Source organism: Triticum aestivum, chromosome 4D (assembly GCF_018294505.1).
Source record: "Triticum aestivum cultivar Chinese Spring chromosome 4D, IWGSC CS RefSeq v2.1, whole genome shotgun sequence".
NCBI lineage: Eukaryota > Viridiplantae > Streptophyta > Magnoliopsida > Poales > Poaceae > Triticum > Triticum aestivum.
Genome location: NC_057805.1, coordinates 13,240,430 through 13,384,608, shown reverse-complemented (window position 1 = coordinate 13,384,608; position 144,179 = coordinate 13,240,430).

The following is a 144,179-nucleotide window of genomic DNA, read 5'->3' as shown; positions in this document are numbered from 1 at the left end:
CTCTTTACTCGTTCCGTAACACATCATCCCGCAACTAACTCATTAGTCACAATGCTTGCAAGGCTTATAGTGATGTGCATTACCGAGTGGGCCCAGAGATACCTCTCCGACAATTGGAGTGACAAATCCTAATCTCGAAATACGCCAACCCAACAAGTACCTTTGGAGACACCTGTAGAGCACCTTTATAATCACCCATTTACGTTGTGACGTTTGGTAGCACACAAAGTATTCCTCCGGTAAACGGGAGTTGCATAATCTCATAGTCATAGGAACATGTATAAGTCATGAAAAAAGCAATAGCAACATACTAAACGATCGAGTGCTAAGCTAACGGAATGGGTCAAGTCAATCACGTCATTCTCCTAATGAGGTGATCTCGTTAATCAAATGACAACCCATGTCAATGGCTAGGAAACTTAACCATCTTTGATCAACGAGCTAGTCAAGTAGAGGCATACTAGTGACACTCTGTTTGTCTATGTATTCACACATGTATTATGTTTCCGGTTAATACAATTCTAGCATGAATAATAAACATTTATCATGATACAAGGAAATAAATAATACTTTATTATTGCCTCTAGGGCATATTTCCTTCATGAGCATGCGTTGGTTTTCCCTTGAAGAGGAAAGGGTGATGCAGCAAAGTAGCGTAAGTATTTCCCTCAGTTTTTGAGAACCAAGGTATCAATCCAGTAGGAGGCTACACGCAAATCCCTCGTACCTGCATTAACAAATAAGAACCTTGCAACCAACGCGATAAAGGGGTTGTCAAAAGAGAGATCTGATAGAGATAATAAGATAAATATTTTTGGTATTTTTGTTGTATAGATTGGAAAGTAAATATTGCAAAATAAACGGCGACAGAAATTGGCGAGTTGATGGGAGATTAATATAATGGAAAATAGACCCGGGGGCCATAGGTTTCACTAGTGGCTTCTCTCAAGATAGCATAAGTATTACGGTGGGTGAACAAATTACTATCGAGCAATTGATAGAAAAGTGCATAGTTATGAGAATATCTAGGCATGATCATGTATATAGGCATCACGTTCACGACAAGTAGACCGAAACGATTCTGCATCTACTACTATTACTCCAGACATCGACCGCTATCCAGCATGCATCTAGAGTATTAAGTTCATAAGAACAGAGTAACGCATTAGGCAAGATGACATGATGTAGAGGGATAAACTCAAGCAATATGATATAAACCCCATCTTTTTATCCTCGATGGCAACAATACAATACGTATCGGTTCTCCTTCTGTCACTGGGATCGAACACCGCAAGATTGAACCCAAAGCTAAGCCCTTCTCCCATTGCAAGAAGATCAATCTAGTAGGCCAAACCAAACTGATAATTCGAAGAGACTTGCAAAGATAACAAATCATACATAAGAGAATTCAGAGGAGATTCAAATATTGTTCATAGATAATCTTGATCATAAACCCACAATTCAACGGATCTCGACAAACACACCGCAAAAAGAATTACATCAAATAGATCTCCAAGAGAATTGAGGAGAACTTTGTATTGAGATCCAAAGAGAGAGAAGAAGCCATGTAGCTAATAACTATGGACCCGAAGGTCTGAGGTAAACTACTCACACATCATCGGAGAGGCTATGGTGTGTTGATGTAGAAGCCCTCCGTGATCAATGCCCCCTCCGGTGGAGCGCCGGAAAAGGCCCCAAGATGGAATCTCACGGGTACAGAAGGTTGCGGCAGTGGAAATAGGGTTTCGTGGTGCTCTCGGATGTTTTCGGGGTATAAGAGTATATATAGGCGAAGGAAGTCGGTCAGGGGAGCCACGAGGGGCCCACGAGGATGGGGGGCGCTCCCAGGGGGCAGGCGTGCCTCCCTGCCTCGTGGCCGCCTCGTTTCTTTCTTGACGTCCACTCCAAGTCCCCTGGATTGAGTTTGTTCCAAAAATAACTCTTCCGAAGGTTTTATTCCGTTTGGATTCCGTTTGATATTCCTTTTCTGCGAAACACTGAAATAGGCGAAAAAACAGCAATTTGGATTGGGCCTCCGGTTAGTAGGTTAGTCCCAAAAATAATATAAAAATGTATAATAAAGCTCATTAAACATCCAAAACAGATAATATAATAGCATGGAACAATAAAAAATTATAGATACGTTAGAAACGTATCATTCCATCTTATGTAAATAACTTTTTTTTATTGATTACTAGAAAATTGTTCTTTGGTTACGGGGTAAAAAAAACGATTATATAGTATCAAGTGGAATAAGTAAGGCTGATGGCGTACGTACCCCAGCTCGAAACTCTCGTTTCACCTTCCATTTAGGTTGTCCACCACCTGTAGGTGGGTAATCTTCTCCTTTGTTCCTACAAGGACATACAACAAAAGACGACGATAGTTAACCAAGTATATAAAATAACAATCTACTATTTATAGTATTCTACAACAAAACAAACCTACATAGGACCACGTGCGACTACCGATGTTGTATTGTGCAAAATAGTGCTTGATCAGATGGTAGTAGACAATAGTATTGGCCTCGATGGTAGGAAATGCCTTGGAAGAGACACAAATGTTTCTTGGTCAGCGTTTTCTCCGATGTCTGTTACCGGGATAAATTTTCCCAAGACAAGGCCGGCGAGCTTATAGACCGTTATACGGGATAGGCCATCGTCGTTGTGGCTAACCATTAAGATCTCCAAGTCACGCTCTACCAGATGGCACGAGTAGAGGTGTTGTTTGTCTTCCGGGCATGTGAACATCAGTTTTGGCGTGGCTTGATGGTGGTGTGCCGCGTCCATCGTTGGTGCGCCGGTCACATTGATTGCCGCAATATCAACCACGTATAGCTTGCCGTGTAATGAAACTGGATATGACCACCCTGGGCATTCCAAGCCTAGCATCGTCCATTAATATATTTGAAAGAAATAAAAAAAGAGAAATTACTATGTAAAGACAATATAGATCTTCACGTGAAACAGAATGCCCTAGACAGAATGTGTAGCTACATAGGGGTGTATAAAATCCAAACAAAAAGAGAAATTTATTTACATTAATATATGTCATGCCTGAACCACGATCATGCATTAATTAGCAACTTTAAGCTCTTTATATAAATCAATATATGCTAACGGGTTGGCCCAACAATTTTGATACCCATTACAATAGGATGATCTTAGACATGACCCAACGACCATGAAGCATGGAGCCCTTCACCATGGTGCCCCAATATATATGTCGTCCATTGCTAGCTTTTTTGTCACTAATTTATGCCTGAAAGAAAAATAAATACAAAATTAAGCACAAAAGAAGACATCATTTGGTGATAACAACTATGCGAACATATAATCAATATAACCATAAAAGACATCATCATAGAGAAATAACTATGTACTGATATTCTCCGACACTGATCAATTTTGTCTATCTTTTTAGACTATTATTTCACAAGCTTAAATATGATTAATTTGGTTGTGTAGAATACAAAAGTAGAAGACATAAATCCAAATTGAAAATCATTGCACGGTGTAGTAATACATCTACATCCTACTATAAATCCAAATTGGGATGTCAGCTGGGATCCTTCCCTTTCACCTATACGGGTCTCCTTCTTTTTTTTGCGCACACTATATGGGTCTCCTCAGAACTAATAAGCTCAAAATAATGACATGATGCAGAGAATTGAGAGAATAATTGCCAGTTGCTCCACTCTTCTTTCATATGATGGAAGTCTGTCTTTTCCTCCCTTCCTACTTATTTCATTTGCTACTTTGCTATACCTATGGTTGCATTGGATCAGGTCAACAAATACCTAAGTCTTTGTTAATGGACGGAATTTGGCTCTGAAGATATTGGCCCGGCTCTAGGAGTTTTAGAAATTGCTTCCCAAAATATAGCCCTGCTTAGGAAGAGCCTACACAAATTCTATAACAAAGAAGACATGCCTTTGGTCCGTCTGATGTGGGAATCATATTATTCAACTGCACCACCCCATGGAAGAAATGATGGTTCATTTGGGTGGAAAGCTCACTTGAAATTATTTCTAGTTTACAAGGAGGCAATTTTGCATTGTTGGAATGGGTCAATCTTTCATGTTTTGGGATCATAAATGGATATGAAAACCTTTAGGACAACAACTCCCAGAACTTCACTCTTTTGTCAAAAACAACAATGTCTCTCTGGCCAATGTGTTGGTCACTCAAAATTTTGGCTGAAGAATCCACAGTCCTCTGTCAAATCAGGGATTTCTGCAATTCAATGTGCTTGATGACGATTTCCCAAGTTATTAACCCATCCTCACCTATAGGCACCTGGTTCAACAAATGGAAGGCTCGAAACTTCTCTCCCGGCAATATGTATAAGAATATGATGGGGCAATCAGAAGCATGTTTCCTTTTCAAATAGTTATGGAAATATGCTATTAGAATTAGGCATAAAATATTATTTTGGGTTGCCATACATGACATAATTAATACCAGGGGCCGCTCAAAGGTAGATCCTTCCCCATGGAAGCTTATGATTGTCTGTTATAGAATGAAATCTTCTGAAAAATCTACCTTGCATCTCCTCTGGGATTGTACCTTTGCTCAATCATGCTGGGAGTCTATTGCCCCCATACAGACACAGATGCATTTCTTTCTTTGATGAAGTGGTGCTTTTACATCAAGCTCTTCCCAAGAAAGTTGTCGGGACATTGTAATTGTGAGATGTTGGAACATTAGGATGCAAAGGAATGAAAAGATTTTCTAGAATGAAGTTCCAGGACTAATCTCTTGGAGACATAGATTGGAACAAGATCTTCTCCTGCTTAAGCGTAGAACAAAAGCAAAGAATATGGACAACCTTGATCAGTGGATTACATCCCTGATTTGATTTCAACTAGTTTTCTTCTATTATTCGTCATGTTAGAAAAAAACTAGAGTGGGATGTAGGGTTTTGTTCCATTTTATGTAAATAACTTTATTTTCTTAATTAATAGAGAATTGTTCCATGGTTATGGGGTAACAAATGGTTATATAGTATCCAGTAGAATAAGTAAGTCTGATAGCGTATGTACCCCAGCTCGAAACTCTTGTTTCACATTCCACTCAGGTCGTCTACAACCAGTAGCTAGGTAATCTTCTCCTTTGTTCCCACAAGCACAAAGAAGAAAATACAATGATAGTTAACCAACTATATAAAATAACAATCTACTTATAGTATTGTGCAACAAAATAAACTTACATACGATGTACGTACCAATGCGCGGGACATCAGCATGTTAAGAATGACATATAAGGCTACGGGGGCCTTGTGCACGCCCCTTTCTGCTGCACCGATCCATTGCTCGTGACCAGGTGTGACTACCGATGTTGTATTGTGCAAAACAGTGCTTGACCGGACGGTAATAGACGACAGTGTTGGCCTTGACGGTAGGAAATGCCTTGGAAGATACACAAATGCTTCTTGGTCCCGTGAAGATGGTTTTTTCTCCGATATCTGTTATCGGGATAAATTTTCCCAAGACAATGTCAGCAAGCCTATATAGACTGTTATACGGGATAGGTCATCGTCGTCGTGGCTAACCAGTAAGATCTCCGAGCCATGCTCTACCAGATGGCACGAGTAGAGGTGTTGTTTGTCTTCTGGGCACGTGAAGATCAGTTTTGGTGTGGCTCGATGGTGGTATGTCGCGTCCATCTCGTAGATGAAGATCATTGGTGCACCGTTCACATTGATTGCCGCAATATCAACCACGTAGAGCTTGCCGTGTAATGAATCCGGATACGACCACCCTGGGCATTGCCAACCTAGCATCGTCCATTGCTTGTATAGGGAGGTAGCCACGGCCACACCCTCAAACTTATTGAAGGTAAGCAAGACGGTGACGACTCCCGCAGTAAAGGAAGCCGAAGTAGAGATGAATCTCATCCGCCGGAGCGACCACTTTGTCATTTGTGTGGCGAGAGTGTTGAGACACGGAAGCTCAACAATGTCACGGGTGAATGGGTGGAGAAGACGGATGGCCACGTCCTTGTCCCTCTGGAGGAGGAGGAGGCCATGGACCGAATCGAGAATGCAATGGCTCCTGAACAGCGGGAGGCAGACGCGGGCGAAGACGCCCGAATCTAGGTTAAAGAAACGGATGTAGCCACCAAGCTCGGGATGTCCGGGGTAGAGGCCACTGTGCTCCGGGAACATCATCCAGCGGCGCGGGTGGAAGCGGGGATCAACCACCCCGCGGCCGCACGGCGAGAGCGTAGCCGATCGCCAGTGCGCGCAGACGGCGCGGAAGCGGACGTAGTCCAGTAGATCTCCCCCAGCCAGCAAGCCCGACGCGACCAGGCGAACCAAATCTCCATGCAGCGACTCCCAGGCTGGCCTGGAATATGCGCCGGAGCCGGCGTCGCGCGCTGCGGGGTGTTGGAATTGATCTCAGGTTGTAATAGACCGAGATAAAACATGGGGAGTCTAATCCCATGTTGGTGCTTTGATCGGGGCACCCAAACCCAACGTTTTGGTTTTGGTCCCCGGTCCATCAGTTCCCATATAAAAGCAAGAGGTCACGTACCTGTTCAGATAAGAGAGAAAACACAAACGGGTTAAACCCCTGAGTGCTAACAACCGATCCTAAAAAGAGGGAGCTGATGGGCTGGAAGGCCGACGACCACCACCGGCTACCGCAAGGTCAGTGCCGGTGGCCATCTCCTACAGCGGCGCTTCTGCTGCACCTCCACACCATCTACGTGCTGCTCTTCTTCCCGGCCATATCTTCATTGCCGGAGACCCCAAGGTGTAGCCATGGGCTACACAAGGGGCTGCATCGAGCAGCCATGGGATTTTGCCAATCAATGTAAGTTTGTACGCTTCCGCATAATACTGGTGTTCTAGTCCGAGATTAAGTCCTAAAATTGATTAGCCTAAAGCCAATTAATCTAACAATGGTATCATGAGCTGGTTAATCTCGGTTAGAACCCTAATCATGTTTAAGTCCTGATGTTCTCCGTTCAAGATAATCACCATGTTAAGGTTTAATTAAACTTTATTAGGTTAGTGAGCCTTGTTTATGGCTAATTATTTTCATTCAAGCTCTTACTGGTGCGGGTTAGTGCTAATTAACCCGTTTAAGAAATAAGAAGGAGGGGAATTGCAAACTCTAGAAAATCCCCATTTTTTGAAACCCTAGAACTTGGAATTCCCCAAATCAGCGCCCAAAAATGTTGAAATCGAGAAAAAGAAGAGTATTTGAGGCACACCTCATGACGCCGCGCCTATGCTCCTTCGGGATCCCTGCGCCGGCGCTGCCGCCATCTCTCGGGACGACGTGCGGAAAGACTCAGCCGCCGCTGAGGTGCTAATGGACGGGCACATGCACTGGGTTCCGCACCCCGTACGTCTCTGTCGTTGTCGCCGCCAAAAGATTGCGCCGGCTGTTGGGGAACGTAGTAATTTCAAAAATTTCCTATGCACACGCAAGACCATGGTGATGCATAGCAACGAGAGGGGAGAGTGTGTCCACGTACCCTCGTAGACCGAAAGCGGAAGCGTTAGCACAACGCGGTTGATGTAGTCGTACGTCTTCACGATCCGACCGATCAAGTACCGAACGCACGGCACCTCCGAGTTCTGCACACGTTCAACTCGATGACGTCCCTCGAACTCCGATCCAGCCAAGCTTTGAGGGAGAGTTCCGTCAGCATGACTGCGTGGTGACGATGATGATGTTCTACCGATGCTGGGCTTCGCCTAAGCACCGCTACGATATAATCGAGGTGGATTATGGTGGAGGGGGGCACCCCACACGGCTAAGAGATCAAGAGATCAATTGTTGTGTCTCCAAGGGGTGCCCCCCTCCCCGTATATAAAGGAGTGGAGGAGGGGGGCGGCCCTCTCTATGGCGCGCCCTAGGAGGAGTCCTACTCCCACCGGGAGTAGGATTCCCCCCTTCCAAGTAGTAGGAGTAGGAGTCAAGGAAAGGGAAGAGGGAAGAGAAGGAAGGAGGGGGCGCCGCCCCTCCCCCTAGTCCAATTCGGACTAGTCAATGGGGGGGGGGGGGCGCGGCCTGCCTCTTCCACTCCCCTAAAGCCCAATAAGGCCCATATACTTCTTCCCCCGTATTCCCATAACTCCCCGGTACTCCAAAAATACCCGAACCACTCGGAACCTTTCCGATGTCCGAATATAGTCGTCCAATATATCGATCTTTACGTCTCGACCATTTCAAGACTCCCCATCATGTCCCCGATCTCATCCGAGACTCCGAACTACCTTCGGTACATCAAAACACATAAACTCATAATATAACCGTCATCGAACTTTAAGCGTGCGGACCCTACGGGTTCGAGAACAATGTAGACATGACCGAGACACGTCTCTGGTCAATAACCAATAGCGGAACCTGGATGCTCATATTGGCTCCCACATATTCTACGAAGATCTTTATCGGTCAAACCGCATAACAACATACGTTGTTCCCTTTGTCATCGGTATGTTACTTGCCCGAGATTCGATCGTCGGTATCTCAATACCTAGTTCAATCTCGTTACCGGCAAGTCTCTTTACTCGTTCCGTAATACTCATCCCGCAACTAACTCATTAGTTACAATGCTTGTAAGGCTTATAGTGATGTGCATTACTGAGTGGGCCCAGAGATACCTCTCCGACAATCGGAGTGACAAATCCTAATCTCGAAATACGCCAACCCAACAAGTACCTTTGGAAGCACCTGTAGAGCACCTTTATAATCACCCAGTTACGTTGGGACGTTTGGTAGCACACAAAGTGTTCCTCCGGTAAACGGGAGTTGCATAATCTCATAGTCATAGGAACATGTATAAGTCATGAAGAAAGCAGTAGCAACATACTAAACGATCGAGTGCTAAGCTAACGGAATGGGTCAAGTCAATCACATCATTCTCCTAATGATGTGATCCCGTTAATCAAATAACAACTCTTTGTCCATGGTTAGGAAACAGAACCATCTTTGATTAACGAGCTAGTCAAGTAGAGGCATACTAGTGACACTCTGTTTGTCTATGTATTCACACATGTATCATGTTTCCGGTTAATACAATTCTAGCATGAATAATAAACATTTATCATGATATAAGGAAATAAATAATAACTTTATTATTGCCTCTAGGGTATATTTCCTTCAGTCTCCCACTTGCACTAGAGTCAATAATCTAGTTCACATCACCATGTGATTTAATACCAATAGTTCACATCACCATGTGATTAACACCCATAGTTCACATCGTCATGTGACCAACACCCAAAGGGTTTACTAGAGTCAATAATCTAGTTCACATCGCTATGTGATTAACACCCAAAGAGTACTAAGGTGTGATCATGTTTTGCTTGTGAGAGAAGTTTAGTCAACGGGTCTGCCACATTCAGATCCGTATGTATTTTGTAAATTTCTATGTCAACAATGCTTTGCACGGAGCTACTCTAGGTAATTGCTCCCACTTTCAATATGTATCCGGATTGAGACTTAGAGTCATCTGGATTAGTGTCAAAATTTGCATCGACGTAACCCTTTACGACTAACCTTTTTGTCACCTCCATAATCGAGAAACATATCCTTATTCCACTAAGGATAATTTCGACCGCTGTCCAGTGATCTACTCCTAGATCACTATTGTACTCCCTTGCCAAAATCAGTGTAGGGTATACAATAGATCTGGTACACAGCATGACATACTTTATAGAACCTATGGCCAAGGCATAGGGAATGACTTTCATTCTCTTTCTATCTTCTGCCGTGGTCGGGCTTTGAGTCTCACTCAATTTCACACCTTGTAACACAGGCAAGAACTCTATCTTTGACTGTTCTATTTTGAACTACTTCAAAATCTTGTCAAGGTATGTACTCATTGAAAAACTTATCAAGCGTCTTGATCTATCTCTATAGATCTTGATGCTCAATATGTAAGCAGCTTCACCGAGGTCTTTCTTTGAAAAACTCCTTTCAAACACTCCTTTATGCTTTGTAGAATAATTCTACATTATTTCCGATCAACAATATGTCATTCACATATACTTATCAAAAATGTTGTAGTGCTCCCACTCACTTTCTTGTAAATACAGGCTTCATCGCAAGTCTGTATAAAACTATATCCTTTGATCAACTTATCAAAGCGTATATTCCAACTCCGAGATGCTTGCACCAGTCCATAGATGGATCGCTGGAGCTTGCATATTTTGTTAGCACCTTTAGGATTGACAAAACCTTCTGGTTGCATCATATACAACTCTTCTTTAATAAATCCATTAAGGAATGCAGTTTTGTTTATCCATTTGCCAGATTTCATAAAATGCGGCAATTGCTAACATGATTCGGACAGACTTAAGCATAGATACGAGTGAGAAACTCTCATCGTAGTCAACACCTTAAACTTGTCGAAAACCTTTTGCGACAATTCTAGCTTTGTAGATAGTAACACTACTATCAGCGTCCGTCTTCCTCTTGAAGATCCATTTAATCTCAATGGCTCGCCAATCATTGGGCAAGTCAATCAAAGTCCATACTTTGTTCTCATACATGGATCTCATCTCATATTTCATGGCCTCAAGCCATTTTGCAGAATCTGGACTCACCATCGCTTCTTCATAGTTCGTAGGTTCGTCATGGTCAAGTAACATGACCTCCAGAACAGGATCACCGTACCACTCTGGTGCGGATCTTACTCTGGTTGACCTACGAGGTTCGGTAGTAACTTGATCTGAAGTTTCATGATCATCATCATTAGCTTCCTCACTAATTGGTGTAGGTGTCACAGGAACCGGTTTCTGTGATGAACTACTTTCCAATAAGGGAGCAGGTACAGTTACCTCATCAAGTTCTACTTTCCTCCCACTCACTTCTTTCGAGAGAAACTCCTTCTCTAGAAAGGATCCATTCTCAGCAACGAATATCTTGCCTTCGGATCTGTGATAGAAGGTGTACCCAACATTTTCTTTTGGGTATCCTATGAAGACGCACTTCTCCGATTTGGGTTTGAGCTTATCAGGTTGAAACTTTTTCACATAAGCATTGCAACCTCAAACTTTAAGAAACGACAGCTTAGGTTTCTTGCCAAACCATAGTTCATACGGTGTCGTCTCAACGGATTTAGATTGTGCCCTATTTAACGTGAATGCAGCTGTCTCTAATGCATATCCCCAAAACGATAGTGGTAGATCGGTAAGAGACATCATAGATCGCACCATATCTAATAAAGTACGGTTATGACGTTCGGACACACCATTACACTGTGGTGTTCCAGGTGGCGTGAGTAGTGAAACTATTTCACATTGTTTTAACTGAAGGCCAAACTCGTAACTCAAATATTTTACCTCTGCGATCATATCGTAGAAACTTTTATTTTCTTGTTACGATGATTCATCACTTCACTCTGAAATTCTTTAAACTTTTCAAATGATTCAGACTTGTGTTTCATCAAGTAGATATACCCATATCTACTCAAATCATCTGTGAAGGTCAGAAAATAACGATACTTGTCGTGAGCCTTAACACTCATCGGACCGCATACATCAGTATGTATTATTTCCAATAAGTCAGTTGCTCGTTCCATTGTTCCGGAGAACGGAGTCTTAGTCATCTTGCCCATGAGGCATGGTTCGCAAACATCAAGTGATTCATAATCAAGTGATTTCAAAAGTCCATCAGCATGGAGTTTCTTCATGCGCTTTACACCAATATGACCTAAACGGCAGTGCCACAAATAAGTTGCACTATCATTATTAACTTTGCATCTTTTGGCTTCAATATTATGAAAATGTGTATCACCACGATCGAGATCCAACAAACCATTTTCATTGGGTGTATGACCATAGAAGGTTTTATTCATGTAAACAGAAAAACAATTATTCTCCAACTTACATGAATAACCGTTTTGCAATAAACATGATCCAATCATATTCATGCTCAACGCAAACACCAAATAACACTTATTTAGGTTCAACACTAATCCCGAAAGTTATATGGATTGTGCGATGATGATCACATCAATCTTGGAACTACTTCCAACACACATCGTCACTTCATCCTTAACTAGTCTCTATTCATTTTGCAACTCCTGTTTTAAGTTACTACTCTTAGCAACTAAACCAGTATCAAATACTGAGGGGTTGCTATAAACACTAGTAAAGTACACATCAATAACATGTATATCAAATATACTTTTGTTCACTTTGCCATCCTTCTTATCCGCCAATTATTTGGGGCAGTTCCGCTTCCAGTGACCAGTCCCTTTGCAGTAGAAGCACTTAGTCTCAGGCTTAGGTCCAGACTCGGGCTTCTTCACTTGAGCAGCAACTTGCTTGCCGTTCTACATGAAGTTCCCTTTCTTTCCCTTTGCCCTTTTCTTGAAACTAGTGGTCTTGTTAATCATCAACACTTGATGCTCTTTCTTGATTTCTGATTTCATCATCATGAAAAGCTCGGGAATCGTTTACGTTATCCCTTGCATACTATAGTTCATCATGAAGTTCTACTAACTTGGTGATGGTGACTAGAGAATTTTGTCAATCACTATCTTATCTGGAAGATTAACTCCCACTTGATTCAAGCAATTGTAGTACCCAGACAATCTGAGCACATGCTCACTGCTTGAGCTATTCTCCTCCATCTTTTAGCTATAGAACTTGTTGGAGACTTCATGTCTCTCAACTCGGGTATTTGCTTGAAATATTAACTTCAACTCCTGGAACATCTCATATGGTCCATGATGTTCAAAACATCTTTGAAGTCCCGATTCTAAGCCGTTAAGCATGGTGCACTAAACTATCAAGTAGTCATCATATTGAGCTAGCCAAACGTTCATAACGTCTGCGTCTGCTCCTGCAATAGGTCTGTCACCTAGCGGTGCATCAAGGACATAATTCTTCTGTGCAGCAATGAGGATAAACCTCAGATCACGGATCCAATCCGCATCATTGCTACTAATATCTTTCAACTTAGTTTTCTCTAGGAACATATAAAAATTTAAACGGGGAGCAACATCGCGAGCTATTGATCTACAACATAGATATGCTAATACTACCAGGACTAAGTTCATGATAAATTAAAGTTTAATTAATCATATTACTTAAGAACTCCCACTTAGATAGACATCCCTCTAATCCTCTAAGTGATCACGTGATCCATATCAACTAAACCATGTCCGATCATCACGTGAGATGGAGTAGTTTCAATGGTGAACATCATTTATGTTGATCATATCTACTATATGATTCACGCTCGACCTTTCGGTCTCAGTGTTCCGAGGCCATATCTGTTATATGCTAGGCTCGTCAAGTTTAACCTGAGTATTCCGCGTGCGCAACTGTTTTGCACCCGTTGTATTTGAATGTAGGGCCTATCACACCCGATCATCACGTGGTGTCTCAGCATGAAGAACTTTCGCAACGATGCATACTCAGGGAGAACACTTATACCTTGAAATTTAGTGAGAGATCATCTTATAAAGCTACCGCCGAACTAAGCAAAATAAGATGTATAAAAGATAAACATCATATGCAATCATAATATGTGACATGATATGGCCATCATCATCTTGTGCCTTTGATCTCCATCTCCAAAGCATGGTCATGATCTCCATCGTCAGCGGCATGACACCATGATCTCCATCATCTTGATCTATATCAATGTGTCGTCACATGGTCGTCTCGCCAACTATTGCTCTTGCAACTATTGCTATCGCATAGCGATAAAGTAAAGCAATTATTTGGCGCTTGCATCTTATGCAATAAAGAGACAACCATAAAGCTTTTGCCAGTTGCCGATAACTTCAACAAAACATGATCATCTCATACAACAACTTATATCTCATCACGTCTTGACCATATCACATCACAACATGCCCTGCAAAAACAAGTTAGACGTCCTCTACTTTGTTGTTGCAAGTTTTACGTGGCTGCTACGGGCTGAGCAAGAACCGTTCTTACCTACGCATCAAACCACAACGATAGTTCGTCAAGTTAGTGTTGTTTTGACCTTCTCAAGGACCGGGCGTAGCCACACTCGGTTCAACTAAAGTTGGAGAAACTGACACCCGCCAGCCACCTGTGTGCAAAGCACGTCGGTAGAACCAGTCTCGCGTAAGCGTACGCGTAATGTCGGTCTGGGCCGCTTCATCCAACAATACCGCCGAACCAAAGTGTGACATGCTGGTAAGCAGTATGACTTGTATCACCCACAACTCACTTGTGTTCTACTCATGCATATAACATCTACGCATAAAACCAGGCCCGGATGCGACTGTTGGGGAACGTAGTAATTTAAAAAAATTCCTACGCACACGCAAGATCATGGTGATGCATAGCAACGAGAGGGGAGAGTGTGTCCACGCACCCTCGTAGACCGAAAGCGGAAGCGTTAGCACAACACGGTTGATGTAGTCGTACGTCTTCACAATCCGACCGATCAAGTACCGAACGCACGACACCTCCGAGTTCTGCACATGTTCAACTCGATGACGTCCCTCGAACTCCGATCCGGCCGAGCTTTGAGGGAGAGTTCCGTCAGCACGACGGCGTGGTGACGATGATGATGTTCTACCGACGCAGGGCTTCGCCTAAGCACCGCTACGATATAATCGAGGTGGATTATGGTGGAGGGGGGCACCGCACACGGCTAAGAGATCAAAAGATCAATTGTTGTCTCTCCAAGGGGTGCCCCCCTCCCCGTATATAAAGGAGTGGAGGAGGGGGAGGGCCGGCCCTCTCTATGGCGCGCCCTAGGAGGAGTCCTACTCCCACCGGGAGTAGGATTCCCCCCTTCCAAGTAGTAGGAGTAGGAGTCAAGGAAAGGGAAGAGGGAAGAGAAGGAAGGAGGGGGCGCGCGGCCTGCCTCTCCCTCTCCCCTAAAGCCCAATAAGGCCCATACACTTCTTCCCCCATATTCCCGTAACTCCCCGGTACTCCGAAAAATACCCGAACCACTCGGAACCTTTCCGATGTCCGAATATAGTCGTCCAATATATCGATCTTTACGTCTCGACCATTTCGAGACTCCTCGTCATGGCCCTGATCTCATCCGGGACTCCAAACTACCTTCGGTACATCAAAACACATAAACTCTTAATATAACTGTCATCAAACTTTAAGCGTGCGGACCCTACGGGTTCGAGAACAATGTAGACATGACCGAGACACGTCTCCGGTCAATAACCAATAGCGGAACCTGGATGACCGAGACACGTCTCTTTACTCGTTCCGTAATACATCATCCTGCAACTAACTCATTAGTTACAATGCTTGTAAGGCTTATAGTGATGTGCATTACTGAGTGGGCCCAGAGATACCTCTCCGACAATCGGTGTGACAAATCCAAATCTCGAAATACGCCAACCCAACAAGTACCTTTGGAAGCACCTGTAGAGCACCTTTATAATCACCCAGTTACGTTGTGACGTTTGGTAGCACACAAAGTGTTCCTCCGGTAAACGGGAGTTGCATAATCTCATAGTCATAGGAACATGTATAAGTCATGAAGAAAGCAGTAGCAACATACTAAACGATCGAGTGCTAAGCTAACGGAATAGGTCAAGTCAATCACATCATTCTCCTAATGATGTGATCCCGTTAATCAAATAACAACTCTTTGTCCATGGTTAGGAAACATAACCATCTTTGATTAACGAGCTAGTCAAGTAGAGGCATACTAGTGACACTCTGTTTGTCTATGTATTCACACATGTATCATGTTTCCGGTTAATACAATTCTAGCATGAATAATAAACATTTATCATGATATAAGGAAATAAATAATAACTTTATTATTGCCTCTAGGGCATATTTCCTTCACCGGCAGCCGCCGGCGAGATGCCTCACGCGTAGCTAGGACTACCGTCCTCCCGGTCTTGCCATGAGCTCGACACGGCGAGCGCCGTTCGGCGGAGGAGCGCACAGCCTTGAGCGAGGCACGCTGCTCCGACGAACAGGACTGCCACACCGCCATGGCCGGCGTGCCTCGGGTAGCCGCCACGGTTGTCGCCTCTCCTGCACGAGCCGTGAAAATCGGGGGATAGGAAAGGAAATGCTTCTAGGGTTTGACCAGGTGTTGTTTTGCTCCGCCACGGGACGATCGGATCTGTCTTCCTTATCCAACGGCTGAAACCAACTCGCAGCTCAGAACGGGCCTTCGGGCACTCAATAGTCCGTTTTCTCCGATGGGTTGCGGCCCAGGATGTCTTAGCAGCAGTCCGAATGAATTATGGATAGTTATGAGTTGTATTGGACCAAGATAATTATGTTCTGTATGTTTTCCTTTTATTCAGTGCTTTTTCAGTAATTAATGATTATTCTAAGAATGTTTTTGGACTGTTATAAATAGAAAATGCCAAAAAAGGGTTGTAAATTGTGATTTAATTTTCCTAGTAAAATGAAACCAACGAGAAGTTTTGCATGGAAAAATTAATTCACAATTAGTGTTTATGTCATATTTTATGGCAATCCTTTAATGATGATGAAAATATTTTAATATGAAGCCGTGGGTTGTTACAGGCCAAATTATGTTCTTTAGGCATTTTATGCAGTTTTAGTGCATTCGTTAAGTTTCTGATAATGTTTTCGCATTAATAAGTTTGAAGCTGCCTTAAATTATTTTTAAAATTTTATGAATAAAATGGAACCAACGGGAAATTTTATTTTGGAAAATTTAATATGACATGCATGTTGATGTCATTTAAGGGCACCTTTTATGACCATCACTTTTCAAGTATTATTTCAATGCTTAAATGTTAATGTAATAATATTGAGCATTTTTCAGTCACTCATTCAAATTTCTAAATATAAATATTTTAGTTGGAAACTTTATTTGACTGTGAAGTTTGTGGTGATGCCATCCTAATGGCATTTCTTAATGATGTGATCATTTCTAATGGGCTGAGGCCACCTCAAGGAGAATGTGATGGTCGTATGGTTCAGATTTCCGCATCGCACTATGCGTCATAATAATATTGCGGCGATATGCCTATTTGGCAAAACTAAAGTTGTTAGTTGGTGCGTTTCATGCCACTTTAATATGATATGCATTACTGAAATATGCATAAATACTAAAAAATAATGTTTAGGGGATTTGTTTTCCAAAGCTCATGTAGTTGCCAAATTTGGTATTTTGTGAATCCTTATGAAACTTTATTTTCAAATTTTATTATTTGGAAAATGTTATGATATCCCGATGGCAATATTAGTGTCATTTTCAGGCTGAATGTAGTTTAATGTTTATTCTCTGGCAATGACATTTATATTTATATGTTAATTCCAATGTCATTTTTCATTGTATGTCATTGAGAATTTTAATGATATTTTTGACACTTATGTTTAATGTTATTTTCAATGTCCATTAAGCGTCAAAATTTAAGTGCAAGATTTTTAAAACACGTTGTGAACTTGTGTTCTATGACACAATGAATTGCACTATATTGTTGCTTTATGCTAATGATGGTTATTAAATTATTAAATGTTCTTGTTGGCCTTTATGTGATTTTATGTCTCTCTAATCAAAATGTAACTGACAAGACGTTTTGATTAGATATTGAATGAGAAAATTTCATAACGGTGTTTGATGATATTCTGACCAACATTGATTATTTCATGTATCATTTATGAATGAATAAGGTTCTTTTCCGTTTTCTGCCCAATGATAATACAGATTAGAATAAATTAATCATCTTTTTATTCATCTCGTTGCATGGTTAATTCATGCTTGATGTTTTGTTCTGATGCTCATAACGATCTCGTCTGTTTTATAGCAATGAACATTAATAATGATGCCAAATTCCATTTTGGCATAAACAAAGTTTATGTAAATAACTTTTCCGTATGGAGAGTGGAGATTCTCTCATGTAAGGAATCCCGTAATGTTTCTCCGCCACTAAGGTTTACAGATGTTAATCATTATGTTAAGGCAGACATTGGGAGAGGTCTCAAAATGCATGTGCTATCATGCACATTACTAATGCAATGGAGTTTAAAGTCAAAACTATCGGATTTATTCTACTAGGATTTGGAGATGCTTAATTCTCCATCTAATTGATGATGTTTGTTCATGCTCCTAGTTACTGGAGAAACTTATTTTTGGTTTTTCGAACAGATGACATGATTTTGCATGTTATCAAATCAACTCCAATTATGTAGTGTTAGTTTCGCTATAGGGTGAGACAAGTTATGTTTTTCGTATGAATGGATGATTTGTAAATATTATGTGTTATGTTACAATTAAAGATGTACGAGAAGTGTAAATAATGAGACCTCATCGAAATTGTGGTTTGAGACCACATTTCGAGGGGGGGGGGGGGAATGGAAGTCTCGTTTAATATGAGATATCATGTTCACTTCTCCTACTTAGATCAAAATATGTATGCTAATTATCTAATTAAAGATAGAACCAACGAGAAGTCTTGGTTGGAGAATGTATGAAAAGCACATACTAATGTCAGTTATCTAATTAAGATGCAACAAGTCTTATTTAGAACTTAGAAGAATGAATAAAATTACTCATTTTTATTACGTTAATGTGTACTTAATCCCTTATGAGCATTATGAAGCACACATGAATGCTAAAGGCAAGCTTGCTAGTCTTATGACCATCATGTCTATTGACCATCATGAAGTAACATGTTGATTATATATGACCAACGTCGTTTATAAGCATATGTGACACTTCACTCAAGTGGGAAGTTTGTCAGTATCATGTGGCTTGTGGTTATATTTCTGACCGACGTCGTTTATAATCATTTGTCGTAGTTCATTAAGTTCTTTTCCATCTTCAGCCCAACGGTGTTGTGGTTTAGAACTGAGATGATTGTTATCAAGATTTTGGATTTATTTTCATCTTCTTAATAAAGTGATCATCAGGAAACTGGAGCATATGAGCATTAATCTTAAGGATACCTCCATTAGATCTTTGTTCATATGCATCAGGTAAATTGAGGGGGATTTTTTTTCTAATGCAACACTTGGTGTTGAGACTCTCAACAATTTCCCTATGATTGATAATGTGTGTGAATGATCATCTTAGTGGCTTGTTGCCATATAGGATGAAGATTATGAGCTCTAATGATGTACGAAACTCCATAAAATTTTCTCAGTGAGTTGTTGTGACGCTTGTGTTGTTACTATGACATGCCCTTATGTTGACTTATTTGAGGATGTATGTATGACTCAACCATACATTTCGTCATGGGTGAAGTTGACATAAGGTATGTTATCTAAAGAAATACAATTATGAGATAATACAAGCATTGGGACACTCATACTTTAAGATGAGGGGAGTAAGTATACTACCTTGAGAAGATGGAATATTTTTGGCGGGCCAAGAATTTTCTATGTTCTATTTATGACATAAAGGATCTTGATCATGCCCTATACTTTGTTTGTATCGAGTTTCGCCAAGATATAGGTCCAAAAGGGGTATAAGTTTTATTATGACGACATATGTCGATAGAGTACGAAAGAAAATATTCCGTGGTAGTACTCATCGCACCTACTACTAAAGTCAAGGGCAATAAATGTGGGTATTTTAGTGTCAAGGAACCATTATGAACTAGTCAGATAATGTGGGTTTCCTTATGCTTCAGCTATCGGAAGCAATATGTGTATTCAAGTATGAACATGCCCTTGTTTTGTGATCGGGGTAATTGGCAAATATACAAGCAAGTCCAGAAATGGACCACTAGAAAAGCCGAGAAATGTCTTGCAGATATGCAAGACAATAAAGTTTACATGCTCACTAATAAGAAGTCTAATAACTTCGATATCCTGGGTTATTCAAATATTGTTTCTGCGAGATGTGTGGATCTTAAAGTTTCCACGCTATGTTACATCCTCACTCTCGCACATGGAGCTATATCGTGGAAAAGCTCTATAATGACAATGACGGCATTAGAAATAATGCACTTACTTATGTGGCATGTCAAGAGGCTATTGGGCAGGTTGTATGTCAAGAAGTTTTATTCCCGAGTTAAAAGTGGCAGACAACATCTCTAAGCCACTTACTGCGATTATGAGCACGCAGTTCGCTATGCGAGTAACAACAAGTCAATTGTTATTGCCAAAACAATTGACATAATGTCTCCGTTGTGAAAGATAGAGTCCAGGATCAAACCTATGATGTTTGATTTATAAAGTTTTGCAGTACCGCTTATTAAAGGCTTACCACCCATTTTATGATGATATCTTGCCGGCATGGGTTCATAAAGCCTTTTGATCCTGGAAATTAGGACCATCATATAAACCAACTCCCATAAAGTATTATGTTTCCATTTCGAGATAGAATGATGTACTATGAGCACTGAGGTTCAGTGACATCTCATTGGTCATTGTAACACATTATTTTGGTATGTTATTTCTATTAAGAGTGGGCTTATGATGTTTGTTAACCTTACGATCAAGGGGGGAGAATGTTGGAATTGATCTCAGGTTGTAATAGACCGAGATAAAACATGGGGAGTCTAATCCCACGTTGGTGCTTTGATCGGGGGCACCCAAACCCAACATTTTGGTTTCGGTCCCTGGTCCATCAGTTCCCATATAAAAGCAAGAGGTCACGTACCTGTTCAGATAAGAGAAAAAATACAAACGGGTTAAACCCCTGAGTGCTAACAACCGATCCTAAAAAGAGGGAGGTGTTGGGCTGGAAGGCCGACGACCACCACCGGCCACCGCAAGGTCAGTGCCGGTGGCCATCTCCTACAGCGGCGCTTCTGCTGCACCTCCACACCATCTACGTGCTGCTCTTCTTCCTGGACATATCTTCATTGCCGGAGACCCCAAGGTGTAGCCATGAGCTACACAAGGGGCTGCATCGAGCAGCCATGGGATTTTGCCAATCAATGTAAGTTTGTACGCTTCCGCATAATACTGGTGTTCTAGTCCGAGATTAAGTCCTAAAATTGGTTAGCCTAAAGCCAATTAATCTAACACGGGGCACCCGGTTGCCGGAGGCAGCAGGGAAGGAGATACGCATCTTCGTTTCTCTGGGGGGAAGGTGGTGCCATGCATCACGTAGTTGTTGACTGTCGCCGGGGGATGTGGTTAATTTCGGAAACGAAGCCGGGTCGTGAGCTTGAGAGGTGATGCAAACTTGATTCGTTTCGGAGTATAATGAATCGAGTACTTAATTACCGCTGCCTTGTGCCACGAGGAAACTAATAATGGTTATGTTGTTGGATTGTACGAATCTGATGCGTGCAAGATAAGGATTTGAATCGAGTTTTTCAGTGTTTCTTTGGAAACTGGTTGAGACGAGTTGTAAACTTGTAATGCGTCTGTCGAGTAGTATACAACCACAGAGAGGAGCTCCCCTGTCGCTCCCGCGGGCGGCTCGGGAGCTAACCCTAGCCGCCGCTGGGAGCACCCCACCCACCGTCTCTTCCACCACTCGCCGCCGCCGGGCAAAGCCCGTGCGGCTCGGCGGCGGCGGGGCCTTTCTCCTCCTCCGTCCGTGGCTGGCTGGCGCGGGTCGGTTGCTTCGGCGGATGCTCGGGCGGCAGCGCATGTCCGGGGCGGCCCTTCTGGCTGGTGAGGCTGCGCACGAGGGCGCGGGCGAGCGGGGCGCGCATAGGAGGCGCGCTGGACTGTGGATCTGGTGCATCGAGAGGGCGCGGTGCTGCATGGTGACCGCGTCCGGTTCGCGGGCGCGGATGGTGGCGGCGGTTCAGCGAGGCGACGGCGGTCGCCATGGTGGGCACGACGCGAAGGCTTGGCTGGTCGCTGGGCGTCGGCGCTGGTGGTGGCGCGGCTTCGGCCGTGTGATCTCCAGCTGGGGATCTGGATCTGGCTGGTCTGCTCCCGATCTGTGATCGATGGGTTGGCTGTCGGCGGTTGGTGGTGCCCGGATGTCACTGCCTGGAGCAGGGAGGCTTCGGCCGTGGTGGATGCCTGGAGCGGAGGCTCCGGCCGTGGTGGATGCCTGGAGCGGAGAGGCTCCGGCCGTGGTGGTTGCGTGGGGTGCAGGGCCCGATCTAGTTTCTGCAGGTTCGGCGTAGAGGATGGTGGTGGCCCGGTGCAGCGTTGGCGTGCTCGTTGCATTGGGGGTGTGCGGTCCAGTGAAGGTACCTCTCGGCCTTTGGTCGGCTGCGTGGGAATGGTTGCTCCTGGTGAAAGCCTGGCCGGTGCTCGCCGGCCGGCGGCGACGGTGCCCGTGGGCGTCGTTATCCTCCTTGGAGGCGTCGTCAGGGATCTTTGCAGCCCTACTCCCGGATCAAGACCTTTAGGTGAAAACCAAGATCCTGCTGTATGATCGGGCGGTGGCGTCGTCTTCAGCGTCGTTTCCCCTCTTGAGGGCACTGTCTTGGAGATCTTGATCCCAATGGTGCTTTCTACGGACTGGACGTGCACGGTGGGTTCTGTGGCAACGATGATGGGGTGAGCAAGGTCGAAGGCATGGCATTGGTCGAGGTAGTCGGCTCTTCTCCGGCGTGTCCGTGAGATTGCCTCGACCGTTTGTTGTTGTGAAGTCGAAGCTGCGGTGGAGAGGCCCAGGTGGCGTACGATGACGCGCGACAGGTGGTTCGTTCGGCGATCTTCCATGACGCCTACTATGCTAGCTTTTCGTAGTTCACCATCAGAGTCGGAGCTGCGTTGCCTTGTAGAGTCAGAGCTCCGTAGAGTGTAGTGTTGTTTTGCAACCAATGGGGTTGCTGTTTTTCTTTTCCTTTGATATTCGGATCTTCATCATGTTATGCTCCCGTTGCTTCCTGCTTAATCTGAATCAAGCCAGCAATTTGCCGGATCTTTCAAAAACAAACAAACTTGTAATGCATCCAATCGACCTGCGAGACGAAAAACAGTACCACAAGTCCATTACCGGCCGAAGCAGAGGGGTGGACCCACAAACGGGCTGAACCCCGCTGGGCCATGTATGTGGGCTTTGGACTGTTACATTCTATTAAAAAGATCTAGGTTTTAAAAAGCATTAAGGAAAAAACCCTATTTGACGCATCAAGCGACAAATTGGCGGGGTTAGCCAGGGATACGTCTCGCCCGTACCAATTTCTAACAGAGATCCTATGCGGGCGGACGACAACGGGCCGGCCCATTAGCTGTTGGTCGCGCGCTGCCTTCTCTCGTTTCGCGTCCGGTCATTGTTTCGGTCGGCTCGGTCTGGTTTTCTACATTTTTTATTTTATTATGTTTTTCATTCTTTTTTTGTTTTTCCCTGGTTTTTGTTAGCTTTTTTGTATTGGTTATGTTTCAGTTTTCTTTTTTTTCATCATTTTGTCGGTTTTCCTTTGTTTCATACTTTGATTTTCATTTTCTGTTTCTTGCTTTTTTTGTTTCTTTGCTTTTAATTTTGTATTTTGTCGGTTTTCTTAGTTTTTTTATTTTGAACATTTTAGATTTCTTTTATTTTTCAACACATGTCTGCTTTTTCATACAAGTTGTACGTTCTTTGTTTACAAGTAAAACATTTTTATACACATTTAACATTTAAAAATACATGTTTAACATTTTTAGAAAAAAATTGAATATATTTTTCAAATACTCCCTCCATCTCATATTAGTTGTCACTGAAAAGGATGTATCAAGATGTATTTCAGTGCAAGATACATCTGTTTAGGCAACAACTAATATCTAATGGAAGGAGTACATATTAAACTTTTTTTCAAATACATGTTGATTTTTTTTCTAATGACAAAAGAATAAAAATGCGAAGAAAAAGGAAAAAGAAAAAAGAAAAAATTTCATGACGTCATCCTGACATCAGCGTGACTCGACGTGTACTTACTGGGCCGGCCATGTTCGGGCTCCCTGTAGGCGAGCCCTGTGCCAGCATCACTTCGGCCAGCACATAGCCGCCTCGCTGGCGCCTTCAGCGCCCGATCGCTTTCCTGGCGCTCAAGTGCGCCCCGAGTGGGCTGTGGCCCATTCTCTAGATCGCTCCTCGCTCGACCGCTGCTGCTCGCTCGCTCGATCGCTGCTTGCTCCTTCGGTAGCTTTTTTTTATTGCGAGCACTTGCCAAAAAAGCCTTGTTGTTTTAAAAAAAGGAAAAAAATAGCAAAAAAAAAACCGTGAATTAAAAAATGGACATGAATTTTCAAAAAGTTCATCGAATTTGAAAATTTTCATTGAATTTGAAAAAAGTTCATCGAATTTCGAAACCAGTTCGTCGGTTTTGAAAACAGTTCATCGACTTTGAAAAAAGTTTATCAAATTTGAAAAAAGTTCATCAGATTTGAAAAAAGTTCATCGAACTTGTAAAAAAGTTCAATGAATTCATAAAAGTTCAGTGAATTTGAAAAATGTTCATCGAATTAGAAAAAAAAAGTTCATTGGTTTTGAAAAAAGTTCATCGAATTCAACAAAAAGTACATTCAATTCGAAAAACGTTCATCAAATTCAAAAAATAGTTCATCAAATTCGAAAAACAGTTTATCGAATTCAAAAAAAATCATGAAATTTGGAAAAAGGTTCATCAAATTCTAAAAAAGTTCACGGAATTTGGAAAAAGTTCATCGAATTCAAAAAAAGTTCATCAATTCGAAAAAAAGTTCATCGAATTTGAAAAAAAATCATTAAGTCATTGAATTTGAAAAAAAGTGCATCCATTTTGTAGAAAAGAAAAATACTCGAATTTGAAAAAAGAAAATTTGGAAAAAGGGAAAAAAGGAAGGGCGAAAGAAGAAAGGAAAAAAGATGCAACTTAACACAAAAGAACTACGTGGCGCGGTGGTTATTGTTGCCTCCCTCGATGCAGGAGGTCGACGGTTCGATTCTCCGTTGAGCGCCCGCCCTTTTTTGCGTGTAAAAACGTATAAGAACGAAGCGGAGGTGGGCCAGCCCGTTAATAGCGAATAGGAATTAGTTGTCGAGTTTTCGTACAGGAGATGCGACGTTATCGCTAGGATGGGCCGACGAATTTCCAGCTAGCCTACACGGAGTGGAGGAGCCCTCGTTCGTGAGCCTCCCAAGGGTAACTTGGGCTGGGCTGAGAGCGCGCTCTAGACGCTCCCTCTGAATTTTATTTTTTTAATTTCCCCGCATACGTTTTCGGCTTTTTAGATAGTTTTTTTTTGGTTTTTCGGCTTTTTGGTTTTTCACCGGTCTTTCTTAGTTTTTTGACAAAAAAATCGGAAAATTTATTTTTGTGCGAAAAAACGTGTTTTTTGCTTCCGTCAGAGGCATGATTTTTTTTTCACGAGAGGCACAGTTTTCCTTCTGCGAGAGGCACACCCGTGCCTCTCAAAAATGAAAAAAAATCGCATTTTTTTGCTTCCGCGAGAGGCACGGGGGAAACGAAAAACAACGTGTTTTCTCTTTCCGTGTGAGGCATGGTTTTGCTTTCACGAGCTCTCGGAAACGGAAAAAATGCATTTTTTTTCCTTACGCGAGAGACACCGGTTTTGCTTCTGCGAGAGGCACGGCCGTGCCTCTCGGAAACATAAAAAAAGGCATTTTCATTTTCTTACTTTCATGAGAAGAACGACTTTGCTACCACGAGAGGCAGGGATTTGCTTCCGTGAGAGGCACAGCCGTGCCTCTCAGAAACGACTTGGATAGAAAAAACATGCTCCCGGTGTGGTTTTTTGTCCCTTTTTCGTGAAAAAAGTTTGTCAAAACATATCAACATGGGATCTAGTTTTGAAGATCTCAATAATAGAAATCCAAAGGTGAAAACGGTTCGAGATTTGGATGTACGGTTTAAGAGATAAAATCTTTTGACTAATGGATCTACGAAAAAAGAAAAACACCCTGGTTGCGACAAGTGGCGCAGATGCAGCATGCCACTTGTCGCAACCTGGGAGGTGGAAGTGATCTTTGGAAGGAGTACTCCTCAATTAGTGATTTCGGCATACGCACTGGTTTTAGATCCTTCTAGCAGGTTCCTTTTCCCCCTATTTTTACCAGTTTTATTCGAGTTTCTTTCTTTTCCCTTTTCTTATTTTCTTATTGAAATTCCAAAACAATTCCTGAAGTTCAATAAATGTTGACTTTTTCAAAACATATTCTGGATTTTTTAAATGTTCATATTTTTGTATTTTGTTTGGAATTTTAGAAAATGCTCCTGTTTCCAAAATTTGTTCACAAATTTAATAAACGTCCGTGTTTCATATTTTGGTTTTAGAAATATGCTCATGAATTTTCAAAAAAATTAACATTTTCAAAATTTGTTCGCCATATTAAAGTATGTGCATGTTTTAGTAAGTTCTATGTTTGAGAAAGAACTTGCTATAGTAAAACGCTACAGCAGCATGGACCTACAGTAATTTGCAACGGTACGCGGGAGATACGGATAACCAAAGATCATGAACACTTGATGCCTACTCAACTGGTGTGCATGGGCGGGCTATCAAGACACGGGAACGTATCTGGTATTCCCATCCTTAAGGTACCCCGGTGCTCCAAAATAAAGAAAAGCATTCTTAAATGTTTTAAAAAATTCTGAAAAAAATATGAATGTTTACAAGGAATGTGACTACAACTCCTAAAAAATTCAGGTCCAAAGTCGAAACACACATTAAAAAACAAAAATATGAAACCTAGCATGAACAGTGTAAAAAAGACAAAAGCAACATTGACACTATTCACATATGGATTCACCTTTTTTTTTCTCAATGTGCATTTCGAGTTTGGACCTAAAATTTTTAGGGGTTGAAGTTACATTCCTTGTGAACATTCACAATTTTTTCGGGAATTTTTTCAAATATTTAAGAATGCTATTTTAGTTTGGAGCACTGGGAGTACACCAAAGACGAGAGTACCTGATACTTTCCCATCAAGACACCTCATGTGTGCGGCAGCCACCTATTGGGCGCAAAAAGCGTAAAATAGGAGTGTTCCCCAAGGGAGTACTCAACCAATCCATTCCTAACACCATGTCATAGGCAACTAGTGGCAAATTTCCAGTTTAGCTCAAATTTCACTCCTTGCTCCCAGCATTTCATGTAGTTTTGGGCCTAAGCACCGGGCTAAAGGCCATGCTAGATCCGCCTCAAACATTGTGGTTCCTTCTCTCTTTTTTTCAAGTCCAAAGGCAGTATATTTGCTAGCACAAACCCTTACAAAAACATCCTTATAGAAACTGAAAATTGCATCCAAATCCTTAAAGGTACCCAGGTCCTCTTCCTCCTACATCAACCGGCGGCGCGCCATGAGAAAAACTCATTGTCGTCTCTGGGTTTCTCAGCAAAGCAAACTTATTTAAACACAGGAGTTTGTAGAAGAAGCGACCGAGAAGTCATCAATGTAGACCAGAAGAAGACGGCGATCGCAATCTGCGTAGGAAATCAGCGCCCCATAGAAGAATATGATGGAGAGAGAAAGTCCCGGTTGCAGCCAGACTGAATCGGCAAACACAAACCTTCCATGCACTCCGACGAGGTCGAGGCTGGCCAATCTTCGTCGGTCGGAACTAGAGCAAGAGGACCAAGACGTACAACCATGTTGCCCGCTTGCAAGACATCGTGATCTAGACAAACCTGCAAAATATGAGGATACACCATCTTTCACACATCTCTCGAAGATACGAGTAAGCATCACTGGAACAAGGGCGAGGCAGGGAGACCTTATTCTACGCCAACTGGGCACCATTGTCAAGCCACCTCCGACGGAAACTTATCTAATGCTCCAAGAGAAGGAAACTATAGCTCCCACCGGTAGATTTAGGTCTCCTCACACACTCCCACCGACGGAGCTGGTGGCGGTGGAGGAGGCCGGCGATCTACGAGGGGATGAGGATGAGGACCAACCTAGATCTCATATGGCAGGGGCTGCGTGCCTCTTGTCATGCTGGCGATACGCTTGCATATCGCTGTTCATGGAATAAACTCAACTACACCATTAGTCCCGTGTGTTGCCACGGAACAACAAACAAAGTATGTGTGCATCGGTTATTCTATTTTGCCAATCAAGCGCGCCATATCACTGCAGGAAAAACACACGTCGCCTAGGATCAATACATAAGTCGAGTGCTGAAACACGGGTTTTTGGCTTATGTGAACGTAAGCCGAGTATACACCTGAGGGCACACAACGAACAAGCATAACTCGGCTTACCTAGGTGTACGTCGTTAACCCACGATCCGACACTCGGCTTAAAACAAATACATGGCGTACACTCAGGTAAGCCGAAGTTTCCCGCAGAAGCACTCGGCTTATATCACAACTCAGGGCAAACCGTACATGCCACATGGCCCGCACGCTGCCCGCTAACGGCTCCGTGACGGCGTTGTAGGTAAGTCGAGTACCTGATATAATACACTCGGCTTTTGGAGCACAAAATATAAATATAACCAGAAATGATTAAGTTGGTGAGTTGGACTTATAACTATTACTTGTTGCATTTCTTTTCCTTCCCCTATTTCTCACACATTCTATATAGGATGGTTTTCATCACACTTTCGATCTCCTTTCATCACTGTTAGAAAAATCAGGGACGCCTACTCGATCTACCGAGGACTAAAAGTAATCACACGAAAACAACTTTCTTCATGCTCTAAAAGGTTAGCACTAATAATAGGATATATCTTCTTTTCATCAAGATAAGCATATTTCAAAGTATCTGGTAATTGTTTAAACTCAAACACAGGATCACTCTTGGGTGGTAGAGGATCTCCAAGGATTTCAACAGGCAAATTGTGTTTTAAAACAGGCATTTGTTTAAAGAATATCTCATCTATTTCATTTCTTTCATTCATATGCATATCATTTTCATGGTCTAGCAAATATTGCTCTAATGGATCAGTAGGAGGAATGGCAATAGAAGCAAGACCAATAATTTCATCCTTACTACGTAATTCTTTATCACGAGGTTGTCGCGGAAATTGGATAAATTAAAGTCATGAGATACATCACCAAAAATTACACTAACAGTTTCTTTCTCACAATCTATCTTAGCATTCACCGTATTCAAGAAAGGTCTACCAAATATAATGGGACAAAAGTCATCTTGTGGGGAACCAAGAACTAGAAAATCAGTAGGGTATTTTATTTTCCCACACAAGACTTCAACATCTCTAACAATCCCAAGTGGTGTTATCGTATCTCTATTAGCAAGCTTAATAGTAACATCAATATCTTCTATTTCAGCAGGAGCAATATCATTCATAATTTCTTGATATAGAGTAAACGGGATAGCACTAACACTAGCACCCAAATCACATGAGTCACGATAACAATAATCTCCTATTTTAACAGAGACAACAGGCATGCCAACAACAGGTCTATGTTTGTCTTTTTCATCAGGTTTGGCAATTCTAGTAGCTTCACTGCAAAAAGAAATAACATGCTCATCAATGTTTTCAACCAAGAGATCTTTAACCATAGCAACATTAGGTTGAACTTTAATTTGTTCAGAGGGTGTAGGTGTTCTTGTATAACTCTTGCGAACCACGGCTGAAGCTTTAGCATGTTCTTTTATCCTAACAGGAAAAGGTGGTTTCTCAATGTAAGCAGTAGGAATAACTGGATCAACATTATAGGTAATGGTTTCTTCTTCAACCTTAGTAGGTTCTACTATTTTTACTTCAATAGGAGGATGATATTTAAACCACTTCTCCTTAGGGAGATCAACATGAGTAGCAAAAGATTCACAAAAATAAGCTACTATCTCATAGTCAAGTCCATATTTAGTGCTAAATTCATGAAAAGCATCAGTATCCATAAAAGAATTTAATACAATCAAATTCAAGATTTATACCCGACTCCTTACCTTCGTCGAGTTCCCAATCTTCAGAGTTGCGTTTAATTCTTTCCAAAAAATCCCATCTCAATTCAATAGTTTTCTTCATAAAAGAAGCAGTACAAGAAGTATCGAGCATGGATTGATCCTTACGAGAAAGCCGAGCATAAAAATTATGAATAATAATTTCTCTTGAGAGCTCATGATTGGGGCATGAATATAACACTGACTTAATCCTCCCCCAATCTTGAGCGATACTTTCTCCTTCACGAGGCCAAAAATTATATATATATATATAATTGCAATCACGATGAACCAGATGCATAGGATAAAACTTCTGATAAAATTCCAGTTTCAATCGGTTGTAATTCCAAGCCCCAATATCATCACATAGCCTATACCATGTCAATGCCTTTCCCTTCAAAGATAAAGGGAAGACCTTCTTCTTGATTTCATCTTTGGATAAACCTGCAAGCTTAAATAATCCACAAACTTCATCCACATAGATTAGATGCATATCAGGATGTAGTATTCCATCTCCTGCATAAGGATTAGCTACCAGTTTCTCTATCATACCCGAAGAAATTTCATAGTAAATATTTTTAGTAGGTTCAGTAGGTCGAGGAGCAACTCTTTGTTCTTCCAGTTGAGGTGAAGATACCCCGAACAAGCCCCTCAAATAATTATTTTCCATAGTGACAAGTGACAATAAATTTCAGCACACAATATAAGTTTGGTAGGGTGTCGATAAGCAATGCTTAGCCACAAGTATAGGGGATCAATCATAGTCCTTTCTATAAGTAAGAGTGTCGAACCCAACGAGGAGCAGAAGGAAATGACAAGCGGTTTTCGATAGGGTATTTTCTACAGGCACTGAAATGATCGGCAACAGATAGTTTGGTAGTAAAATAATTCGTAACGGGTAACAAGTGACAAGTATAAAAAAAGTGCAGCAAGGTGGCCCAAACCGTTTTGTAGCCAAGGATAAGCCTGGACGAACTTTTATATAAAGCAATGCACTCCCGGGGACACATGGGGATTATTGTCAAGCTAGTTTTCATCATGCTCATATCATTCGCGTTCGTTACTTTGATAATTTGATATGTGGGTGGACCGGTGCTTGGGTGTTGTCCTTACCTGGACAAGCCTCCCACTTATGATTAACCCCTCTCGCAAGCATCCGCAACTACGAAAGAAGAATTGAGATAAATCTAACCATAGCATGAAACATGTGGATCCAAATCAGCCCCTTACGAAGCAATGCATAAACTAGGGTTTAAGCTTCTGTCACTCTCGCAACCCATCATCTACTTGCTACTTCCTAATGCCTTCCCCTAGGCCCAAATCATGGTGAAGTGTCATGTAGTCGATGTTCACATAACACCACTAGAGGAAAGACAACATACATCTCATGAAAATATCGAACGAATACCAAATTCACATGATTACTGTTGGTGCAATATCTGCCTACCTTGTGTTTTGGAGATTCTTGACAGAAACATGTATGGAATGATTTGCTTGCTAGTGCATACAGAGAGAAAAATTCCATACACAATCGAAGAGAATGCTGTCACCGGTGCTGAGTTCGAGAAACTTCACCGAAGTATATCTGTGTTGCAGAGAAGAACGAGCTATATTTGTTGAAGTAATATAGTCGAGAGAATTGACATGAAGAAACTGGCCCCTCGAAATCTTACTGTTGAGCGAAGCTTTCGATTCGGTACTGTCGTCCGAAGAAATTGACTGCAGAGATGGAAGTCGAAGACAAAGTGAAGACGTAGTATTCATTTCATTGTTCTTCTTTCATTCATTTGAGTCATAGGACCTCCGTACTACTAAGAGGGGTATAGGTTCTCGATGCTTAGATCTATTGTGATGCTTAGCCATAACCTATGAAAGATGCCAGAGAAATCTCTTTGTGCTCCGAGCAAATACTTGCCAGCAAGAGACTGTGATCTTCTTCGCTGCGAGAGATTTGTCTCGAACCGAGGAGTTAGCATTTCTTGCTCCGCAAGAAATGTTACCGTTGTGCTCAAATCCGACCGTTGGAATCGTGTCGTTCGGCCATTGGCTGAACCCAATGTCTAATTTGGTCATTTCCCATCTGGGAAGGCTGTGGCTATAAATAGCCACCCCGCTCCAAAGTTGTCCGTTGGCTGCTCCGCTTGAGATTTCTGAGAAGATTGATTTGAGCAACCCCTCTCCGAGTGATTTGAGTTTAAGATCCACCGAGAGAAAAACCAAGAGCCCAAACTTAGATAGTGGTTTAACATCATAGTAGTTCTAAGTGAGAGTTCTTGTACCTAATACTCTTGAGAGCTGCGCATTCTCTAGGCGGATAGGTTTCGGCTTCGAGTGTTGAAGAGTTGTTGTCTTCACCGAGCCAGATCTTCAGCAACCAAGAGTGATTGTGGTTCTCGCGAAGGTCGACCGAAGGTTTGGAGATCGCCGACAAGGATTTACCATGAGTGAAATCAACCTGAGTCTGATCAGCTCTGTGTTGAAGGAGAATAGGGTGAAGAGAGTTTATCTTCCATGTTAAGTCACAACCCCTCCAACCAGACGTAGCCCTTTGGAAGAAGGGTGAACTGGTCTACCAAATCTCTCTGTCGCCATCGAGCACCACTGGTTCTATTTACTCAACTACTTTTCTTTCAGTAGTTTACTTTTGTGCTCTGTGCAGATAGTTATAGATCACTTCGTTCGGTTTGTTATCCTTTTGGGTTTCATTGTTCTCCTTGTTTCATTATCTTCGTCTATATTAATTCATTACCATCGTTCACTTAGGATTCATCGAGTTTTTGTTTCAGTGCGTACCATGCTGTATCTCATTCTACTGCATATGTTTGCTTGTTGCGTTACTCTCATCGTAGTTAAACCTGTGATTCATCATGCTCGGACTGTTGTCAATGCTTTCATCGATGAATATGCTTTTGACGAAGTAGACTGATTAAGTTAATTTCCTTCGTCTCTTCTTCCGTTGTTGTGAGGGGGATTAGTTTCAAAGCTTTTGAAAGAAAATTTTGAATGTCCCATTTAGCCCCTCTGGTTGATATACTCTCGGTCCTAACAATTGATATTAGAGTAGGTACTCCCTATCTCTGTTTATTAAAGGTCTAACGTCCTTGGAGTTTTGAGTATGTCGTTTGCAGGTAGATCCTTGCACTCTGAAAGATTTCCTATCTTCGATGGAAATGACTATATGTACTGGAAGGAACGAATGAGAATCAGAATTCAAGCTATCAACTATGACTTGTGGCAGATTGTGGAAGATGGCTACACCATTCGGCAACAAAATGATCTGACTTCCGATGATAAAGCAAATCTACAGTTGGATGCTCAAGCAAAAGATATCATCTGTGGTAGTCTATTAAAAGACATTTTCTCTTGGTTTCACAGGCTCAACACAGCAAATCAAATTTGGGATGCTCTCAATAGTGCTCATGAAGAATTTGTTGCCAGATCAGATCCTCACACTCAAATGCTTCGTGCTATGTTCACTGGATTCAGAAGCCTTCGTAAAGAAAGTGCCATGGAACTCACTGATTGATTGACAAACATTGTCGAAAGACTACATCAGCGAGGAGTAACTGATATCACCGATAGAGATGTAGTCAACAAGCTTCTGAGCTCACTTGATGAATCTTTCGATTCCATTGTAACTGAAATCAAGCAAAGACCTGACTATGAAGAGCTTTACTATGTTGAGTTCATGACACTGCTGTCTATTCATGAAGAAAAGATGGACCATGAAAATGCCAATCAAGAATCTTCTTTGGAAAGTGAAGGAGAAATTCTCTCACACTATGGCAGTTCTGAAGAAGAAGAAGAAGAAGATGTCGAGAATCAACACACCATCACCAGAGAACTTGAAATGCTCACACAAAGACTAAGTGATCTAAAAAGACACAATCTCTGCCTCACAAATAATGACGAGGTTGATGAGCCAGAATCATCGAGAAGAAGATTGCCTCCAAAAGATATGAAGGGCTTCAAGTGCAAGTTATACGGCCATGTCATCGCTGATTGCCCTGGTTGGGAAGGAAAACCTAGCAGCAGATGGAAATACCTTCACTGCAGTGGTTTTACTCGAATGGATCGTCATACTAAGCTCTCGAAGGAAATTTCATCTCCGTTATCTTCTTCGAAGAGACCAGTCACTGACGTTAAAGCCAGAACTATGATTGAATCAAATATGAAGAGGATGTCACGGCTAAATAGAGAGTGTGCTGATCTGACATTGGAATCTGAAGAAGAAGCTACTAACACTGAATCAGATGATGAAGAATTCTACAAAAGGATTGGGAGAAGCAATGCATATGTTGTCATTGAATCATCAAAGAATATTAGCGAATCAGATATTAATGATGATGCTTCAAGTAATGATAACTCAAGCGATGATGAATCAATCACCTTCTGTCTCATGGCAAAATCTTTAAAGGATCGGGTATCCGCAAAACACCAAAGATCCATGAACGAATATTCACCTGAATATATATCCTATGCCAAGCTGGTCAAGATTGCCAAGTCACAACATGATGAACTTGAAATTCTTGAGAGAAATCTCAGGAAAACCGAAGGATTACTAGTCGAAGAGATGAAGAAGAATCAACATTTGATCAAAGAGCAAGATGCTTTTTCATCAACTATTGATGATCTTACCAATCGATATGATTCACTTATCGTTGACTACAAGAATTTATCAGATGAACTCCTTAATAGGAATCAAGAACTCATGTCACTAAAAGAGTCTCATAACGAGCTGGCTTTAAAAGCTTCTCTCTTCGCCGAGCAATTTGTTCAAATTCCTGATGGTTTTGTACCTCCTTGCTTAAAATGCCTAGAAAGTAGCAATGCTGATTCTCATGCTGAAACCTCTAATGCTGTCAAAGAGAATATTGCTACTACTAAAATTGGTACTACTAACCCCTCTTCCGAGGATTTTGCTGCTATCACTGAAGATAATTGCAGGTTAAAAGGCTTACTTGAGACTGGTATGCTAACGAGCCTAAAAGGACATCAAACCTTATGTGATGTGCTCCAGAAGTCCATACTTCACAAAAATCCTCAGAAGGAAGGATTAGGTTTCGAAAATAAACTTAATGTGGATGGATCCTATTGGACTCCAGAGCAATATCCTCGAACGACTTGGGTTCATGCAAAGAGTAAAACCGAACCTGAAACTCTAACTCGTTATCTTTCGCCCATTCCTGTTGATACTGACGAGTCAAATGACTCAAATTACAAACTCTTCGAACAACAGAATGGTAAGGTTTTCGCTCGATATGTTAGATCTAATTGCAGGCCAGGTTCACCCAAGAAGCAAATTTGGGTAAATAAGTGCACCATTGAAAATCTATCAGTTACTGCTAATCTGGTTGTGCAGGATAATTCTCAACGAGGAAATGGTTATCATTCCAAATCTACTCGAGTATGTGATACGTCTCTGTCGTATCTATAATTTTTGATTGTTCCATGCCAATATTATTCAACTTTCATATACTTTTTGGCAACTTTTTATAATATTTTTGGGACTAACATATTGATCCAGTGCCCAGTGCCAGTTCCTGTTTGTTGCATGTTTTATGTTTCGCAGAATATCCGTATCAAACGGAATCCAAACGGGATAAAAACGGACGGAGCTTATTTTTGGAATATTTGGAAAATTCTGGAAGAAAAATCCATGCAAGACGGTGCCCGAGGTGGCCACGAGGTAGGGGGCGCCCCTGCCCCCCAGGGCGCGCCCCTGACCCTCGTGGGCCACCCGTAAGGCGGTTGATGCCCTTCTTCGGCCGCAAGAAAGCTAATTTTTGGTAAAAAATCATAGCGAAGGTTTCAGTCCAATCGGAGTTACGGATCTCCATATATATACGAAACGGTGAAAGGGCACCAGACGAGAACGCAGAAACAGAGAGAAATAGAGAGATAGATCCAATCTCGGAGGGGCTCTCGCCCCTCCCATGCCATGGAGGCCAAGGACCAGAGGGGAAACCCTTCTCCCATCTAGGGAGGAGGTCAAGGAAGAAGGGGGCCCCTCTCCCCCTCTCCTCCGGTGGCGCCGGAACGCTGCCGTGGCCACCATCATCATCACCGCGATCTTCACCAACACCTCCGCCATCTTCACCAGCATCTCCATCACCTTTCCCCCTCTATATACAGCGGTCCACTCTCCCGCAACCCGCTGTACCCTCTACTTGAACATGGTGCTTTATGCTTCATATTATTATCCAATGATGTGTTGCCATCCTATGATGTCTGAGAAGATTTTCGATGTCCTATCGGTGGTTGATGAATTGCTATGATTGATTTAATTTGCTTGTGGTTATGTTGCTGTCCTTTGGTGCCCATCATATGAGCACGCGCGTGGATCACACCTTAGGGTTAGTTGTATGTTGATAGGACTATGTATTGGAGGGCAAGGGTGACAGAAGCTTCAGCCTAGCATAGAAATTGATGCATACGGGATTGAAGGGGGACCAATATATCTTAATGCTATGGTTGGGTTTTACCTTAATGAACGTTAGTAGTTGTGGATGCTTGCTAATAGTTCCAATCATAAGTGCACAGAATTCCAAGTCAGGGATGACATGCTAGCAGTGGCCTCTCCCACATAAAACTTGCTATCGGTCTAGTAAAGTAGTCAATTGCTTAGGGACAATTTCGCAACTCCTACCATCACTTTTCCACACTCGCTATATTTACTTTAGTTGTTTCTTTACCTTAACAGCCCCTACTTTTTATTTACGCGCTCTTTATATTCTTGCAAACCTATCCAAAAACACCTACAAAGTACTTCTAGTTTCATACTTGCTCTAGGTAAAGCGAATGTTAAGCGTGCGTAGAGTCGTATCAGTGGCAGATAGGACTTGAGAGAATATTTGTTCTACCTTTAGCTCCTCGTTGGGTTCGACACTCTTACTTATCGAAAGAGGCTACAATTATCCCCTACACTTGTGGGTTATCAAGACCTTTTTCTGGCGCCGTTGCCGGGGAGCCATAGCGTGGGGTGAATATTCTCGTGTGTGCTTGTTTGCTTTATCACTAAGTAATTTTTATTTGCTGTTCTTAGTTGTTCTTTATCTTTAGTTATGGATATGGAACACGAACTACCAAAACAATTAGGTGTACTTGCTGCTCTTGGAGATGGGGAACCTCCTAAAACCCTCGATGCTCAATATGTGAAAAATGTTATGTCCACTTTGATAATCCTGAGAAAACCTCATTCAATTTGGTAATGGGAGTAACGTTGGATCAACATGAATACTTTAGGGATTATTGCTTGACACAAAAAGGGAAACTATTATGGGATCAAATTTATATATTGAAGTGGTATGCTCGGCAAGTATGCTTGAGTTATGATTATACTTGTTGCTCTAGGATGAAGGCTCCACACCTTCCCTTTTCATGCAAATTTAATGATAATAAAACCTTAGCTTCTTATGCTAATGGTATATATGATTACTATGATGTGGAACAAATAGAAGAATTTGTCGCTTTTAAGGGTGCTTATGAAATTGAATCTTTGTTTGAAAAGTATGAAGCTTTTGATGATGATGTTTATAGGCCTGAAAATTTAGCTATCCTAAAATATTGCTATGATAATTATAAATATAATTCCTATATTAATGTGCTTATTGAGAAAGTCTCCACTGTCCAAGAAGAGACTAATATTTTGTAGGAATCTATGGAAGAAGAAGTTGATGAAACTGTGAGCTCATTGGATGAAAAAGATGAGGAGGAGAGCGAAGAACAAAAGGAGGAAGAGCGGATTGATCACCCGTGCCCACCTTCTAATGAGAGTAACTCTTCAACTCATACATTGTTTAATTCCCCTTCGTGCTTACCGAAGGATGATTGCTATGATGACTGTTATGATCCCTTTGATTCTTTTGAAATATCCCTTTTTGATGATGCTTGCTATGCTTGTGGCCAAGATGCCAATATGAATTATGCTTATGGAGATGAACTTGCTATAGTTCCTTATGTTAAACATGAAATTGTTGCTATTGCACCCACGCATGATAGTCCTATTATCTTTTTGAATTCTCCAAACTACACTATATCGGAGAAGTTTGCTTTTATTAAGGATTATATTGATGGGTTGCCTTTTACCGTTGCACATGATGATTTTGATGAATATAATGTGCATGTGCTTGCTGCTACTACTTGCACTTATTATGAGAGAGGAACTATATCTCCACCTCTCTATGTTTCCAATATGATAAAATTGCAAGAAACTGTTTATACTATGCATTGGCCTTTACTATGTGTGCATGAATTGTTCTTTTATGACATGCCGATGCATAGGAAGAGAGTTAGAATTCGTCATTGCTTGATATATGTTACTTTGTGCTCACTACTAAATTACAAATCATTGCTAATTAAAATTGGCTTTGATATACCTTGGGATCCGGGTGGATTCACTACTTGAGCACTATATGCCTAGCTTAATGGCTTTAAAGAAAGCGCTGCCAGGGAGACAACCCGGAAGTTTAGAGAGTCATTTATTTCTGTTGAGTGCTTTTATATAGTTTAAAAACAAAAAAATAAAGAGGGGAACCCAAATTTTTTTCAAAAAGGAAAGTGAAAGTGAGAAAGACAAGCATTGTTGAAGTGGGAGAGCTCCTTGAACTTTGTTCATGCTCACGGCAACTTTGTGAATCTTGATTACAGAAACTTTTCAACAAAAATAATTATCCCCTTCTACAATTCCATTGTATTATAAAAATAATGTGCCAAGGTTTGCCTTTAGGATGTTTACAATACTTGTTGGTTTGTACGGTGCAGGACAGAAACTTTGGCTGTAGTGCGCGATTTTTAATTTTTTACTGGAACGTCAAATGGTTCTGATTCTTTTTGCACTGTCTTTCTATACAAACTAGTAGAGTGCCCGTGCGTTGCCACGGGCTCTTGAAATAGTTTACCAGAGTTACATGTTAAAATCCACACATACAAACAATATAACACAGACTGAAGTCCATTATTGCAATGTAACAAACTGAGTGATGTTACAACTTAACATCTATTACAAAAATATTAATATCTAGATGATGCGCTTAAGAAATTCTTTCACAATATCAGGAAAGTTTCCTCTAACTTCATTCCCACGATGTTTTAGCAAGTATAATAAAAAATGCTTCCTCAATTCATACCCATCCCGCAGAAAAAATAAATGTAGTTAGTATGAAAATTTCACGCCGAAGGTCTTAAAACATGTAACCCACAATACTCACCGCGCAAACCGGCTTGACTAATTCTTTACCGTTCCACCAGAGCATAAAATGAAAAACAAAATAGCCAGACACATTCCTGGAAAACTTTCAATTAATAATATAAATAATATAATGATAACAAAAGTAAATATTCTTGTTATGAATTCATTACCCGTCTATACTCGTTGGAACACCGGCCGGAAATAAACGATGCCATTTAGATATATCAGAATTCCACCCAGGCAGCTTTATTTCGAGTGCTTCTTTGAAATCCCTTGAAAAACTTTTTAATTTCAGTGAATGCCTCAAGTTTTTATCCTCTGACGATTGTGATGATTGAATAGGATCCATAATATATAGACGACGTGCCTCTTTGTCGATGATGTACAGGATGTATCGGCCGATGGATGCATAGGGAAGATAAATCTACAAGTGGAGCTATTAGAAACAAAAACAAACCATGATAAAAATGGTCAAAATATTTTATTTACCTTATTGCAAGATGAGATGTCAGTCTCCATCCCAGGCCAGCTATCAAATAATGTTGCCAACGTCTGGATAGTTTCCTTCTCACAAAACTTCTGACCTCGTGTTGACTCTAGTAGCATGGATTAACTAAAAGAAAAAAATATTGTTTCAACATGTTGATACTAATGGCACCTAGAATGAATAGTTATGGTAACTTACACAAAATCGTAGATCCATGTAGTGTATAGGAGGGTCTGTGAACAATAATCCCTCGTCACATGCCAACATAAGCACGGCGGTGTTGAAGCAATCATTGTCCATGGGCTGCTCCATGTTAAGTATGCACTGAAGTTTCTTAAGACTTAAGCTCATTGGATCGGGTGTGGAGCTCTGGACCCATACCTTCCTGTAATTTGGATGGTAAGAAGAACAATAATATACATCCGCACATTAAATATTGATACATGATACTTACTCCAAACACCCAGCATCATTGATCGACATGATGTAGTTGCAGAGGCCGACAAGTATTTCACGTTGGTCCGTGGGAATGATAGTGATTGGGGCGGGACGTTTGTCTTCGACCACGTCAGATGGATTATCCAGGATCTCAAGATCAGAGTTAGCTAAAGTTTCTTCGTTGAGAGGTTGATGGTACATGGGACATCCTTTTAGCTTATTAAGCTCTGAATCGAGCAAAATAATTGCTAATTTTTGTTGAAAATGTTTCATATCCTCCTACAAAAAAAATATGAAAACAATTTATAAGATATTTTGATAAAAAATTATGAGATAATATATAAAACTGAAATACCTGCGTAAACTGGTCTGACAGTCCATGTGATGTCCAGTATTCCATAAAATTTAGCATAAACAATCCACATGATACACTATAATATTATAAAATAATGCTTTAGAATATCACACAGATGAATCTAAAAACAAACCATTGTAACAAGTGCTTACCCATCGGTTTGTATTGCCTCCTGAATTTGCTCTACAACCGTCCATTTTGTAACATTGAGATCAGGCCACTTATTGTTGGAAATATGCCCTAGAGGCAATAATAAATGGTTATTATTATATTTCTTTGTTCATGGTAATTGTCTATTGTTCATGCTATAATTGTGTTATCCGGAAATCGTAATGCATGTGTGAATACATAGACCACAACGTGTCCCTAGTAAGCCTCTAGTTGACTAGCTCGTTGATCAACAGATAGTCATGGTTTCCTGACTATGGACATTGGATGTCATTGATAACGGGATCACATGATTAGGAGAATGATGTGATGGACAAGACCCAATCCTAAGCATAGCTCAAAGATCGTGTAGTTCGTTTGCTAGAGCTTTTCCAATGTCAAGTATCTTCTCCTTAGACCATGAGATCGTGCAACTCCCGGATACCGTAGGGGTACTTTGGGTGTGCCAAACATTACAACGTAACTGGGTGACTATAAAGGTATACTACGGGTATCTCCGAAAGTGTCTGTTGGGTTGGCACGGATCGAGACTGGGATTTGTCACTCCGTATGACGGAGAGGTATCTCTGGGCCCACTCGGTAATGCATCATCATAATGAGCTCAATGTGACTAAGGCGTTAGTCACGGGATCATGCATTGCGGTACGAGTAAAGAGACTTGCCGGTAACGAGATTGAACAAGGTATTGGGATACCGACGATCGAATCTCGGGCAAGTAACATACCGATTGACAAAGGGAATTGTATACGGGATTGATTGAATCCTCGACATCGTGGTTCATCTGATGAGATCATCGTGGAACATGTGAGAGCCAACATGGGTATCCAGATCCCGCTGTTGGTTATTGACCGGAGAGGCGTCTCGGTCATGTCTGCATGTCTCCCGAACCCGTAGGGTCTACACACTTAAGGTTCGGTGACGCTAGGGTTGTAGAGATATAAGTATGCGGAAACCCGAAAGTTGTTCGGAGTCCCGGATGAGATCCCGGACGTCACGAGGGGTTCCGGAATGGTCCGGAGGTGAAGAATTATATATAGGAAGTCCAGTTTCGGCCACCGGGAAAGTTTCGGGGGTTATCGGTATTGTACCGGGACCACCGGAAGGGTCCCGGGGGTCCACCGGGTGGGGCCACCTATCCCGGAGGGCCCCATGGGCTGAAGTGGGAAGGGAACCAGCCCTTAGTGGGCTGGGGCACCCCCCATGGGCCTCCCCCCTGCGCCTAGGGTTGGAAACCCTAGGATGGGGGGGGCGCCCCACTTGACTTGGGGGGTAAGTTACCCCCCTTGGCCGCCGCCCCCCCCATCTAGATGGGTCTTGGCCGGCGCCCCCCTCCCAGGGGGCCTATATAAAGGGGGGGAGGGAGGGCAGCAAGAGAACAGCCTTGGGCGCCTCCCTCCTCCCCTGCTACACCTCTCCCTCTCGCAGAAGCTCGGCGAAGCCCTGCCGAGATCCCGCTACATCCACCACCACGCCGTCGTGCTGCTGGATCTCCATCAACCTCTCCTTCCCCCTTGCTGGATCAAGAAGGAGGAGACGTCGCTGCACCGTACGTGTGTTGAACGCGGAGGTGCCGTCCGTTCGGCACTCGGTCATCGGTGATTCGGATCACAGCGAGTACGACTCCATCAACCACGTTCATTGGAACGCTTCCGCTCGCGATCTACAAGGGTATGTAGATGCACTGCTTTCCCCTCGTTGCTAGTATACTCCATAGATGGATCTTGGGGAGCGTACGAAAATTTTAAAATTCTGCTACGATCCCCAGCAGTGGCATCATGAGCCAGGCCTATGCGTAGTTACTATGCACGAGTAGAACACAAAGCAGTTGTGGGCGTTGATGTTGCCAATTCTTCTGGCCGCTACTAGTCTTATCTTGTTTCGGCGGTATTGTGGGATGAAGCGGCCCGGACCGACATTACACGTACGCTTACGTGAGACAGGTTCCACCGACTGACATGCACTAGTTGCATAAGGTGGCTAGCGGGTGTCTGTCTCTCCTACTTTAGTCGGAACGGATTCGATGAAAAGGGTCCTTATGAAGGGTAAATAGAAATTGGCAAATCACGTTGTGGTTTTACGTAGGTAAGAAACGTTCTTGCTAGAAACCTATACAAGCCACGTAAAAAACTTGCAACAACAATTAGAGGACGTCTAACTTGTTTTTGCAGCAAGTGCTATGTGATGTGATATGGCCAGAAGATGTGATGAATGATATATGTGATGTATGAGATTGATCATATTCTTGTAATAGGAATCACGACTTGCATGTCGATGAGTATGACAACCGGCAGGAGCCATAGGAGTTGTCTTTATTATTTTGTATGACCTGCGTGTCATTGAATAACGCCATGTAAATTACTTTACTTTGTTGCTAAACGCGTTAGCCATAGAAGTAGAAGTAATCGTTGGCGTGACAACTTCATGAAGACACAATGATGGAGATCATGATGATGGAGATCATGGTGTCATGCCGGTGACGAAGATGATCATGGTGCCCCGAAGATGGAGATCAAAGGAGCAAATTTTATTGGCCATATCATGTCACTATTTGATTGCATGTGATGTTTACCATGTTTTGCATCTTATTTGCTTAGAACGACGGTAGTAAGTAAGATGATCCCTTATAATAATTTCAAGAAAGTGTTCCCCCTAACTGTGCACCGTTGCGAAGGTTCGTTGTTTCGAAGCACCACGTGATGATCGGGTGTGATAGATTCTAACGTTCGCATACAATGGGTGTTGACGAGCCTAGCATGTACAGACATGGCCTCGGAACACACGCAATACACTTAGGTTGACTTGACGAGCCTAGCATGTACAGACATGGCCTCGGAACACGGAGGACCGAAAGGTCGAGCATGAGTCGTATAGAAGATACGATCAACATGGAGATGTTCACCGATCTTGACTAGTCCGTCTCACGTGATGATCGGACACGGCCTAGTTAACTCGGATCATGTTTCACTTAGATGACTAGAGGGATGTCCATCTGAGTGGGAGTTCATTGAGTAATTTGATTAGATGAACTTAATTATCATGAACTTAGTCTAAAATCTTTACACTATGTCTTGTAGATCAAATGGCCCACGTTGTCCTCAATTTCAACGCGTTCCTAGAGAAAACCAAGCTGAAAGATGATGGCAGCAACTATACGGATTGGGTCCGGAACCTGAGGATCATCCTCATAGCAGCCAAGAAAGATTATGTCCTAGAAGCACCGCTAGGTGAAGCACCAATCCCAGAGAACCAAGACGTTATGAACGCTTGGCAATCACGTGCTGATGATTACTCCCTCGTTCAGTGCGGCATTCTTTACAGCTTAGAACCGGGTCTCCAAAAGCGTTTTGAGAAACATGGAGCATATGAGATGTTCGAGGAGCTGAAAATGGTTTTCCAAGCTCATGCCCGGGTCGAGAGATATGAAGTCTCCGACAAGTTCTTCAGCTGTAAAATGGAGGAGAATAGTTCTGTTAGTGAGCACATACTCAGAATGTCTGGGTTGCACAACCGCTTGTCTCAGCTGGGAGTTAATCTCCCGGATGACGCGGTCATTGACAGAATCCTTCAGTCGCTTCCACCAAGCTACAAGAGCTTTGTGATGAACTTTAATATGCAGGGGATGGAAAAGACCATTCCTGAGGTATATTCAATGCTGAAATCAGCGGAGGTGGAGATCAGAAAAGAACATCAAGTGTTGATGGTGAATAAAACCACTAAGTCCAAGAAGGGCAAGGGTAAGAAGAACTTCAAGAAGGACGGCAAGGGAGTTGCCGCGCCCGGTAAGCCAGTTGCCGGGAAGAAGTCAAAGAATGGACCCAAGCCTGAGACTGAGTGCTTTTATTGCAAGGGAAGTGGTCACTGGAAGCGGAACTGCCCCAAATACTTAGCGGACAAGAAGGCCGGCAACACCAAAGGTATATGTGATATACATGTAATTGATGTGTACCTTACCAGTACTCGTAGTAGCTCCTGGGTATTTGATACCGGTGCGGTTGCTCATATTTGTAACTCAAAACAGGAACTACGGAATAAACGGAGACTGGCGAAGGACGAGGTGACGATGCGCGTCGGGAATGGTTCCAAGGTCGATGTGATCGCCGTCGGCACGCTACCTCTGCATCTACCTACGGGATTGGTTTTAAACCTCAATAATTGTTATTTAGTGCCAGCTTTGAGCATGAACATTGTATCTGGATCTCGTTTAATTCGAGATGGCTACTCATTTAAATCCGAGAATAATGGTTGTTCTATTTATTTGAGAGATATGTTTTATGGTCATGCCCCGCTGGTCAATGGTTTATTCTTGATGAATCTCGAACGTGATGTTACACATATTCATAGTGTGAATACCAAAAGATGTAAAGTTGATAACGATAGTCCCACATACTTGTGGCACTGCCGCCTTGGTCACATTGGTGTCAAGCGCATGAAGAAGCTCCATGCAGATGGACTTTTGGAGTCTCTTGATTACGAATCATTTGACACGTGCGAGCCATGCCTCATGGGTAAGATGACCAAGACTCCGTTCTCCGGAACAATGGAGCGAGCAACCAATTTATTGGAAATCATACATACCGATGTGTGCGGTCCAATGAGTGTTGAGGCTCGCGGAGGATATCGTTATGTTCTCACTCTCACTGATGACTTAAGTAGATATGGGTATGTCTACCTAATGAAACACAAGTCTGAAACCTTTGAAAAGTTTTAGGAATTTCAGAGTGAGGTTGAGAATCAACGTGACAGAAAAATAAAATTCTTACGATCAGATCGTGGTGGAGAATATTTAAGTCACGAATTTGGTGCGCACTTAAGGAAATGTGGAATCGTTTCACAACTCACGCCGCCTGGAACACCTCAGCGAAACGGTGTGTCCGAACGTCGTAATCGCACTCTATTGGATATGGTGCGATCTATGATGTCTCTTACCGATTTACCGCTCTCATTTTGGGGCTATGCTTTAGAGACTGCCGCATTCACTTTAAATAGGGCTCCGTCGAAATCCGTTGAGACGACACCGTATGAATTATGGTTTGGGAAGAAACCTAAGCTGTCGTTTCTAAAAGTTTGGGGATGCGATGCTTATGTCAAGAAACTTCAACCTGAAAAGCTCGAACCCAAGTCGGAGAAATGCGTCTTCATAGGATACCCTAAGGAAACTATTGGGTATACCTTCTACCTCAGATCCGAAGGCAAGATCTTCGTTGCCAAGAACGGGTCCTTTCTGGAGAAGGAGTTGACTACGATGAGGTGATAGTCACCCCTTCCGAACCGGAAAGTAGCGCAGCGCGGGAAAATGTTCCTTTGGTGCCTGCACCGACTGGGGAGGAAGTTAATGATGATGATCATGAAGCTTCGGATCAAGTTACTACTGAACTTCGTAGGTCCACAAGGATACGTTCCGCACCAGAGTGGTACGGCAGCCCTGTCCTGGAAATCATGTTGTTAGACAACGGTGAACCTTCGAACTATGAAGAAGCGATGACGGGTCCGGATTCCGACAAATGGCTAGAAGCCATGAAATCCGAGATAGGATCCATGTATGAAAATGAAGTATGGACTTTGACTGACTTGCCCGATGATCGGCGAGCCATAGAAAACAAATGGATCTTTAAGAAGAAGACGGACGCGGATGGTAATGTGACCATCTATAAGGCTCGACTCGTCGCTAAGGGTTATCGACAAGTTCAAGGAGTTGACTACGATGAGACTTTCTCACCCGTAGCGAAGCTGAAGTCCGTCCGAATCATGTTAGCAATTGCCGCATACTATGATTATGAGGTATGGCAGATGGACGTCAAAACGGCATTCCTTAACGGCTTCCTTAAGGAAGAGTTGTATATGATGCAGCCGGAAGGTTTTGTCGATCCTAAGAATGCTAACAAAGTATGCAAGCTCCAGCGCTCAATCTATGGGCTGGTGCAAGCATCTCGGAGTTGGAACATTCGCTTTGATGAGATGATCAAAGCGTTTGGGTTTACACAGACTTATGGAGAAGCCTGTGTTTACAAGAAAGTGAGTGGGAGCTCTGTAGCATTTCTCATATTATATGTGGATGACATACTATTGATGGGAAATGATATAGAATTCTTGGAAAGTATAAAGGCCTATTTGAATAAGTGTTTTTCAATGAAGGACCTTGGAGAAGCTACTTATATATTAGGCATCAAGATCTATAGAGATAGATCAAGACGCCTCATTGGTCTTTCACAGAGTACATACCTTGACAAGATATTGAAGAAGTTCAATATGGATCAGTCCAAGAAGGGGTTCTTGCCTATATTGCAAGGTGTGCAATTGAGCACGGCTCAATGCCCGACCACGACAGAAGATAGAGAAAAGATGAGTGTCATCCCCTATGCCTCGGCCATAGGGTCTATTATGTATGCCATGCTGTGTACCAGACCTGATGTAAACCTTGCCGTAAGTTTGGTAGGAAGGTACCAAAGTAATCCCGGCATGGAACACTGGACAACTGTCAAGAATATCCTGAAGTACCTGAAGAGGACTAAGGATATGTTTCTCGTGTATGGAGGTGATGAAGAGCTCGTCGTAAAGGGTTACGTCGACGCTAGCTTCGACACAGATCTGGATGACTCGAAGTCACAAACCGGACACGTGTATATTTTGAATGGAGGAGCAGTAAGCTGGTGCAGTTGCAAGCAAAGCGTCGTGGCGGGATCTACATGTGAAGCGGAGTACATGGCAGCCTCGGAGGCAGCACAGGAAGCAGTCTGGATAAAGGAGTTCATTACCGACCTAGGGGTGATTCCCAATGCGTCGGGCCCGATGTCTCTCTTCTGTGACAACACTGGAGCTATTGCCCTTGTGAAGGAGCCCAGATTTCACAGGAAGACCAGGCATATCAAGCGTCGCTTCAACTCCATTCGTGAAAGTGTTCAAAATGGAGACATAGATATTTGTAAAGTACATACGGACCTGAATGTAGCAGATCCGTTGACTAAACCTCTCCCTAGAGCAAAACATGATCAACACCAGGACGCAATGGGTGTTCGGTTCATCACAATGTAACTAGATTATTGACTCTAGTGTAAGTGGGAGACTGTTGGAAATATGCCCTAGAGGCAATAATAAATGGTTATTATTATATTTCTTTGTTCATGGTAATTGTCTATTGTTCATGTTATAATTGTGTTATCCGAAAATCGTAATGCATGTGTGAATACATAGACCACAACGTGTCCCTAGTAAGCCTCTAGTTGACTAGCTCGTTGATCAACAGATAGTCATGGTTTCCTGACTATGGACATTGGATGTCATTGATAACGGGATCACATCATTAGGAGAATGATGTGATGGACAAGATCCAATCCTAAGCATAGCTCAAAGATCGTGTAGTTCGTTTGCTAGAGCTTTTCCAATGTCAAGTACTTCTCCTTAGACCATGAGATCGTGCAACTCCCGGATACCGTAGGAGTACTTTGGGTGTGCCAAACGTCACAACGTAACTGGGTGACTATAAAGGTATACTATGGGTATCTCCAAAAGTGTCTGTTGGGTTGGCACGGATCGAGACTGGGATTTGTCACTCCGTATGATGGAGAGGTATCTCTGGGCCCACTCGGTAATGCATCATCATAATGAGCTCAATGTGACTAAGGCGTTAGTCATGGGATCATGCATTGCGGTACGAGTAAAGAGACTTGCCGGTAACGAGATTGAACAAGGTATTGGGATACCGACGATCGAATCTCGGGCAAGTAACATACCGATTGACAAAGGGAATTGTATACGGGATTGATTGAATCCTCGACATCGTGGTTCATCCGATGAGATCATCGTGGAACATGTGGGAGCCAACATGGGTATCCAGATCCCGCTGTTGGTTATTGACCGGAGAGGCGTCTCGGTCATGTCTGCATGTCTCCCGAACCCGTGGGGTCTACACACTTAAGGTTCGGTGACGCTAGGGTTGTAGAGATATAAGTATGCGGAAACCCGAAAGTTGTTCGGAGTCCCGGATGAGATCCCGGATGTCACGAGGGGTTCCGAAATGGTCCGGAGGTGAAGAATTATATATAGGAAGTCCAGTTTCGGCCACCGGGAAAGTTTCGGGGCTTATCGGTATTGTACCGGGACCACCGGAAGGGTCCCGGGGGTCCACCGGGTGGGGCCACCTATCCCGGAGGGCCCCATGGGCTGAAGTGGGAACGAGACCAGCCCTTAGTGGGCTGGGGCGCCCCCCATGGGCCTCCCCCCTGCGCCTAGGGTTGGAAACCCTAGGATGGGGGGCGCCCCACTTGACTTGGGGGGTAAGTTACCCCCCTTGGCCGCCGCCCCCCCCATCTAGATGGGTCTTGGCCGGTGCCCCCCTCCCAGGGGGCCTATATAAAGGGGGGGGGAAGGGAGGGCAGAAAGAGAACAGCCTTGGGCGCCTCCCTCCTCCCCTGCTACACCTCTCCCTCTCGCAGAAGCTCGGCGAAGCCCTGCCGAGATCCCGCTACATCCACCACCACGCCGTCGTGCTGCTGGATCTCCATCAACCTCCCCTTCCCCCTTGCTAGATCAAGAAGGAGGAGACGTCACTGCACCGTACGTGTGTTGAACGCGGAGGTGCCGTCCGTTCGGCACTCGGTCATCGGTGATTCGGATCACGGCGAGTACGACTCCATCAACCACGTTCATTGGAACGCTTCCGCTCGCGATCTACAAGGGTATGTAGATGCACTGCTTTCCCCTCGTTGCTAGTATACTCCATAGATGGATCTTGGTGAGCGTAGGAAAATTTTAAAATTCTGCTACGATCCCAGCACTTATGACCTCTGATAAACTCCGGACAATGCTCTGCAAGTTTCAGCCATTTCTCGAGCCCTAGTAACTATATATATATATATATATATATATATATATATATATATATATATATATATATATATGAGAAATGCTAAGGATGAAGTCAAACAAAATAAATGCTAAGATGAGAAAAGAAATAGATAGTTACCGTAGTAGCAAGGTCATTGCGTTTGACATTCTCACCAAGTGAGTCCAATACTGGACCTCTCGTTTTTTGGCGTTGGCAACTGCTAGATACCAATGGTAGCCCGGCATGTTAATCGGAATGAATAACTGGTGTAAATAAGATACAAGTCACAGTCACAATTAGATATAGTTATTATTAAATCATTAAACATATGAACTAAATAAAAACATTCCATAATTATATGCATGGATTACGAGAAAAAAAACTAACCATATCTTGTTGTAGATAAGTATTAACATGACGCACGATGCGACGATATTTTGATGGGTCTATGTCTCTTTCCCCGTCTTCTTTTATCTGGCCCGATACAAATGTGCTAATAATGTGTACCTTTTCACCCGCCCTGTCTTGTAGATGATCGTGAGCAAGCATGCAATATATGTAAGCATTTATCACCTGCAAACAATATTTAGATTATATTTATAAATTATGATATTATATATAATCAATTAATTACAAAGTTTGTGCAATAGGTCTTACACCGTCATGTAAGAACATGTCATTTCTAATAAGGCATTCCAAATCGTCAGTTGCTAACAAGGCATCTCCAATGTCCACAAACTGGGTATTCTTAGGGCAGACTTGATTGATTCGATGACTGTAATATCTCTAGGGGTACAAACATAGTCTATGAAATTCATAAAAAGGTGAGCCAGCTTAGTAAACAATAAAAGCCAAATTAGTTGAATACAAAGGCAATATCACAAAAAAAATGTTGATAATAATATAAAAAATACCTTGTGGGATAACATGTAAATTAGCATCCTTTTTTGGTTTATTATGAGATATAACCTCTTCGACGTGATTATGTTGTGAATTTCCGGCCCCTTGCAGCGACATTGCATCTCAACCCTCAATGGATTCTTTCCGTGCATCTCCAGAGTCCATATCCATGTATACTATATTCTGAAAAAACAAAAATATAAATACACCATTCATTTTATCATATATAATATAGATGCAGAGTAAGGTTAGCTATATGCACCTCTTCTCGCGGTGTTTCAGTGCGGTCTGTCATCGTTGCATCAGTGTGTATGTCGGAACCCATCAATTTATATCTATGCTAAAATATATTTAATATTTTTGACTGCATCATAAAACTATATATAATATATAGTAGAACTGTATCTGAAACTAAAACAACTGTTTTATCTGATAATAAGAAAAGCATTTGGTTATATTAGAAAAATATGCTGCTTAAATCATTTTACAAACAGAACAATTCGGGGAAAACAACTAACTATAATGTTCATATAAGTTAGTAGGCGTCTGAAATTGCTTAAACTATTTTAAATTAAATGATAGGCTATGGAAAATTGACAAACAAAAACTAAAACAAACAACCCAACATTAACAAACTTTATTTGCTTTTTCTATGTTTTTTTTGTGATACCCTTAATATATGTAACAAGCATAAAAATATTTATTTTTATGAACCATGTTTATATATATATAATTTTTTTAATTACAAATCAAAATTACAATTTTTTTTGTGTAATATCATTTTGTGAGGTACAAAAATAATTACAAAAAAAAATCCCAGCATTAATAACAAGTATACCATGATGAAATATAAATGATATTTCCTACTGCATCATATTATTATATGTAGTATATAATAAAAATAATAATGTTTGTAACACAACTTATTTCTATGCAAAAAAGAAAACCTATTTGATATTATTAGAAATATATGTTGTTTAAATAAATGGCATACCCCATGTTTCTAAAAAAAGGGTCAGAATTTTCAAAAAATGTTCATGATATTTGATAAATATTTTTGCTTTTTACATAAATGTTCTTGATTTCTAGAATATGTTTTGATGTTTCATAATATTTTTTTCAAATTATGCAAGTGTTATTGCTTTTTAAAGAAAACTGATATATATTATCAAAAAATGTTAGGTATTTTCAAAATTTGTTCCTCAAATTCGAAAAATGTTTTTGCTTTTTAGAAATTTTTTATGGATTTACCAATAAATGTCCTGACTTTTCAAAAATTGTTCTGGATTTTCAAAAATTGTACTGGAGTTTCAAAAATAGTTATTGTTTATTGAAATTAGTTCTCAAGTTTAATACAATGTTCATATTTTAAAACATTGTTCACGTTTATGAAAATATTATGGATTTTTTTAAAAGGTTACGATTTTCAAAGTTTGTTCTCAATATTCAAAAAAAGTTTGTGCTTGTAAAGAACTGTTCACGCTTCCAAAATTGTTTGGTTTTTTTAAATGGTTCTCATTTTCGAATGTTTTTTAAAGATTCAAAAACTGTTCGTGGTCCCAAATTTGCTCAAATTTATCAAAATTATTATTTGTTTAAAAGTTTCTTCTCAAAATTCAAAAAAAATTGTGTTTGAAAAAATTGTTCACTTTTTCATAATTGTGTTTGAAAAGTTTTTTTCCACCTCCCCGCCCGACGGCCCACCTCCCCGCCTCTCCACCTACCACGCCGCCTACCTTATCTTTTTTATATAGGACATGAAAAATTAGCCAAAAAAATTACAGAAACTTGCAAACAAAACTTCTACAACAAAGTATTATAATTTTTTCCTATCTCTTTTATTGTCATACAATTAGTATTCAGAATTATTTTTATTAATCATATTTAATAACATATATATATTTTTTATGAGTTTCCTATACATTTAATATATAAGATTTCTTTTAATAAATTAGTACAAATGTCAGGATAGCATTTCTAACGTCGAGCACAATTTGCACGTAAGCATAAAATTAGATATCCACCACGGCCAGGATCACACAGGCCAGGCACACGTGCTGGCCTCACCGGCCAAGCCAGGCCCAAGCTGGATCACAGCCCGACCCGACAACCCACAAGACAGGCTACAAAACCCTAGCTGTCTGCCCTCCCCCGCCGCATTGACCGTAGGAGCATGATCTATTTGTTCACTGTCGAATTGTTGCGTGAGGGCTGAAAGTGTGAGAGTCGGACAATGTGTGTGAGGGTTGGACAATGTGCTAGTTAGATCTGGACGTGGCATTGCGATCGATTCAGCACATGGCATGTTTTTCTTTGTAGCATACTTTGCCTTTCTCTTTGCACTTGACTCCCCCCTTTCATCCTCAGTCATGGTTTTAGGGTGTTGCACGCGCCATTCTTGCAACTTCTGATTTTTTTTCTTGAAGATTGATCGTTCCGTCACCCACTTTTTTTCGATAACTTGTTCGCCTCCGCGCGTTTCTCTGCTCAATTTGCTCGTCTGTTAAGGACCCTTGTGTTCTTTATCAGGCTGTTTTTCATCTAGTTGCTTGCTGGCTGCCTCCTCTTTTTTCTTTCGATAAGCAGCTCTCCTCCGAGCCTTTATTTGCTCTTTTTTCTCGTCAAGGTCCACCGAGAATGGTTGACACCCATTAGTGATATCACCGAGAGGTAGCAGGGGAACATTTTGCATATCTGCACGGAGGGTTTAGGGTCTTCATTGTTCAAGAAGATTTCATGTACTACACAAACGCTTAATTTATATATCTGCACGGTCAGGTTAAACAATGATGTATAGCTGGATGTAGTTGGGTTGGTATCATCGAGAGGTAACATGGGAACATTTTGCATATCTGCCCGGAGGGTTTAGGGTCTTCATTGTTCACCGAGAGGTAACAGGGCTGGTTGAAGCTACTTCTTTATCTAGGGTTTATTTTTTATAGAATCCCTCCGTGTCCATACATAAAGTCTGTATGTACTCAAAAGTCGTATGTCTGCCATATATCGAATTGAACCTAAATGATCAGGAATTGTATGTTAACACAGTGGTCAACTATTGGTCAATTTTTTTTATTCTCTATTCTTGGTCAATTATTCGTGGGGTTGGGGTGAGGAAACATATGTCGCCTACATTATTCACTAAGAAAGTATACATACGGTCATCATATTGCTGAAACATAAACATCCTTACCTGATATCGTAAGGGCAGTCAGATTTTCATCTTTTTGCTTGCTGGCTGCCTCCTCTTTTTTCTTTCGATAAGCAACTCTTCTCTGAGACTTTAGTTGCTCTTTTTTATCGTCAAGGTCCACCGTGGTTGGTTGACACACATTAGTGATATCACCGAGAGGTAACCCACCCACATTCAGCATATCTGCATGTGAAATGATATTAACATTATATTGTGGAATGGAGGGAGTATATATAATATCATCGCAGTGCCTTCCCATAAAGCATTCTTACCTGATATCGTAAGGGCAGACAGATTTTCCTCTTGTTGCTTGACGGTAGCCTCCTCTTTTTTCTTTCTATAAGCAGCTCGCCTCCGAGCTTTTATCAACTCTCTTTTTTCGTCAAGGTCCACAGAGGATGGTTGATCTGCATTAGTGATATCGCTGTGAGGATGGCGTGGAACATTATGCGGCCTCTCTTGCCAACTGTCACGTTGCATGCTAGCTAGTTATTTTGTCAGATAACTGAGAGCTGGCAACGAATCTACATTATATAGGAATGAGATTGGAGGGTTGTCTGCATCATGTTAACATAACAATATATTGGACCAAAACAAGGCAAAGTTGTAGGCACATGGTCTTAACCTTTCGACAACATAATACTTACCCGAAATCAGATGGGAAGGTTGATGAACATATGTCCTTTCACAATCGGCCTGTTCAAGTATCGTCCTGTCCGAGTGAGTAATATGGACTCCTACAAGTCACACGCTTGATCTTTTAGAATCGGTTCTGCCCAAGTCTGTTAGGTTTGATTTATCACATAAAAAGCATAAAAGCAATCTCAGTATATATGCACAACCTTAGTACCTGGACTACTTGGGTAATTCTTGTGAACATCGTCGGCTCCAGGTATAACCCCTTCATTAGAGTCGTCACCATTTGGCCCCTCCATCGGGCCTGCAACATCTCTTGTGATGGTGTTTGACATGTATACCAAAATATGTAGCTGAACATATACAAGGAGGTAGATATATACCTGGAGTATCATATGTGCTATCACCATCGGTCTCAAGTATCATCCGTTCGGAGGGAGTAATATGGACTCCTAGAAGTAAAGATGTTGATAGATTAGAATCGGGTGTGCCCAAGTCTGTTAGGTATGATTTTTCAACTAAAAAGGATAAAAATAAACCTTATACCTGGACTACGTGGGTAAATTTTGTCAACATCATCGGCTACGGGTATAATCCCTTCGTTAGAGTCGTCAACACTTGTCCCCTCCATCGGGCCTGCAACACATATATAGTTGAACATATATATGTTTGACTTGTGTAGCACAATTTATAGGTGAACATATACCTGGAGGTACATGTGATGAAGTCGTCTGTTCCGCTGGCTTGCTGTGTGGAGTCCCCATATGTAACTACTAAAAAAAGACATGTCCAATAGACTCAGGTATCACGCAAAAACTTGTAAACTGACTCTGCAAGCAGATCACGTGAACATTACTAAAGGCCCGTTCCCATTGTACAGAAATTCAGTCCATAAGGGCAGGTTGTTACAGATTTATGAGTCTTGCTATATATATGAAAATAGAAAGACATGTCGAACAGACTTTGCTACTTTGCATTTTTTGTGAACTGACTCTGCTGGATACATGTTAAGAATTCAAGATGCTAAGATGTCCTGTTCATCTGACTGCAGGCAGATGAAGGCCGTCGAAGATCACAAGCGCAGCTTGCTATTGTATAGGTTTAGAATTTAGAAAGGTAACCTATTTTCATGCGAACTTACCTATTCTTTGCTATTCAGAATAATTCTTTATCTTCCCATTGCTGTGTTAATTGATTCATATGCGGTTGTGCTATTCTGACAAGGATGTCCATCAAGGTTGTTTGGAGGGACATAATGAAACCTCAGAAGTTCTACTTTGCTGATTCTTTCCGAGAATTGTTTCATTACTAATGCGCTGTTGCGGGCATGTATTAATCCCAAATTCCAAATCACTTTGGAATCCAGTCAAAATCCAGTGAAGATCACTCTGGAATCCTTCTCCGTAATTGATTCGCAAACTACTCTCAAGGACTGCTCTGAACCTCAAATATCGTGGGCACATGAAGTTGTGGTGTTGATTGATGCAACTATGTTGTACTGTTTCAGTGACTGTTAATATTTTCTTTAGGAAGGATAACCAATTCAGTACTAAAAGTATTTTTCATGTTATCTAAATTGAGGGCGATCCTTTGTACACTAATATGATGCGTTTTAGGTCACGGAAGTATTGACCTAAAAGGTATTGTATTAGTTACAGAGGGGTTTGAGCGCGGGCAGCGGCCGGCGACGGAGGTGGAAAATGAAGTCTGGCATGGCTTGATTTAGTTTGAACACGAGTCCATCAGGATCGCCCTGATCTGTACATGTAGACATAACAAAGAAAGAAAACCTGTGTGTTCATACCTGGGGTTGAAACCGTACAGCGTCGCCGATCGCACGTTCCGCGACGCCCCGCGATCTAGAAACTGCCAGCGATCCAGAAACGTGGCGGCGGCCCTGTCGAGTCGTTCCGCGGCGGCGGCGCTGTGGAGTGCGCAGATCGCACGACGGCTGCACAGATCTGATCGGCAGCGGGGTATGGGGATCGGCGTCAGGGCGATCCTGATCGGCGGCAGGGTGCTGTTTCTTTGGCTACGTGCGTGGGTGGGGTTCCGTGGGTGGGCGTGGGGGTGGCCCTGTCGAGTCGTTCCGCGGCGGCGGCGCTGTGGAGTGCGCAGATCGCACGACGGCTGCGCAGATCTGATCGGCAGCGGGGTATGGGGATCGGCGGCAGGGTGCTGTTTCTTTGGCTACGTGCGTGGGTGGGGTTCGGTGGGTGGGCGTGGGGGTGGGGGTAATTTGATGGAAAAAAACCGGACGAAAAAAAACCAGTCGAAAAAAAACCAGACGAAAGTGGGGGGACTATTCAACCAACTCGTCCATTAGGAGTAGAGATTTTTTTTTTCTAATTTTGGAAGAATTTTTCAAGTATCAGAAGTATGGTGAATGTTCAGATTACAGACTGTTCTGTTTTAGACAGATTCTGTTTTTGATGCATAGTTTGCTTGTTTTGATGAAACTATCAATTTATATCAGTGGATTAAGCCATGAAAAAGTTATATTACAGTTTACACAATGCAAAAACAAAATATGAATTGGTTTGCAACAGTACTTAGAGTAGTGATTTACTTTATTATACTAACGGATCTTACCGAGTTTTCTGTTGAAGTTTTGTGTGGATGAAGTGTTCGATGATCGAGGAGGTCTCGATGTGAGAAGAAGGAAGAGAGGCAAGATCTCAAGCTTGGTGATGCCCGAGGCACCCCAAGTAAATATTCAAGGAGACTCAAGCGTCTAAGCTTGGGGATGCCCCGGAAGGCATCCCCTCTTTCTTCTACAAATATCGGTATGTTTTCGGATTCGTTTCATTCATGTGATATGTGCAAATCTTGGAGCGTCTTTTGCATTTAGTTTGCACTTTTCCTTTTATGCACCATGCTGGTATGAGATAGTCCTTGGTTGATTTATAGAATGCTCATTGCACTTCACTTATATCTTTTGAGTATGGCTTTATAGAATGCTTCATGTGCTTCACTTATATCATTTGAAGCTTGGATTACCTGTTTCTCTTTACATAGACAACCGCCATTTGTAGAATGCTCTTTTGCTTCACTTATATTTGTTAGAGCATGGGCATATCTTTTGTAGAAAGAATTAAACTCTCGTGCTTCACTTATATCTATTTAGAGAGATGACAGGAACTGGTCATTCACATGGTTAGTCATAAAACCCTACATAAAACTTGTAGATCACTGAATATGATATGTTTGATTCCTTGCAATAGTTTTGCGATATAAAGGTGGTGATGTTAGAGTCGTGCTAGTTGAGTAATTGTGAAATTGAGAAATACTTGTGTTGAGGTTTGCAAGTCCCGTAGCATGCACGTATGGTGAACCGTTATGTAACGAAGTTGGAGCATGAGGTGTTTATTGATTGTCTTCCTTATGAGTGGCGGTCGGGGACGAGCGATGGTCTTTTCCTACCAATCTATCCCCCTAGGAGCATGCACGTAGTACTTTGTTTCGATGACTAATAGATTTTTGCAATAAGTATGTGAGTTCTTTATGACTAATGTTGAGTCCATGGATTATATGCACTCTCACCTTTCCATCATTGCTAGCCTCTTCGGTACCGTGCATTGCCCTTGGTGCAAACTTCGCCGGTGCATCCAAACCCCGTGATACGATACGCTCTGTCACACATAAGCCTCATTATATCTTCCTCAAAACAGCCACCATACCTACCTATTATGGCATTTCCATAGCCATTCCGAGTATATTGCCATGCAACTTCCATCATCATCATATACATGACTTGAGCATTTACTGTCATATTTCTTTGCATGATCGTAAGATAGCTAGCATGATGTTTTCATGGCTTGTCCTTTTGATGTCATTGCTACGCTAGATCGTTGCACACCCCGGTACACCGCCGGAGGCATTCATATAGAGTCATATCTTTGTTCTAGTATCGAGTTGTAATATTGAGTTGTAAGTAAATAAAAGTGTGATGATCATCATTATTAGAGCATTGCCCCAGTGAGGAAAGGATGATGGAGACTATGATTCCCCCACAAGTCGGGATGAGACTCCGGACGAAAAAAAAGAAAGGCCAAAAAAAGAGAAGGCCCAAAAAAACAAAAAAAATGAGAGAAAAAAGAGAGAAGGGGCAATGTTACTATCCTTTTTACCACACTTGTGCTTCAAAGTAGCACCATGTTCTTCATATAGAGAGTCTCTTGAGTTATCACTTTCATATACTAGTGGGAATTTTCATTATAGAACTTGGCTTGTATATTCCAATGATGGGCTTTCTCAAATGCCCTAGGTCTTCATGAGCAAGCAAGTTGGATGCACACCCACTTAGTTTCAGTTTGAGCTTTCATACACTTATAGCTCTAGTGCATCCGTTGCATGGCAATCCCTACTCCTCGCATTGACATCAATTGATGGGCATCTCCATAGCCCGTTGATTAGCCGCGTCGATGTGAGACTTTCTCCCTTCTTGTCTTCTCCACATAACCCCCATCATCATATTCTATTCCACCTATAGTGCTATGTCCATGGCTCACGCTCATGTATTGCATGAAAGTTGAAAAGGTTTGAGAAACGTCAAAAGTATGAAACAATTGCTTGGCTTGTCATCGGGGTTGTGCATGATGTGAATATTTTGTGTGGTGAAGATGGAGCATAGCCTGACTATATGATTTTGTAGGGATGAGCTTTCTTTGGCTATGTTATTTCAATAAGACATAATTGCTTGGTTCGTATGCTTGAAGTATTATTGTTTTTATGTCAAAGGATAGACTATTGGTTTGAATCACTCGTGCCTTAATATTCATGCCATGATTAGATACATGATCAAGATTATGCTAGGTAGCATTCCACATCAAAAATTATCTTTTTATCATTTACCTACTCGAGGACGAGCAGGAATTAAGCTTGGGGATGCTGATACGTCTCCGTCATATCTATAATTTTTGATTGTTCCATGCCAATATTATTCAACTTTCATATACTTTTTGGCAACTTTTTATACTATTTTTGGGACTAACATATTGATCCAGTGCCCAGTGCCAGTTCCTGTTTGTTGCATGTTTTATGTTTCGCAGAATATCCATATCAAACGGAATCCAAACGGGATAAGAACGGACGGAGCTTATTTCTGGAATATTTGGAAAATTCCGGAAGAAAAATCCACGCGAGACGGTGCCCGAGGTGGCCACGAGGTAGGGGGCACCCCTGCCCCCCCCCCCCAGGGCGCGCCCCTGACCCTCGTGGGCCACCCGTAAGGCGGTTGATGCCCTTCTTCGGCCGCAAGAAAGCTAATTTTTGGTAAAAAAATCACGGCGAAGGTTTTAGTCCAATCGGAGTTACGGATCTCCATATATATACGAAACGGTGAAAGGGCACCAGACGAGAACGCAGAAACAGAGAGAAACAGCGAGATAGATCCAATCTCGGAGGGGCTCTCGCCCCTCCCATGCCATGAAGGCCAAGGACCAGAGGGGAAACCCTTCTCCCATCTAGGGAGGAGGTCAAGGAAGAAGAGGAAGAAGGGGGCCCCTCTCCCCCTCTCCTCCGGTAGCGCCGGAACACTGCCGTGGCCACCATCATCATCACCGCGATCTTCACCAACACCTCCGCCATCTTCACCAGCATCTCCATCACCTTTCCCCCTCTATCTACAGCGGTCCACTCTCCCGCAACCCGCTGTACCCTCTACTTGAACATGGTGCTTTATGCTTCATATTATTATCCAATGATGTGTTGCCATCCTATGATGTCTGAGTAGATTTTCGTTGTCCTATCGGTGGTTGATGAATTGCTATGGTTGATTTAATTTGCTTGTGGTTATGTTGCTGTCCTTTGGTGCCCATCATATGAGCGCGCGCGTGGATCACACCTTAGGGTTAGTTGTATGTTGATAGGACTATGTATTGGAGGGCAAGGGTGACAGAAGCTTCAGCCTAGCATAGAAATTGATGCATACGAGATTGAAGGGGGACCAATATATCTTAATGCTATGGTTGGGTTTTACCTTAATGAACGTTAGTAGTTGCGTATGCTTGCTAATAGTTCCAATCATAAGTGCATAGAATTCCAAGTCAGGGATGACATGCTAGCAGTGGCCTCTCCCACATAAAAGTTGCTATCGGTCTAGTAAAGTAGTCAATTGCTTAGGGACAATTTCGCAACTCCTACCATCACTTTTCCACACTCGCTATATTTACTTTAGTAGTTTCTTTACCTTAACAGCCCCTACTTTTTATTTACGCGCTCTTTATATTCTTGCAAACCTATCCAAAAACACCTACAAAGTACTTCTAGTTTCATACTTGTTCTAGGTAAAGCGAACGTTAAGCGTGCGTAGAGTCGTATCAGTGGCAGATAGGACTTGAGAGAATATTTGTTCCACCTTTAGCTCCTCGTTGGGTTCGACACTCTTACTTATCGAAAGAGGCTACAATTGTCCCCTACACTTGTGGGTTATCAATATCATTCTCGAATGATTATCACCCTGAACTGCGTCAGAAGGAGTACATGCATACATCTTCAAATCATTACTTTCATGTATCTGGAAACCGCTTCAATGCCTATTCATATGATTATCATCATAGTGCACAGGTGTCTCGCAGGACTCACCGAAGGAATATCCCTAGCCAGGCAAAGCAAATGAGATCCTCACCTCCCACGCAAGTGTGGGTTGTGAAGAAGAATTAATCAGTTCGTACAGGAAATTCTCTCAGGGATATCTCATGCTTATCATAAGCCCTGAGATCAATTACTATTGGTGCTTACTCTTTCTGGGTTTTCATTCGAAGTGTTTTTGTTTCCTTCATTTGGTTTTGTATTTCGAGTCAATTCTTTTTCTGGTTGTTACTCGGTTCCTCCGTGTCATAAACATGCAACTTGATCTGAAGAAGATTTCACTCCGATGTCTTTGGCCGCAAATGGAATCAGATTCATAATTTCATCTGTTTTGGCGCTTGCACTTCCTCAAACCCTTTGGCGTCCAGTTCAGTTACCAAGGTTTTTGCAGTAAACGGCTGACATGTGCCCACGATCTCTCGTTCGTGATCCTGTCCGTTGAATGTGGAGCGTCCCGGGTTTTTCGGCCGTAGATCTAGGGGTGGGCGGTTTCTCCCTCAGGCTATATAAACCCCCTCTCTAGGTTTCTTCCTCCTTAGTTCATTCTCTGTTCGGCCTCAAACCTCTCCTCTCGCTCTCCGTCTGAGCCCGAGATCGAAGCAGCGTCGACGACAAGCCTCTCCGTGCAACTCCGGCGAAGCTCCGTCACCGTTGGTCGCGCCAGTGAGGTAACTCTTCTCTCCCGCGCTGCCGTAGTCGGTCTGTATTGCCAAGTTAGGGCGTACAGATCTAGAACTAGCCCTATCCCTCTTCTATTCTAGGGCAGTTCATCCCGACGCCATTTATCTTTTGTTATTTTCTTGCGGTAGATCTTTAGGAGTCACTAAGCTATGACGTTTGCGGTTTGTAGTTGTTCCTCGTACCGGTCTTTAGGATCTAGGGTTCATTTCCTATACTTCGAAAGGTTAGAGGAGTTGTTACTCTGTCTTAGGGCATATGGCAATTCTCTCGACGATATCTTGCTAAGCGTATGCCATGGATCCCTGGCTTCTTCGAAAAAATTATCAGTTTTGACTCAAAATGCTTCTGTGCATGTTTGTGACTTCTTCCTGTTTTCTTTCGAATTCGTGTTTTTTCTCAGGAGTGGTCATGGAAAATAGTTTGGATGAGCATTCTGGGTCTGAGGAGGATATTCCGTAGAAACCGCGTGTGGCTGTCAAAGCAAAGATGCCAGAAGGAAAATCTGTGAAGCCACCTAAAGCACCGAAGAAAAAGGTCGAATCAGAACCGCTGAAGAAGAAGATGACATTCCCTCAGCACACAGTCAGCCAGAGGACGAGCTAGTCACAGACTCCAAAACCCTGTTTTCTGATGGAAATCCGAAGAAGGTTGGTCGTGGTAGGGAGAGGAACACCGCGGCTGAGATGTCTGATTGGGAAACTTACAAGACTCCACCTGGAGTAGAAACGACTCAAGATAGAAATAACAGACTACACAAGATTCACAGCCACTGGGCGAAGAAATGGTTCAACTATGAGAACAGCCGAAGAAAATACCAGATTCTGTTTGCATTCACTCCACCATGGAATGACTGCATTGCAGAGGGATGCCTAGGCCCAAATGATGAAAAAGTTAGGCCAGCTCCTCCCCCCAATGCTCATGCAGACTCATTAAAGACAACTGCTGATTTCCTCGAGGAAGTTGAAAAACGAGCTAAGGCCAAGGCCAAGCGTGACGCCAAGGAGGCGAAGAAAATCAGCTAGAACCGAGAAATGTTGAGTTAACTCAACAGGTTGTGCTAGAGAAGAAGGAAAGGGCCTCTGCCGGAAAAGAAAAGAAGAAGAGGAAATCTGTTTCTCCTCGAGCTTCGAAGAAGAAGTCTGTTGCCAGAAAGTCTAGAAAGGTTGCATCTGCATCATTTGATGATTCCTCTGATAACAACGTTGGCGAAGAAATCCCCATGTACGATCAAAGAGCTGTGCTTGATAAGCCGTATCAAACTCCCTCTCCAGCAAAGGTTTTACCACCATTGAGATCTTCACCAAGGCTTGCTTCCATCCCATCAGATAAACCTTCGTGTTCTGCTGCCCCAGTTGCAAAGAGAAAATTGATAACCGGTGAAAAAGCTGCTGCCCCTGCCAAAAAGGCGAAGATAATTGTTCCTGCTCCCACGGAGGAATATGATTTTGATCTTATGTTTGACATCATTGAAGGTGATTCTTATGATGCAAATCCATCTGAGTTGAGCAGTCCAGGTTTGCCTGATGATGTTACCAAGATGGTAACAAAGCATTTCTGTGAGCTGAATGAAATTACCAAGGATCTGAATCAGGCTGTAGAGGACAAGAGACTGCTTGAGAAAATGAGGACTGAAGCTTGCTCTGAGTTTCAAAGGAAAGACGTGAACAAGGGAATTCTTGAAATCACCAAAGCCCTCCTTGTCATGAGGAACAACAAGATTGAGTGGCACTCCAAGCTGAGGATAGATGTTTTTCAGCTCTGCAATCGAAGAAATTATGAGATTAAGCGTCAACCAGATCTTGCTCGACGAAGAGAAAGAGAAGAGAAGCGTTAGAAGACTCAGGCAAGGGCCAGCCAGTTGAAGGCTTCCAAGGATCGTCATATCCAATCTATATCAACTAATGCACCTGTTGACACAAGTGCCCAACTACAACAGATTCCACCATCCCCTCGTCTCGAGGAAGAAACCGAGCAACAAGCTGAGCCTGCGGTAGTTATTATTCCTACCTCAGTCGAACAAGAATTTGATGTGGTGGATATGTATCTGGTCAACCCTGAAGAAGAGAATGTCGTGCCCAAGCAAAATGCTCCTGAAGAAAAATTTGACGAAGAGATTGAGATGGAAAAGGAAGTCTCATCGCCTTTGAAGGAAATTCAAGTTGAACCCTCCGGATCCACCAAGGAGGGTGAGAAGGTTTAGGGGGAGCAAGTTGCTTCCCAAGCAAATACCCCTCTGGTCTCCACATCTGGTACCCCTACCCAGATGGAGGTTGACCCTGCTCCTGGTTCTTTGGCTTCATAGCCAGAACAGGAAGAGAAGAAATTTGAAGAGCCCATGGCTCCCGAAGAGAAAGATCAATCAGTCGTACCACGAGTGATGCCTCACTTGACTGAAGGAGAACAAGTTGTGACTTAAGATTCTGAAGGAGTTGTTGTGTCGCCCGTCATTGAAAACTCACTGAAAGAAAAGGCCCTAGTGCCCGAGAATGAGAAAGCTGCTGAAGGAGTTCCAGCGAAGGAAATTGATGGTCAGTCTAGTGATCCCATGTCATCTGCTCCAAAAAAAGCTATAAGGCCACTTGGTCCATTGAAGCCCATCCATGAGAATGCGCCTGTCTCTGAAGATGTTCTGCCGATGGAAATTAGCGAGGAAGAACATAGGGAAAATCCTCAGGAACCTTTTCCACAATTTCCAGCTGAATATGGCCCCAATGGCCCCGCATTCAATGAATATCTTCATTCATCGAAGCTTGCTTTCTTTGGGGTCAGCCCCTACAAAGGAGAAAATACTTCATTATCACCGAGGTTTTGGACTGAACAACAAGGTGTCTATTATGCTCGGATCCTGTTTGGCAAGCACAGAATATTCAATCATACACTACAAAAAAACCACTTCCGTGATGATACGTGTTTGTCATGGTAGGTCACGTTTTCTATCATGTCTGTACATCCATGACGATTTTATGACAGAATCATGATAGTCATACCTGTGCTGTCGTAGAAGTGTTTCATGACAATACCAAAATTATCATCACGGAAGTGTTCACTTCCATGACGATAAATAACGTGTCATGGAAGTGCTTTTGTCAAGGGTAACCGACACGTGGCATCCGATAACCCACTAACAGCAACGACCAATGGGGATTTTCCACGTGTAAAATCCTCATTCGCGGGCGGATCCACGTGTCGGCTCAGCGTTGGGACAGATGTCATCCAGCGAATGGACGGGATGCGCCTATGACATGTCGACACGTGGCTCGGTCCAACAGTGGCCCATTCAGGTCAAAAGGCCATCCCATTTGACCTGGTCAAAAGGTAATGGCCCAGCCCACTGAAAGCCTGTTAACGGCCTATTCGCATATAGCCCATTTACAGCCCGCTAACACACGACCCATTATGGCCTATCCAAATTAGGCCCAATAGCGTCATCTGGGCCGCCCAATATGATTTCAGCCTGTTGTAACTTTGGGCCCATGTATGGCCCATGACATCTTTCGGCCCATATGAGGCCCTGTGTTACTCTTGGCCCACTAACGGCCCGTGGTGAAACTGGCCCACAATGAAAAATATATCGCTTTATGCCCATTAAAGGCCCATTATTCCATTGGGACATTTCCAGCCCGTGTTATCTTTCGACCTTCTAAGGGACCATTTATTCTTGGGCTGATTTGCAGCAATCGATAACTTATGGTCCGTTACTGGCCTGTTCCGGTTGTGGGCCAAATTCAGCCCCTAGTTAAAGTCGACCCGCTTGTGGCCCATTAATCAGTTGGGCCGTTTTCATAGCGTCATCAAATACGGCGCATTAACGACCTGTTATGTCTATCGATAGAATTAAGCCTGTTATACTCATCGGCCTATTAATGGCTGATAACCCACAAGTGTAGGGGATCGCAACAACTTTCGAGGGTAGAGTATTCAACCCAAATTTATTGATTCGACACAAGGGGAGCCAAAGAATATTCTGAAGTATTAGCAGCTGAGTTGTCAATTCAACCACACCTGGAAACTTAATATCTGCAGCAAAGTGTTTAGTAACAAAGTAATATGATAGTAGTGCTAACGGTAGCAAAGGTAACGGTAGCAAAAGTAATATTTTTGGGTTTTGTAGTGATTGTAACAATAGCAACGGAAAAGTAAATAAGCGAAGAACAATATAGGAAAAGCTCGTAGGCATTGGATCGGTGATGGATAATTATGTCGGATGCGGTTCATCATGTAACTGTCATAACATAGGGTGACACAGAACTAGCTCCAATTCATCAATGTAATGTAGGCATGTATTCCGAATATAGTCATACGTGCTTATGGAAAAGAACTTGCATGACATCTTTTGTCCTACCCTCCCGTGGCAGCGGGGTCCTATTGGAAACTAAGGGATATTAAGGCCTCCTTTTAATAGAGTACCAGAACAAAGCATTAACACATAGTGAATACATGAACTCCTCAAACTACGGTCATCGCCGGGAGTGGTCCCGATTATTGTCACTTCGGGGTTGCCGGATCATAACACATAGTAGGTGACTATAGACTTGCAAGATAGGGTCAAGAACTCACATATATTCGTGAAAACATAATAGGTTCAGATCTGAAATCATGGCACTCGGGATCTAGTGACAAGCATTAAGCATAGCAAAGTCATAGCAACATCAATCTTAGAACATACTGGATACTAGGGATCAAACCCTAACAAAACTAACTCGATTACATGATAGATCTCATCCAACCCATCACCGTCCAGCAAGCCTACGATGGAATTACTCATGCACGGCGGTGAGCATCATGAAATTGGTGATGGAGGATGGTTGATGATGACGACGACGACGAATCCCCCTCTCCGGAGCCCCGAACGGACTCCAGATCAGCCCTCCCGAGAGAGTTTAGGGCTTGGCGGCGGCTCCGTATCGTAATCGCGATGAATCCTTCTCTCTGATTTTTTCTCCCCGAACACGAATATATGGAGTTGGAGTTGAGGTCGGTGGAGCACCAGGGGGGCCATGAGGCAGGGGGCGCGCCCCCACCCTCATGGACAGGGTGTGGGCCTCCTGGCCTTGATTCTTTCGCCAGTATTTTTCATATTTTCCAAAAATAAACTCCATGGAGTTTCAGGTCATTCCGAGAACGTTTGTTTCTGCACATAAATAACACCATGGCAATTCTGCTGAAAACAGTGTCAGTCCGGGTTAGTTCCATTCAAATCATGCAAGTTAGAGTCCAAAACAAGGGCAAACGTGTTTGGAAAAGTAGATACGACGGAGACGTATCAACTCCCCCAAGCTTAAAACTTTGCTTGTCCTCAAGCAATTCAGTTGATAAACTGAAAGTGATAAAGAAAAACTTTTACAAACTCTGTTTGCTCTTGTTGTTGTAAATATGTAAAGCCAGCATTCAAGTTTTCAGCAAAGATTATGACTAACCATATTCACAATAACACTTAGGTCTCATGTTTACTCATATCAATGGCATAATCAACTAGCGAGCGTAATAAAAAATCTCGGATGGCAACACTTTCTCAAAACAATCATAATATGATAAGGATGGTATCTCGCTAGCCCTTTTTGAGACCGCAAAACATAAATGTAGAGCACCTTTAAAGATCAAGGACTGACTAGACATTGTAATTCATGGTAAAAGAGATCCAGTCATACCCAATATGAATTAATTGTAATGGATGCAAATGACAGCAGTGCTCTCTAACTGGTGCTTTTTAATAAGAGGGTGATGACTCAACATAAAAGTAAATAGATAGGCCCTTCGCAGAGGGAAGCAGGGATTTGTAGAGCTGCCAGAGCTCGATTTTGAAATAGAGATAAATAATATTTTGAGCGGCATACTTTCATTGTCAACGTAACAACCAAGAGATGGCTATATCTTCCATGCTACACACATTATAGGCAGTTCTCAAACAGAATGGTAAAGTTTATACTCCCCCTCCACCAACAAGCATCAATCCATGGCTTGCTCGAAACAACGAGTGCCTCCAACTAGCAACAGCCCTGGGGGAGTTTTGTTTGCAATTATTTTGATTTAGTTTCCTTAAAGCATGGGACTGGGCATCCCGGTGACCAGCCATGTTCTCGTGAATGAGGAGCGGAGTCCACTCCTCTTGAGAATAACCCACCTAGCATGGAAGATATAGACAGCCCTAGTTGATACATGAGCTATTCGAGCATACAAAACAGAATTTCATTTGAAGGTTTAGAGTTTGGCACATACAAATTTACTTGGAACGGCAGGTAAATACCGCATATAGGAAGGTATGGTGGACTCATATGGCATAACTTTGGGGTTTAAGGGATTGGATGCACAAGCAGTAGTCCCGCTTAGTACAAGTGAAGGCTAGCAAAAGACTGGGAAGCGACCAACTAGAGAGCGACAAGAGTCATGAACATGCATTAAAATTAATAAACATTGAGTGCAAGCATGAGTAGGATATAATCCACCATGAACATAAATATCGTGAAGTCTATGTTGATTTTGTTTCAACTACATGTGTGAACATGTGCCAAGTCAAGCCACTCGAATCATTCAAAGGAGGATACCACCCCACTATACCACATCACAACCATTTTAATAGCATGTTGGCACGCAAGGTAAACCATTATAACTCATAGCTAATTAAACATGGCATAAGTAACTATAATCTCTAATTGTCATTGCAAACATGTTCATTCATAATAGGCTGAATCAAGAACGATGAACTAATCATATTTACAAAAACAAGGGAGGTCAAGTTCATACCAGCTTCTCTCATCTCAATCAGTCCATCATATATCGTCATTATTGCCTTTCACTCGCATGACCGAACGGTGTGTAAAATAATAATAGTGCATGTGCATTGGACTAAGCTGGAATCTGCGAGCATTCAATAAGCAGGAGAAGACAAGGCAATATGGCCTCTTGGTTAAATCAGCAATAATGCATATAAGAGCCACTTCAACAATTTAATCATGGTCTTCTCCTGGCGACCCCCAAAGAAAAGAAAAGAAATTAAACTATTTACACGGGACAGCTCCCAACAAGCAAAAAGAAGAATGGGAAATCTTTTTGGGTTTTCTTTTTTTTATTACCACTAGCATGGAAAGTAAACTAGCTAAAAGCGACAACTAATTATTTTTTTGTTTTTTCTTAAGGTTTTTCTAACACACAAGAAGAAAGCGTAAAAAGAAAATAAACTAGCGTGGATAGTACAATGAAAAAGTATGAGCACCGACAACTAGAATGAGTGTGTGAACATGAATGTAATGTCGGTGAGAAATACGTACTCCCCCAAGCTTAGGCTTTTGGCCTAAGTTGGTTTATTGCCACGGATGGCCTGGCGGATATCCAATGTTGTAACTGGGGTCGTACTGAGATGCAGCAGTCATTGCATCGTGGGCTGCAGCTTGGAGGCGAGCTATCTCAGCCCTCCTCTTATACTCTTCCGCCTCCTCTCTGGTTATAAAATATCCCCCCTTTGCCTGAAAGTCAAAGAAAGTAGGGGCAGGAAGAGTAATATGGACAGCACGGCGTCTATCAAAGATTAGTCGGTACTGGAAGGGAGGTCCATCCCTCTCAACAAACTGATGATGAACCATAGCATCATAATCTAGATAAGTAGGAGGCAATTCAATTTCATCGCCGCGTATGGTTACACCAAGAAAATCAGCTAAGCGGGTTGCATAAATTCCACCAAAGAAATCTCCATTAAATCTATTATGATGCAACCTACGTGCAACAATGGCTCCCAAATTATAAGATTTATCTCCTAATACAGCACTCCTAAGAATACTGAGATCAGGGACACACATGTGACATGCTTCATCCTTACCGTTTATGCACCTATCTATGAAGAGAGCAAAATAATTTATAGCAGGAAAATGAATACTCCCTATGGTAGCTTGTGTTATATCTCTAGATTCCCCCACAGTTATATTAGCAAGAAAATCTCTAAACTCAGATTTGCGGGGTTCACTAGTACTACCCCATTGTTGAAGTTTGCAAGCAGTAGTAAAATCCTCTAAGTCCATAGTATAAGAATTTTCATAAAGATCAAATAGGACAGTTTGAGAATTATGTGAAGATGAAAATTCAAACCTCCTCACAAAGGAACTAGTGAGATAGTGGTACTGGCGGCACTTTTCTTCCTCGAAGCTCACAAGATCGGCATTACGCAAATATGCGTTAAATTCTTCCTTAATTTCTGCTCGATTCATGAAATCCTCTGAAGGCCATTCACAAGGCCGCACTGGAGTGTCCCTTGGTGGTTCATCGTCAGCATCACGCATTGCAAGCCTGGGTCCTTGTTTCCTTGAAGAACCACCTTGGTACATTTTCCTAAACATATTTCTTCCTTTGCAAAATTTCGGAAATTTTTAGTAACTTCAAATAAAAGTGAACCAAGCTCAACAAAATTGATAGCAACTACTCCTACGAGTGCCTAGAGCCTATATCATGCATTAGAACTACTTGGAACCAAATAAATTTGACATGCAAGCTCAAGAACCTGGTCACCTAAGCAGCAAAAATATGCAATGAATAAAGCACTAGAACAAAAACTAATTGGACCATTGGAGGAGTCACATACCAAGGAACAATCCCCCAAAGCAGTTTTGTGAGAGGTGCTTTGAGCAAGGAGATTGAAAATCGCAGCAAAATGAGCTAGAACTCGTACTTGAGCTGGATGGTGATTTTTTTGGGAGGAAGAAGAAGTGTATGGGTGCAGGAATAAGTGGAGGGGAGCCACCGTGGGCCCATGAGGCAGGGGGGCGCGCCCCAGGGGGTGGGCGCGCCCTGGACCCTCGTGGCCAGGTGCCAGCTCCCCCTGATGTGTTCTCAGTGCCAGATATTCTCAAATATTCTAGAAAAAATCATATTTCATTTTCGGGGCATTTGGAGAACTTTTATTTTCGGGGTATTTTTATATTGCACGGATAAATCAGAAAACAGACAGAAAATACTATTTTTGCTTTATTTCTTCTAAATAACAGAAAGTAAACAGAGGGTACAGAAAGTTGTGCTTTCTAACTTCATCCATCTCATTCTCATCAAAAGGAATCCACTAACAAGGTTGATCATGTCTTGTTAACAAACTCATTCCGAATCACATGAAACCGGAGAAATTTTGAATAACACTATGTTACCTCAACGGGGATATGCACATCCCCAACAATAAGAATATCATATTTCTTCTTGACAGTAGGAAGAGGAAATTCAAAACCTCCAATAATGATAGTTGGAATTTTTTCAATAGAATTGATATTGTGAACTTGAGGTTGTTTCCTCGGAAAGTGTACCGTATGCTCATTACCATTAACATGCAAAGTGACATTGCCTTTGTTGCAATCAATAACAGTACCTGCAGTATTCAAAAAGGGTCTTCCAAGAATAATAGACATACTATCATCCTCGGGAATATCAAGAATAACAAAGTCTGTTAAAATAGTAACGTTTGCAACCACAACAGACACATCCTCACAAATACCGACAGGTATAGCAGTTGATTTATCAGCCATTTGCAAGGATATTTCAGTAGGTGTCAACTTATTCAAATCAAGTCTACGATATAAAGAGAGAGGCATAACACTAACACCGGCTCCAAGATCACATAAAGCAGTTTTAACATAGTTTCTTTTAATGGAGCATGGTATAGTTGGTACTCCTGGATCTCCTAGTTTCTTAGGTATTCCACCCTTAAATGTATAATTAGCAAGCATGGTGGAAATTTCAGCTTCCGGTATCTTTCTCTTATTAGTGATAATATCCTTCATATACTTAGCATAAGGATTCGTTTTGAGCATATTAGTTAATCGCATACGCAAGAAGATAGGTCTAATCATTTCAGCAAAGCGCTCAAAATCCTCATCATCCTTTTTCTTGGATGGTTTAGGAGGGAAAGGCATGGGTTTCTGAACCCATGGTTCTCTTTCTTTACCGTGTTTCCTAGCAACAAAGTCTTTCTTATCATAACGTTGATTCTTTGATTATGGGTTATCAAGATCATCTGCAGGTTCAATTTCTACATCATTATCATTGCTAGGTTGAGCATCAACATGAACATCTTCATTAACATTATCACTAGGTTCATGTTCATTACCAGATTGTGTTTTAGCATCAGAAATAGAGATATCATTGGGATTCTCAGGTTTGTCTATAACAGGTTCACTAAAATCATGCAAAGTCCTATCATTTTTCTTTTTCTTCTTCTTAGAAGGACTAGGTGCATCTATATTATTTCTCTGAGAATCTTGCTCAATTCTTTTAGGATGGCCTTCAGGATACAAAGGTTCCTCACTCATTTTACCAGTTCTAGTAGCCACTCTAACAGCAAAATCATTATTCTTACTATTTAATTCATTGAGCAAATCATTCTGAGCTTTAAGTACTTGTTCTACTTGAGTGGTAACCATAGAAGCATGTTTACTAATGAGTTTAAGTTCACCTTTAACTCTAGACATGTAATCACTCAAGTGTTCAATCATATAAGCATTGCGTTGCAATTGTCTACCAACATAAGCATTAAAGTTCTCTTGTTTGACAATAAAATTATCAAATTCATCTAAGCATTGGCTAGCAGACTTATAACGAGGAATATCACCTTCATCAAATCTATAGAGAGAATTTACCTTTACTACCTATGTCGGGTTATCAAGAACATGTGTTTCTTCAATAGGTGATGGATTAAAACAAGGTATTTCTTCCACAGGCGGTAAATTAAGATCATGTATTTCTTCAATAGGGGGTAAATTCTTAACATCTTCAGCTTTAATACCTTTTTCTTTCATAGATTTCTTTGCCTCTTGCATATCTTCAGGACTGAGAAATAGAACACCCCTCTTCTTCGGAGTAGGTTTAGGAATAGGCTCAGGAAATTGTTCAGGAAGTGTCCAATTATTTTCATTAGTCAACATATTATTCAATAGAATTTCAGCTTCATCCGGTGTTCTTTCCCTGAAAACACAACCAGCACAACTATCCAAGTGCTCCTTGGAAGCGTCGGTTAGTCCATTATAAAAGATATCAAGTATTTCATTTTTCTTAAGAGGATGATCAGGCAAAGCATTCAGTAATTGGAGAAGCCTCCCCCAAGCTTGTGGGAGACTCTCTTCTTCAATTTGCACAAAATTATATATTTCCCTTAAGGCAGCTTGTTTCTTATGAGCAGGGAAATATTTAGCAGAGAAGTAATAAATCATATCCTGGGGACTACGCACACAACCAGGAGCAAGAGAATGAAACCATATCTTAGCATCACCCTTTAATGAGAACGAAAATATTTTAAGGATATAAAAGTAGTGAGTTCTCTCATCATTAGTGAATAGGGTGGCTATATCATTTAATTTAGTAAGATGTGCAACAACAGTTTCAGATTCATAGCCATAGAAAGGATCATATTCAACCAAAGTAATTATCTCAGGATCAAGAGAGAATTCATAGTCCTTATCAGTAACAAAGATAGGTGAAGTAGCATAAGCAGGATCATATTTCATTCTAGCATTCAGAGATTTTTGTTTCAGCTTAACTACTAATTTCTTAAGATCACTTCTATCATTGCAAGCAAGAAAGTCTCTTTTAGTTTCTTCATCCATAATATAGCCCTCAGACACAACAGGTAATTCATATTTATTAGGGGGAGAGCCTTCATCATTACTTTCATCAATGTTATCAGTTTCAATAATTTCATTCTCTCTAGCCCTAGCAAGTTGTTCATCAAGAAATTCACCAAGTGGCACAGTAGTATCAAGCATAGAAGTAGTTTCATCATAAGTATCATGCATAACAGAAGTGGCATCATCAATAACATGCGACATATCAGAATTAATAGTGGTAGCAGGTCTAGGTGTCGCAAGCTTACTCAAAACAGATGGAGAATCAAGTGCAGAGCTAGATGGCAGTTCCTTACCTCCCCTCATAGTTGAGGGATAAATCTTAGTTTTCTCGTCTTTCAAGTTCTTCATACTGACCAGCAGATATAAATCCCAAGTGACTCAAAGAATAGAGCTATGTTCCCCGGCAACGGCGCCAGAAATTAGTTTTGATAAGCCACAAGTGTAGGGGATCGCAACAGCTTCCGAGGGTAGAGTATTCAACCCAAATTTATTGATTCGACACAAGGGGAGCCAAAGAATATTCTCAAGTATTAGCAGCTGAGTTGTCAATTCAACCACACCTGGAAACTTAATATCTGCAGCAAAGTGTTTAGTAGCAAAGTAATATGATAGTAGTGGTAACGGTAGCAAAGGTAACGGTAGCAAAAGTAATGGTAGCAAAAGTAATATTTTTGGGTTTTGTAGTGATTGTAACAATAGCAACGGAAAAGTAAATAAGCGAAGAACAATATAGGAAAAGCTTGTAGGCTTTGGATCGGTGATGGATAATTATGTCGGATGCGGTTCATCATGTAACAGTCATAACATAGGGTGACACAGAACTAGCTCCAATTCATCAATGTAATGTAGGCATGTATTCCGAATATAGTCATACATGCCTATGGGAAAGAACTTGCATGACATCTTTTGTCCTACCCTCCCGTGGCAGCGGGGTCCTATTGGAAACTAAGGGATATTAAGGCCTCCATTTAATAGAGTACCGGAACAAAGCATTAACACATAGTGAATGCATGAACTCCTCAAACTACGGTCATCGCCGGGAGTGGTCCCGATTATTGTCACTTCGGGGTTGCCGGATCATAACACATAGTAGGTGACTATAGACTTGCAAGATAGGATCAAGAACTCACATATATTCATGAAAACATAATAGGTTCAGATCTGAAATCATGGCACTTGGGCCCTAGTGACAAGCATTAAGCATAGCAAAGTCATAGGAACATCAATCTCAGAACATAGTGGATACTAGGGATCAAACCCTAACAAAACTAACTCGATTACATGATAGATCTCATCCAACCCATCACCGTCCAGCAAGCCTACGATGGAATTACTCATGCACGGCGGTGAGCATCATGAAATTGGTGGTGGAGGATGGTTGATGATGACGACGGCGATGAATCCCCCTCTCCAGAGCCCTGAACGGACTCCAGATCAGCCCTCCCGAGAGAGTTTAGGGCTTGGCGGCGGCTCCATATCGTAAAACGCGATGAATCCTTCTCTCTGATTTTTTCTCCCCGAACACGAATATATGGAGTTGGAGTTGAGGTCGGTGGAGCACCAGGGGGCCCACGAGGCAGGGGGCGCGCCCCCACCCTCGTGGACAGGGTGTGGGCCCCCTGGCCTTGATTCTTTCGCCAGTATTTTTCATATTTTCCAAAAAAAATAACCTCCGTGGAGTTTCAGGTCATTCTGAGAACGTTTGTTTCTGCACATAAATAACACCATGGCAATTCTGCTGAAAACAACGTCAGTCCGGGTTAGTTCCATTCAAATCATGCAAGTTAGAGTCCAAAACAAGGGCAAAAGTGTTTGGAAAAGTAGATACGACGGAGACGTATCAACGGCCCGTTATGGTCGGCCCATGAACGGACGATTCTCACTCTAGCCCGTTTTGGCCCACAATGCGGTCCGTTATGGCCCACGTTTGGCCAATCGATCATACGGACCGTAGAAGGCCCATTATTTGTACGGCCCGTAGAAGGCTCGCAGGAGGCCCATGGTCACTACAGCAGATAGCAGGACCATGGTGGCAACGGTCCGTATGTTCCCCATGGTTATTGTGGCCTAGTTTTAAAAATTAGGTTATTGCAACCGCTAGCAAACAGCGGAAAAAGAACTCCACTGACTACAAGCAAACAAATAAACAAGACAACAAGGAAATAAATAAGCAAGCAACTAACGCTAGGCTATTACGGCTATTACACATATTACATCCACTGGGCATCAAAGTTCGCCACAAGTGTAAATATAGGGAACAAAGCAGCATATTACATACACTGGCCGTCTAAATTGGCCACCAGTGCAAATAAACGCGGCAGCAAAACAAGTCCATAACTGAAACAACTTCACAAGAGCTCAAGAAAGTTATCCTGGGTATCCACCATGCTGGCAATAAGCTTAGCAAGCTTATTAGCTTTCTCCTGTTCGGCGCTAAAATCCTCCAACGGTTGTTGTTGCACCAGAAAGCATGCATATGAATTCTCCAGGGACTTCTGCAGTCCTTCAGCTTCTTGTCGCAGCACAGCTGACCGATGTCTTTCATCTTGTAGTTGAGACTCAAGAAACCGAACTGATTCACACAGTGAGTTCGAAGAACTTGTGCCAGCGGTAGTGGCCAGTAACTCGAACACTACATCAAGACATGACTTTGGAGTTATCTCACTGTCTTCAAGATAGTTTTCCTAAGCTGTTTTATCAGCTTTGTTGGAGACCAACAAGGATGTCTCACTATCTTGAACCTTATCTGCATTCCTTTCTTTACCACTGCTTAATAAGGTACTCTTCCCAAATATTCTGTCAGCATTCTAAAAGAAGAAACAAGCAGACACATGATAGGTTTACCATGTAGTATATGAAACTCATTTCGGTGAACCAGTTCAGTAGTAAGGTGGACAGGATTAAACTACCAAGACTTCTATTGCCAAGTAGTACATAATAAAAGCATCAAACAAACATATATGTATGTCCTATGGTCACTGCATTGTCTTGCCAAATCAAAATAGAGTCATGGTTCAAATCATATTAGTTCAAGAAAAAGCAACATTGAAGGAATACAAGTGTGGGAAACTACACGGCACAACAAGATTTCAGATGGGTAACACAGGTATACATGTACAACAACACTATTGGCTCTGTTGTGATGCTAGTAATGTGCACGATATGAGAAGTCAACTGTATACACAATTGAAATTGAAATCAACAGAGCAATTTAGAAGAGCAAACATGTTAAAGAAACATGTTTAAACATACCTGTTGTGCCATTGGAGTTTCGATTGGATCCTTCAATTTAAAAATAAGTTTGTATGAGTAAATACAGTGATACAAGAGCAAAGCAGTATGCACCATAACAATGGAATCTTAAATGAGAACAGTTCTTCTTCAGGTTTAAGCACTTGTTCTACACTAACAGAGTATAGTAAGACACATACATATAGTACTTCAAAATAAAAAATGAGCTCATAGACCTTACCACATTCTTGGTTCGGGACCAGTACAGAACAAGGCGTTCCCAGTCATCATCTCGTAAATGTGTCTCAGGAGAAAGTAAGGGAGTTTGATGAGTTTCTTTGCCAGTGAAGTATGTTTTCTTCAGGTAATTCTGATACTGCCACCAAGCATTCTTGAAGATAGCAGAGGTATTAGCACAGGTTACCTCATCCTGAGTTTCCAAATCGGTCTTTCTCTATAGAGAAAAATGGGAACATTTGTTGTATTATAACCAGCATGGAGGTAGAATGTCTGGGAGAATGCAAAGTATTTGCCATGAATAACATTACTTACACATAACTCCTAGGCGAACACCTGCAACTGGCTTTTTCCTTCATCTTTAGTATAATATTTCCATGATGGGAAGATACGCACATAGGATTTAACAACATCAAATGCGATAGATGCTAAACTATGAATGGCTGGTTGTGCTTCATCCACAGGAATAGGTGTACTAAATGGTGGAGTTGGGGTTCGCCATGGTAGTATTGGTGCTTTGGGCACTGGAGCTGCCATACTAACTGCTCTTGTTTGGGAGCTCTGTGCTGGAGATGGTGCTGTGTCAACTGGAACTGGGTTACTATCTGTTGGGGTTGGGGTTAGATTGGGTGAAGCTGGTTCTCTGTCCATCGGAGTAGGGGTACAATCTGCGAGAGTCTGGGTTATGTGTGGTAGGGCTGGTTCTCGTGCATGTACAATCGGGGTGCTATCTCCACCAAGAGGTAGCACTGTTTTATTTGAAGACTGTGTTTTTACTCCGCTAGATACTTCCATCACCCCTCCAATTCCAATGGGTGATAAACAAGAAAAGTAGTTGAATGTACAGACCTTATATGAGAGACAGATGCAATAGATAGTGTGGAAAAAAGAGGGCATGAAATAGTTCACATGTATATTGTTTAACTAAAAAGGATAGCATGACATAATTTCACATATATGATGTCTATCTAAACTGGATAGCATAGCATGACATAATTCAAAGATATGATTACTAACTAAACAGGATGGCATGAGATAATTGTATGATGTCTTTAGTAAACAGGTTCGCATGACATAATTCACATACATGTTATCTAAGTAATCAGGATCACATGATATAATTCACACATGTGATTTATATACTAAGCAGAGGGCATTCGCATATATGATGTCTGAACTAAGAACATGGTGCTGAATATTGTGTATATGATGTCTAAACTATGCAATGCAAGACACCATATGCATGATATGAGCAGTATAACCGTGCCAAGTTAGAGCATACACCTCGATGGGGGAATAGGACTGGCCATCTATCTCTGAATCCATCTCTGAGGAGCTATCGGGACCCAACAAGAGATATGCTTCGACAGGTAGCATTGTCTGCTCTGAAGACCTTGTTTTCACTCCACATTTTTCCATCACCCACTCAAATGGCTGATTCACATGAAGAGTAGTTGAATGTAAAAACATTGTCGACAAATGGAAATGTAATGAATAAAAGAATTGACAAGATATAATTCAAATATATGATGCCTGGTTAAACAGGATGGCATTGCATATTTCACATATATTATGGCTGGCTAAAAGAGATGAGATTGCATAATTCACATGTATGATATAAAAACTAAATAGGTGGCATTACACAACATGTCTAAACTAAGCAGATGACATATATGATGTCGAAAGTAGGCACTGCAAGGCAACATATGCATGATATGACCAACATCATCATGCCAAGTTAGAGCAAACACCTCGGGGGTAAATAGGAGTGGTCAGCTCCGTCTGAATCTGCCTCAGAACAGATATCTTCCTCTGGATTACAAAATGGAGGGGGGAGAGGGTTTGCCATTGCACCCACCATGGAGCGATGTCTGCATGACATTGTATTGCCACGCAAAACTCTTCTATTTTTCTCTACATGTTCAGCATGTCTGTGTACAATATCTGACATGCATACGAAAAAAATATAGTGAGATTATGTAAGGAGAGCATGCAGAAATCTAGAGTGATGGTAGCAACCAGTGGATAGATCCAAAAATAATGATAGCAGGCTGATGATAGCTTTACTATAATAAAAAGACAGATGCTGATTGCTTTACTGTTTGTTTCCAACCCAAGATGAACAACATAGAAATACGCTAGGTGAACCAGATAATAGACAGAGATACTATTCATTGATGCCTCGATATGTGCCCCACAAGCATTTTAAAAGTCAAGTTTGAACATCAATTCGGACCTGACTTGGAGTCTAAGAGGTGAACATGATGATAAAGTAGCAGGTAATATTAAGCAATGCATAGCATAAGCAGAAACAAAAGAGTGTGACCTCTCTTGTGGACCCGTGTACTCCTCAGGTTCATCTGCTGAGTCGATGATGGTGATACAATTGTGGTGGGTGCCGGCGGCAGGGAAGGAGATCTGAGGCGGCGAAATACGGTCGAGAGTCGTGATGTCTGGTATGGTGGATGCTTCTGTCAATGGAGCAACTCAGGTGAGGTGGACGACATCCCGGCAGGAGCAGGACAAACCACACAAAGTTTTCTTCGACACCTATCTGTAACCGAAGTAATTCTGTAAGGGCTCCTTTGGCTTGCAGGATTCTAAAAACACAGGGATAGCAAAAACACCGGAATATGGTAGGAATGCACGTGGGAAACAGAGCATTTGTAAACACAGGATTTCTGTCAACTTGGGTGTTTGGTTCACAGGAATTGGAAGAGCAGAAGAATGCAAAGAAACATGGCCAAATTAAAGTGAAACCATATGAAAGTGTGTACAGTTAGAATGTTATTCTGCCACTAATGCACTTAGTCTTGTTTCCATAGGGGAAGGCATTGGGAAGTAATAAGTAGATGATGGGTTGCTAGAGTGACAGAAGCTTAAACCCTAGTTTATGCGTTGCTTCATAAGGGGCTGATTTGGATCCATATGTTTCATGCTATGGTTAGATTTATCTTAATTCTTCTTTCGTAGTTGCGGATGCTTGCGAGAGGGGTTAATCATAAGTGGGACTTGTCGAAGTAAGGACAGCACCCAAGCACCGGTCCACCCACATATCAAATTATCAAAGTAACGAACGCGAATCATATGAGCATGATGAAAAATAGCTTGACAATAATTCCCATGTGTCCTCGGGAGCGCTTTGCTTTATATAAGAGTTCGTCCAGGCTTGTGCTTTGCTATAAAAAGGATTGGGCCACCTTGCTGCACCTTTGCTCCACTTGTTACTTGTTACTCGTTACGAATTATCTTATCACAAAACTATCTGTTACCGATAATTTCAGTGCTTGTAGAGAATAACTTACTGAAAACCGCTTGTCATTTCCTTCTGCTCCTCGTTGGGTCTGACACTCTTAGTTATCGAAAGGACTACGATTGATCCCCTATACTTGTGGGTCATCAGTCCTCGTGCGTTTTCCTGCACCCGCCGCGCCCGTGCCCGTGTGCACGCCCCCCTCAGCGGCACGGGACCCCGCCGTCGACCGCTACCTTGCAGCGCTGCGAGTTGCCGTCCTCCCGCACCTCGTCATCGATCGCGCAATGACATGATGTTTGATTTCCAAGTGAAGAACATTCTATGCTGCCTTGAAGACTTCAACAACGGCGTTCCGGAGGATGACAACGACAACGCCGGCGCGGCACGCCGCCTCCGCCGCCGCCGGAATTAGTTTCTTTATGTTTAATACTGTATCTCGATCATATGAATGTAAATTTGCAGTGTGACTGAATGAAAGATATGGTTTGAACGAACTTGCATTTTTCTCTCTAAATGTATAGACTTATCAAATGATTTTCTTTAAAAAACATCAATATGTTTTTAAATATAAAACACTCATCGCAAACATTTTAGTCAGAACACCCGTATGCAAACCGACAACTTCCCCAAGAAGCCAAGGGAAAATGTGCCCAGCAGGATTTGTGCAGCTCTTGATCGCAAATATTTTAGATAGAACACCATATGTAAACCGACAGCTTTCCCAGTAAGCCAAGGGAAAATGTGTCGAGCAGGATTTGTGCAGCTTTTCATCGCAAATGTTTTAGATAGAACACCCGTATGCAAAGTGAGAGCTATGGTCTTCCCCGGTAAGCCAAGGGAAAATTCGCCACGCAGGGTTTGTGCATCTCTTCAACGCAAACAGTTCAGATTGAATACGGTATGCAAAGCGAGACTTCAGCGCTAAGGAAGAGAAAATCTGGCACGCAGGATTTGTACATCCCTTCAACGCAAATGTTTTTTCGGATGACCCATGTGCAACCACGTACAGACAATTTGGCAAGATTTGCATCTGTCATATTGGGTATATTGCCATTTGTCAAACTAGAAAGATTGACATTTGTTGATCTAGTAATATTGCCATTTGTCAACCTTGTAACACTGCCATTTGTCAAAATATGCAGCTAAAAATCACTAGCACTATTTAATTTTTGCAACTAAAATTTAGTAATTAAGCATAGATTTCAATCATATATTAAGCAGTCGTCCTTTATACAAACAGTTCAACTCGACAGCTAAACCGACCAAACTTTTCCCCAATTGTTGCCAACCACGTACTAAAATAGCTAGTTCAACTATATATACCAGCTAAGTTTAAGTACGTTGTACAGTTCCACCACATCTATAGTCAGATGAACTGAACAAAATAGCCCCTAAATACTACTACGGAGGGGCTTTGTACTACTTCGTAGCTCCTCTGCCGAGCACGCTGAGTAAGAGGCAGAGGAGGAGGAGCCTACCGACGAGCTAGACAACTGCAATATGGCGCCTGCCGCTGCCGCACCTTCAACGACGCTCACCTCGAACGCCCTTTGCCGCTCCAGACGACCCCTCTCGAAGCGGTGGGACTCCTCATAGATCTCCTGATTCCTCGCCTCTGCGGCGGCATGTGCTGCGGCCACGGCGGCGGTAAGGCTCTTTGCCTGCTCAACGAGGCGCTCCTCCTCCTCCTGTAGGAACTCGATGTAGCGCGCAAGGTCGCTGACGCACGTGCGGGCCTCCACCTCCCGCCTTCGGGCGGCGGAGGCGAAGCGGGTGATGACCCCGGTGGTCGACGGTGGGCTGGCGGCCACGGCGGCCGACGATGGGGTGGCGGCCACGACCACCACCTCCCGCCTTTGGGCCACGGTCGTGAAGCGGGTGATGCCCATGGTGGCCGGCAGTGGGGGTGGCAACCACGACGGCCACCTGCCTTCAGGCCATGGCGGCGGAGCGGGCGATGGCTCGGGCTTTCGACGGTGGTCTGGCGGCCACGGCGATAGAGCGAGTGATGGCCCTGGCTTTCGACGGTGGTGTGGCGGCCACGGTGGCAGACGGTAGGGTGGCGGCAACGGCGGCCGGGAACAGCTGCCGACGGGTAGCGGCGGCGGAGCATGTGGTGGGTGTTCCGCGCACACCCAACAGGGACGCCACGTGCACTACACTACGTCAGGGACTGCGCCGCCGCCGCGGTGTCGCCTCCCAGCTGGAGTTGTCCTCTGATGACGGCAGAGTGGCTGAGCAATGACGACGGACCGGTGCCATTGGTGATCTGTGGGAGAAGCAGACGAGATAAGCTACAGGGAGGGAGGGGAAAATGCCACGCAGGACTCGCCGGCCGTGAAGGTTTATATAGCAGGCCGGTAAGCATTGGGATTTTGGGGGATTTCACCGAGTCGGGCGGGAAGCTTGCACGGGAACGGGATCACCACCGTTTGGCCAAAAGAACGCCCCCGCGCGCTGCTCAAGCTTGCGCTCGAAGCCGTCTGCGGCAGCGGCGTGACAAGACGTGCGACAGGAGGACGAAAGGACACGTACACATATGGTTAATAAAAAACATTTGCGATTTAATTACCTACTACCCCCGTCCTGGTTTATAAGTCATCTATGTATTTTTTGTGCCAAATTTTGACCCGAGATTTAACTAATAAAATACGAATGCATGTCGCCAAAGATTATATCGTTGGATTTTATTTGAGCACAGTTTCCAATTATATAATTTTTATAACATGCATTAACATTTTGTTGGTTAAATTTAAGGTCAAAATATGGCACAAAATATAAAGGGGACTAAGAGACCAAGACGGAGGTAGTAGCACATGGCCGGACGGCTTGTAGACAAACATTTCCTGCGTGTTCAATTGCTCTATGCGTGTGGTTGCTCGCGGTTGAGGCGGCCGCGTCGCGCTCTGCTCGCGTCCCGCCGAGCGCGCTCTGCTCTCTCGTCCCTTCGGGCGCTCTGCCCTCGTCCCTCCATGCGCGCTGCCAGTGTTTGGGGCCGGCGCACGATCACATACGTTAGTGCTGCCATTATGCATGCGGTTGCGCCGGGCGCGGCGCCACGATGCAGTTACCCGCTGCATAAACTGCCATGCGGACGCGCCGAGAATCCAGGCCGCCGGCCCCCATTTATTCATGCGGCCATTTACCTTCATATCTCGTGCCACACGACACAATAAGCACACCCACGACAACACATACAAAGAGGTCATCCAGCGGTTCCAATGGCGCTCCCCATGGCTCCGATGGCGCTCCCAGCGGCCGACGACGACAACGGGGGGCAGTTCACCACGCATCACATAGTGGACACCCACGTGAAGCGTGAGGCCCTCTCGGTGGTGTAAACGAACGAGCCGGTCTCGGTGGAGAGCTCCATCCAAACTATGGAGCAGTTGCTTGCTGAGGACAAGTACCAAGTGGTCGGCTTCGACCTCGACTTCACCAGCGGTCGTGCCGGGCACGATCAGAAGGTTGTCGTCACCCAGTTGTGCGTGCGACATGATGTCCTCGTCTACCACTACCACCTGGCCTTAAGGCCTTGCGAGCGTTTCTCCGGGTTTATCAAGAACTCCGACTACAGTTTCTCTATGGTGGACACCACCAATGATCTAAAAGCACTCAAGGTTTCGGGCTTGAAATGCCAGAATATTGTCAACATCCAGGACCACTACAAGGTATGGGGCAGCGCGACAACAAACATAAGTCCCTAGTTGACCTCACCTCGGCCATCATCGACCCCTACTACATGAATATGACGGATGAGAGCAAGAAGGACAAGAATGCCTGGCAAAGTGTCTGGCATCAGAGACTGGATGAACAACACGTCAAGTACACGGCCAAGGACGCATACACAAGCTACGAGATGTACAGGCGGATCGTTGACATGAGGAAGTGTCTTCTTCATGCCCTAGACGAGGTATCGAGCCACAGAGCAGTGGTGGGAGCGTCACAAGAAGTAGATGACTAGATGATCGTTTCTCCTAGTTTAGAATGCATGCAATTGTTTATCGAGCCACAGAGCAGTGGCGGGAGCGTCACAAGAAGTAGATGACTAGAGGATCGTTTCTCCTAGTTTAGAATGCATGCAATTGGATGTTTATTTCAGTTATATATATATATGTTATTCTTCTATAGATAGAACAAATCACACGGCTTATTAGAAGCAATCGTCTGTGTTATTATTGGTCTCCGCACACATTTCTGATTACGGACCTATTTGCCGCGTATCACACACATCTTGTTCAGTTGAACTGTTTCTGTTGTCTTGGCTCATCGCAAACAGTTCATCAGAGTGAACTGTATGCCCTCCATCACACACACCTTGATCTCGCTGACCGTTTCTATTGTGTTGCCTAATCACACACAGTTCATCCTAGTGAATTGTATGCCGTATATCATGCACACCCTCATCTGGCTGCCCGTTTCTGTTGTTCTGCCTCATCGCAAACAGTTCTTCTGGATTAACCGTTTTCCACGCATCGCACACGCAACTCTAATCTGAACCATGTTTGATGTCACCGCCATCGCAAATGTTTTGTATCTTTTTGATAGTTTTATTACATCACCATTTGTGATTAATGCATCGCACACAGTTTCGTCGAAGGGTCTCTGATTGAACTGTCGTGTTTGGACCAACCTGCAGTAGTGTCTCCAGGTATCTCCGAACGTGTCTGTTGAGTTGGCATGAATCGAGGCTGGGATTTGTCACTCCGTATGACGGAGAGGTATCTCTGGGCCCTCTCAGTAATACAGGCATCACAAGAAGCTTGCAAGCAAAGTGACTAAGGAGTTAGTTACGGGATGATGTATTACGGAACGAGTAAAGAGACTTCCCGGTAACGAGATTGAACTAGGTATGGACATACCGATGATCGAATTTTGGGCAAGTAACATACTGACGGACAAAGGGAACTATGTATGTTTTCATAAAGGTTCGACCGGTATAAGATCGTCGTAAAATATGTAGGAACCAATATGGGCATCTAGGTCCGCTGTTGGTTATTGACTGGAGAAGCGTATCGATCATGTCTACATCATTCTCGAACCCGTAGGGTCCGCACGCTTAATGTTCGTTGATGATATAGTTTTATATGAGTTATGTATGTTGGTGACCGAATGTTGTTCGGAGTCCTGGATGAGATCACGGACATGACGAGGAGCTCCGGAATAGTCCAGAGGTAAAGATTAACATATGGGATAATAGTGTTTAGTCTCCGGAAGGGTTCTGGAATTCACCGGAAGGGGTTTCGGATGTTTCCCAGAATGTTTGGGTACGAGAACACTTTATTTGGGCCAAGGGGTAAGGCCCACAAGGTTTTTGGAAGGTGCAAAAGGAAGTTTTGCGGAGGCCAGGGGCCAGACGCCAGGGACCCTGGCGTCTGGTCCTGGAGTCCGAGTAGGACTCTTGCCTTGCAGGAAAAACCGACTTTGAGGAGTCTCTTTCTCCAAGTTTTGACCACAGGGTTCAACATATAAATAGAGGGGCAGGGCTAGCACCCGAAACACATCAAGAATCACCAAGCCATGTGCCGGCAACCCCGTCCCCTCTAGTTTATCCTCCGTCTAGTTTTCGTTGTGCTTGGCGAAGCCCTGCGGAGATTGTTCTTCACCACCACCGTCATCACGCCGTCGTGCTGCCGGAACTCATCTACTACTTCGCCTCTTTTGCTGGATTAAGATGGCGAGGACGTCATTGAGCTGAACGTGTGCTGAACACGGAGGTGCCGTACGTTCGGTACTTGATCGGGATGGATCACGAAGGTGTACGGCTACATCAACCGCGTTGATAAACGCTTCCGCTTAGCGATCTTCAAGGGTATGAAGATGCTCATCTCCCCCTCTCGTAGCTATGCATCTCCATGGATAGATCTTGTGTGTGCATAGATTTTTTTCCATGTAACGTTCCCCAACAGTGGCATCATGAGCCAGGTCTATGCGTAGATGATATGCACGAGTAGAACACAAAGGAGTTGTAGACAGTGATGTTCATACTGCTTACCACCAACGTCTTATTTTGATTCAGCGGTATTGTGGGATGAAGCGGCCCGGACCAACCTTACATGTCCACGTACATGAGACCAGTTCCACTGACTGATGCAACTTGTTTTGCATAAGGTGGCTGGCGGGTGTCTGTTTCTCCTACTTTAGTTGAATCGAATTTGACCACGGCCCGTCCTTGAAGAACGTTAAAATAGCAAACTTGATAAATCACTGTTGTGGTTTTGCATAGGTAAGAATGGTTCTTTCTAGAAGCCCGTAGCAGCCACGTAAAACTTGCAACAACAATGTAGAGGACGTCTAACTTGTTTTTGCAGGGCATGTTGTGATGTGATATACGTTGTTGTATGAGATGATCATGTTTTGTACTATCGACAACCGGCAGGAGCCTTAGGGTTGTCTCTTAATTATTGTATGAAGTGCAAGCACCATGTAATTGCTTTACTTTATCGCTATACGTTAGCAATAGTTGGCGAGACGACCCCGACGCAATGATGGAGATCAAGGTGTCGAGCTAGTGACGATGGAGATCATGATGTTGCTTTGGAGATGGAGATCAAAAGCACAAGATGATGATGGCCATACCATGTCACATATTTTGATTGCATGTGATGTTTATCCTTTATGCATCTTATTTTGCTTAGAAGGAAGGTAGCATTATAAGATGATCCCTTCACTTAATTTCAATATGAAAGTGTTCTCCCCGAGTATGCACCGTTGCTAAAGTTCGTCGTTTTGAAGCACCTCATGATGATCGGGTGTGATAGATTCTATGTTCACATACAACGGGTGTAATCCAGTTTTGCACAAGCAGAATACTTGGGTTAAACTTGACGAGCCTAGCATGTACAGACATGGTCTCGGAACACTGGAGACCGAAAGGTCGAACATGAGTCATATAGTAGATATGACCAACATAGAGATGTTCACCATTGATGACTACCCCATCTCACATGATGAACGGTCCTGGGTTAGTTGATTTGGATCATGTATCACTTAGATAACTTGAGGGATATTGATTTAAGTGGGAGTTATTAGTAATTTCATTAATTGAACTTAATTATCATGAACTTAGTCCTAATAGTTTTTGCAAATCTATGTTGTAGATAAATGGCCCGTGCTACTGTTCCGTTGAATTTTAATGCGTTCCTAGAGAAAGTTAAGTTGAAAGATGATGTTAGCAATTACACAGACTGGGTCCGTAACTTGAGGATTATCCTCATTGCTGCATAGAAGAATTATGTCCTTGATGCACCGCTAGGTGACCTACCTGCTCCCGCTAATATAGATGTTGTGAACGCCTGGCAAACGCGGACTGATGACTACTCTATAGTTCAGTGTGCCATGCTTTACGGCTTAGAACCGGGGCTCCAAAAGCGTTTTGAGCATTTCAAGCTAATGCCCGGGCTGAGAGATATGAAGTCTCCAACAAGTACTTCAGCTGTAAAATGGAGGAGAACAGTTCTGTCAGTGAACACATACTCAGAATGTCTGGGTATCACAACCACTTGACTCAGCTGGTAATTGAGCTCCCAGATGATTGTGTTATTGATAGAGTTCTTTAATCACTGCCACCAAGCTACAAAGGCTTCGTGATGAACTATAGTATGCAAGGAATGACGAAAATGATTTCCGAGCTCTTCGCGATGCTAAAATTGGCGGAGGTAGAAATCAAGAAAGAGCATCAAGTGTTGATGGTTAATAAGACCACCAGTTTCAAGAAAAAGGGCAAGGGAAAGAAAGGAAACTTCAAGCAAAACGACAAGGAAGTTGCTGCTCCCATGAAGAATCCCAAAGCTGGACCCAAGCCTGAGACTGAGTGCTTCTACTGCAAGGGTAATGGTCACTTGAAGTGGAACTGCCCCAAATACTTGGTGGATAAGAAGGATGGCAAAGTGAACAAAGGTATATATGATATACATGGTGTTGATGTGTTCCTTGCTAATGCTCGTAGTAGCACCTGGGTATTTGATACTGGTTCGGTTGCTCATATTTGTAACTCGAAATAGGAGCTGCGGAATAAACGAAGATTGGCTAAGGACGAGGTGACGATGCGCGTCAGAAATGGTTCCAAGGTTGATGTGATCGCCGTCGGCATGCTACCTCTACATCTACCTTCGGGATTAGTTTTAGACCTTAATAATTGTTATTTGGTGCCAGCGTTGAGCATGAACATTGTATCTGGATCTTGTTTATTATGAGACGGTTATTCATTTAAATCAGAGAATAATGGTTGTTCTATTTATATGAGTAACATCTTTTATGGTCATGCACCCTTAGTGAATGGTCTATTCTTGTTGAATCTCGATTGTAGTGATACACATATTCATAATATTGATGCCAAAAGATGCAAAGTTGATAATGATAGTGCAACATACTTGTGGAACTGTTGTTTAGGTCATATTGGTGTAAAGCGCATGAAGAAACTCCATGCGGATGGACTTTTGGAATCACTTGATTATGAATCATTTGATACTTGCGAACCATGCCTCATGGGCAAGATGACTAAAACTCCGCTCTCTGGGACAATGGAGCGAGCTAATGACTTATTGGAAATAATGCATACCGATGTATGTGGTTCGATGAGTGTTGAAGCACGCGGCGGGTATCATTATTTTCTAACCTTCACAGATGATTTGAGTAGGTATGGGTATATCTATTTGATGAAACATAAGTCTGAAACATTTGAAAAGTTCAAAGAATTTCAGAATGAAGTGGAGAATCATCGTAACAAGAAAATAAAGTTTCTATGATCTGATCGCGGAGGCGAATATTTGAGTTACAAGTTTGGCCTTAATTTAAAACAATGTGGAATAGTTTCACAACTCACGCCACCTGGAGCACCACAACGCAATGGTGTGTCCGAACGTCGTAACTGTACTTTATTAGATATGGTGAGTTCTATGATGTCTCTTACTGATTAACCACTATCATTTTGGGGTTACGCATGAGAGACAGCCGCATTCACAGTAAATAGGGCACCGTCTAAATCCGTTGAGACGACGCTGTATGAACTATGGTTTGGCAAGAAACCTAAGCTGTCGTTTCTTAAAGTTTGGGGATGCGACGCTTATGTCAAAAGGCTCCAGCCTGATAAAGCTCGAACCCAAAGCGTAGAAGTGTGTCTTCATAGGATACCCGAAAGAAACTATTGGGTATACCTTCTGCCACGAATCCGAAGGCAAAATCTTTGTTGCTAAGAATGGGTCCTTTCTAGAGAAGAAGTTTTCTCTCGAAAGAAGTGTGTGGGAGGAAAGTAGAACTTGATGAGGTAATTCACTACTACAGGATGCTGCTAACGCGACACTACAATCAGAGACGCTTCGATGAAACTGTGTGCGATGCATTAATCACAAATGGTGATGTAAAAAACCATCAAAAAAGATGCAAAACGTTTGCGATGGTGGATACATCAAACACGGTTCGGATTTTAGATGTGTGTGCGATGCTGGGCACATGGTTGATCCATAAGAACTGTTTGCGATGAGACAGAACAACAAAAACGGGCGGCCAGATCAAGGTGTGTGCGATATACGGCATATAGTTCACCCCGATAAACTGTTTGTGATGAGGCGAAACAACAAAAACGAGCAGCCAGATGAAGGTGTGTGTGCGATATACGGCATACAGTTCACTCGGATGAACTGTTTGTGATTAGGCAACACAAAAGAAACGGTCAGCGCGATGAATGTGTGTGCGATATACGGCAGACAGTTCACTCGGAAATTGTTTGCGTTGAGCCAAGAGAATAGAAACGGTTCAACTTAACAAGATGTGTGTGATATGCGGCAAACAGGTCTACAACCATAAATGTGTGGGAAGACTGATAACAATACAGATGATTCATGTTAACAAGCCGTGTGTGTTGTGACCAAACGACTGATGGTATACAATTGTGAGTGATTGATGAAAACATCACCGACGGGTTCCATTGTTTAGCCCGTGTGCGATGTGATTTGCTCTGTCCGCACAACATCTACGCTCTGTCTACAGAGCATCAACATATATACTTAAAAAGATAGCATTGCATAACCAAATTAAGCATACAATTACACAAGTGACTACACACATAACATTTCCACACAACAAAGTAAGCAATTACATGCATACTAAACTAGGAGAAACGAGGATCTAATCATCTACTTCTTATTGCGATGACACTTGCCATTGCTCTGCTTCCGGCTGGATCCCTGGCCGTTTTGGGGAAGGAGGCACTTCCTCATGTCAACAATCCGCCTGTACATATCGTAGCTCGTGTACGCCTCCTTGGTCACGTACACGACACGAGCTTTGTCGAGTTTCTCCATCCAGGCCGAGTGCCAGGCACGCTTGTCCTTGTTGTTGGAATCCTTCATGTTTGTGTAGTAGGAATCAATGATGGCCTCGGTGAGGTGAACGAGCGAGTCCTTCTCATGCTCGTTGCTGCCCAGATCTTGTATTGGCCCTGGATGTCGACAAGATTCTGGCAAGCGATGCCCGAATTCTTGAGCACCTTTACATCGTTGGTGATGTCCACCGTAGCAAACATGTAGTGGGGGCTGTTGACAAACCTGGTGAAACGCTCGCAAGACCTTGTGGCCAGGCAGTAGTGGTACACGAGGACGTGATTGTGCACGCACATATGGGCGACGGCGACCTTGGGATGAGACCCAACACGAGTGCGGGTGTACTCGAGGTCGAACCTGACCACCTTATACTTCTCCTCAGCAAGCAACAGTTCCATGATGTGGATGGATTGCTCCACCCAGACCGGGTTGTTGGTGTACACCATCGAGAGCTCCGTGAACCTTCTGTGGGTGTCCACCACGGCATGCATGGTGAACTGCTACTTGTTGTCGGCAGCCGCTCGGAGCGCCATTGGAGCCGCGCAGGATACCCTCTAAGAATTTGTCGTGGTGGGTGTGCTTCTTGCAATAGTGGGGCATGATCGAAAGGTTGAAGAGACATAAGGCTTAAATGGACGCTGTAATAAATGGGGCCCGGTCGGCCTGTAATCATCACATCTTGTCACCGTGTTCATAGCGGAGGATTCCAGTGCATCCTTGAGAACACCGCACGTGTTTTGTTTGACCACGCGTGGGCTCGAAGAGGCGCCAAATGTATCGTTGGTAAGCTTGTTCCCGCGCAACCACGTAGAATATCGCGCAAGCTTCCCGCCCTGCTAGTTTGGCCATGCGTCGGCTAGAAGAGGGACAAATCATGGGCGTTTATTGGCAAAAAGCTTTGTAAAAACTAAGTGCGTGGAATGACTTCGGTCATAATTTTACCCATGGGTGATGAGGTCAAAGTTACACAGAAGGGTGATGATGGACACTCGAGTGCGATAATTAATTCTGTGCTCTACAGGTCACACGGTTGGAGAAACCAACTGTGTGCAATAATGTCGAAGATCACAGTCGAGTTAGCTATACAGATCATGTGCTATGAGATCGAGAAGGTAAACACATTCGAGAATGGTTAATAAAATCTAAGTCCATTGCATATTAAGGTCTAAATAGTGGTACCAATATACGAGTCTCATATGATGCCATTTCAACGATTGTACCACAAAAGCTCGAAATATTATAAGGTTCAAATTCCAGAGTTATATGGCTCAAATTCAAAGATTACAAGGTTCAAACTGATATTAGAAATGAAATTCAGCTCATCAGCTGCAAACGCCCGAGCTGATCCACTGAACATGGATATAAGAGAGGTTCAAACTAATATTACCACTTGTAAGGCTGGTTTTGAAACCTCATAATTTTTGCAAAGGGGTCATCCACTGAGAAGTCGTGTATGGGGTTGACATGATGACTTTCAATTACTCTGTCATCTGAAGTTCCAAAATGAAATTCAGCTTTTTTGGAGCCTATTCCATTCTGCCGCTGCCACCGGCGCTGATCAACAAACCATTCATTTTTGCGAAATAAATGTAGGGCAAACCTCATTACCTTCAGCACCCTTGCTCTGACAACAAAGAACCTGGCGAATATAATCTCCGGTAAGGTCCCTCGGTAGGAGTTCAAAGTAATTTCTGAGAGATGCAGATCTAGGCATTCGATGTGATTGTTATATTGTATCACATTATCCACCACCGGGCCTAATCTTATCTACAAAAGAAGAAAACGTGTTAATGCCTACATGCAGTTTTGAACACTATTACAGGCCTATTTAGTTTGCAGGATTTGTAATGATTACAATCTAGAAAAATGTAGCCTTCTTCACAAGAGGTTGGAGTGGATGTAAAGTTCCCTATGAACAGTAGTACAGATGAATCCAAAGGAGAAATGCTTATGGATTGTAACCATGTGGATCAAGTAACCAATATGGGGGGGACATGTATGTATTGAAATCCTCCAAAAATCCTTCAGAAATTGTAGTACATTGTCATTGTAAACTTGGAAAAAGGTGTCCAAAATTGAACTCCCTTATGGTTAAAATTTAACAAGAAAGGAACATCACCTCGATATATAGCTTCTCCAGTTTCGGAAAGCATCTCAGGAAACTGACAACTTGGTCCAGGTTGGGGCCGATAGATTCTAGTGCCAAGACCTTCACTGTGCGCAGTTTCGGGGTGAAGCTTGTCGGAATCATTTTTTGGATGACAGACGAACTTGCATCTTCAAAATTAGAAATAATGTTAATTTCTAGAAGGAGAGGTAGAAGGCGGCTGTTGTACCTGAATGAGTGTGGATCCAATAACAAGTTCGGAGTATTTGTCAGACGAGTAGCCCACCACTGTCAATTCCGGCGCAGAAATGATATTGATTCTTGTTGGACCTTCTTGATCAACTACAAGTAATCTCTCAAGTGAAGGTGTGTCCTCAATGACCATACCGTGGTTCACATTTTGTGATGTCTTCTTGCAGCACCAGCAACACACATAAATAGTCCGAAGAGTCATGGAGGTGATGTGGAAGCTACTCAACCCATTGATCGCCTGAAGATGAAGGTACTTGAGTGCAGTACAGCCACGGAGCAGGCGCTCCATGTCACCGTTTGGGGGGCAGACGGCGACGAGCTCGAGGTGATTCGGTCGTGGTAGAATAAGAGTGGGCGTGTCATTAAAGGGGGATGGCAGTTCCTGAACTTGGCGACGCATAGCGTGGGCGCGAGGCAGAGTGCGGACATTGGCAGCGATTGCATATGCCCATCATCAAAAGTGAGCTCCTCGAGCTGATCTATGGCGGGGGATCGGAACCACTCGTCAAGCTTGGCTTGGTCCTTGAGGTTGGAACGGAACTTGCCCATGCTAAGGCCTCTGGTTGGGCCATGGTGACTGCCGAGGATCTGGGAGAACACATCCAAGCTTTTGCAATAGCCATGGCAGAGTTCGTGGGTGTCGACGAGGTCGAGAGGGGTGTGGTACCAAAGGGGGGCACCACCGCCGGAAAGGACGGTTGTCCGCGCCCCATATTTGATTGGAGGAGGGAGATGATGACTATCAACATATCATCGGGGAGGCCGTTGATGAAGTCTAGGCCTCCTGGAGTCGCTTGCGTTTCTTGCTCGACCCGCCTCCGCTTGTTGGCAGCCCCATTCTCCACCTCCGGAGTCTCCTCGCCAGCGGCGCTTTCTGATAGAAGTGGGAGTACATGGAATATTTAGTTAAAACAAGGCAATAGAAAAGTGTATTGGTAACTAGAAGTTAGTAGGTAGGAATAGAGTAAGAAAACGGAATAACAATTGGTTGCTTAAATACTACACAATTCCTTTGATATTGCTGGGTAAGTCAACATGCAGATACTTGAAAAGAACACTTACTTCGAATAAAGTCTGGACATATGATATTGTCGGGGAAGTTAGCATATATCTCATGACCAGACTCTTTTATGTGCAGTGCAATTTTAGTGCCAGCTTTCAGTACATAACACTTAGAAATTTTTGTCCAAAGGCCCGTGGCAAAATAGGAGTGACCACATTCATCAAGTCTTACAGAAGCAATGATTGTAAATCCATGGTTTGTGTTCAGTATGATATCCCTGCAGCCTTGATTTATGTAAAAGGCAAGATTGTGTACTACAGATTCTGTTGCATAGCAAGGGACGCGCTTTAGAAAATGGTAGGATTGTTAAACAATATGGTAACATGCAAATATGGGCGAAATTGAAAGAACTGTACAACAGTTGAAATCAAAGGACAAATATCTATAATTAAACAGATAGGGTAACCATGATATCATGGATATACGAGAGTAATCGAAAGAACAATACATCATTAACTTGCCTAATATAGAAAGAAGAGAAAAAATCCCCTTTGACGTATATGCTGCATGTGGCACCTTTTATCCAAATGCAACAATATATAATATATGTTCAGGAAAGTAGGCCATGCCAACCGATTTAGGGTGAGATTGAACATACCGCGCGCATCCTCAAGTTATCTGGTACGGTGAGATGGAACTCCATGGATGTCTAGCCGAGGCCGCAAAGTCCTGATGTGTTCGCGCACTGTACACTCTATGAATGAAAGAAAATCCTCAAATCAGCTCGAATAAAAATGAATTCACGGCGATTTCAGCTGGGTGATTAAAGGAGGCAGATGAACTGAGATAAGAGATGAGATAATATCTCATTAAATTAGTTACCTTGTTGTCCATGAGAAAAAAACCTCAATACGGCGGATTCCCCAATCGGGCGGAGCTGGGTCGACCGCGAGCAGCGTCGAGAAAGTCGATGGCGATAGGCGGCGGCAAGCGGAAGTGGCGAAATGCGGTGGGGTTTGCCGGCAGCCTGGCGGCGGCAACAGGCGTCGAGCTAAGTGGTTGCTGCGGCGATAGGCGGTGCCATGCAGAGTCGCGGAGGAGCTTGTGTAGGTGTGAATGGGGACCGGAGGGGGTGGCGGGCGGGGTGAGGGTTTTTGTGACGTGGGGATCGTGAGGGTTTTCTTTTTCTTTTCTTTTCCGAATTGGGTGGTGAGGGTTTTCTGTCCCACAAAGAGTTTCGAAGGCATCGGTTTGCTAGAGCCAACCGTGTGTGATTGACGTAAGAGGGAAAATGGAAGTCATTGCACACGGTTCCAATTTTGGGAACCGTGTGTGATTGACGTACTACCCCCGTCCTGGTTTATTGGCCCCCTTTGTAATTTTTGCCAAATTTTGACCAAAGATTTAACTAACAAATGTTTATGCATGTCACCAAAAATTATATCATTGAACACTATGTTCAAATACACATCCAACGATATAATTTTTGTTGACATGCACTAACATTTTGTCAGTTTAATGTTTGGTCAAATTTAACAGAAATTACAAAGGGGACCAATATACCAGGACGGAGGTAGATTCCACCAACCGAACTGATTGCATCCATATCCCATATTTAGACATAAGTAAACATAGATTAAACATACTCAGACATAGATAATAAGCGTACACAAGCATAGCTCAACCATAAGTATATAGTTCAACCGTCATTAAGCATACTCAAGCGCATTTATAATTAAGACACTACATAGACATACATAGTTCGATCCCACATCTCATCTTATCTGCCGACACGATCCTGAAGCTTCTCCAGGCACTCGACGTACGCGGCGTGCGCCACCCTGCGAGAATACTTCTGCTTGAAGGAGCCAACGGCTCATCCTCTTGCATGCGCGAGAACACTTTGATACGCGTGATGAAGCTTTTTGTTGCAAAATGGGCATTGATAGCCCTAGTTCCAGGTCCTAATACGCCTGTTATACATTCCCGCATAAAGCTCCCTGAGGGTTTGCCTCCTGTACCTCCTCTGGCCATCTTCATCCTCGCTGTCGACATCGTCAGATAGCACCTATACATATAGTAAAAAAATGTGGCGTCAAATTAATATTTACAAACTAATCTCTAGCGAACATTTGGTAGTTGCCAAAATTTGGCATCAAATCAATGTTTACATGCTATAAAGTAGGATTATGAATTTATGGCTATTTTTTTAGACATATCCAGAGATTATGGTTTGATTTTTAAGCACAATCGTCTATGTACAGACCAATCTTGAAGAAAATAATGGCACAGACATATATGTAGGTCATTCAAAATCAATTGTCAAGACCTGGCTAGGAATTATTAGCATGAACACTAACCCTAGTCGGATTATTAGCTGAAATAATTTGCACAGATGAAACAACAAATCACTTATCACTTGTACCATTCAAACAATCAATACACTACACGAATCTAACGAAACCTACTCGGATTTCATGGATTGGGAGAACATAACCATAGGATTTCTATTCCAAAAAGGGGGAGGCAGGACGCAGGAGTAACCAGAGAAACCCTAGGATGTATTTGACACATAAATGGCTATAGATGACTAAGCGGTTCTCCGTCGTCGTCGGAGTCGTCGCCCGAGTTGTCACCGGAGCCAGTGTGGACCTCCGGCTCCGGCTGTGGAAGCACGACGCTGTCAATGATGTCAGGGTGCAGCGATACCTCGCCGGCGGCGATGTCAACCTCTGTCTCCATTTCCATGTCGTGCTCCGGTGCTTCAGTAGCCCCGGCGTCGCCACTCCCTCCGATGGGGTGCTTCGGTGGCATCCTCGTACACCGCCAACTTTAAGGACTGAGAGCGGCATCGAGGATGCAAGCGGAGAGAGAGGATTGTGTGTGTGCTAAGGACGGGGGGTGCGGCCGCTCGGGCGCGCCATTAATATGGAGTAGTGGGAGAGAGGCGGGCGGCGGTCAAACCGTTGGCTCGCCTCCCGGTGAGACTGCGCACCGGACTGCTGGCATGCCTACCCTCATTTCGCACAGCTAGTCGCACGCCTCCCGACGACACTGCATAGCGAGCATGCCTCCCATCAATTCACATACATGCACGCACGCCTCCCGGTCTGCCTGCGCGCAGACTGCTCGCATGCGTCCCGTCAACTCACGCCTGCTCGCACGGCACACGGGTCGCGTGGCGACACGTATTTTTTTCTAGTTTGATGATTAATGTTGCCACTTTATTGCTTAACCGAAGCATGGCACGTATCCATTGTTGGTCTAACGCCCACGGTTCGAATAAATAATCTGTTTGTGATATTGGTTCCCAATTATTAATAATCTCCCGTTTGTAAGAAGATAAAGATTACATCGAAACTTGTCTCAAACTTGACAAAAAAAGTACAATGCCACTGTGTATTGCTGTCCACATGACAACACGATAAGTTTCATGAATTTCAAATAAGTTTTGGATGTACTAGATTTTAAAAATCAAGATTCTCAATGTTTGAAATTTCTTGCATGGGGAGTAAACATGCACCCAGTGAGACACATGTGTTTTTCCAATCCATCTAGGTGCACTGTCACGTGTGCATGTAGCTCGAATTTGATTTTTGCACGTTATACCCCTAGAAAAAATCAATCAATGTACTAAAACGTCTTAGTGATCTCTGGGTTTTTTTCGAAATTAAAATGTCCCTCCTTTGGTAACATATGTTCACCGCGGGAAAATTTAACATGCATCGTAGTTGCAGTGGATGCGCGGTGTGTGTGTGTGTGTGTGCGCGCGCGCGCGCGTCTGGGGGGTGGCTGGCAGTACACTACGAGTCGTGAGCCACCGTGTGGGTTGGTCGTTTTGTGAGGCCGGTGCCACATCAGAGTCGTGAATTCGTTATTTAAAACACTACACAACCCTTTCATACATACATGTTTTGGCCACATGCAGTCGGTGGTTGTCCTACACCACACTCACTCTCATGTGACGCTTTCTGTGGGCTCGTGAGGTCGTCGTCCATCACTTTGACCAACAGTCGGCAGAGAGGTTAATTTGACCAGCAAGGTAGAATCTTTTTTGTTTGTGTTATGGTGGGAGTATATAGTACGCGTCGAAGAGGTGGGAGGGGACCAACATATATATATATATATATATATATATATATATGTGGGTCTATTCTAATAACACTTCTCCCATGACCGAAGAAAAACTACCCACCGCCCACCTTCTGAGCTACCACGACTCCAAATCAGCCTCCACCTTCTTCTTCCACCGAGGCGCCATGGCCAGCCTCCCCGCCGGCGCTCCCAACCCCAAGCACCACCTCCCACCACGACGTCCCCTCCGCGCACCACGGCGTCCCCTCCTATGGTGCTCCCCCCGTCCATCCTGCGCGCCGACGAAGCCATCCACGGCCTCTCCGCGATGAGCCAATGCCAGATCCGGTCAGCCGCAGGCTCCCGCGATGGGCCGTTGATGGATCCAGCCATCAACGGCCTTCGGCGATGCGCTATCTCCGGATCTGCCCCGCGCTCCTCCCCCGGTCCCCTCCCACCTCATGCCCCAACCCCTCCACCTTCTACACCAATTCGCCGCCGGGGGCCCGAGCCGCCATAGCCTCCACACCGCACTTCTCTTGGAGCTTGCAGTGACCTCCGCACGAGCTTCTCCCCCCGCAGCACCTTCTTCCAATGGATCGGGGCGGCCCCCTCTGTCAGGCGCCATGGCTGGCCACACAGCCAACACGGACGCGGCCTCGATCTGGGGTACCTCCACCGCGGCCTCGAGCATCGCAGTGTCTTGACGAAGCAGCTCCGACCGGGGTGGATTTGGCACTGCAGTCCACATTGCACAGAGGCGTGCCCCACTTCCTCATCCCCACGCAGTCCACTGTCAAAGCCAAAGGGACTTGCCGTCCTGGGGGCATCAGGGGCAGCTGGCTGCAAAGATTGGCGGGGGTTCGGTTATCTCGGTGGTCAATGACGGGGGATCCGAGGCAGCCACCGCGCCGTCAGCCCCGTGCAGCTCGGTTCCCACCCCCGTGCAGCTCGGTTGCCACGGCCGGCCTCCAAAGCCTCCTCCCCAACCCCAACACTGGATGCCGCCGCCCTGCCATCCCTTCACCGCGATGCACTCGAGATACGCCGCCCCAAGGGTCGTCTCTCCTTCCACCAGCGACGGCCGCGGAAGTGCACTCGGCCCTCTCTCTTCCACTGGAGTTTTGCTATGCGTTGTTCTTCCGGTTGAATTTGCAGTTTTTTCCAGTTAATTTTTTAAAAGGAAATTTCCTTTTCCTGAGGTGTGCAATTTACTTGTGCATATTTCTATATAATTTTGCACTTACTCTTGCAGTGCACTCGATGCGGTCCGCTCTGACCGTGCCCGGAGTTTAGATGGGAGCTTGATGAGGTTCACATTCAAATGCACTACTCGACAGCGGTTCAGCAGCTCGGCCCAGCAGCTCGGTTTGCACAGGCATGCGGTTTGGTGTATCGCCCCGTGCAGCTCGGGTGTGGTGGCGTGCATTTTGTGCACGTTTTTGTTACTTCAAGTTGTCATCGTGTGGTTTGATGTCTAAAGGCGTTGACCATGCAGTACTCAGATGAACGTATGTCTCATGCAGTTTGGCAAAATGTGTGAGTGCAGCTCGGCATGTATTTTCTGTGGGGGTTGCGTTTTTCTTCTGAATTTGTTGCGCCATGCGATGTGTGACTGCTGGATGTACTTATTTTTTAAGTACTATTGTTTTTGTCTAGAGGTTCGTTTCATTGTTCTCAAGCGGTTCATTTGAATGAAAGAAATAAATTAGTTAGAAAAAGAAACTAATGCAGTACACTTGCCTCTACTCTGGAGTTCGGACGCGTTATCACAAAAAAGACAAAAAAATAGAAAATGTAGTGCACTTGGCTCGTCACTACAGTCCCAAACATGTTAATGAAAAACGATGTCCCAAAAAACGTGTTACATGAAAACGTCAACAGTAACTCATGCGGTTCACTTTCGAAAGTTTTGCGGTTCATTTTTTGTATTGATGCGGTCCACTTCGTTGTCTTGGAAATTTTATGTTCGACAAAAAAACCATGAAGTTCACTTGCCTGTCTGCTGCAGTGCGGTTAGCAATGCGTTCTTCCGTCTGATGAAGTTCACTCATCGATTTGGGTGTCGCAAAAAACAGAGTACCCGTATTTCGGTAATTTCAAAACTGCTTTTAAACCATGAAGAATTAGTGAGAGTGTTCTACATGAAAAATTTGTGCCTCGTCGATATCTTTCCAATGGGGTATGACTTGAATCATTTCGACCAGCGGTTTGTAAATATTTCGCGAAAAACGGCCGCTGCCACTCGTCGTGCGGCGCACGATTTTCAAAATTAACTTAAAACCATAAGGGATCTCAAAAACATTTCAACATATGAAAGTTGCGCCTCGTCCATAGCTTTTCAATGGTATATTACACGCCTGTTTTCGGCAAACGGTTAAAAAACTGGAGCGAAAACAGTACCGAAAATTTAAATTTTTTTGAAAAACAGAATTACGCGATTTAGTAAATTTGAAGCTGCTCTTAAACAGTAACGAATTAGAGAAAACAATAGTTATGAAAAAGATGCACCTCGACGATATCTATCCAACGGCGTATCATTTGCCTCATTCCGACGAGCGGTTTTAAAAAAAGCGAAAAAACGCTCGCTGCCACTCTTTATGGTCCGCACCGTTTTTTAAACTGCTCTTAAACCACGGGGAATCTCGAAAAGTGTTCAACATGGAGAAGTTGCATCTAATCCGTAGCTTTCCAACGGTATATTACACGCCTCGTTCCGATAAATGGTTAAAAATTAGAGCGAAAACAGTACCGAAAAAACACTACGCGCAGTTTTTTCCGACGCGAAGGTCACTAGTCTCTGTAATGCAATGCTCTTGCTAAAGAAAGTGCAGTGCCCTCGCATTGAGCATGCAGTGCGGAAGTGTTATCAGAATAATTATTCTGATAATATTATCAGAATAGACGGGCTGTATATATATATATATATATATATATATATATATATATATATATATATATATATATATATATAATACATATGCGTCCGTGAACACGTACACCTCACTCAGTGTCGGGACTTTTCGGTTTTTGAGGCACGTGCAACATCAAAGTTGTGTATTGGCTATTCAAACATCACACAACACCTCTTTGGGCCACATGCATGTAGGCAGTGGTTATCCTAGGACACTCGCATGTGACGCTGTAGGATCGAAAGTATGTCTAGAGGGGGGGTGATTAGACTACTTGACCAAATAAAAATCTAGCCTTTTCCCAATTTTAAGTCTTGGCAGATTTTAGCAACTTATCACAAGTCAAGCAATCAACCTACACATGCAAATCTAAGAGTATAGCAGCGGAATGTAAATCATTGCATATGAAGGTAAAGGGGAGGAGTTTGGAGGGAGCAAACGCAATGTAGACACGGAGATTTTTGGCGTGGTTCCGATAGGTGGTGCTATCGTACATCCACGTTGATGGAGACTTCAACCCATGAAGGGTAACGGCTGCACGAGTCCACGAAGGGCTCCACCCACGAAGGGTCCACGAAGAAGCAACCTTGTCTATCCCACCATGGCCATCACCCACGAAGGACTTGCCTCACTAGGGTAGATCTTCACGAAGTAGGCGATCTCCTTGCCCGTACAAACTCCTTGGTTCAACTCCACAATCATGACGGAGGCTCCCAAGTGACACCTAACCAATCTAGAAGACACCACTCTCCAAAAGGTAATAGATGGTGTGTTGATGATGAACTCCTTGCTCTTGTGCTTCAAATGATAGTCTCCCCAACACTCAACTCTCTCTCACAGATTTGGATTTGGTGGAAAGATGATTTGAGTGGAAAGCAACTTGGGGAAGGCTAGAGATCAAGATTCTTGTGGTTGGATTGGAATATCTTGGTCTCAACACATGAGTAGGTGGTTCTCTCTCAGAAACTGGATGCTGGAAGTGTAGGCACGTTGTGATAGCTCTCTCCATGAATGAAGGAAGGGTGGAGGGGTATATATAGCCTCCACACAAAATCTAACCGTTACACACATTTACCAAACTCGGTGGGACCGAATACTCAAACTCGGTCAGACTGATTTAGTTCAAAATGTGAACGTTAGGATTTTCGGTGGGACTGACATGTCAACTCGATGGGACCGATTTCATTAGGGTTAGGGCATAATGTAATCTCGGTGAGAACGGTCACATGAATTCGGTGAGACCGATTTCTGTAATAGGCAAACAAAGAGTTGGCCAGGCAAACTCGATGGAACCGATTCGCTCCTTTCGGTGAGACCGAAACGTTACGAAAAGGAAACAGAGAGTTTGCATTGCGAACTCGGTGGGACCGATCGCTCATCTCGGTTAGACCGAAACGTTACGAAGGGAAACAGAGAGTTTGCAATCCCATCTCGGTGAGACCGAGATCCCTATCGGTGAGACCGAACTGATTAGGGTTTCTGGCTATGGCTATGTCAAGTGAACTCGGTGGTGCCGGATAGATCAAACCGGTGGGGCCGAGTTTGACTTTTGGTTTGGGACATATGAGGATATGAGAAAGTGGTTGAGGGCTTTTGGAGCATATCACTAAGCATTTTGAGCAAGCAAGCCATTAAGCAACACCTCATCCCCTTTTAATAGTATTGGCTTTTCCTATGGACTCAATGTGATCTTGGATCACTAAAATGAAAATGTAGAGTCTTGAGCTTGAGCCAATATGTGTCCTTAGCATTTTGAGGGGTCCACATCTCTAGTCCATGCCATGCCAATCATTGAACTTTCTGAAATAATCATCTTGGAAGAGTACTAGTTCAATGAGCTATATGTTGTTAAGAATGACCAAAACCACCCAGGGATTAGTTGCACTTTCAATCTCCCCCTTTTTGGCAATTGATGACTATGTATAGATCAAAGCCGATAATAAGAATAAAATATATTGTCGCTTTGAGAACTATGTGATAAGCAAGAGCTCCCCCTAAATTTGTGCATTCTTTAAAATTTGCTTTTGAATGCAAATGCACAATCGATTAGGATCATGGGTTACTATTCCATGTCACATACATCTTGGTGGAGCGCTCAAAATGATAGTAAATAAAATATGTACTCATCACCAAGGCAAAGTGAATGATCATACATGAGAGATAGATAATATCATCATTCAAGCACAAGCATTAACGTATGATATGATCAAACACATGACCATAGAAGTATCTCACACACACATAAAGTAACATCCAGGCAAGCAAACAAATAAGTACCAAACAAGTAGCAAAAGAGATAGCAAAAGGAAGAAAATCTCTCTCTCTCGAAGCCTATGATCTATACACTTTCTCCCCCTTTGGCAACAAGTTACCAAAAAGCTCGAAAATGCATAGTGTTATGCGTCTCTCTAGGATTGATCTTCGGGAGGTGGCGTTGAGAGGACTCTGAGGACAAATGCATCTGTTGAAGTTGTTGGAGCTGGTGGAGTTGCAACCAGAGGGGAAACTGAAGCTGTGGCTGCAGGTGCTAACGTAGTAGCTCTTGTGTCTGTCACAGGCACTGCTGCAAATCTCTGTGCCCTAGGCACTCTCTGAAAAGCATCAGTGGTAGCTTTCCCTTTCCTCTCTTCAGCTTCTTCCTGGAGCTGCTCAACAGCTGTTTGCATTTCTGTCACCTTCAAGTCTAGATCATAGAACTTTGTCTCAATGATCCTCTCCAGGCTCTCTTGATTCTGATTCAGGGTGGCCAATCCTTTCTCAATCCTCAAAGTGGTTTGAATAAGATATCCAAGTTGATCTTGCTTTGATTGAGGAAAATTTGTGAAGCATCTTCAACACTTGGTATCTTGGCTGCCTTCTAAGCTTTTGCTTTCTCCCTCTTCTCTTGAGCCTCTACTGATGTGGGATCTTCAGCATCCATGACAATTGTGTTGTCCTCAAAGTCAGGCCTCAAGGGAAGGTGTTCTTTATCCAACAAGTATGTGCATGTGCCCATCTTGGAGTTGATGAGCATCTGGATGTGTGGAGCATACCCACATGATCTCTTCTGGTCTGCAGTTGTCCTCTTGATTGTCTCAACAATCAAACTCGTCACCTTAAAATTTTGGGGCACATCAAACAACTGAAGCAAATTGATGGAGTGGCCTCTGATCATCCTGTGATCTCCTGATTTGGGCAACAAGGTGTGCCTCAAGATTGTGTTAATAGTGGCCAGTCCAGAGAACAGATAATATACAGAGCCTAGCTTGTGAGTCTCCAAGGCTTTGTCAGGAATCTCCTTGTACATGTTGGCCATGGAGTTGTGATCTTTCTTTCTCTTGGCATAGACATCTATGTCATCCTTAAGCTCTTCAGGGGCATTGATCAGCTTGGCCCATTCAGCAATTGTTGATTGGTACCTTGTACCTTCAGACATCCATACAATCCTTCCATCTGGATAGAAATGAGCTGTAGAATAGAATTGCATAATGAGCTCATCATTCCACTTGGTCAACTTCTGACCCACAAATTTGTCAACTCCATTGAGTCTGAAGCTTTCATGCACTCCGGGGAAGTGGTCTTCATTGTTGTCGATGTACTTCTAGTCTACCCACTTCATATCACACACTATGGGCTTCTTATGCAACAGAATTGTCTCATAGAAGTCCTGCTGCTCCTTGGTGTGAAACCTATAGTCCATAGCAGTCCTTCTCCTCACAGCATAAGGGTCCGATTGTCTCCACAATTTGAGACCTGCATCCTTTCTGACTTTCATATTCTCAGCCACTGGATGATTGTCATCATGATCAGGGATCTTTGGCTTTAACTTTCTGAGCACTTGGGCTTCATCATCATCTTCTTCTTCAATTTCAGGCACTGGGGCCTTGTTCTTCATAGCAGCTGGTATGTTTCTTATGCTCCTCTTTGGTGCAGTCTTGGGGGCTGGAGCAGAAGCTTTGGGGGCATTCTTGGGCTTTGATGGAGCAGCCCCAGACTTGATGGCATCCCCCATCAGCTTCTGAGTTTTAGGTGCTGGTGCAGCATCCTCTTCTTCCTCTTCTTCCTCATCCTCAGCTGGGTCTCTCATCATAGAGGATCTGCCAATTACTCTGGCCATGGTCTTCTTGACCCTTTCCTTTCTCTTCTTGCCCTCACCAGCCTCCTTTGGTTCAAGAGTGAACTCAATGGTTTCCTGTGTTGAGGCTCTGGCTTTGGACATGGGCACTCTCTTTGCAGGAGCCTTCTTGTTCAAACCAGGTTTTGTTGAAGCAGTTGTGCCAAATTCCTTCTTGACAACCTTCTTCTTGGAGCTGACCTCCTCCTCAGCAGCAACATAGTCTTCATCCTCTGAATCAGAATTTCTCTTTCTCCTCTGTCTAGTAGCAGCCTTAGGCAGGTTGCTAGGAGTACTTCTGTTGCCTTCATCATAACTGCCAGAGGGACTAGTGCCCTCACTCAGATTTACCTGCTCCTCAGACTTGTTCTGGCTATCACTCTGATCTGACATTGTTGACACTGCAAACTGAAAGCTGACCCTGTGAATAGTTATAGACAACGAGAGAGGTTAATTTGACTTAGGATGGGATTATTTTTTTTGTTTGGATTACGGTATATAGGTCATGCTCTGGGATGACATGATACAGTTTGAGCACACATGCATGTGTACGCATGAATCCCTCCCATCGAGTCGAAGTGGGCAGTACCACGACACGTCATGAACTGATCTCGCTCTGTGTGGGGATTATACGATTTTCAACGCATGCGCCACATCAATGTTGTGAAAGGTATTCAAACATGCATGCACGCATCACCTCCATACATACATATGCATGTAGTGGTCGAACGGTACACTCCCTCACATGGTTATGGGTGACAGGCCTATATATTCATGGGCCCGCGTGGACATCCTTGATCACTTTAACCGACAATAAGATAGGTTACCATGGCGGATTCTTCCTTTGGTTCGTGTTATCATAGTAGGTCATGGTGAGATTCAGACCTAATTAAGTTTGAGCGCATACTATGCATGCATGCATGAATCCCCGTGATCGGCTCGAAGTGTGGTGTGACATACATATGCATCGTCAACTAACCCTCACTCCGTGTGGGGATTTCTGGTTCCAAAGCACGGTGCCACATCAAAGTTGTTCCATTGTGTATTCAAACATCAACACCTCCATACATATGTTTGGGCCACGTGCAGGCAGTGGTTGTCTTAGGGTACTAGCTACTTGCGTGATTATTGGCGAGCTAGCACATCTTGGGGTCGCATGGATGGCCATCACTTTGACCAACAACAAGAGAGAGGTTGTATGACCAAGGTGGATTATTGTTGGTCCATTTTTTCGATACATCTTGGTGAGATGCCCTCTCCCGCTGACTGAAAGTGTGTGTGTGTGTGTCTGTGTGTGTGTGTGTGTGGGTGTGTGTGTGTGTGTGTGTGTGTGATGGGGGGGCTGCTACTTCGCACTTTGCTAGGTGAACCTCCGTGGGGGCGGGCATGAGTTCATAGCTTAGAATTCCTCTCCTGCCGACATGAGGGGGGCAAGCAATACCGTGCGCTTTGCGAGATAGGTGCCCCATCAAAGTTGCAGCTAGTATTTGAACATCAAACCACCCTTTTCATACATATAGTTGGTCCACATGCAAGTGTGTTCATGTTCTGACCCTTTCCCGCGTCATTTTTGCCAAATTTATGAACATTAGACAAGTCGGATGACTCAACAGACAAGGTTCACTCATGCTAACTGTGTGCCACGCCAGGTGCCCCCACGTACATCAGCACTGTACATTGGGCTCCACGAGGGTTCCTGATGTCTACTACGCAACCTTCTCCTTGTAGACGTTGTTGGGCCTCCAAGTGCAGAGGTTTGTAGGACAGTAGCAAATTTCCCTCAAGTGGATGACCTAAGGTTTATCAATCCGTGGGAGGCGTAGGATGAAGATGGTCTCTCTCAAGCAACCCTGCAACCAAATAACAAAGAGTCTCTTGTGTCCCCAACACACCCAATACAATGGTAAATTGTATAGGTGCACTAGTTCGGCGAAGAGATGGTGATACAAGTGCAATATGGATGGTAGATATAGGTTTTTGTAATCTGAAATTATAAAAACAGCAAGGTAACAAGTAATAAAAGTGAGCGAAAACGGTATTGCAATGCTAGGAAACAAGGCCTAGGGTTCATACTTTCACCAGTGCAAGTTCTCTCAACAATAATAACATAAGATCATATAAATATCCCTCGACATGCAACAAAGAGTCACTCCAAAGTCACTATAGCGGAGAACAAACGAAGAGATTATTGTAGGGTACGAAACCACCTCAAAGTTATTCTTTCTGATCGATCTATTCAAGAGTCCGTAGTAAAATAACACGAAGCTATTCTTTCCGTTCGATCAATCATAGAGTTCGTACTAGAATAACACCTTAAGACACAAATCAACCAAAACCCTAATGTCACCTAGATACTCCAATGTCACCTCAAGTATCTGTGGGTATGATTATACGATATGCATCACACAATCTCAGATTCATCTATTCAACCAACACAAAGAACTTCAAAGAGTGCCCCAAAGTTTCTACCGGAGAGTCAAGACGAAAACGTGTGCCAACCCCTATGCATAGGTTCATGGGCGGAACCCGCAAGTTGATCACCAAAACATACATCAAGTGAATCAATAGAATAACCCATTGTCACCACGGTTATCCCACGCAAGACATACATCAAGTGTTCTCAAATCATTAAAGACTCAATCCGATAAGATAACTTCAAGGGGAAAACTCAATCCATTACAAGAGAGTAGAGGGGGAGAAACATCATAAGATCCAACTACAATAGCAAAGCTCGCGATACATCAAGATCGTATCACCTCAAGAACACGAGAGAGAGAGAGAGAGAGAGATCAAACACATAGCTACTGGTACATACCCTCAGCCCCGAGGGTGACCTACTCCCTCCTCGTCATGGAGAGCGCCGGGATGATGAAGATGGCCACCGATGAGGGATCCCCCCCTCCAGCAGGGTGCCGGAACAGGGTCCCGATTGGGTTTTGGTGGCTACAGAGGCTTGCGGCGGCGGAACTCCCGATCTATTCTGTTCCCCGATGGTGTTAGGGTATATTGATATATATAGGAGGAAGAAATACGTAAGGGGAGCCACGAGTGGCCCACGAGGGTGGAGGGCGCGCCCAGGGGGTGGGCGCGCCCCCCTGCCTCGTGCCCTCCTCGTTGAGTCCCTGACGTGCACTCCAAGTCCCCTCGATTTCTTCCGTTCCAAAAGTAACTTTCCCGAAGGTTTCATTCCGTTTGGACTCCGTTTGATATTCCTTTTCTTCGAAACACTGAAACAAGGGAAAAAACAGGAACTGGCACTGGGCTCTGGGTTAATAGGTTAGTCCCAAAAATAATATAAAAGTGCATAGTAAAGCCCATTAAACATCCAAGATTGATAATATAATAGCATGGAACAATCAAAAATTATAGATACGTTGGAGACGTATCAAGCATCCCCAAGCTTAATTCCTGCTCGTCCTTGAGTAGGTAAATGATAAAAACAGAATTTTTGATGTGGAATGCTACTTGGCATGGTTTTTAATGTAACCCTCTTAATTGTGGTATGAATATTCAGATCCGAAAGATTCAAGATAAAAGTTTAATATTGACATAAAAGTAATAATACTTCAAGCATACTGACTAAGCAATTATGTCTTCTCAAAATATCATGGCAAAAGAAAGTTCATCCCTACAAAGTCATATAGTTTGGTTATGCTCCATCTTCGTCACACAAAATACTCAAATCATGCACAACCCCGGTTTCAGCTAAGCAATTGTTTCATACTTTAGAATTTTCAAACTCTTTCAACTTTCACGCAATACATGAGCGTGAGCCATGGACATAGCACTATATGTGAAATAGAATATGGTGGTTGTGGAGAAGACAAAAAGGGATAAGATAGTCTCACATCAACTAGGCGTATCAACGGGCTATGGAGATGCCCATCAATAGATATCAATGTGAGTGAGTAGGGATTGCCATGCAACGGATGCACTAGAGCTATAAGTGTATGAAAGCTCAAAAAGAAACTAAGTGGGTGTGCATCCAACTTGCTTGCTCACGAAGACCTAGGGCATTTGAGGAAGCCCATCGTTGGAATATACAAGCCAAGTTCTATAATGAAAAATTCCCACTAGTATATGAAAGTGACAACATAGGAGACTCTCTATCATGAAGATCATGGTGCTACTTTGAAGCACAAGTGTGGTAAAAGGATAGTAGCATTGTCCCTTCTCTCCTTTTCTCTCCTTTTTTTCTTTTTTTTCTTTTTTTTGGGCCTTCTTTTTTTAGGGCCTTTTTTTCATCCGGAGTCTCATCCCTACTTGTGGGGGAATCATAGTCTCCATCATCCTTTCCTCGCTGGGACAATGCTTTAATAATGATGATCATCACACTTTTATTTCTTACAACTCAAGAATTACAACTCGATACTTAGAACAAAATATGACTCTATATGAATGCCTTCGGCGGTGTACCGGGATATGCAATGAACCATGAGTGACATGTATGAAAGAATTATGAAAGTTGGCTTTGCCACAAATACGATGTCAACTACATGATCATGCTAAGCAATATGACAATGATGGAGCGTGTCATAATAAACGAAACGGTGGAAAGTTGCATGGCAACATATCTCGGAATGGCTATGGAAATGCCATAATAGGTAGGTATGGTGGCTGTTTTGAGGAAGGTATATGGTGGGTGTATGATACCGGCGAAAGGTGTGCGGTATTAGAGAGGCTAGCAATGGTGGAAGGGTGAGAGTGCGTATAATCCATGGACTCAACATTAGTCATAAAGAACTCACATACTTATTGCAAAAATCTACAAGTCATCAAAACCAAGCACTGCGCGCATGCTCCTAGGGGGGAGGTTGGTAGGAGTTAACCATCGCGCGCCCTCGACCTCCACACAAGGGAAGACACTCAAAGAACATCTCATGTTTCAAATTTGTTACACAACGTTTACCATATGTGCATGCTATGGGATTTGCAAACTTCAACACAGGTATTTCTCAATTTCACAACTACTCAACTAGCATGACTTTAATATTAATACCTCCATATCTCAAAACAATCATCAAGCATCAAACTTTTCTTAGTATTCAACGCACTCATAAGAGAATTTTTTACTAAAGTTGAATACCTTGCATATTAGGATTAATTCATGATTAAAGCAAACTACCATGCTGTTTTGTAGGACTCTCAAAATAATATAAGTGAAGCATGAGAGTTGAATAATTTCTACAAAATAAATCCACCGCCGTGCTCTAAAAGATATAAGTGAAGCACTAGAGCAATAACACACTACTCCGAAAGATATAAGTGAAGATCAATGGGTAGTCGAATAATTATACAACTATGTGAAGACTCTCTAACATTTAAGAATTTCAGATCTTGGTATTTTATTCAAACAGCAAGTAAAACAAAAGAAAAATAAAATGACGCTCCAAGCAAAACACATATCATGTGGTGAATAAAAATATAGCTCCAAGTAAAGTTACCGATCAACGAAGACGAAAGAGGGGATGCCATCCGGGGCATCCCAAGCTTAGGCTCTTGGTTGTCCTTGAATATTACCTTGGGGGGCCTTGGGCATCCCCAAGCTTAGGCTCTTGCCACTCCTTATTCCATAGTCCATCAAATCTTTACCCAAAACTTGAAAACTTCACAACACAAAACTCAATAGAAAACTTGTAAGCTCCGTTAGTATAAGAAAATAAAACCACCACTTAGGTACTGTAATGAACTCATTCTAAATTCATATTGGTGTAATATCTACTGTATCCCAAGTTCTTTATGGTTCATACCCTCCGATACTACTCATAGATTCATCAAAATAAGCAAACAACACATGAAAAACAGAATCTGTCAAAAACAGAACAGTCTGTAGTAATCTGTATCAAACGTATACTTCTGGCACTCCAAAAATTCTACCAAATTAGGAAGTCCTAAGCAATTTGTTTATTAATCTTCTGCAAAAATAATCAACTGAAAAGCACGTTCCTGTGATTTATGAAAACTAATCTCGTGCGCGCAAAGTTTCTGTTTTTTACAGCAAGATCAAATGACTATCACCGTAGGTTATCCTAAAGGTCTTACTTGGCACTTTATTGAAACAAAAGCTACAAAACATGATTACTACAGTAGAATAATCATGTGAACACATAAAAACAGTAAGGGTAAATATTGGGTTGTCTCCCAACAAGCGCTTTTCTTTATTGCCTTTTTAGCTAGGCATGATGATGACAATGATGCTCACATAAAAGATAAGAATTGAAACATAACGGGAGCATCATGAAGCATATGACTAGCACATTTAAGCCTAACCCACTTCCTATGCATAGGGATTTTGTGAGCAAACAACTTATGGGAACAAGAATCAACTAGCATAGGATGGTAAAATAAGCATAGCTTCAAGATTTTCAACACATAGAGAGGAAACTTGATATTATTGAAATATGTAGAAGCATATGATCCTCTCTCATAATAATTTTCAGTAGCATCATGAATGAATTCAACCATATAACCAGCACATAAAGCATTCTTTTCATGATCTACTTGCATAGAAATTTTACTACTCTCCACATAAGCAAATTTATTCTCAATAATAGTAGTGGGAGCAAACTCAACAAAATAGCTATCATGTGATTGAAAATTAAGATCAAGATGACAAGTTTTATGGTTGTCTTTATTCTTTATAGCATACATGTCATCACAATAATCATCATAAATAGGAGGCATGCTTTCATCATAATAAATTTGCTCATCAAAACTTGGGGGACTAAGCATATCATCTTCATCAAACATAGCATCCCCAAGCTTGTGGCTTTGCATATCATTAGCATCATGGGTATTCAAAGAATTCATACTAACAACATTGCAATCATGCTCATCATTCAAAGATTTAGTGCCAAACATTTTAATGCATTCTTCCTCTAGCAATTGAGCACAATTATCGGTCCTTATTTTCACGGAAGACATTAAAAAGATGAAGCATATGAGGCACCCTCAATTCCATTTTTTTGTAGTTTTGTTTTATAGACTAAACTAGTGATAAAACAAGAAACAAAAAGATTCGATTGCAAGATCTAAAGATATACCTTCAAGCACTCACCTCCGCGGCAACAGCGCCAAAAAAGAGCTTGGCGGGGTGTGAGTGCCGCTTACCTAGCCTCCCCGGCAACGGCGCCAGAAAAGAGCTTGATGTCTACTACGCAACCTTCTCCTTGTAGACGTTGTTGGGCCTCCAAGTGCAGAGGTTTGTAGGACAGTAGCAAATTTCCCTCAAGTGGATGACCTAAGGTTTATCAATCTGTGGGAGGCGTAGGATGAAGATGGTCTCTCTCAAGCAACCCTGCAACCAAATAACAAAGAGTCTCTTGTGTCCCCAACACACCCAATACAATGGTAAATTGTATAGGTGCACTAGTTCGGCGAAGAGATGGTGATACAAGTGCAATATGGATGGTAGATATAGGTTTTTGTAATCTGAAATTATAAAAACAGCAAGGTAAAAAGTAATAAAAGTGAGCGAAAACGGTATTGCAATGCTAGGAAACAAGGCCTAGGGTTCATACTTTCAGCAGTGCAAGTTCTCTCAACAATAATAACATAACTAGATCATATAACTATCCCTCAAACTGCAACAAAGAGTCACTCCAAAGTCACTATAGCGAAGAACAAACAAAGAGATTATTGTTGGGTACGAAACCACCTCAAAGTTATTCTTTCTGATCGATCTATTCAAGAGTCCGTAGTAAAATAACACGAAGCTATTCTTTCCGTTCGATCTATCATAGAGTTCGTACTAGAATAACACCTTAAGACACAAATCAACCAAAACCCTAATGTCACCTAGATACTCCAATGTCACCTCAAGTATCCGTGGGTATGATTATACGATATGCATCACACAATCTCAGATTCATCTATTCAACCAACACAAAGAACTTCAAAGAGTGCCCCAAAGTTTCTACCGGAGAGTCAAGACGAAAACGTGTGCCAACCCCTACGCATAGGTTCATGGGCGGAACCCGCAAGTTGATCACCAAAACATACATCAAGTGAATCAATAGAATAACCCATTGTCACCACGGTTATCCCACGCAAGACATACATCAAGTGTTCTCAAATCATTAAAGACTCAATCCGATAAGATAACTTCAAGGGAAAAACTCAATCCATTACAAGAGAGTAGAGGGGAGAAACATCATAAGATCCAACTACAATAACAAAGCTCGCGATACATCAAGATCGTATCACCTCAAGAACACGAGAGAGAGAGAGATCAAACACATAGCTACTGGTACATACCCTCAGCCCCGAGGGTGAACTACTCCCTCCTCGTCATGGAGAGCGCTGGGATGATGAAGATGGCCACCGGTGAGGGATCCCCCCCTCCGGCAGGGTGCCGGAACAGGGTCCCGATTGGGTTTTGGTGGCTACAGAGGCTTGCGGTGGCGGAACTCCCGATCTATTATGTTCCTCGATGGTTTTAGGGTATATTGATATATATAGGAGGAAGAAATACGTCAGGGGAGCCACGAGGGGCTCACGAGGGTGGAGGGCGCGCCCCCCTGCATCGTGCCCTCCTCGTTGAGTCCCTGACGTGCACTCCAAGTCCCCTGGATTGCTTCCGTTCCAAAAATAACTTCCCCGAAGGTTTCATTCCGTTTGGACTCCGTTTGATATTCCTTTTCTTCGAAACACTGAAACAAGGGAAAAAACAGGAACTGGCACTGGGCTCTAGGTTAATAGGTTAGTCCCAAAAATAATATAAAAGTGCATAGTAAAGCCCATTAAACATCCAAGATTGATAATATAATAGCATGGAACAATCAAAATTATAGATACGTTGGAGACGTATCAGTTCCCCTCTCAAAAATATCTACCCACCTGCAGGTATGATCTTCCCGGCTCGAGGGTTTTTCTGTTTCATAACACACGGTTGTTATTTCCGGACTGGGTGCGATGCACCATCATCCAAATTTTCAATAGCCTCGGCATTTCACTCCCGCATTTGACTCCCGCGTAGTAAAATTTTCAACAGCCGCGTCATTTCCTCAAACACCCCCCCGCACACACCCCCCACCACAACCCCTCCCTCGCTGAAACCCTAGCAAGGTTGCCGTCGCCGCCGCCACAAGGCCTGCATTATCAACATCTGCCGGTTTGCCCGTGCAGCTTACCCACCGATCTCCATACCCAGGCCGCCCTGAGTTTCTTAGATGACGCCTACCAAAAGCCCCCTTTCCAACAGGTCCCCATCCCCCACTCCAGAGCGTCACAGCCTAAGCCTGGCTACACTTCCCGTGGAGCTCGAGGAGCGATTGGCCCAAAAGAGGTGTATCGCGGCCTCTTTGCCTGACGTCGCCGAGGTGGCCGCCGAGGAAGCTGACGACCATTACTGGCCGCAGGCACGCAATCAGTGGGCTAGATTATACGGGTATGTCGCAGACACCGGCTACGACATCGAGGTCGTCGACAGCGACGGCTTGACGCGGGCTATGTAAGAGGTTAAGTGGCCCATCCCCAACCCCTCTGGTTCAACCACCGTCGATCTCATCCATGGCCCCGCCGCTGATCTCCTCTGGCTCGCTGCCAAGAATTTGCCATCCTACATCACCATCGAGCCCCTTTTGTCATTTCTGAAGGACACGTTCTACGATGCTGGCTTGGGATCCACAGCTTCCAAGTCAGACCTCATCGATGGCGACCACGAGGAGGGCACCCTCTCCGGCTCTTCCAAGGGGAAAGAGCCCGTCTGCGACATCAGGGAGGGCACCCTACAGCCGTGCTCTTCCAAGGAGAAGGCGCCCATCTGCGACAACATGGGGCGCACCCAGGGTCCGTGCTCTTCCCATGGGAATGAGCCCATCTGTGACAAGTGAGGAAACCCATGATTTATTTTGCCGTGCCTCTTCATAGGGGGAAACCCATGATTTGTTTTTTCGAGTCCCTTTTGTAGTGTAGTGAGAATATGTCCAGTTTTAATTGCTATATTTGGTTGTTTGCAGTATGCCTTGTTTATTTCAGTTGTTCACAATGTTATGCTCTATATGTGCAACTATTTACTGCGCAGTACATTTTCATCACTACCAGTTTTAAATATACGGATAGGAATGCATATATTTGCTTGTTGTTAAGCCTGTTATAGCTAGCATATGCCTCTTTTAAAGATTTTTGGTTGTTTGGTTGTTTGTAGTCAGCATATGTCCAGTTTCGAATGCTATCTTTGGTTGTTCGTAGTATGCCTTGCTTTTCCAGTTATTCACAACGTGATATTCTATATGTGCAAGTATGAACTGTTCAGTTCAATTTCATCAATACCAGTTTCAACAATACCACTATGAATGACTACATTTGGTTGCTGCATGTTGTAGTTAACACGCCTTTCCATTTTTATTTAACAATAACCAGTGTACTTAGACTGGCACAATACCAGTTTGAATGACTATGTTCGCTTGTTGTTAAATATTAGGCCTGTTGTAGTTAACACACCTTTCCACTTGTTTTGCTTAACTAGTGTACTTAAACCTGCACACTGAAGCTATCTTTTGGAGATTATTTTGTCTGCCATGGATATATTTGGTTGATTTTTAGCCTGTTGTGCTTAACATGCCTCTTGATGTACTTACACAGGACAATTTTGGGAACAACTGTTGTTTTCCATCGAGGTTAGTTTCATCCCATGGCTTATATATAATCACTATTCAGGATATCGGTAGGAAGGTATGGTGGACTCATATGGAATAACTTTGGGGTTTATGGAAGTGGATGCACAAGCAGTATTCCCGCTTAGTACAAGTGAAGGCTAGAAAGAGACTGGGAAGCGACCAACTAGAGAGCGACAACAGTCATGAACATGCATTAAGATTAATCAACAATGAGTGCAAGCATGAGTAGGATATAAATCACCATGAACATAAATATCATGGAGGCTATGTTGATTTTGTTTCAACTACATGCGTGAACATGTGCCAAGTCAAGCCACTCGAATCGTTCAAAGGAGGATACCACCCTATCATACCACATCACAACCATTTTAATAGCATGTTGGCACGCAAGGTAAACCATTATAAACTCCCAGCTAATTAAGCATGGCATGAGAAACTATAATCTCTAATTGTCATTGCAAACAGGTTTAATTCATAGTAGGCTGAATCAGGAACGATGAACTAATCATATTTACAAAAACAAGATAGGTCGAGTTCATACCAGCTTCTCTCATCTCAATCAGTCCATCATACATCGTCATTATTGCCTTTCACTCGCATGACCGAACGGTGTGGATAATAATAATAGTGCACGTGCATTGGACTAAGCTGGAATCTGCAAGCATTTAATACAAGGGAGAAGACAGGGTAATATGGGCTCTTGGTTAAATTAACAATAATGCATATGAGAGCCACTCAACATTTTCATCATGGTCTTCTCCTCTCGACCCCCAAAGAAAAGAAAAGAAATAAAACTATTTACACGGGAAGAAAGCTCCCAACAAGCAAAAGAAGAACGAGAAATCTTTTTGGGTTTTCTTTTAATTACTACTACTACAGGCATGGAAAGTAAACTAGATAAAAGCTACAACTATTTTTTTTGGTTTTTCTTAAGGTTTTTCAAACACACAAGAAGAAGGCTTAGAAAAGAAAATAAACTAACATGGATAGTACAATGAAAAAGTATGAGCACCGACAACTAGAATGAGTGTGTGAACATGAATGTAATGTTGGTGAGAAATACGTACTCCCCCAAGCTTAGGCTTTTGGCCTAAGTTGGTCTATGGCCACTGCTGGCCTGACGGATATCCAAAGTCATAGCTGCGGTCGTACTGAGATGCAGCGGCTACTGCCTGACGGGCTGCAGCTCGAAGGCGAGCTGCCTCCGTCCTCCTTTCATACGCGTTCGCCTGCTCCCTAGTTATAACATATCTCCTTTTTGCCTGAAAGTCAAAGAAGGTAGGAGTAGGGAGAGCAACATGGACAGTGCGACGTCTGTCAAAGATTAGTCGGTACTGGAGGAACTATTCATTCCTCTCAACAAACTCATGGCGAACCATAGCATTATAATCTAGATAAGCAGGAGGTAACTCCATATCATTTCCATGTATGGGTACACCAAGATAATTAGCTACACAACTTGCATAAATTCCACCAAACAAATCTCCACTTATATTGTTAAGATGCAACCTTCGTGCAACAATGGCCCCCAAGTTATATTGTTTATCACCTAATACCGCACTCTTGAGGACACTAAGATCTGGAACGCACATGTGACAAGCCTCATCTTTACCGTTAATGCATCTACCTATAAAGAGAGCAAAATAATGTATGGAAGGGAAACGCGACACATGCGGCGAAACATCTAAAGCAAAAGAAGAAACACAGGAGCAAAAGAAGAAGGAAGATTATCACCCCAAAAAAAGAAGGAAGATGCACACACAAGTCTGGGGCGCTTCTCTCTACTACATGAAGGGTTGCTGGCCGCGGAGTCATAACTACTTCTTCATCGCCTCCACGCCCTCCATCTCCTTGCGCATCTCCTCTGCCATCTTCATCATTCTGTCCATGACGAGGGATTTCTCGACGCGAGCCTTCATCATCTGTTCCACGGCCGCATTATGTACCTTGACAGCAGCCGGGTGCTCGATGGGGAGCTTCGCCAACTCCTCCTTCTGTTCCATGATGAGGGCTTGCAGCATCTTCATCAAGGAACTACTCTTCTCATGCAGCTTCTTCCAGACGGTGTTCTCCTCCTTCAGCAGGTCGAGCTCGTGGCAGAGCTTCGCCTTGTCCTCCTGAAGTTGCAAGATTTCGCCGGTCGCCTTCTTATCCGAGGCAATGCTCTTCTTCAGCAGCATCACCAAGCCGGTGGTCAACTTCCCCTGCTCATTGAGCTCAGCGGGCATGTCGTCGAGTCTCTCCTTCAGCAGCTCCACCAAGCCGTCGATGAACTCCTCCTACTTATTGAGCTGATCAGGCATGTCATCGAGGGATAACGACTCCAGCGTCGGTTGGAGCCCTTCTTCTGGCGCAAGAAAGATAATTTATGGAAAAAATAGTGTAAAAATTTCAACGCAATCGGAGTTACGGATCTCCGGGAATTTAAGAAACCGTGAAGGGCCAGATCTGGAGAGCGCGAAACAGAAGAGAACAGAGAGGGTCCAATATCGGAGGGGCTCTCGCCCCTCCACAGCCATGGAGGCCATGGACCGGAGGGAGAACCCTCCTCCCACCTAGGGAGGAGGCCAAGGAAGAAGAAGAAGGAGGGGGCTCTCTCCCCCTCTCTCCTGATGGCGCCGGAGTGCCGCCAGGGCAACGATCATGACAACGATCTACATCAACAACCTTGCTACCGTCAACACCAACTCTCTCCCCCTCTATGCAACGGTGTAACACCCCTTCTCCCCACTGTAATCTCTACTTAAACATGGTGCTCAACTCCATATATTATTTCCCAATGATCTATGGTTATCCTATGATGTTTGAGTAGATCCATTTTGTCCTGTGGGTTAATCATGATCTTGGTGGTATGATTGTATATTTTATTTATGGTGCTGTCCTACGATGCCCTCCATCTTGCGCAAACGTGAGGGGCCCCCGCTGTAGGGTGTTGCAATATGTTCATGGTTCGCTTACGGTGGGTTGCGAGAGTGACGGAAACTTAAACCCGAGTAGGTGGGGTATGACATATGGGAGTAAAGAGGACTTCATACTTAATGCTATGGTTGGGTTTCACGACCTTAATGATCTTCAGTAGTTGTGGATGCTTGCTAGAGTTCCAATCATAAGTGCATAAGATCCAAGTAGAGAAAGTATGTTAGCTCATGCCTCCCCCTCATATAAAATTACAAGAATGATTACCGGTACTTGTTATCGATTGCCTAGGGACAAATGAGTTTCTTGTTGACAAAAGCTATCCACTTTTATTACCTTGCAATTTATTCGTAGTTTTATTCTCGCAAAGTACTCGTAGTTTTATTCTCGCAAAATAGTTTCATACTTGTTTGAGGTAAAGCAGACGTCAAGCATGCGTAGAGTTGTATCGGTGGTCGATAGAACTTGAGGGAATATTTGTTCTACCTTTAGCTCCTATTGGGTTCGACACTCTTACTTATCGAAAGAGGCTACAATTGATCCCCAATACTTGTGGGTTATCAAGACCTTTTTCTGGCGCCGTTGCCGGGGAGCAATAGCGTGGGGTGAATATTCTCGTGTGTGCCTGTTTGTTTTATCACTAATTAGTTTTTATTTTCTGTTCTAAGTTGTTCTTTATCTTTAGTTATCGATATGGAACACGAAACACCAAAAAAATTAGTGGTACTTGTTACTCATGGAGATGGGGAACCTCCTAAAACCCTCGATGCTCGTTATGTGAGAGATATTATGTACTACTTTGATAATCCTAAGAAAACCACATTCAACTATATAATGGGAGTAACGTTGGATCAACGTGAATACTTTAAGGATTATCGCTTGACTCATAAAGGGAAATTATTATGGGATCAAATTCATATGTTGCATTGGTATGCTTGGAATTTATGCTTGAGATATGATTTTACTTGTTGCTCTAGGATGAATGCTCCACATCTTCCCTTTTCATGTGAATTTAATGATAATCAAACCTTAGCTTCTTATGCTAGAGGTATATATGATTACTATGATGTGGAACGAATAGAAGAATTTGTTGCTTTTAAGGGTGCTTATGAAATTGAATCTTTGTTTGAAAAGTATGAAGATTTTGATGATTCAGTTTATAGACCTGAAAATTTTGCTATCCTTAAATATTGCTATGACAATTATAAATACAATTCCGATATTGATGAATTTATTGAGAGAGTCTCCGCTGTCCAAGAAGAGACTAATATTTTGCAGGAGTCTATGGAAGAAGGAATTGATGAAACTGTGAGCTCATTGGATGAAAAAGATGATGAGGAGAGCGAAGAACAAGTGGAGGAAGAACAGATTAGCTACCCGTGCCTACCTTCTAATGAGAGTAACCCTCCAACTCATACATTATTTAATGCCCCTTCGTTCTTACCGAAGGATGAATGCTATGATAATTGCTATGATCCCGTTGATTCATTTGAAATATCCCTTTTTGATGAACTTGATGCTTGTTATGCCTTATGGAGATGAACATGAACTTGCTATTCCTTATGTTAAGAATGACATTGTTGCTATTCCACCCACGCATGATAATCCTATTATCTTTTTGAATTCTCCAAAACTATATCGGAGAAGTTTGCACTTATTAAGGATTATGTTGATGGGTTGCATTTTACCATTGCACATGATGATTTTGATGAATGTAATATGCATGTGCTTGCTGCTCCTACTTGCAATTATTATGAGAGAGGAACTACATCTCCACCTCTTTATGTTTCCAACACGATAAAATTGCAAGAAATTGCTTATGCTATGTATTGGCCTTTACTTGATGTTCATGAATTGTTCTTGTATGACATGCCGATGCATGGGAAGAGAGTTAGACTTCATCATTGCATGATATATGTTTCTTTGTGCTCACTACTAAATGCCAAATCATTGTTAATTAAAATTGGCTTTGATATACCTTGGGATCCGGGTGGATCCATTACTTGAGCACTTTATGCCTAGCTTAATGGCTTTAAAGAAAGCGCTGCCAGGGAGACAACCCGGAAGTTTTAGAGAGTCGTTTATTTCTGTTGAGTGCTTTTATAAAGTTTTAAAACAAAAAAATATAGAGGGGAACCTTGAAACTTCACAAAAAGAAAAGTGAAAGTGAGAGGGACGAGCATTGTGAAAGTGGGAGCTAGCCTTGAACTTTGTTCATGCCCATGGAAACTTTGTGAATCTCAATTACAGAAACTTTTAAACAAAAATAATCATCCCCTTGTACAAAGCCATTGTATTATAAAAATAATGTGCCAAGATTTGCCTTTATGATGATTAGATTGCTTGTTGGTATGTGCGGTGCAGAAACAGAAACTTTGGTTGTAGCGCGTGAATTTTCATTTTTTACTCGAATGTCAAACGTTTCTGAAACTTTTTGCACAGTCTTGCTATACTATTTTTTTACGTTTTCCTAATTTTTCAGAATTTTTGGAGTACCAGAAGTATGGTAGTGTTCAGATTACTACAAACTGTCATGTTTAAGATAGATTCTGTTTTTGATGCATTATGTTGCTTGTTTTGGTGAAACTATTGATTCTATCGGTGGTTTAAGCCATGGAAAAATTATATTACAGTAGCTACAACGCAAAAACAAAATATGAATTAGTTTGCAACAGTACTTATAGTAGTGATTTGCTGTATTATACTAACGGATCTTACTGAGCTTTCTGTTGAGTTTTGTGTGGATGAAGTGATCAAAGATCGAGGTGGTCTCGATATGAGGAGAAGGAGGAGAGGCAAGAGCTCAAGCTTGGGGATGCCCAAGGAACCCCAAGTAAATATTCAAGGATACTCAATCATCTAAGCTTGGGGATGCCCCGGAAGGCATCCCATCTTTCTTCAAGAAGTATCGATATGTTTTCGGTTTTGTTTCGTTCGCGTGATATGTGCAAATGTTGGAGCGTCTTTTGCTTTTAGTTTTCACTTTTCTTTTATGCACCATGCTGGTATGAGATAGTCCATGGTTGATTTATATAATGCTAATTGCACTTCACTTATATCTTTTGAGTGTGGCTTTATAGAATGCTTCATGTGCTTCACTTATATCATTTGAAGTTTGGATTGCCTGTTTCTCTTCACATAGAAAACCGATGTTCGTAGAATGCTCTTTGCTTCACTTATATTTATTAGAGCATGGTATTTTGTAGAAAGAATTAAACTCTCATGCTTCACTTATATCTATTTAGAGAGACAAAAGGAATTGGTCAGTTGCATGGTTAGTCATAAAATCCTACATAAAACTTATGGATCACTGAATATGATATGTTTGATTCCTTGCAATAGTTTTGCGATATAGAGATGATAATATGTGGGAGGTACTAGTAAACAGTTGTGGTTAGTAGGAATATTGGTGTTAAGGTTTGTGATTCCCGAAGCATGCACGTATAGTCTCTCGTTATGCTATGAAAGTTGGAGCACAATTTATCCTTGATTGTCTACCTTTGTGTGAAGGTCGGGGACGCGCGATGGTTAACTCCTACCAACCTCCCCCCTAGGAGCATGCGTAGTATTACTTTGCTTCGAGGGCTAATAAACTTTTGCAATAAGTATATGAGTTCTTTATGACTAATGTGAGTCCATGGATTATACGCACTCTTACCTTTCCGCAATTTGCTAGCCTCTACGGTACCGTGCATTGCCCTTTCTCACCTCGAGACGTGGTGCAAACTTCGCCGGTGCACCCAAACCCCGTGATATGATACGCTCTATCACACATAAGCCTTATTATATCTTCCTCAAAACAACCACCATACCTACCTATTATGGCTTTTCCATGGCCATTCCGAGATATATTGCCATGCAACTTCCATCGCTTCCGTTTGACTTGAGCATTCATTTTCATATTGCTTTGCATGATCATATAGCTGACATAGCATTTGTGGCTCAGCCACCGTTCATCATTTTCATACATGTTACGCTAGATCATTGCCAGAGGCATTCATATAGAGTCATATTTTGTACTATTGAGTTATAAGTAAATAGAAGTGTGATGATCATCATTATTCCTTATTAGAGCATTGCCCGAGTGATGAAAGGATGATGGAGAACATGATTCCCCCACAAGTCGGGATGAGACTCCGGACTAAAAGGAAAGAAAAAAGAAAAAAAAGGGAAAAAAGTGAAAAGGAAAAAAAATGAATGAAAAAGAAAAAGAAAAGGGGCATGCAAATACCACACTTGTGCTTCAAAGTAGCACCATGTTTTTCATATAGAGAGTCTCCTATGTTGTCACTTTCATATACTAGTGGGAATTTTTCATAGTAGAGTTTCATGCACACCCACTTAGTTTCATATTGAGCTTTCATACACTTATAGCTCTTAGTGCATCCGTTGCATGGCAATCCCTACTCCTCATGTTGATATCGATTGATGGGCATCTCCATAGCCCGTTGGTTAGCCGCGTCGATGTGAGACTTTCTTACTTTTTTGTCTTCTCTATATTTACCCCTATCATCATACTCTATTCCACCCGTAGTGCTATATCCATGGCTTGCGCTCATGTATTGCGTGAGCGTTGAAAATGCTGAAGCGTGTTAAAAAGTATGAACCAATTGCTTGGCTGACACCGGGGTAGTACATGATTTATACTTTGAGCTGAGAAGACAGAGCATGACAAGGCTATATGATTTTGTAGGGATAACGTTCTTTAGCATTTCATATTCTGAAAGACGTGATTGTTTGTTGGGATGCCTGAGTATTGATGTCTTTATGTCAAATTATAGACTATTGCTTTGAATCACTTATGTCTTAATATTCATGCCATGACTAGACATACGATCAAGTTTATGCTAGGTAGCATTCCATATCAAAAATTATCTTTTTTATCATTTACCTGCTCGAGGACGAGCAGGAATTAATCTTGGTGATGTTGATACGTCTCCGTCGTATCTATAATTTTTGATTGTTTCATGCCAATATTATACAAGTTTTACATACTTTTTATATGATTTATTTGGACTAACTTACTTATCCAGTGCCCAGTGCCAGTTCCTGTTTGTTGCATGTTTTTGTTTCGCGGAAAATCCATATCAAACAAAGTCCAAACGCGATAAAAAATTACGGAGAATTATTTTGGAATATATGTCATTTTTAGGAGGTGGAATCAACTCAAACAGGGGCCCATAGTGCCCACAACCCACCAGGGCGCGCCACCAGGGCCCAGGCGTGCCCTGGTGTCTTGTGCCCTCCTCGGACGTCGGTTGGAGCTCTTCTTCTGGCGCAAGAAAGATAATTTATGGAAAAAAAATCGTGTAAAAATTTCAGTGCAATCAGAGTTACGAATCTCCGGGAATTTAAGAAACCGTGAAGGGCCAGATCTGGAGAGCGCAAAACAGAAGAGAACAGAGAGGTAGATCCAATCTCGGAGGGGCTCTCGCCCCTCCACAGCCATGGAGGCCATGGACCAGAGGGGGAACCCTCCTCCCACCTAGGGAGGAGGCCAAGGAAGAAGAAGAAGGAGGGGGGCTCTCTCCCCCTCTCTCTCCCGGTGGCGCCGGAGTGCCGCCGGGGCAACGATCGTGACAGCGATCTACATCAACAACCTTGCTACCGTCAACACCAACTCTCTCCCCCTCTATGCAGCGGTGTAACACCCCTTCTCCCCGCTGTAATCTCTACTTAAACATGGTGCTCAACTCCATATATTATTTCCCAATGATCTATGGTTATCCTATGATGTTTGAGAAGATCTGTTTCGTCCTGTGGGTTAATCGTGATCTTGGTTGGTATGATTGTATATTTTATTTATGGTTCTGTCCTATAGTGCCCTCCGTCTTGCGCAAACGTGACGGCCCCCCGCTGTAGGGTGTTGCAATATGTTCATGGTTCGCTTACGGTGGGTTGCGAGAGTGACGGAAACTTAAACCCGAGTAGGTGGGGTATGACATATGGGAGTAAAGAGGACTTGATACTTAATGCTATTGTTGGGTTTCACGACCTTAATGATCTTTAGTAGTTGCGGATGCTTGCTGGAGTTCCAATCATAAGTGCATATGATCCAAGTAGAGAAAGTATGTTAGCTCATGCCTCTCCCTCATATAAAATTACAAGAATGGTTACCGGTACTTGTTATCGATTGCCTAGGGACAAATGACTTTCTTGTTGACAAAAGCTATCCACTTTTATTACCTTGCAATTTATTCGTAGTTTTATTCTCGCAAAGTACTCGTAGTTTTATTCTCGCAAAATAGTTTCATACTTGTTTTAGGTAAAGCAGACGTCAAGCGTGCGTAGAGTTGTATCGGTGGTCGATAGAACTTGAGAGAATATTTGTTCTACCTTTTGCTCCTCGTTGGGTTCGACACTCTTACTTACCGAAAGAGGCTACAATTGATCCCCTATACTTGTGGGTTATCAGGCGCCGCCGCAGCTTGTCCCGTGATTTGGCTTCTCCTACCGCCCATTTGAACAGTTGCACTGGCTGCTCATGCCATTCCGCGGGCATGCACAATCTTTCCTCCGTAGTTGACTCCGTGAATATGATCTCTGCCATTAGCCCTAGCTCGAAATCAACACGACGCTACCACATGCTGACATCCCTCGGCATCTCTCCCCTGAGATCGACTTGCGCATCCGCCTTGTGCTGCGCTAGGCGCAGCTCCTTGGAACTTCTCTTCAATCGATGCGACGCTTCCTCGATCCGATTTGCCCTTGCTGCCCACCACCTGAAACGCAACCCTGGCATGTCCTCCAGTGCCACCGATCTGTGATTCCAGAGCAATGGATCCCCTCTAAAACACATGTGGGTTTCGCTCAAAGGCGGCAGTGTTGCGGGCCGCAGCGAGAGGGCAGCCCGCGAGATCCTAGGATCTAAGGGATTATCCATGGCGGGATCCTCCATGGCGGGATCTGGTGGGCGAGGCGGGGAGGCGAGCCTAGGCGCTGGGAGAGCCCTACGAGGCTAAGATAAAGATACTAGTACTACTCCACTCCGTCCATATTTAAATACAAAGGCCACCAACAGTAGCCCTGGCAAAAATTGATCATGCTGCCTGCGTCCTGGTTTATTGGCCCCTTTTTTGTGCCACTTTTTATGACATGCATAAAATTATGTTACTTAAAAATATGGTCAAAAATTGGCACAAAATACGAAGGAGACCAATGGAAGTAGCAACCCATGATTTAGCTACTCACATGCACGCAGTGGAGTAGTAATGTCTTTCTCAACTACTTCCTCCCTCACGTCCACTCAATTTGCATGCGCTGTATTAATTGACCCTCAATGAAGTGAAGGACTTTACACGCGTCAAATTATCACATGGGGTGGATCTTCGTACAAAAATGCGTCCCCCGTGTACCCGCGTGTGCGTGCGAGGGAATGAGTGCGTGCGTGGCGCGTGTGCACATCTTAGCTTCGTGCATGTACTGCCAGTGTGCCTCAGAGACGACGAGTACATTCTTTTGGAACCAGTAGCACGTCACTGTGATCAATCCACACAAGGAGGCCGCGACAACGCCTCCACATGTGCCACGTGGCTTCACGAACTGAAAGAGAGACACTGTGTAGCGTGCCATTGGAATTCTAATTTACGTGTTTTGCACATACTCGAAGTACTAGTAAGGTACACGTGCATTGCACGCATCAGATTTGGCAACCAAATTATGAATAAATACCACACTATAGCGTGTAAGCTTTGAGTCATATATGCATGATGTAGACGTTCGTTTAATTCTTATAGTTTATCTCATTCAAAATCAATTAGTTTTTATAAAAAAGCTAGGGCCTCTTTGATTCGTATTTCCAAAACGCGGGAATAGGGAAAACATGGGATTAAAGTGGAATGTCGTCTTGAATCCTACAGGATTGTACGAGTGTTTGATTGTGCATAGAAAAAACGTAGGATTCTTTCAAAGAGGTTTGAGTGGATGGAATGTTTCCTATGAAATCTAGTGCAAATGAATCCTATGGAAAAGTTCCTATGGTTTACAATCCTACGAATCAAACAACCAAGATAGGAAAATTCCTAAGGATTAGAATCCTCCAAAATTCCTTTGAGATTCCTTTGAATCAAAGAAGCCCTTAATCTATTTTATGATTCATGGAATTGTGCGTTGTAAAGCATAAAGTAAAAACAAATAATGGAAATTCAACTAGAAAAAAAGTTTGGGCAGTCATGATACGGAAGATTCTAGAACAAAGGAGAAGCACTTGTGCTTTGAGGTTTGTGCATTATGCTTAAGTTCAACCATGGAGTCTGCTAGATTGTACATGTGGCAAAATCCGGTGGGGGCTAGAAGATGGTGCGAGGGGCCAAGTGGAGGGAGACTATGAAGGAGTGCACAAGTGCGAGATCGATATTTAAAGAGAGGGGAGAGAACGTGCGCTGTTGCGCGCAGTGGCGGAGCCATGAAAAATAAATGAGCTAGGGGGCCAAGCATTGCTAATCCTTTACGAGGAGGGCCAATTCATCAACTTAAACCATTTTACCAACAATTGATCTAATGATCACATTCATATTAGCCTCAATATATAGTGATGTTAGGGGGGCAGGGCCCTTGCTGCCCCTATCTTCGCCATTGTGTGCGCGTCTGAGAGATGAAGCGGAAGGCATGGATGATGAGAGGGGGATGTTGGATATATAATTAATGTGGGTGTATTAGCTAAGTAATCCTATACAGAGAGGTATAGATTGATCGATGTGTAAGTGGGAAAGAGGGTGAGACCTCATGATGTCTACTACGCAACCTTCTTCTTGTAGACGTTGTTGGGCCTCCAAGTCCAGAGGTTTGTAGGATAGTAGCAAATTTCCCTCAAGTGGATGACCTAAGGTTTATCAATCCGTGGGAGGTGTAGGATGAAGATGGTCTCTCTCAAACAACCCTGCAACCAAATAACAAAGAGTCTCTTGTGTCCCCAACACACCCAATACAATGGTAACTTGTATAGGTGCACTAGTTCGGCGAAGAGATGGTGATAAGTGCAATATGGATGGTAGATATAGGTTTTTGTAATCTGAAATTATAAAAACAGCAAGGTAACAAGTAGTAGAAGTGAGCGTAAACAGTATTGCAATGCTAGGAAACAAGGCCTAGGGTTCATACTTTCACTAGTGCAAGTTCTCTCAAAAATAATAACAAAACTGGATCATATAACTATCCCTCAACATGCAACAAAGAGTCACTCCAAAGTCACTAATAGCGGAGAACAAACGAAGAGATTATTGTAGGGTACGAAACCACCTCAAAGTTATCCTTTCTGATCGATCTATTCAAGAGTCCGTAGTAAAATAACACGAAGCTATTATTTCCGTTCGATCTATCATAGAGTTCGTACTAGAATAACACCTTAAGACACAAATCAACCAAAACCCTAATGTCACCTAGATACTCCAATGTCACCTCAAGTATCTGTGGGTATGATTATATGATATGCATCACACAATCTCAGATTCATCTATTCAACCAACACAAAGTACTTCAAAGAGTGCCCCAAACGACCAAGGAACGGGTCTAGATTGGTTTTCGGTGGCTCTGGAGGTTTGCGGCGGCGGAACTCCCGATCTAGGTTTCTTTCTGGAAGTTTGGGTATATATGAGAGGTGTTGGCGTCGAAAACAAGTCAGGGGGTCTCCGGGATGTCCACGAGGCAGGGAGGCGCGCCCAGGGGGTGGGCGCGCCCCCCTCCCTCGTGGGCAGCCCGGGACTCTTCTGGTCCATCTCCGATGCTCTGTGGGCTTCTTCTGGTCCAAAAATAATCTCCGTCAAATTTCAGGTCAATTGGACTCCGTTTGGTTTTCCTTTTCTGCGATACTCAAAAACAAGGAAAAAACAGAAACTGGCACTGGGCTCTGGGTTAATAGGTTAGTCCCAAAAATCATATAAAACAGCATATAAATGCATATAAAACATCCTAGATGGATAATATAATAGCATGGAACAATCAAAAATTATAGATACGTTGGAGACGTATCAAGCATCCCCAAGCTTAATTCCTGCTCGTCCTCGAGTAGGTAAATGATAAAAACAGAATTTTTGATGTGGAATTCTACCTAACATATTTATCAATGTAATCTTCTTTATTGTGGCATGAATGTTCAGATCCGAAAGATTCAAGATAAAAGTTTAATATTGACATGAAAACAATAATACTTCAAGCATACTAACAAAGCAATCATGTCTTCTCAAAATAACATGGCCAAAGAAAGTTCATCCCTACAAAATCATATAGTTTGGCTATGCTCCATCTTCTTCACACAAAAATATCCAAATCATGCACAACCCCGATTTCAGCCAAGCAATTGTTTCATACTTTAGAATTTTCAAACTTTTTCAACTTTCACACAATACATGAGCGTGAGCCATGGACATAGCACTATGGGTGGAAAAGAATATAGTGATGGGGGTTATGTGGAGAAGACAAAAAGGAGAAGATAGTCTCACATCAACTAGGCGTATCAACGGGCTATGGAGATGCCCATTAATAGATATCAATGTGAGGAGTAGGGATTGCCATGCAACGGATGCACTAGAGCTATAAATGTATGAAAGCTCAACAAAAGAAACTAAGTGGGTGTGCATCCAACTTGCTTGCTGACGAACACCTAGGGCATTTGAGGAAGCCCATCGTTGGAATATACAAGACAAGTTCTATAATGAAAAATCCCCACTAGTATATGAAAGTGACAAAGCAAGAGACTCTCTATCATAAAGATCATGGTGCTACTTTGAAGCACAAGTGTGGAAAAAGGATAGTAGCATTGTCCCTTTTTATTTATTTTCTTTTTTTCCTTCTTTTTTTTGGGGCCTTTCTTTTTTATTTGGCCTTTCCTTTTTTACTTTTTTTATTGGGACAATGCTCTATGAATGATGAACATCACACTTCTATTCATTTACAACTCGATGATTACAACTCGATACTAGAACAAGATATGACTCTATATGAATGCCTCCGGCGGTGTATCGGGATATGTGATGAATCAAGAGTGACATGTATGAAAAATTATGAACGATGGCTTTGCCACAAATACGATGTCAACTACATGATCATGCAAAGCAATATGACAATGATGGAACGTGTCATGATAAATGAAACAGTGGAAAGTTGCATGGCAATATATCTCGGAATGGCTATGGAAATGCCATAATAGGTTGGTATGGTGGCTGTTTTGAGGAAGATATAATGAGGTTTATGTGTGATAGAGCGTAACATATCACGGGGTTTGGATGCACCGGCGAAGTTTGCACCAACTCTCAAGGTGAGAGGGGGCAATGCACGGTACCGAAGAGGCTAGCAATGATGGAAGGGTGAGAGTGCGTATAATCCATGGACTCAACATTAGTCATAAAGAACTCACATACTTATTGAAAAAATCTACAAGTCATCAAAACCAAGCACTACACGCATGCTCCTAGGGGGGAGGTTGGTAGGAGTTAACCATCGAGCGCCCCCGACCTCCACACAAAGGAAGACAATCAAAGAAATACCTCATGCTTCAAATTTGTCACACAACGGTTACCATACGTGCATGCTACAGGACTTGCAAACCTCAACACAAGTATTTCTCAAATTCATAATTACCCTGCTAGCATGACTCTAATATCACCATCTTCATATCTCAAAACAATCATCAAGTATCAGACTTCTCATAGTACTCAATGCCCTTTATATGAAAGTTTTTATTATATCCCTCTTGGATGCCCATCATATTAGGACTAAATTCATAACCAAAGCAAATTACCATGCTGTTTAAGACTCTCAAAATAATATAAGTGAAGCATGAGAGTTCAACTATTTCTTCAAAATAAAACTACCATCGTGCTCTAAAAAGATATAAGTGAAGCACTAGAGCAAAAGAAAAACTACTCCGAAAGATATAAGTGAAGATCAATGAGTACTCAAATAATTATGTAACTATGTGAAGACTCTCTAACATTTAAGAATTTCAGATCTTGGTATTTTATTCAAACAGCAAGCAAAACAAAACAAAATGACATGACGCTCCAAGCAAAACACATATCATGTGGTGAATAAAAATATAGCTCCGAGTAAAGTTACCGATGAACGAAGACGAAAGAGGGGATGCCTTCCGGGGCATCCCCAAGCTTAGGCTTTTGGTTGTCCTTGAATATTACCTTGGGGAGCCTTGGGCATCCCCAAGCTTAGGCTCTTGCCACTCCTTATTCCATAGTCCATCGAATCTTTACCCAAAACTTGAAAACTTCACAACACAAAACTCAACAGAAAACTCGTAAGCTCCGTTAGTATAAGAAAATAAATCACCACTTTTGGTACTGTTGTGAACTCATTCTAAATTCATATTGGTGTAATATCTACTGTATTCCAACTTCTCTATGGTTCATACCCTCCGATACTACTCATAGATTCATCAAAATAAGCAAACAACACATAGAAAACAGAATCTGTCAAAAACAGAACAATCTGTAGTAATCTGTATCAAACGTATACTTCTGGAACTCCAAAAATTCTACCAAATTAGGAAGTCCTAAGAAATTTGTTTATTAATCTTCTTCAAAAATAATCAACTGCAAATCACGTTTCTGTGATTTATGAAAACTAATCTCGTGCGCGCAAAAGATTCTGATTTTCAGCAGGATCAACACAACTATCACCGTAAGCTATCCTAAAGGTCTTACTTGGCACTTTATTGAAACAAAAGCTATAAAACATGATTACTACAGTATCATAATCATGTGAACACACAAAAACAGTAAAGGTAAATATTGGGTTGTCTCCCAACAAGCACTTTTCTTTAATGCCTTTCTAGCTAGGCAAGATGATGACAATGATGCTCACATAAAAGATAAGAATTGAAACATAACGGGAGCATCATGAAGCATATGACTAGCACATTTAAGCCTAACCCACTTCCTATGCATATGGATTTTGTGAGCAAACAACTTATGGGAACAAGAATCAACTAGCATAGGAAGGTAAAACAAGCATACCTTCAAGATTTTCAACACATAGAGAGGAAACTTGACATTATTGCAATTCCTACAAGCATATGTTCCTCCCTCATAATAATTTTCAGTAGCATCATGAATGAATTCAACAATATAACCATCACATAAAGCATTATTTTCATGACGCACAAGCATAGAAATTTTACTACTCTCCACATAAGCAAATTTATTCTCATGAATAGTAGTGGGAGCAAACTCAACGAAATAGCTATCCTGTGAAGCATAATCCAATTGAAAATTAAAATCATGATGACAAGTTTCATGGTTATCTTTATTCTTTATAGCATATGTGTCATCACAATAATCATCATAAATAGGAGGCATCCTTTACTCATAATAAATTTGCTCATCAAAACTTGGGGGACAAAAAATATCATCTTCATCAAACATAGCATCCCCAAGCTTGTGGCTTTGCATATCATTAGCATCATGGGTATTCAAAGAATTCATACTAACAACATTGCAATCATGCTCATCATTCAAAGATTTAGTACCAAACATTTTAATGCATTCTTCCTCTAGCAATTGAGCACAATTATCGGAGTCCTTATTTTCATGGAAGACATTAAAAAGATGAAGCATATGAGGCACCCTCAATTCCATTTTTTTGTAGTTTTCTTTTATAGACTAAACTAGTGATAAAACAAGAAACAAAAAGATTCGATTGCAAGATCTAAAGATATACCTTCAAGCACTCACCTCCCCGGCAACGGCGCCTGAAAAGAGCTTGATGTCTACTACGCAACCTTCTCCTTGTAGACGTTGTTGGGCCTCCAAGTGCAGAGGTTTGTAGGACAGTAGCAAATTTCCCTCAAGTGGATGACCTAAGGTTTCTCAATCCGTGGGAGGTTTAGGATGAAGATGGTCTCTCTCAAACAACCCTGCAACCAAATAACAAAGAGTCTCTTGTGTCCCCAACACACCCAATACAATGGTAAATTGTATAGGTGCACTAGTTCGGCAAAGAGATGGTGATACAAGTGCAATATGGATGGTAGATATAGGTTTTTGTAATCTGAAAATATAAAAACAGCAAGGTAACAAGTAGTAAAAGTGAGCGTAAACAGTATTGCAATGCTAGGAAACAAGGCCTGGGGTTCATACTTTGACTAGTGCAAGTTCTCTCAACAATAATAACATAACTGGATCATATAAATATCCCTCAACATGCAACAAAGAGTCACTCCAAAGTCACTAATAGCGGAGAACAAACGAAGAGATTATTGTAGGGTACGAAACCACCTCAAAGATATCCTTTCTGATCGATCTATTCAAGAGTCCATAGTAAAATAACACGAAGCTATTCTTTCCGTTCGATCTATCATAGAGTTCGTACTAGAATAACACCTTAAGACACAAATCAACCAAAACCCTAATGTCACCTAGATACTCCAATGTCACCTCAAGTATCCGTGGGTATGATTATACGATATGCATCACACAATCTCAGATTCATCTATTCAACCAACACAAAGTACTTCAAAGAGTGCCCCAAAGTTTCTACCGGAGAGTCAAGACGAAAACGTGTGCCAACCCCTATGCATAAGTTCATTGAACCCGCAAGTTGATCACCAAAACATACATCAAGTAGGTCACGTGAATATCCCATTGTCACCACAGATAAGCACGGCAAGACATACATCAAGTGTTCTCAAATCCTTAAAGACTCAATCCGATAAGATAACTTCAAAGGGAAAACTCAATCCATTACAAGAGAGTAGAGGGGGAGAAACATCATAAGATCCAACTATAATAGCAACCTCAAGAACATGAGAGAGAGATCAAACACATAGCTACTGGTACATACCCTCAGCCCCGAGGGTGAACTACTCCCTCCTCGTCATGGAGAGCGCCGGGATGATGCAGATGGCCATCGGAGAGGGATTCCCCCCCTCCTCCGGCAGGGTGCCGGAACGGGTCTAGATTGGTTTTTGATGGCTCTGGAGGTTTGCGGCGGTGGAACTCCCGATCTAGGTTTCTTTCTGGAAGTTTGGGTACATATGAGAGGTGTTGGCGTCGGAAACAAGTCAGGGGGGTCTCCAGGCTGTCCACGAGGCAGGGAGGCGCGCCCAGGGGGTGGGCGCCCCCCCCCCCACCCTCGTGGGCAGCCCGGGACTCTTCTGGTCCATCTCCGATGCTCCGTGGGCTTCTTCTGGTCCAAAAATAATCTCCGTCAAATTTCAGGTCAATTGGACTCCGTTTGGTTTTCCTTTTCTGCGATACTGAAAAACAAGGAAAAAACAGAAACTGGCACTGGGCTCTGGGTTAATAGGTTAGTCCCAAAAATCATATAAAACAGCATATAAATGCATATAAAACATCCTAGATGGATAATATAATAGCATGGAACAATTAAAATTATAGATATGTTGGAGACGTATCACCTCACTAGATATATAGATTGATCGGTTTGTGTGGAAAACTGGGAAAGACCTAGCTATATATACACACACATAGAGGAACATCGATCGTTGCGCATGCACGTGAGAGATAAATAATGCCCAATATGATGAAGAGGGGGAGGTGTGTGTGTGTGTGCATGCATGGGAGACTGACCTAAAGAAAAAGATTGCATGTGTGCGATGGATAATGTCGAGTGGTAGTGTGTGTGCATGCATGCATGCACGAGAGAAAGTTAGTGGTACAATTATAAAGAGAAGACGACTGTGTGGGTGTAAAAGACTAGGTGAGGTCATAATCAATTAAAAGTTGAATTCAAATATTTGAATAAGAGATCATGATGTTTGAAACCCATACATGCATGAATATAACTGAGTGCGCGGTGTGGTTTGGAAACGAGTATGTTGTACTGTATACACATTGAACAAGGTCAGACTAATTTGAATTCGAGATACTGATGGCAGACATCGTTTGGCCACATTGCATCCGTGCATGGACACACTATTCTAATTGGAGATGATGGGTGTCTTTCGCATCACATATCTATATCTATAACCCTATATATTATATTTTATATTTTTTATATAGTGTGCGGATAACTTTAACTTTGAAAGATGGTCGTTGGATGAAGCCAATCCGATGGTGCAGAGATGGCAAATTCGAGCATTACTGGCCATTGGATATTATCTAGATTCCACCAGATTTTGCCACATGTACAATCTAGAAGACTCCATGGTTGAACTTAAGCATAATGCACAAACCTCATAACACAAGCACTTCTTCTTTGTTCTAGAATCTTCCGTATCAGAATTGCCCAAATGTGTTTCTACATGATTTGCCATTATTTGTTTTAACTTTATGCTTTACAACGCACAATTCCATGAATCTTAAAATAGATTAGTTTTCTTATAAAAACTAGATGATTTTGAATGAAATGAACTATAAGAATTAAACGAACATCTACATCATGCATATATGACTCAAAGCTTACATGCTATAATGTGATATTTATTCATAATTTGGTTGCCAAATCTCATGCGTGCAATGCACGTGTACCTTACTAGTCTAAATGGTGTTTGTGTGTGTTGTGCGTGTTAAACACATTGTACGTAGTATCATACATGATTTAGATCCCGAACATCTAGCTAGAGCATACATGTACTATGATTTGAATTCAACATAAAATGGATACATATATTTGAATTTGAGATCGTATGTACATGTAGTTCGTATTTATATAGGAATTTACTTCTCCTATATTCATGTCATGTGTTGTGAAGATAATATTTAGATGGTTGTATAACTAACCCGAGTACAATCCCATTCAAACAGGGAAAATGTACTCAAATTTAGTCCATATGCTAGACAACACACATTGCTTTTTTATTGTTGAGGAAGTGCATATTGTTTTGGTACTATACACGTTATGTTTGTTGTCCCATTTTTTTAGTTTTTGTTGTTGTTGTATTTGAATGCATTTCTAGTAATATAGTAAAACGGGACATGGCTCTCTCTAGTGATGAGGTGCGAATTGTCTTTTTTTTTGTACACGTTAAGCCTGTTCTCCAAAAATTTCAAGTCGCGCCTTGTTATGCCGAAATTTCAAGCTAGCATCTCTGTCTATCGTGCTGCGAAACTCCCACCTCTTCAACCCCGCGCCTTGTTACCCCGAAATATTTAAGATATATCTTTTTCTCGTTGTGCTCCGAAAATTTCCTCCATCTCAACCCGCGCCTTGCTATCCCAAAATTACAACGTGCGCGAAAACTCCCACCTCCTGAGAAATCCCGACACACGAAATGCCCGTGATACCCCTAAACCGAAAGAACCTCCTAGCTCAAATCGGTGGGGGTACTTTCATAACTTACCCCACATTTCGGACAAGCGCGTCCCTAAGCCATGGTTCCCCACTCCCATCTCATCCGCCCACCCATTCGTACACCGAGGCCGCGAAAACCCGCGAAGCCCCACAGCCTCCTCCGTCCGCACCCAGCCGGAGCCTCTTCCCCGACGACGTCGTCCACAGCAACACCTTGACGTCCCTCATCCACCATACAGGATGAGGATCCGTCATCGATCTCGTCATCCCGCCGGTTTAGCCACCCCGTCCTCCACCTCCAAGGAGCTTCCCCTATGTTCCCCTCGTCTTTCGCACCACCTCCATTCCCACACCACCATCTTCACCTGCACCACCGGAAGAGCATCATCATCACCGTTTCCTCGGATGAAGCTGAGGCCTAATCGGCGCCACCAAAGAGGTTGTACACTAATCGCTGCATTTTCTTCTTGATTCGATCTCACGGTGCTGCCGGCGCTCGGTCCCGAGCCGACATGGCACGGCTCCATCCACGGCGGCGTCGCCGGCCACTTCCTCCACGACGTCGCTTCCTCAGCGGCGACGTCCACATCAGTAGGAGCTGCTGCTGCTTTAGCTCTCGCTCGCATTGCTGCTCTGCTCTGGCTCTCGGTCCCCTGCCTGGTCTGCTCTTGCTCTTGCTCTTGCTTGCGCTGCTGCTCTCGCTCTTGCTCTTGCTTGCGATGCTGCTCCGATTTAGCTACACTTCAGTCGACTGAATCGACTTTTGGGTCAGTCGATTTTCAGGGGGTGGGGGGGCTCGTCGGAGTTAAGGAAGAACCAGCCGCAGCGGGGAGGGGGGCTCGCCGGAGAGGTACCCCACTATCTATCTTAGGGTTCAGGGTGGGGGCGGTGGTCGCCGGCGGTGGTGGGGCGGTGGCGTGGGGATCGCCGGAGAAAAAGCTCAGCACGGGGGGGCCTAGAGGGATGGCCGGGGTGGCGGCGGACCGGCGGTGGGGAGTGGTTTCGAGGCGGGCGGCGGTTTGGCCGGTGGTGGCTGGCGGCTCAGGGGGGTGGAGGTTGAAGATGAACTGTAGGGTCTTGATTTCGTATCCAACGACTGGGAAATTGACTGACCAGAGATGAAAAAGTCAGTCGACTAACGTGTAGCCTCACCCTGATGCTGCTACTACTGCTTTTCTGCTACTAATGCGTTCAGTTTCGACAGTAAAATCCAGTTTCAACAGCAAAATTCAGTTTCGACAGTTGAATTCAGTTTCGACAGTAAAATCCAGTTTCAACAGCAAAATTCAGTTTCGACAGTTGAATTCAGTTTCGACAGTTAAGTTCAGAGATGTGCGGCTGATGTATTTTACATCTAGCACTTTGTGGTTATGTATTTTATGTCATCTATTGGAGATGCTATTAGAATTCCACTCAGGTTAACGTTGTCTCTCTTGTCCTGCTTCAGCCTCGGCGTCGTACACCTCACCGGAGCTGCTCCAATGACGAAACCCTCCATCACAGCGGAGCAGTACCCCGGGCTCCATCTCCAGACGCCTAAGATCTTCTTCCCCTCCTCCGACAGCCAAGTCAGCCGGAGCATCCTCACCGACCAACCCAATCACGCTGCGATCGGCATGGCTTCGCCAAAGAGGTTGTACACTTGTTGCATCTCTTTTTTACTCTACATGTTATATATATATATATTGTCCGCTGAACACACGTAGTAACATGAAATACGATCAGTTTCTCCTACTGTATGACAAGCAGTGAGGTACCAGGCAACTTAGCTATCCGTGATGGACTCTCTTGAACGCCATCATTATCTCTGCGCGTTTGAGCTGTGCATTTGTCGATGGGCCTGGGAGTTGAGCTAGTAGGGCAGTGGCCTAGGTCCAAAGTAGTAGAAGTAGCACAAAAACATTTTTTGAGTGTAGGCTTTTCCTTGCTCAAGCCTGCCTACTAGAATCAGTGCTTGAAAGGAAAAGTGAAGGAAAAACATAGGAATTGGAAAGTTTCCTATGGTACTACTATTCATGCATTTGGTTCAAAGGAATGGATCAAAGGAAAACTGTAGGATTTGTTCCTTTAGTGTCTCCTTGAAAGAAAAACCGTAGGAATTTTAATATCCACTTGTCCTCCTTTTCAAATTTCTATTCATGAAGCACAAGACTAAGAGATAGTAGCATAATAGCATTATAACCGTACATTTTCTTGTGGTTTAACTTAATCTCACCATGCTTCTTTGCATCCTTTGATCTTCCAATTCTTGTGAACCAAACACCCAGATTGGCAGAAATCCTGTGTTTTTAAATTCTCTGTTTTGCACGTGCATTCCTATCCTATTCCTGTGTATTTCCTATCCCTGCATTGTAAGAATCCTCAAATTCAAACAAGCCCTTACACAATTACTTCTGTTACAGATATGTGTCAAAGAAAACCTTGTGTGGTTTGTCCCGCTCCTGCTGCGCCGTGTTCCATCCCAGCTCAGCTACTCCAACGACGGAAGGGTTCACCACAGCAGGGATCCGCTCTCCAGACTGTCTTTCGCCGCCTCAGATCTTCTTCCCCACTGCCGGCAGCCACGACAACTGCATTACCATCATCAATTAACTGAGTAGATGACCTTGAGGACTACACGGGTCCGCAAGAGAGGTCGCACTCTTCCGTGTCAGCTTACGTTATGCATCGCTTAATATGATGACATGCTACTTTATCGTCGTGTTCACCTATTAGACTCCGAGTCAGGTCCAAACTAATGCTGAAACTTGAGTTTTTAAATGGTTGTGGGGTACATATGGGGGCAGAAATTAGTACTATCTGTCTACTATCTGGTTAATCTCGGGTGTCTACTATGAGTTTCATGTTGGGTGCAAACAAACATTAAAGGAGCCATTATTTGTATTTTTTAACTAAAGCTATTATCTGCCTGCTATCATTGGTTTTGGGTCTATCCACAGTTTGCTACCATCACTCTGGATTTGTGCATGCACTCCTTACATAATCTCACTATGTTTTATTCCTATGCATGTCAGTTATTCTACACAATGGAACTGAACATGTAGAGCAAAAGAGACGAGCCTTGCGTGGCAATAAAATTTCATGCAGACGTCGCTCCATGGTGGGTGCAAAGGCAGCCCGCCTCCACCCATTTCCGATTGTAATCAAGAGGAAGATAACTATTCTGAGGGGGATTCAGAAGGAGAAGACCACTCCTATTTACCCCCTGAGGTCTTCGCTCTAACTTGGCATGCTGATGTTGGTAATATCATGCATATGGTGCCTTGAATTGCTTACTTTATACATCAAATATGTCATCTGCTTAGTTTAGACATGCTTTGTGTGAATGCCATCTGTTTAGTTTCTTTATCGTATATGTGAATCATGCAATGCCATCTTGTTTAGCCAGGCATCATATATGTGGATTTTGCAATGCCACCCTGGTTAGCCAGTCATCTTATATGTGAATTATATCATGCCATCATTTTTTTATTACGTATTAAATTTGTCAACAATTTTAGTACATTAAATTACTCTTCCTGTGCATCAGCCATTCGGCACGGTCATGGAAAAATTTGGAGTGGAAACAAGGTCTTCAGAGCAGACAATGCTATCTGACGAAGCACATGTCTTGCTGGTTACGGATAGCTCCTCAGAGGAGGATTCAGAGACAGATGACCAATCCTATCCCCCCCCCCCCGAGGTGCATGCTCTAACTTGGCAGGGTTATGTTGCTCATATCATGCGTATGGTATCTTGCATTGCTATGTCATTTGCTTAGTTTAGACATGCTTTGTGTGAATGCCGCCTGTTTACTGTCTAATTACCATATATGTGAATTATGCAATGCCATCTTGTTGCAAGACATCATATATTTGAATTATATCATGCCATGATGTTTACATAGACAGCATGTATCTGAATTATGGCATGCCAACCCATTTTCTAAAGACATAATATAGTTATATCATCTCATCATGTTTACATAGTAATCATATTTTGAATTATGTCATTCTATCCGTGAATTATATCATGCCATCATGTTTCCATCGACGGCATGTTTGTGATTTATGGCATGCCAACCACTTTAATAGACACATCGTATAGTTATATCATGTCATCCTGTTTACATAGTCATCATATTTTGAAGTATGTCATTCTATCCTGTTTAGTTAGCCATCATACATGTGAAATTGTGTCATGCTATCCTGTTTAATTAGCCATCATATATGTGAAATTATGTCCTGCTATTCTGTTTGCTTAGACAACATAAATGTGAGTTATTTCATGCCTTGTTTTCTTCCCTACTATCCATTGCACCTGTCTATCTTACAATGTCTGTACATTCAATTACTTTTCTTGTTTATCAGCCATTTCAATTGGAGGGGGTGATGACAGTATCCGTGGGAGTAAAAACACGGTCTTCAGAAAAGATTGTGCTACCTGTCGATGCAGATAGAACCACGGTTGTACTTGCCCAAGAACCAGCCCCACCACACATAACCCAGACTCACGCAGATTGTACCCCTACCCAGTTGGACAGAAAACCAGCTACACCCCTTCTAACCCCAACCCCAGCAGATAGTAACCTAGTTCCAGTTGACACAGCACCGTCTCCACCACAGAGCACCCAAACATGAGCAGTTAGTAAGGCAACTGCAGTGCCCAAAGCACGAGGACCACCACTCCGAACCCCAAGTCAACGCTTAAAGCGGAAGAAGAATTGTTCTTAGGTCAGGTTCCGTAGCTATGGTTCATACTACTTTGCTCTTGCATCACTGTATTTACTCATACAACTAATTTCAAATTTGAAGGATGCAATTAAAACTACAATGGTGCAACAGGTATGTTTTGAACCTATTTCTTTAACGTGTTTGCTGTTGTAACTTGCTCTATGTTGATTTCAGTTTCAATTGAATAAACAGTTATGTTCTCATGCCATGCACATTACAAGTGTAGTTATTGCTGTGTAGTTTCCCACACTTATATTTTGTCTATGCTACTTTGTCTTAAATATATATGATTTGAACTGTCTCTATCTTGATTTGGCAACATAAACTAGAATGATATAGACCATACAGTGACCATACTACATAGATATATGTTTGTTTCATGTTGTTATCCTGTCCACCTTACTACTGAACTGGTTTACCAAAATGAGTTTCATATACAACATGGTAAACCTGTGATGTGTTTGTTTGTTTCTCTTTTAGAACGCGGATAAAATATTGGAGAAGAGTACCCCCATTATGCAATGGTAAAGGAAGTAATGCAGATAAGGTTTAAGATAGTGAGACATCCCTGTTGGTCTCCAAGAAAGCTGATAAAAACTATATTGAAGACACTGAGACAACCCCAAAGTCCTGTCTTGATGTAGTGTTCGAGTTACTGGCTACTACTGCTGGCACCAGCTCTTCGAACTCGCTGCCTGAATCAGTTTGGCTTCTTAAGTCTCAACTTCAAGTTGAAAGACATCGATCAGATGTTATGCGACAGGAAGCCGAAGGACTGAGGAAGTCCCTGCATAATTCAGATGCATACTTTCTGGTGCAACAGCAAGTGCTGGAGGATTTAAACGCCAAACAAGAGAAAATTAATAAGCTTGCTAAGCATCTTGCCAGCATTATGGGTACCCATGATATTGTTTCTTGAGCTCTTCTGAAGTGGTTTCAGTTCTGGACTTGTTTTGTTGTGGCGTTTATTTGCACTGGTCGCCAACTTTGACAACCAGTGTATGTGATATGCTGCTTGTTCCCTATATTTGCACTGGTGGCGAACTGATGCCCAGTGGATATAATATGTGTAATAGTCGTGATAGCCTAGCGTAAGTTGCTTGCTTATTTATTTTCTTGTTGTCTTGTTTATTTGTTTTCTTGTAGTCAGTGCAGTTCTTTTTCCGCATTTTACTAGTGGCCGCAATAACCTATTTTTTAAAACTAGGCCACAATAACCATGGGCTACATATTTACTGTAGTGACCCTGGGCCTCCTACGGGCCATAGAAACAATGGGCCTTCTATGGGACGTAGAAACAATGGGCCTTCTTCGGGCCGTAGCATCAATGGGCCTTCTACAGGCCGTATGATCGATCGGCCAAACATGGGCCAATAACAGACCGCATTATGGTCCGTAAACAGACTAGAGTTGGAATCGTCCGTTCATGGACCGACCATAACGGGCCATCGTTAATCGGCCGCATTATGAAAACGGCCCAACGGATTAACGGGCCACAAACGGGCCGACTATAACCACCGGCTGAACTTGTCCCACAAGCAGAAAAGGCCAGTAACAGGCCGTAAGTAACCGAATGCTGGAAATGAGCCCAAGAATAAATGGGCCTTGAGAAGGCTGAAAGATAACATGGTCTTGAAACGGCCCGATGGAATAATGGGCCATTAATGGGTATAAAGCGATATACTGTTCATTACGGGCCAGTTGAACCACGGGTCGTTAATGGGCCAAGAGTTACAAAGTGTCTCATATGGGCCGAAAGATGTCATGGGCCATACAAGGGCCGGAAGTTACAACGGGCTGGAATCATATTGGACGGCCCAGATGACGCTACTGGGCCTAATTCGGATAGGCCATAACGGGCCCTGGGTTACACTACAGGAATCAGGAACATTGCCATCTGCCATGGCTGATGGGAAAGACATGCCTTGCGGATGGCAAAGGCCTTTACAGTCAGCCAGCAGACGGCAAAACGTCCGGCTGAACGAGCTACGGCAAAGGGCACTTTGCCGTCTGCAGGCGGACGGCAAAGATGCAAAGGCCTTTGCTGTCAGCCAGCGGACGGCAAAAGGCATGGCTCTTTGCCATCTGCTGGCGGATGGCAAAGGGCATGGCTCTTTGCCATCTGCTGGCGGACGGCAAAGGCTGCAGGCTCTTTGCTATCTACTGGCAGATGGCAAAGAGACCAAATAGGCATCAATTATGTTTCTTCTTATATCAATTCATTTTCGAAGAAAATCAAACACACACACACACACATATATATATATACGACCAATATAGCATATCCAACACATGTTACCAATAGTAGCAAGTTTCATCCATACATATACATAGTAGGGCTGGACGAAAAGCTCGTTACTCGTGAGTTTAACGAGCGCTCAGAAGCTCGACTCGATAAGGCTTGTGCTCGTTAGTTAATGAGCCGAGCTGAACAACAATTTTTGCTCGTTAATATAAACGAGCTTAACGAGCTAGCTCGCGAGTATCACGAGCAGCTCATTTGGCTCGTTAATTTTCAGATCACTAATTTTTAGTTTAATTTACTAGTGCTCAGCCCGGCCCACCGTCACAGGCCACAGCCCACCACCTCCTCGGCTCCTCCCCCACGTTCTATTCACTTTTATGGCCTCGTGGGAATCTGTTCAGTTGGCCTTTCGAAGAGACCAGAGGAGGAGTCGAGGAGACTAGCAGCAGTAGCAGAGCAGCAGGGAGCGGTGGCTATATCTAGGTCTTCATCTCTTTGACCCCGGCGTGGCGCCGTGGCTCTGCTTCCTTCTCTACTCCGGCGGCCGCCGGTGACGACTTCAGCCCGCCTCGGCCCGCCTCCGCCATCTCCATCCTCGTCCCCATGGAACGGCGCGAGCGACCAGCACCTGCAGCCGCGACTCCAAGCATGGAGTCCAAGGCCCAAAAGAAGGTGGTGAGGAAGAGGACTTCAGCCTCCGATTCAGCATCACGGGAGTCTCCTTCGACGGCAGCAAAGCCTTCTCATCCTCGACAGCAAGCGCAAGGACAAAGGCGTCCAAGAGCAGAGGCGCCGACATCACCGACATGCTCTGACGCTGATGCCGATGCCGTTGGCGTTGGATCAGGACCAGTGAGATTGTTTGTCTCACACTCTCCTTTTCATTTTCTATTAATTCCAGTTCATATTAGCATATACTTTGAATCTTTGACGCCCTAGGTCATCCAAATTGTAGTAAATTGATTGTGAATCTGCTAAAATACCAACTGTAGTTAGTTGATTGTGAAAATACCAGTGTAGTTAGGTGAAATACTTTGTCACACACACACTGACACACGCACCAGATTAGTCATGTTCAAGTACCTAGCTGAATGTTTGTGGATATCTTGTGGATTATATTTTCATTCCCTAAATTTTGTACATGTTCTAAATCACAGTATCACTTACTACTACTTAATGCAACTTCTAATTTTGTATATGTTTCGGTTCCTTATTGGTATTCCTAATCAATCAATCAATCAATTCGCATTAATAGTATTTTGTAAATGTTTGGCTTGTAAAATCTGAATCATTCTATTTCATTTTCCACAGGAAGATGATGGTGATGAAGATGAATGGGTAGAGGTTAATGAAGGGTATGAGGAGGTTGATGAGGCAGAGGCATATGATATGGATGATGATATGTCTGAGCCTTCTCTTGGATCAGGAGACAATCGAAATGACACAGAAGTTGAGGTCAATGGCAAAGAGAGAGCAAAGAAAGGAGGAAAAAGGAAAAAGGCAGCAGTGGATACTACTAAGGTGAAGGTGAAGAAAACGAAACTTAAATGTGCAGAATGTTGGCAGCATTTCAAGGAGGTCAAGGCTGTAAGTAAGAGGATGCCAGGGGCGGTTGTTACGAAGGCAAAATGTTTGCATTGTGCTAAATTGTTTTCTTATACTCCTGGGGGATCAACTACTAGTCTCAATAGGCATAAAGATGTTTGTTCAGTCTATCTAAACAAGAAGGGAAGGCAACTACAGCAAGGTACAATCAACTTTGATCCTGAAAAGCCAGGTGCATCTCTCATAGTAAACCATGAATACAATCATGCGGAAGTCGTTAAGATCATAGCAAAGATGATAATTGTGCATGATTATCCCTTTAGAATGGTAGAGCATGCTTGGTTCAATATCCTCATGAGGTATATGAATGTGTCCTACAAGTTCATTGGTCGGAAGAAGATTAGAGCTGAATGCATGAAGCTTTATCTTTCCAAGAAAGAAATCCTTAAAAAGCAACTTAAGTCTGTTGAAAGCATTAGTTTGACATGTGATCTATGGACTTCAAACCAAACTCTCTCATACCTAGCTGTGGTCGCTCACTACATAGATGATGATTGGGTCATGCAATGTCGTGTTTTAGACTTCATAGAGCTAGATCCACCTCACTCGGGTAGTGTCATAGCTCAAGCAGTTTTTGAGTGTTGCCAAGAATGGAAAATAGAAGATAAGATCATGACAATCACTATGGATAATGCTTCCTCAAATGATAATGCTGCCAAGAGATTGATGGACAAGATCATTGCTAGGAAATCGGCTAAATTTATTCCTAAGTACTTCCATGTTCGCTGCTG